The sequence below is a fragment of the Balaenoptera borealis genome, assembly GCF_965194805.1.
Source record: "Balaenoptera borealis genome assembly, chromosome: 6".
NCBI lineage: Eukaryota > Metazoa > Chordata > Mammalia > Artiodactyla > Balaenopteridae > Balaenoptera > Balaenoptera borealis.
Window position 1 is genome coordinate 27,696,973 of NC_138863.1, and position 121,896 is coordinate 27,818,868.

General features: G+C 36.8%; 1 protein-coding gene across 1 annotated transcript; it reads right to left on the bottom strand.

The window, feature by feature from the left end:
• Positions 1-10,723: 10,723 nt before the first annotated feature.
• On the bottom strand, positions 10,724-121,594 carry PTH2R (parathyroid hormone 2 receptor). Its single transcript, XM_082396368.1, has 13 exons — positions 121,421-121,594; positions 86,311-86,413; positions 67,767-67,877; positions 67,537-67,658; positions 59,695-59,792; positions 56,229-56,418; positions 55,145-55,298; positions 46,324-46,384; positions 40,435-40,501; positions 18,345-18,439; positions 15,696-15,834; positions 14,149-14,190; positions 10,724-12,726 (listed from the first exon to the last, which is right to left on the bottom strand). Exons 1-13 carry the CDS (start codon positions 121,481-121,483, stop codon positions 12,331-12,333), a joined length of 1,641 nt encoding a protein of 546 aa, XP_082252494.1. The 5' UTR covers positions 121,484-121,594; the 3' UTR covers positions 10,724-12,330.
• Positions 121,595-121,896: the final 302 nt, after the last annotated feature.

Consider the following 121,896-nt stretch of genomic DNA (forward strand, 5'->3'; position numbering starts at 1 on the left):
CAGAAGGAAAGAAATCATAAAGATCAGATCAGAAATAAATGAAAAAGAAATGAAGGAAACGATAGTAAAGATCAATAAAACTAAAAGCTGGGTCTTTGAGAAGGTAAACAAAATTGATAAACCATTAGCCAGCCTTATCAAGAAAAAAAGGGAGAACACTCAAATCAGTAGAATTAGAAATGAAAAAGGAGAAGTAACAATGGACACTGCAGAAATACAAAGGATCATGAGAGATTACTACAAGCACCTATATGCCAATAAAATGGACAACCGGGAAGAAATGGACAAATTCTTAGAAATGCACAACCTTCCGAGACTGAACCAGGAAGAAACAGAAAATATGAACAGACCAATCACAAGCACTGAAATTGAATCTGTGTTTAAAAATCTTCCAACAAACAAAAGCCCAAGACCAGAAGACTTCACAGGCGACTTCTATCATACATTTAGAGAAGAGCTAACACCTATCCTTCTCAAACTCTTCCAAAATATAACAGACGGAGGAACACTCCCAAACTCATTCTACGAGGCCACCATCACTCTGATACCAAAACCAGACAAAGATGTCACGAAGAAAGAAAACTACAGGCCAATATTGCTGATGAACATAGATGCAAAAATCCTCAACAAAATACTAGCAAACAGAATCCAACAGCACATTAAAAGGATCATACACCATGATCAAGTGGGGTTTATCCCAGGAATGCAAGGATTCTTCAATATATGCAAATCAATCAACGTGATACACCATATTAACAAATTGAAGGAGAAAAACCATATGATCATCTCAATAGATGCAGAGAAAGCTTTTGACAAAATTCAACACCCATTTATGATAAAAACCCTCCAGAAAGTGGGCATAGAGGGAACTTTCCTCAACATAATAAAGCCCATATATGACAAACCCACAGCCATCATCGTCCTCAATGGTGAAAAACTGAAACCATTTCCACTAAGATCAGGAACAAGACAAGGTTGCCCACTCTCACCACTATTATTCAACATAGTTTTGGAAGTTTTAGCCACAGCAATCAGAGAAGAAAAAGAAATAAAAGGAATCCAAATTGGAAAAGAAGAAGTAAAGCTGTCATTGTTTGGAGATGACATGATACTATACATAGAGGATCATAAAGATGCTACCAGATAACTACTAGAGCTAATCAATGAATTTGGTAAAGTAGCAAGATATAAAATTAATGCACAGAAATCTCTTGCATTCCTATACAGTAATGATGAAAAATCTGAAACTGAAATTAAGAAAACACTCCCATTTACCATTGCAACAAAAAGAATAAAGTATCTAGGAATAAACCTAAGGAGACAAAAGACCTGTATGCAGAAAATTATAAGACACTGATGAACGAAATTAAAGATGATACAAATAGATGGAGAGATATACCATGTTCTTGGATTGGAAGAATCAACATTGTGAAATCACTCTACTACCCAAAGCAATCTAGAGATTCAATGCAATCCCTATCAACTACCACTGGCATTTTTCACAGAACTAGAACAAAAAATTTCACAATTTGTATGGAAACACAAAAGACCCCGAATAGCCAAAGCAATCTTGAGAAAGAAAAATGGAGCCGGAGGAATCAGACTCCCTGACTTCAGACTATACTGCAAATTCACAGTAATCAAGACAGTATGGTACTGGCACAGAAACAGAAATATAGATCAATGGAACAGGATAGAAGGCCCAGAGATAAACCCATGCACATACGGTCACCTTATCATTGATAAAGGAGGGAAGAATATACAGTGGAGAAAACACAGCCTCTTCAATAAGTGGTGCTGGGAAAACAGGACAGCTACATGTAAAAGAATGAAATTAGAACACTCCCTAGCACCATACACAAAAATCAACTCAAAATGGATTAAAGACCTAAATGTAAGGCCAGACACTACAAAACTCTTAGAGGAAAACATAGGCAGAACACTCTATGACATAAATCACAGCAAGATCCTTTTTGACACACCTCCTAGAGAAATGGAAATAAAAACAAAAATAAACAAATGGGACCTAATGAAACTTAAAAGCTTTTTCACATCAAAGGAAACCATAAACAAGACGAAAAGACAACCCTCAGAATGGGAGAAAATATTTGCAAATGAAGCAACTGACAAAGGATTAATCTCCAAAATTTACAAGCAGCTCATGCAGCTCAATATCAAAAAACAAACAACCTAATCCAAAAATAGGCTGAAGTCCTAAATAGACATTTCTCCGAAGAAGATATACAGATTGACTAAAGACACCTGAAAGAATGCTCAACATCATTAATCATTAGAGAAATGCAAATCAAAACTACAATGAGATAACATCTCACACCGGTCAGAATGGCCATCATTAAAAATACACAAACAATAAATGCTGGAGAGTGTGTGGAGAAAAGGGAACCCTCTTGCACTGTTGGTGGGAATGTAAATTGATACAGCCACTATGGAGAACAGTATGGAGGTTCCTTAAAAAACTAAAAATGGAACTACCATACAACCCAGCAATCCCACTACTGGCATATACCCTGAGAAAACCGTAATTCAAAAAGAGTCATGTACCAAAATGTTCATTGCAGCTCTATTTACAATAGCCAGGTCATGGAAGCAACCTAAGTGTCCATCAACAGATGAATGGATAAAGAAGATATGGCACACATATACAATGGAATATAACTCAGCCATAAAAAGAAACGAAATTGAGTTATTTGTAGTGAGGTGGATGGACCTAGAGTCTGTCATACAGAGTGAAGTAAGTCGGAAAGAGAAAAACAAATACCGTATGCTAACCCATATATATGGAATCTAAGAAGAAAAAGAAAGTCATGAAGAACCTAGGGGTACGACGGGAATAAAGATGCAGACCTACTAGAGAATGGACTTGAGGATACGGGGAGGGGGAAGGCTAAGCTGGGACAAAGTGAGAGAGTGGCATGGACATATATACACTACCAAACATAAAATAGATAGCTAGTGGGAAGCAGCCGCATAGCACTGGGTAGATCAGCTCGGTGCTTTGTGACCACCTAGAGGGGTGGGATAGGGAGGGTGGGAGGGAGGGAGACGCAAGAGGGAAGAGATATGTGGACATATGTATATGTATAACTGATTCACTTTGTTATAAAGCAGAAACTAACACACCATTGTAAAGCAAGTATACTCCAATAATGACGTTAAAAAAAAAAAATTCAAGTGGAGTTAGACTATAGTATTTATACTGATTTCCTAAATTTATTTCTAACTTGCTAAAATGAGATTTTTTTAAGACTTTTTATTTTGGAATAGTGTATTTACAGAAATGTTGCAAAGATAGTACAGAGAGTTCCAGTGCACCCCTCATCTCACATTGGGTTTCCTCCTTTGTTAGCATTTTATATTACCATTGTATACTTGTCAAACCTCAGAAACTAACATTGGCACATTTACTATTAACAAAACTCCAGACTTTATTTGGATTTGACCAGTTTTTGACCTTTGACTCTTCTTTCTGTTCCATAATCCCATTCAGGGTGATACATTGCATTTATTTTTTTTAAAGTATCTTACTAGCTTTATTTAGATATAGTTGACATATAACATTGTATATGTTTAAGGTATACAGTGTGTTGATTTAATACACTTCTACATTGCAAAATGATTACCCCCATAGCATTAGCTAACACCTCCATCTCCTCATGTAATTATCATGCCTTTTTTGTGGTAAGAACATTTATTTTTTTTTATTCTTTTTCAAATTATTTTCCCAATTAGGTTGTTATAGAATATTGAGCAGAGTTCCCTGTGCTATACAGTAGGTCCTTGTTGGTTATCCATTTAAAATATAGCAATGTATACTGAGTGAAGTGAGTCAGAGAGAGAAAGAGAAATATTGTATGATATTGCTTATATGCAGAATCTAAAAAAAAAAAAATTATAGAAATGAACTTATTTACAAAACAGAATTCAGACTCACAGGCTTAGAGAACGAACTTATGGTTACCAGGGGGGAAGGTTGGTGGCGAGGGATAGTTAGGGAGTTTGGGATTGACATGCACACATTGCATTGAGTTGTCCTGTCTCTCCGTCCCCTCTGATCATGACAGTTTCCTCAGTCTATTCTCTTTTCATGACTGACAGTCTTGAGAAGTATTAGGCAAGTACGCTGTAAAATGTTCCCCAATCTAGGTTCGTCTGTTTTCTCATGACTAAACTGAGACAAAATGAGATTTTTCAGGGAAATAGCACTTGCTTAAGTAGTCATTTTAAGGAGCCCTTTTCTTTGTGTGCCATAAAAGCCTGTGAAAACCTTCTTAGTTTATTCAGTCCCTAGTCAGACCCCAAAACAAGATCCAGCAAGATTAAATCACACATTGCCATTTTTTATTTTAAAGAGTTGTTATGATTTATTGAGGCACTCTTTCCAAGTTACAGTAGCTTTGAAAATGTTAGATGTTCTGGTTGTCAACTGGAATGGAATTGGGAGTGCTGCCAGTGCCCCCTCAATTAAGCTGAATTGGGGGTGCCCACCTTTTGCCAGCTCAGGTTGGCATTTTTCTGAGGCACTGAACTCTATTGCCATGCTCTGAGGAGGTCAAGGTCAGACTCTGGAAATGTCTTTGGTCATCAAGAATCTGCTGTATGTGCTAGAGCTGCGGGAAAAAAAGTTATACAAATTCAGAGTTTCATCTACTAAATTTGTTTTCCTATTTAGCCATTTAAATCATTAATCAAATGAGCCACTTAAGCCACCCAAATGAAATGTGGTTTTGGAAGAGATTAAGGGTCTAAGTAGGGGCTGAATTTAAATGCTAACAGCATTACATTAAGAGTCGGTGAGAGAATAAGGACATTTACCATTTTGCCTGGCTCTACACCATTTACAGATACTTCCATTGCTGTGATTGATTTTTATAATAGTGAATAAATAGAAGCCCTACATAAAAGTTCTCTTTAAATGCCAGAGAGATGAGTAATCTAAAGGTAAAGTTGTTCAAAGTCATTTTGCAACAATACGGGGGCAAATTTTCCATGGTCTCATGAGGCAGCTTAAGAATAGGACTTAGATATTATCAAGATTCTTTAGCTATATACACAGGATAGAAACACTTATTTAATGGCTTGGAAATCTATGTGTCAAATATGAAAGTAAAAAGAATGTTCTTTATGTTTAAAAATATATTGTATGTTCAGAAACAAAATACATCATGGGAAGAAGATCCTCCTCTTTACATATTTACTGAAACTACATTTCCTTTAATAATTTGAGTCATTGATGCTGCACCTAATACTTTATAATAATAATATTTTATTTTTACCAGGATTGAAGAATCCGAAAGAAAACATGATCTGTGGCCTTTCTCTAGGTAGAAAACTGGGATTTCATTTGTAAAATAAGTAACTAAGAACAGATCATGTGCAAAGATTGGAGCATTGCATGTTAACTGGTGACGAATAACTGAATTCCTTAGGAGTCAGAGCTTTTAGAGACGCTCTTCTGCGTTTTGTGCCTTTAATTATATGACCTTCTCTTTTTTTTATCCCTCCTTACTGTTTATAATGTAAACATTAGCTCCTACATTAAGGTCAGTAAGTTTTTAGAAGGGACCAAAGGGAAAAAATTTTATACTTACACAATATTGAATTTATCATTTAATAATTTGACTTTATTATAATATTTATTACTACATTGCCTAACAATATAGGTTAACAACACAAAATTGTCACTATTGTGAATCAAAGTGGTTGAATATATTAATAACTTTTAACTATTAATTCCAAAGGAAGACTTTAGGAAAACAGGGATCAACTATTTGGTTAGTAAATAAAATTGTCACTTTGAAATCCATTTTACTTTAAAATATATGCTGATACTTGTTATACAAATTGTCTCTGAAAAAGACCTTAATGAAATTCAGTTCCTATGTTTTCTTCTGTGGGGCATTAAGGGAAAATTACCTTGTTTACTGTACATCAAATAAAAAAGTTAACAAAATACTACTTTACATACCAACTGTCAATAAACACAGTATGCATATGTTCTTAAAAAAATAGGATTTAGACCTTTATAAACTTAAGTTAGATATTTTGGGTGAAATTTTAAAAAGAGCTTAGAGTCAAAAGTTTTTTTTTTTTATTTTGATAGTCATGAAATACTGGGAGATAAAAATGCTTTTATTAAAAACCATAATCATGTTATTATTTCTTTTTTTACATTCTTGTAACTATTGCTAATTCTACCATCAAAATAGTTGAAACTAAATCTTTTTTATTTCCTCATTGACTTGCCATACTATTAAGCTCTTGATAAAGAAAGTAAAAAAGGGCCACATGGGTGAGAGGACAATCAGAGGCCTTGGAGTCAAACTGAACTGGGTTCAAATCCTGACTCAGCCACTTTGATCCGGAGCAAATCATTTAACTTCTGATTATCATGACATTTTTGAAATCATGATAACTGCATCATAGTGTGTGATGAAGATTATATGATAAAATATACTGAAAATACTGAGCTCAGTTCTTAAAACAAAGCCAGTGTATATTGACTGTTTATCTATGCTATTTCTAAACTGCCCATCTGTTCAGCATAGAACTTCCTGGGAAGAGCAGGTTAGAGATTTACTGAGCAATTGCTTCCCTGTGTGTCTTAGGGAGAGGGTCCAAGAGTGGAGGACATAGGCAGAACAGGTCTAAAGAGAGAAAAAATGAACTAAAATATTTAATAACTCATTAGAAAAGATGAGACTGTCCTCCACAGATTTTTGAATAAACTCAACCATATAAATATTTACTTTTCTAAAATGAAATAATTGCTGGTAAGAAAGTGAGTTCTAATGATCATACTACCCAAGACATTCTACAGATTCAATGCAATCCCTATCAAACTACCAATGGCATTTTTCACAGAACTGGAACAAAATAATTTAAAATTTATATGGAAACACAAAAGACCCCGAAGAGCCAAAACAATCTTAAGAAAGAAGAACAAGCTGGAGGAATCATGGTCCCTGACTTCAGACTATACTACAAAGCTACAGTAATCAAAATAGTATGGTACTGGCACAAAAACAGACACAGAGATCAATGGAACAGGATAGAAAGCCCAGAAATAAACCCACACACCTATGGTCACTTATGACAAACAAGGCAAGAATATACAATGGAGAAAAGACAGACTCTTCAATAAGTCGTGCTGGGAAAACTGGACAGCTACATGTAAAAGAATGAAACCAGAACATTCTCTAACACCATACACAAAAATAAACTCAAAATGGATTAAAGGCCTAAATGTAAGACTGAATACTATAAAACTCCTAGAGGAAAACATAGGCAGGACACTCTTTGACATAAATCATAGTAATATATTTTGGATGTCTCCTAGAGTGATGAAAACAAAAACAAAAATAAACAAATGGGACCTAATTAAACTTAAAAGCTTTTGCACAGCAAAGGATACTATAAACAAAATTAAAAGACAACCTGTGGAATGGAAGAAAATATTTGCAAGTGATACAACCAACAAGGGACTAATTTCCAAAATATACAAACAGCTCATACAGCTCAATATCAAAAAGAAAAAAAAAAAAAAAACCCAATCAAAAAATGGGCAGAAGACCTAAATAGACAGTTCTCCAAAGAAGACATACAGGTGGACAAAAGGCACAGGAAAAGATGCTCAGTATCACTAATTATTACAGAAATGCAATCAAACTGCAATGCAGTATCACGTCACACCAGTCAGAATGGCCAACATTAAAAAGTCTACAAATAATAAATGCTGGAGAGGGTGTGGAGAAAAGGGAACACTCTTGCACTGTTGGTGGGAATGTAAATTGGTGCAGCCACTATGGAGAACAGTATGGAAGTTCCTTAAAAAACTAAAAGTAGAGCTACCATATGACCCAGCAATCCCACTACTGGGCATATACCCTGAGAAAACCATAATTCAAAAAGAGTCATGTACCAAAATGTTCATTGCAGCTCTATTTACAATAGCCAGGACTTGGAAGCAACCTAAGTGTCCATCATCGGATGAATGGATAAAGAAGATGTGGCACGTATATACAATGGAATATTACTCAGCCATAAAAAGAAATGAAATGGAGGTATTTGTAGTGAGGTGGATGGAGTTAGAGTCTGTCATACAGAGTGAAGTAAGTCAGAAAGAGAAAAATAAATACCGTATGCTAACACATATATATGTAATCTAAGGGAAAATAAAGGTCATGAAGAACCTAGTGGCAAGACGGGAATAAAGACCCAGACCTACTAGAGAATGGACTTGAGGATATGGGGAGGGGGAGGGGTAAGATGTGACAGGGTGAGAGAGTGGCATAGACATATATACACTACCAAATGTAAAATAGATAGCTAGTGGGAAGTAGCCGCATAGCACAGGGAGATCAGCTTGGTGCTGTGTGACCACCTAGAGGGGTGGGATAGGGAGGGTGGAAGGGAGGGAGATGCAAGAGGGAAGAGATATGGGAACATATGTATATGTATAACTGATTCACTTTGTTATAAAGCAGAAACTAACACACCATTGTAAAGCAATTATACTCCAATAAAGGTGTTTAAAAAAATAAATAAATTAAATAAATAAATAAATGTGATATTCAAGAAAAAAAAAAATGGGCAGAAGACCTAAATAGACAGTTCTCCAAAGAAGACATACAGGTGGACAAAAGGCACAGGAAAAGATGCTCAGTATCACTAATTATTACAGAAATGCAATCAAACTGCAATGCAGTATCACATCACACCAGTCAGAATGGCCAACATTAAAAAGTCTACAAATAATAAATGCTGGAGAGGGTGTGGAGAAAAGGGAACCCTACTACACTATTGGTGGGAATGTAAATTGGTGCAGCCACTATGGAAAACAATATGGAGTTTCCTTAAGAAACTAAAAATAAAGTTACCATATGATCCAGCAATCCCACTCCTGGACATATATCTGGAGAAAACTCTTAACTCGAAAAATACGTGCACCCCAGTGTTCATTGCAACACTATTTACAATAGCAAAGACATGGAAGCAACTTAAATGTCCATCAACAGATGAATGGATAAAGAAAATGTCATATATATATATATGTGTGTGTATATATATATATATATATATATACACACACACACACACATACACACACAATGGAACATTACTCAGCCATAAAAAAATGAATGAAATAAAGCCATTTGCAGCAACATAGATGGTCCTAGAGATTATCATACTAAATGAAGTAAAAGTCAGAGAAAGACAAATATCATATGGTATCACTTATATGTGGAATCTAAAAAAAAATGAGACAAATGAACTTATTTACAAAACAGAAATAGACTCACAGACATAGAAAGCAAACTTATGGTTACCAAAGGGGAAAGTGGTGGAGGGATAAATTAGGAATTTGGGATTAACAGATACAGACTACTACATATCAAATAGATAAAAAACAAGGACCTACTGTATAACACAGGGAGCTATATTCAATATCTTGCAATAATCTATAATGGAAAAGAATCTGAAAATATATGTATACATATATATGTATATGTATAGCTGAATCACTTTGCTGTACACCTGAAACATTGTAAATCAACCACACTTTAATAAAAGAATAAAAATTATAAAAAAAAGAGAGTTCTAGTTTAATGGCAATCCTTGGTAAGTGCTCAATATTTTACTTGATAAAATCAATACACAGTTATAACTTACAGTCCTAGCTGTCTAATTGGATGCAAACATTATCAAAACCTAGAAGAAAAAATGTGTGTACACAGTTGAGATAAAGAGTCCTAGCAACTGAGAGGTTGTTTGTTCCTTGATGGAGTAGATTATGCCTTACTTTTTGTTATGTCCCTAGCACATAGCATAGTATCTGTCAGATAATAGGCTCTAAGTAAATGTTTACTCAATTTGTGAATGACTAAACTTTGAGTCACTTGGTGACTCACTTAAACCTTGGTGAGTCTGAGGGCTTTATTCGTACTTGTTAGTGTAAAGAAATAGTGGTCTAGCCTTGGAATTTGGGGGTGGCTTAGAATGTTTTCAATATTATCAAAATATATATATTCTTATAATTATTATGTTGCAATGACCAATGAGTCCTTTTATAATATAATGGGGCAAAATGAAATTTAAACAGTAAACAACCTAAACCAAGTATCAGTATTTGTATGGAATTTTTATTTTACAAAGTGCTTTCAATATGTGATTTCTCTTATCACCTGAACATTTCTCTAAGGTAGACAGATATCTTCATTTTAAAGATAGAGAACTTGAACTACAAAGAAAGGTAAGTGATTTACAAAGCCTTGCACAAAAGTAGCAATGGAACTGAACTTAATCTCTGGCTCAGCCCATGATGGTTCTCCTAACAGGGAGGTAGCATTAGTATGTGACAATATAGCATTGAATCAAATGAATTAAGTATGCACAATGGCACCTTCGTAAACAGGATGGGAAGGAAATGACCTCTGTGTGTCACAGAGGAGGAAGGAAGAATGAACATGGGAGAACAGTGCAATATTTTTCAAGAGGGCATGTAGACATCAGAGTACCTTTTTCATCATAACACTATTTGCATATTTAAACCATTCAGCAAAGTGAGATGGATCAGCTTGACCTGTGTCATTTCACCTAAAAACACATTTCTCTGTGATGTTTTCATTTCCTATGTGTATTGGGTTCCCCCATTAGAGTGGAAACTTCATGAGGGTCAGAGGCTAGACCACACTACAATAAGAGTTCCTAGGGGCTTCCCTGGTGGCGCAGTGGTTGAGAGTCTGCCTGCCGATGCAGGGGACACGGGTTCGAGCCCTGGTCTGGGAGGATCCCACATGCCGCGGAGCGGCTGGGCCCGTGAGCCACAGCTACTGAGCCTGCGCATCTGGAGCCTGTGCTCCACAACAAGAGAGGCCACGATGGTGAGAGGCCCGCGCACCGCGATGAAGAGTGGCCCCCGCTTGCTGCAACTGGAGAAAGCTCTCACGCAGAAATGAAGACCCAACACAGCCAAAAATAAATATAAATAAATAAATAATTAAAAAAAAAAAAAAAAGAGTTCCTAAAGCACTCTCTACCCAGAAGGAATTCATTTATTTTTTTGTGAATGGGCAATATATACATTGGCAACAGTAGGCATATGGCTAAGAACATGGGACTTAAAGTCAGATCTGTGTCTGAAACCGTGTTCTCTCAATCACTAGCTGTGTGACTCTGGGCAAGTCATTCCACCTCTGTGAGTCACGCTGCTATCTGTAAAAGGGGGGACGGCGATAAGACTTACTCCATAACTTTGTGGTGAGGATTAAATAACTTAATGCTTGTAAAAACCTAGCAGGATGCTGGGTACATAACATGCACTCAGTAAATGTTTCACTACTGCAATACACTGAAATTTCAAGCTCAGTGAAGTTCTGGGGCTACATGCTGATCTCTGTAGATGTGGAGAAGAGACATTTGGTTGATTCCCAAAAACAAAGTTAGGTGCTAAGAGAACATTTTAAAAAGTGACCCAAAATATATTTTTAAAACAAACTTTTAATTTATCCCACATGCCATTTGGAATATAGTAACAGAACAAAGAAAAAAAACATAGAAGCAGTGTGACTATCACTATAAATGATTACAAACAAAATCAGCTTGCAGACACAAGCTCACTGACTAAGAAAACCTTGTGACATGTCAAGGTTTACAAAAGAGTGAAGACTTGAGATTTGGCTGGTTACAGAGGGGACATTCAAAAAGAGGAATATGTGCAATATTCTTTTTTGAGTAATTTTCCTTATTCCTAGAAAAAAACAAGTTTCTCACACATTTATTATTTTAACAAAGTCCAGCCAGCTTATTTTCCAGTGTGTACTTGTTCCCAGATCTTTAATCTTTCAACGTACATTTTCAGATCCTAATTGCTCCGATGCACAGGCTAAATGAATGCAATGATAGAGGTCCCTTAAAGTGAGAAAGAGAATACTAATTTGTTAAAAGGAAAATGACACATACTAAATGATCTCTATCATATTTCGAGTGATATTTATGAGAGAAAACTAGAGTCAAGCAACTGAAACCTTTGTTCTACCCAAAAGTAGCAGAAAAATGAACAATCACAGAGCAAGTACTACAAGTACTACACATCAATTCAGAAGAGAATGTGATGCCAAAATAAGGTAATTATTCCACTGACACTTCTCCTTTTGTGGCTTTAGTATTTACAGGAGCCAATTCATGGAGCCTAAAAAGGCTGTGAACACTCGAACCCTGACTGTTCGGCTCTCGGGCTCAAGCAGAGCGATGCTGGCGAAGCTCCTCTGCCACAGCCAGATGGACCAGCTGCTTAAAGACACAAATGTTGATTCACAGAGCATCCTCGGTTTCTCCTTTGCTTCCTTCGGGGTCTGGGTTAAATTCTAATGGCGCGGATGACTCCTCCATTGGAATCGCATCTGCCTGCTTCCTGTCACTTTCCTTGGTCTCTGCATGGATCAAGTGTGGCAAGCAATCCTGCTCCGAGTTACTCCAGACGTAGCCGGGTAAAGTCACGTGGCTGTCGGGCTGCCGGCTGGCCGTCTTGGCCGCTTTGCGGGAGATGAGCACCACGCGTGTGCTGGCCGCCATCTGCGACTGGCTGCTGGTGCTGGGCGTCACGGTGGTGAGCACGGAGCCGTATCTGTGGCCGCCGCATGGGGGCGTCCTTTTCCAGTCCACGGAGAGAGTCCACCGACTCCACATCTTCTTCACCTCAGACTGAACCTAAACCGCAAGGACCATATTGTGCATCAGAAACCATCAGAGACCCTGGAACCTTGTTAGATGGATGTCTGCCTGATTTCAATAATAGTAATAATCACTAAGGTTCCACTGTGCTCCGGGGACTTTATATATACAGTTGACCCTTGAACAACACAGGGCTTAGGGGTGTCCGCCGCATGCCCCTGAAGATCCCCTATGACTTCTCAGTTGGGCTTCTATATCTGGGGTTCTGCATTGGTGGATTCAACCAACCCCAGATGGTGCGGTACTGTAGTACATATTGAAATGCAGCCAATACATATATCTGACTCATGGGAGAGGAAAAGAGGACACGGGGTTGGAGGAGAAAATGGGATAACTAGTGCCAGCTAAGGCTGTGGAAGGGCATGGAAGGTACTCAGCTGGAAATGTAACTGTAACACCATCGCTCTGCACGGGCATACTGAAGCAGGGAAATTAAGAAAAGGATTGGATGGTGAAAAGTGGGTGCTGCAAGGGCATTCGTAGTAGGGTGGGGTTCTTGTTTCCATTCTTGCTGCTGAAGATTCAATTCTGCTATTGCAACTTTCCAGAAGGGAGTTTGTTTTTTTTTTTTTAATTTTATTTATTTATTTATTTATTTATGGCTGTGTTGGGTCTTCGTTTCTGTGCGAGGGCTTTCTCTAGTTGCAGCAAGTCGGGGCCACTCTTCATCGCGGTGCGCGGGCCTCTCACCATCGCGGCCTCTCTTGTTGAGGAGCACAGGCTCCAGACGTGCAGGCTCAGTAATTGTGGCTCACGGGACTAGTTGCTCCGCGGCATGTGGGATCTTCCCAGACCAGGGCTCGAACCCGTGTCCCCTGCATTGGCAGGCAGATTCTCAACCACTGCACCACCAGGGAAGCCCCAGAAGGGAGCTTTTTGAAAGTTCCATTGGAAGCAGTGGAAACCTGGTAAGCTGATGTCATCTAAAAGATCGGTACCATTCTTTCTCTCCAGCCAACTCCTAAATGAACTGAAATTGTCCCATCACCATCTTGTAGTTTAAAAAATGTCAAAATGTTCTAATGGATTATTCCCAGGGAAAGTTATATTTGAGTTTCTTATAGAACTTGAAATAAAATATAAGTTGAAGCATTGACTGGAATATGAAGTTCACGGTCCTTCCAAGTATCAATCTGCATTCCAGTAAGTTGGGTTTTTGATATCAAGGGTTGCAACTGAATTGACATTGAAAAGTGCTGGAAGAGGAAGACCTTGGCTTATTTACATGAATTCTTCCTTTCTCAAAATAATTTATGATTAAAATATCTCCCTTCTCTGTGTCCATTCTGTCCTGTAACCCCTGAGGATTCTAAAGAGATTCTGGTCACATTGTGATGGCCATTTACGAGCTTACTCAGAGCTAGACCTGCAGGAGGTATGGGGTTCCTTCAAACTTACCTCTCCATTGCAGTAGCAGTAGATGATAGACACAAAGAAGCCCTGGAGGAGAAAATAGAATGTTTTAATTAATTAATTTTAATTATGAAGATCACAGCACTAAAGTGTCTTGTGCCACAATGCATACGTTGAAAAACTGGGTTCTTTTTTAATGATTCCTCCAGAAAATTATGCAAATTATCTCTCCTAATATTTTGAAATCCTTAAATATACATGAAATTTGTGAGATCTTTCCTTGGTGTGAACTGAACCAAATAACTAAATAAAACACTCTAAGATACACGAAGAACTGATTTCTGTTACATTCGTTTCATGTGTTGCCACCCCAGGACCACAGAACATCCCCTAGTTAGTAAGTGAAATTTTTACACTGTGAATGCTGGAAACTACAGACACAGGGTCTTATATGGTGAAAACACACAGAAACTTTTTTTTCACTCATTCAAAAATATTTATTGAGTTTATACAGTGTGAAATGCTCAGCATGACAGGGATAAACAATTTAATCAAGACAGACAACGTCCCTATTCTCTTAGGGCTTACATCCTAGAAGGAAATACAGATGGATAAAATATAAACAAATAGCCACAGGAGAAAAATGTAAGATGATAAGATAAAGGCCATGCAGGCAAAACAAGTGGTATTGAAAAAGAAGATGGAGAAGATCTATCAAAGGGGGAACTCAATGAAGACCTCCCTGAGGGGGAGACATTTAAGCTGGTTTGAGTGAGAAGAAGAAGCCAGGCCATGTGATTATTAGAGGGAACAGCATTCCAGGCAAAGGGAACAGCAAGTACAAACCCCTGAGGCAGAAATGAACTTGAGGAACAGAAATTGTGGCAGAGCTAGTGTGGCTCGAACTTAGTGGGCATCAGGGAGCATGGTGTGAGGTGAGGTCACAGCTGGGCAGGATCCCCGCCAGGGAGGGCTGTGCACACCAGGAAACAGAGCCTGGATTTTATTCTGACAGCAGTGAGAAGCTTCTGGATATGTTCCGCAGGTCAGTGACATTATCAGATTTATTTTTAAGATTCTTCAGACTATTGTATGAAGACTAGATTGAAGGCAGGAGGTGGCAGCAAAAGAGTAGCAGGAAGAAGAGTTAGGAGGCGCCTGTAGCCTCCACGTGAGGGAGAATGGTATCATGTTTTCAAATGAGATCAAATATAAGGAAGCAACCTCTTCCTCTTACTTGTCTCCCTTTCTCTTTTTTCCTCTCCCCTGCTTATCCCTTCTTTTGCTTTCATTGACTTTCCACACACACACACACACACACACACACACACACAGAGATTCCTGCTCTGTAGGTGTCACGTATTTTACAACAATGTGCTTTCTTGTCTCATAGCCCAAGCTTGTCTGTGAGAAACAGCTCCTGCTGTGGTCAGAGGTTAACCTGACTGACCGCTGCAGGATAGAAATGCGCAGGTGCCAGAAAATAGCCCCTTTCCTGGCCCTTGGGAGACAGGTGCGTGAAAGCCAGAGGGAGGGGCAGAGAAAGGAAAAAAGCAAAATACAGGAATCAAATTACTAGTAGCACTCTCTACCTGAAAGGAGTTGAAAAAGAGCTCACAGTGCATCCGGATCTCCCACCCAAGCCCAGCAAAGGAGTGGGGCAGGCACACGAACACGATGTAATGCACTCCGAAGACCAGCACCAGCACCAGTGTTGATTTGGCGAGTTTCCTGGAAGAGAATGGCAAGCCTTTTAATTAGTCAATGTAGAGTGCCTTTCCATAGAGACAGCTTGCTGGAAAAAATTAAGCTTATTTAGCAGAGCTACCAGGGGCTGACTTTCCCCCATCTCTTTGGATCCACTGCTTCTGCTAGTTTTTTTTTTTTTTTCTCTCCCTCTTCTTCCTGTCACTTCTATACTAAATCAAGTAGTTTATTCTCACTTCCCATGATTACTATCCCCCAAGTCTCTTTAATCTCATTTCCACTCTTCTTGCTTAAAGGATACTGTTTTCATAAAATTGTAAAATGCCTTCTTTTTTTCTGTCCTAAGTCTTCTTTAACTTACATGTTTGAGACTTAAAGAGGTACCACCTCCATCCTCAGTAACTGTCTTTTCTTTCACAGGCAGCATTTTGGCTTGTTTTGTTCATTTTAGAACCAACTACTCCCTGGTCTCTTACATTTGGATCTTCATTTATCATTTCATATTTTCTTATGAGCTACATGTGGTCAATACCTCTTGCCTTCCCTAAACATTCTCTGTCAAATATTCTATCTCAAATTATCTATAGCTGTAGGTTTGTTTGTTTGTTTGTTTACAAACTAAGCAATGTGACTTTATTTCCTTTAACGGCTTCTTCATACACATTTTCTTGTGTATTTAGAGGAATCCCAGTTTCCAATATAATGGATTGACTCTAACATGGCTCCTAATAATTCCCGACCTTCTGGTATTTACATCCTTGTTAATCCTCTCTGCTTGAGTGTGGGCAGGACTTGGGACTTACTTCTAACCAATCAGTTATGGCCAAGATGGTGGGATGCCGCTTCTGTGACTATGTTGCATGAGAGTGTAACATACATTTTAGTAGCAGACTCTCTCCCTTGTTTGATTCAGTGAAGCAAGTTGTGAGCTGCTCTACTGAGAGGCCCATGTGGCAAGGAGAGGTGGCATCTGACCAACCCAGCAAGAACATAAATCCTGTCAACAATCACGTGAGCTTAAGAGTGGAGTTTTCCCAACCAACTGACTTTCCAACCTTCTTCCTTTCCTCACTAGTCTTTCCTTCAGTTTCTTTCTTCCTTTCTCCCTCCCTCCCTCTCTCCCTCTCTTTCCCTTTTTCCTTTCTTTCTTTCTTTCTTTTTCTTTCCTTCTCTCTCTCTCTCTCTTTCTTTCTTTCTTTCCCTACTTAATTTTTTTTTTTTTGAAATTAAGCTGTCTATTCTGTCTAGCTTTAAAGATAATCCACTCTGTTCTCTCCAGAGTTTCTCAAATCTCTTGAGCAACTTTCTACTGAAAGTATAATTTCACATCATTCGGAAATTCTAGAAATTAGTAGCTTTTATTCAGAACTATAGAAGTAAGTAGCTTTTATTCAGAATGAGAGAAATAAATAGCCTTGATTCAGAACTAGAGAAATAATTAGCTTTCAAACACCACTGCACTTTTTCATTTTATGAAGAAGAATGAAAGGCTACTTACATTTTCCATTTTTTATCATCCTTTGACCTTTGTCTTCACCAATGGAATGTGACATGAGACAAGTTATTCTAGTATAGCACAGACCCTTCACTGTAAACACAGGCATGATTTTAATACTACCACTTGCAGCATATTGAAAATAACTGGAGCTAGCAGCTGACGGTTTGTTCGTACTGTGCATCCTATTCTAGACTTCAGTCCATCTGTATCTGTACTCTTCTCTGCCTGACAGTAAATGCTGCCTACACGGTGCACGGGAATGATTCCACAAAGGACTTAGAGAATGTTTGTGAGAGAAGATCGAAATGTTGACTATGATTTCTTCCTTTCTGTGTCTGCGATAGCATTTCATGACAATGTGAGGCAGAAAGAAATAGATTCTTGTTTGGGGATTACAAAAACTAATCCACATGCACCTGACTAGTGGTGTATATGTTCAGGTGGATAGAAGCCACTTCCAAAATTATTCAGAACTTCCAAAATGATCATTGGGAGAAATGGACACATTCTTAAGATAGTTTGATAATGATTATAAATACTTAATTTGTCCTTTTCTTTAGCAAAGACTGAATAACAGACCTCCTTCAATCAGTACATTTGAAAGTTCTTAAAAATCAATATTTGGGAGGTACCAATTTGATGGGAAGATTGGAAACAATATAGCAAATACACTTTCTTGATTTTTTTTCAGTTATGACATTATTTTAAGAAGGCAAGTAAAATTGTCTGCCAAGATCATCAACAAGAGATTACATAGTTACATAGGTTACATAGTTAATGGTAAAATCCCAGCTGCTAAGAACAGATTTTTAAAAATATACTTAGAATTTAAGCATATTGGGAAGGTTTGTTGTTATTTATATTCTCCTAAAATACATATACTTTTCTGATAAATAGCACAAGCACAATTAAACCAAACAAAAATACACATTCACAATTTAGTCTCTTAGAGACATTTCAGATCAACTGATATCTGTCCTTTACTCTAAATAGTAACCAAAATATTTCCTCTGATGGATGTCTGTCCTGGAATTACCTGTATTGTTTTCTTGTGTCATGCCCGACCGCATTCGTCTCCCAAATTTTGGTAGCCAGAACTCTAACGGTATTCAGAAACAGAATAAAATTCAGCTGAAAGAGAAGGTAATATTACAAAGAATTATTAAGTTAGTCTTCAAGTTGTTTGTAAAAATTTACATAAATTGAACTTCTTTGTATTCAAAGACTGAACATTACCCATTCTGTAAATGTTAATGAGGAAATCTGAGGTAAGATATTGGAAAGATAGGGATTCTTGATTTGCCCTCATGAAAACACAAAGAGATAAAATTTCAACAGCACTAGAAACTAGAAATACCAGAGGATAATCTGCCAGAATCCATGGGGAATTTCCAAACCAAAGTTCAGATGAAGTTCTGTGGCAGACTTTCTGGATAAAGGATAACAGTTATTATACAAATGTAATTGACAGCCCTTTTTGAAATGAATTCCCAGCTTCTGTATCTATTTTAGGGAGAAGAATAATAGGGTTGCTTTGGGGATGCTGTCTCTCTTATGATATATGAAAAGCACTGGGTGAAGTATACAAGGTTAAAAAAAAAAGCCAGGTAAGATGCTGTATAAGAAAAAGTCCCAGTGTAGGCAATTAAATTGAGGTGTGGGCACCACCAGACAATCACGTTCTGGCTTTAAAAAGGGGGAGGGAAGGGAAAGTATTGGTGGGATAAGACATTTTATGTCCAAGGGCCTCAAGGATCAGTGAAGAGGTCCAAAATGAAGAGGAAGAAAAGATCTCCAGGTCAGGGGTCATAAGGAGGTAGAAGCCCAAACCCCTTGGGTCCCTTAATTCAGGGAGATGTCTACAGTCCAGGGAGCGCTAGTAGTTAGGAATAATGGAATAGTGGATTGCCAAGAGTGGGTTTGTGTTAATGCCAGGGCAACAGCTAGAAGAGAGGACCCATCAACTCTGCATTCTGGGGGATAAATTATCCTGCAGAGTCTCCAATCATTTCTGGAATTTGGAGAATTTTGGTACTGGGTGATTCATGTGCCCCACTACCCAATCTAGTTGATTATCTGCATCAGCCCTTAATTCCCACCACCCTCTTTGCCATCCTACCACTGACTACCCCATAGGTAACTCTCACCAATTTCACAGCCTCCTACAAGAACTGGGGGCTGGCTTTTCAATAAGTGGTGCTGGGAAAACTGGACAGCTACATGTAAAAGAATGAAATTAGAACACTCCCTAACACCATACACAAAAATAAACCCAAAATGGATTAAAGACCTAAATGTAAGGCCAGACACTAAAAAACTCTTAGAGGAAAAAATAGGTAGAACACTCTATGACATAAATCACAGCAAGATCCATTTTGACCCACCTCCTAGAGAAATGGAAATAAAAACAAAAATAAACAAATGGGACCTCGTGAAACTTAAAAGCTTTTGCACAGCAAAGGAAACCATAAACAAGATGAAAAGACTACCCTCAGAATCAGATAAAATATTTGCAAACAAAGCAACTGACAAAGGATTAATCTCCAAAATATACAAGTAGCTCATGCAGCTCAATATCGAGAAAACAAACAACCCAATCCAAAAATGGGTGGAAGACCTAAATAGACATTTTTCCAAAGGAGATGTACAGATTGCCAACAAACACATGAAAGACTGCTCAACATCACTAATCATTAAAGAAATGCAAATCAAAACTACAATGACGTATCACCTCACACTGGTCAGAATGGCCATCATCAAAAAAATCTACAAACAATAAATGCTGGAGAGGGTGTGGAGAAAAGGGAACTCTCTCGCACTGTTGGTGGGAATGTAAATTGATACAGCCACTATGGAGAACAGTATGGAGGTTCCTTAAAAAACTAAAAATAGAACTACCATATGACCCAGCAATCCCACTACTGGGCACATACCCTGAGAAAACCATAATTCAAAAAGAGTCATGTACCACAATGTTCATTGCAGCACTATTTACAATAGCCAGGACATGGAAGCAACCTAGGTGTCCATCAACAGATGAATGGATAAAGAAGATGTGGCACATATATACAATGGAATATTACTCAGCCATAAAAAAGAAACAAAATGGAGTTATTTGTAGTGAGGTGGATGGACCTAGAGACTGTCATACAGAGTGAAGTAAGTCAGAAAGAGAAAAACAAATACCGTATGCTAACACATATATGTGGAATCTAAAAAAAAAAAAAAGAAAATGGTTCTGATGAACATAGGGGCAGGACAGGAATAAAGACGCAGACGCAGACGTAGAGAATGGACTTGAAGACACAGGGAGGGGGGGAAGGGTAAGCTGGGACAAAGTGAGAGAGTGGCACTGACATATATACACTACCAGATGTAAAACAGATAGCTAGTGGGAAGCAGCCGCATAGCAGAGGGAGATCAGCTCGGTGCTTTGTGACCACCTAGAGGGGTAGATAGGGAGGGTGGGAGATGCAAGAGGGAGGGCATATGGGGATATATGTATATATATAGCTGATTCATTTTGTTAAACAGCAGAACCTAACACAACAATATAAAGCATTTATACTCCAATAAAGACTAAAAAAAAAAAAAAAGAACTGGGGGCTGGGTCTTGAGCCCCATACCCTAGAGGAAGGACAGAGCTGTGCTGTGAAATTGTGGAAGAAGGATGTTTTCAGGCTAATAAGAGCTACTAGTTATTGCACACTGTCTAGTTTAAATGCTCACATAAATATGAGACAGGAATTTTTATTATGCCCATTTATTATGAATGAAGAAACTCTAGCTCAAAGAGATTAACTGATTTGACCTAGACTACCCAGCTATCAGCTGGAATTTGAACCAGGCCTATGTGAGTCTGTATTGTGAATTCTTAACCACTACCTTTATTTCTTAATTAAATTTAACTTTATTTATTGAGGTAACATTGGTTTATAACATTATATGTTTCATGTGTACATTATATTTCGACTTCTGTATATATTACAGCATGCTCACTACCAAAAGGTAGTTTCTATCCATCCCCTTTACCCATTTTGTCCTCCCCACCCCTTTCCCTTTTGGTAAACACTACTGTGTTCTCTGTATCTAGGTGTTTGTTTTTATTTGGTTTCTTCATTTATTTTGTTTTGGAGGATATTGTTTTTGTTTTTATATTCCACATGTAAGTGAAATCATACAATACTTGTCTTTCTGACTTATTTCAGTTAGCATAATACCCTCAGGGTCCATCGATGTTGTCACAAATGGCAAGATTTCATCTTTTTATGGCTGAGTAGTATTTCATTGTGTCTGAATAGATAGATAGATAGATAGATAGATGATAGATAGATAGATAGATAGAGAGATAGAGAGAGAGAGAGAGAGAGAGAGAGAGAGAGAGAGAGATAGATATAGATATAGGTATATAGATACAGATATAGATACGGATATCATATCTTCTATACCCATTCAATGGGCACTTAGGTTATCTCCATATCTTGGCTATTGTAAAAAGTGCTGTGATTAATATAGGGGTGCATATACTTCAAATTAGTGTCTTTGTATTCTTCATATAAATGCCTAGAAGTGGAATAGCTAGGTCATATGGTAGTTCTGTTCTTAATCTTCTGAGGAATCTCTATACTGTTTTCCATAGTAGCTACACCAATTCACATTCTCACCAACAATATGTAGAGTTCTCTTTTCTCCACATCCTCTCCAACACTCGTTATTTCTCATTTTTCTTGATAATAGCCATTCTAATGGGCATGGAATGATATCTCATTGTGGTTTTAATTTGCATTTACCAAATAATTAGTGATATTGAACATCTTTTTGTGTGCTCGTTGGCCATCTGTATGTCTATTCAGCTCCTCTACCCATCTTTTGTTGTTGAGTTGTGGAAGTTCTTTATATATTTTGGGTATTAATCCCATTATTGGGTATATGATTTGCAAATATCTTCTCCCATTTGGTAGGTTGTCTTTTTTATTGTTGGTAGTTTCCTTTGCTATACAGAAGCTTTTTAGTTTGCTGTAGTCCCATTTGTTTATTTTTGCTTTTTTTCCCCTTGCCTGAGGACACATATCCAGAAAGATATTGCTAAGACCAATGCCAAAGAGTATATTGCATATGTTTTCTTCTAGGAGTTTATGGTTTCAGTTCTTACATTTAAGTCTAATCCATTTCGAGTTGATTTTTGTGTGTTGTGTGAGATAGTGGTCCACTTTCATTCTTTTGCATGTGGCTGTTCAGTTTTCCCAACACCATTTATTGAAGAGAGCATCCTTTCTCCATTGTATATTCTTTGCCCCTTTGTTTTAAATTAATTGTCCATATATGTGTGGTTTTATTGCTGGTCTCTCAATTCTGTTCCATTTATCTGTGTGACTCTTTTTCTGCCAATACCATGCTGTTTTGATTACTATAGCTTTGTAATACAGTTTGAAATCAAGGAGTGTGACATCACCAGCTTTGTTCTTTTCTCTTGGGATTTCTTTGGCTATTCAGGGGTCTTTTGTGGCTCTATATAAATATTTGGATTTTTATATTCTAGTTCTTTGAACAATGTCCTTGGGATTTTGATGGGGATTGCACTGAATATGTATATTGCTTTAGGTAATGTAGACATTTTAACAATGTTAATTATTCCAAACCATGAGCACAGAACATCTTTCCATTTCTTTGCATAGTCTTCAGTTTCTTTCAGGCTGTCTTATAGTTTTCAGTGTATATGTTTTTCACCTCCTTGGTTAAATTTATTCCTAGGTATTTTATTCTTTTTGTTGCAATTGTAAATGGGATTATTTTCTTAATTTCTCTTTCTGCTAGTCCATTGTTAGTGTACAGAAATGCAACAGATTTTTGTATGTTGATTTGTATCCTGCAACTGTACTGAATTTGTTTATTAGTTCTAACAGGTGTTTTGCAGACTCTTCAGGGGTTTTTGTATATAAAATCATGTCATCTGCAAGTAGCATCAGTCTGACTTCTTCCTTTTTAATTTGGATGCCTTTTATTTCTTTTTCTTGCCTAATTGTTCTGGCTAGGACTTCCAATACTATGTTGAATAAAAGTGGTAAGAGTGAGCATACTTGTCTTGCTCCTGATCTTAGACAGCTTCCAGTTCTTCCCTGTTGAATGTGTTAGCTGGGATTATGCTGCTTTCATATATGGTCTTTATTATGTTGAGGTATGTTCCTTTTATACTCATTTTATTGAGAATTTTTATCATAAATGGGTGTTGAATCTTGTCAGTTGCTTTTTCTGCATCTACTGAGATGATCATATGATTTTTATCTTTTAGTTTGTTAATGTGGTGTATCATGATTGATTTGCAGCCATTGAATCATCCTTGAATCCCTGGAATAAATCTCATTTGATTATAAGATATGATACTCTTAATGTACTATTGTATTCAGCTTGCTAATACTTTGTTGAGGATTTTTGCATCTATGTTCATCAAAGATATTGGCGTGTAAGTTTTGTTTTTGTGTGTTGCCCTTGGTGTCAGGGTAATGTTGTCCTCATAAAATGAGTTAGGAAGCATTCTCTCCTCTTCAATATTTTGGAAGAGCTTGAGAAGGATAGGTAATAAATCTTCTGAGTGTTTGCTAGATTTCACCTGTGAAACCATCTGGTTCTGGACTTTTGATTTTGGGGAGGTTTTGATTACTGTTCCAATCTCCTTACTAGTGATCAGTCTATTACAATTTTTCTATTTATTCATGATTCTGCCTTGGAAGGTTGTATAATTCTAAAAATTTGTCCATTTATTCTATATTGTCCAATTTGTTGGCATATAACTGTTCATAATATTCTATTTTAATCCTTTGCATTTCTGTGATATCCATTATTATTTCTTCTCTTTCATTGGTAATTTTATTTATCAGAGCCTTCTCTCTTTTTTTTTAAGTGAATCTAGCTAAAGATTTGTTAATTTTTTTTAACCTTTTCAAAGAAACAGCTCTTAGTTTCATTAATCTCTTCTATTATCTTTTTAGTTTCTATTCATTTCTTTCCACTCTAATGTTTATTATCTCCTTCCTTCTACTGAATTTGGGCTTCATTTGTTTTTCTTTTCTAGTTCCTTTAGGTGTAAAGTTAGATTGTTTATATGAGATTTTTCTTGTTTCTTGAGGTAGGCCTGTATTGCTATAAACGTCCCTCTTTGTACCTCTTTTGCTGCATCCCATGGATTTTGGCATGTTGTATTTTCACTTTCATTTGTCTTAAGGTATTTTTTAATTTCTACTTTGATTTCTTCTTTGACTCAATATTTGTTCAGTTGCATGTTGTTTAGTCTCCACATATTTATGATTTTTCCAGCTTTCTTCTTGTAGTTGATTTCTAGTTTCATCAGAAAAGATGCTGTTATTTTTTCAATCTTCTTAAATTTATTGAGACTGGTTTTGGGTCCCAACTTTTGGTCTGTCCTTGAAAATGTTCCATGTGCACTTGAGAAGAATGTGTATTCTGCTACATTTGGGTGGAATGTTCTGTATAAATCTATTAAGTCTACCTGGTCTAATGTTTTACGGCTGCTGTTAGCTTGTTAAGTTTCTGTCTGGATGATCTATCCATTGATGTAAGTGGGGTGTTAAAGTCCCCAACTATCACTGTGTTGCTGTCAATCTTTCCCTTTTGGTCTGTTAATAATTTCTTTGTATATTTTGGTGATCATTTGTTAGGTGCATGTTGGTGTTGTCCCCTTTATCATTATATAATATCCATCTTTGTCTCTTGTTACCTCTTTTGGCTGGAAATCTATTTTGTCTGCTATGAGTATGGCTACATCCACTTTCGTTTGGCTGCCATTTACTTGGAGTATCATCTTCCATCCCTTCACTAGAGTCTATGTTTGTCTTTAAAGCTGACATAAGTCTCCTGGAGACAGCATTTCATTGGGTCATGTTTTTTTAATCCATCCGGCCACTTTGTGTCTTTTGATTGGTGAATTGAATCCATTTTCATTTTGGGTGATTATTGATAAATGAGGACTTAGTACTGCCATTTTATCTTTTATTTTCTAGTTGCTCTATATCTCCATTATTTCTTTTTCCTTGTGTTTCTGACTGCCATTTTAGTTTGGTGGTTTTCTATGATATTTTCTCCATTTCCTCTTTTTTATGTTTCATGTTTCTGCTCTAGATTTATGCTTTCTGGTTACCATGTTTGTTAAAAATTCTCATAGATAAAATTGTTCTTTTTCTGCCGATAGCATCTTATCGTCATTTGACTATATGACTTCTGTACTTTCCTCTTCCGTTTTTATGTTTCTGTCATCTCAAATTATCCCTTTTTATGTTGTGAGTTTGTGACCAACTTGAAATAGCTATAGTTGTTTTTACTGCTTTTTTCCCTTTAACCTCTGTGCTATTCTGATATAGAGTTGCAATTTTCTGATTCTATTTATCACCTTACTCAAAGTTTTGCACACTTTTACCTTTTCATTTAGGAAGAACAGCTCCTTTCAACATTTCATACACGGCAAATCTTGTACTAATGCACTCCCTTAGCTTTTGTTTATCTGAGAAATTTTATTTCTCCTTCATATCTAAATGATAACTTTCCCAGAGTATTTCTGGCTGAGAGTTTTTATCTTTCAATATTTTGAGTACATCATTCCACTCTCTCTTGGCTTGTAGAGTTTCTGCTGAGAAATCTGCTGATAGCCTAACTGGGGCTCCTTTGTAGGTTGCCAGTCTTTTCCCCTGGCTGCCTTTAAAATTCTTTCTTTGTCATTTATTTTGACAGCTTTAATATAATGTGTTGTGGAGAAGGTTTTTTCACATTGAAGTAACTAGTTGTTCTCCCAGCTTCATGGACTTCTATATCCAGTTCCTTCCTCAGGTTTGGAAAATTCTCTGCTATTATTTCTTTAAATAAACTTTCTCCTCCCTGCTTCCACTCTTCTCCGTCTGAGATACCCATTAACATAATGCTGCCTTTCCTAATAGAGTCAAATAGTTCATAGAATGTCTTCTTTTTTTAAGATTTTAATTCTCTCTTCCCTTCTATCCGTATCATTTCTAGATTCCTATCTTCAAGCTCACTAGTCTCTCTTCCATATCATCTGCTCTATTTCCAGTGCTTTCTTCATCTCATTTATTGAGTCCTTCAGGTCCAGAGTTTCTCTTTGATTCTTTTTTACAGTTTCAGTCTCTTTGGCAAAATATTCCTTCTGTTCATCAATTTTATTCCTGAGCTTATTGAATTGCCTTTCTATATTTTCCTTTAGTTCACTGAGTTTCTTTATGACAGCTATTTTGAATTCTCTATCAATGAGATTGCAATATTCTGTGGCTCTAAGTTTGGTTTTTGGAGAACTGTCACTTTCTTTTTGTGATACAGTGTTACCATGGTTCTTCATTGAGCTTGATGAGTTGTTCTTCTGCCAGCACATTTGAAGTAGAGAACACCTTTCTTCTTTAGGTAAATCTTTTTTTAAAAAACTTGATTCAAAAGGTTCAACAGATTAGTAACTAGAGGCCTCTCTTGTTTTCCAGTAGGGGTGATATAGCACAAGTTTTTGGTCGCCTACCTGAGCTGCTTCTGGTTGTATTTGAGCATCAGCATTTTCCACTCTCCACCACCTCTGTCAGAGGTGTCATCCATTGCCCTGGTTGTTGCTGCTTGTGCCTCTGGGGTCATTAATGCATTGCTGCTGCTGACATCACTACCTGGGACATTGGGTTGGTGGGTACTTCTGCTATGTCCAGGGGCTCAGGCTCCACTACCCCCCCTGGCGGGGGAGGGTAGGGAGCCAGGGTCCCAGGTGTCCTTACCATGTCCAGGGTTGTCAGGCTCATAGGCATTGCCACTGTGGATAGGGGCAGGTGGGGGGAGCCAGTAGGCATCTCCATAACTGGAAGGACAGGGTCATAGGCCCACTGTCACTGTCGCCTGGATCTCTTTGGCCAGGGGCACCACTTTGGCTGGGAGGCTGGAGTCATATATTTTGCTTCCCCTGATGTTACCAGGTTCTCTGGGGCTGCAGGCTCAGTTATCATGGCCAAGGGTCCAGGATCACAGGCACCACCTCTGCCGTTCCGCCTGGTTCTGCCTCTTCCATGTGTTTCAGTCCACCCACCTTTAGATGTGTGGAATTCTCTGATGTCCTGCTGTGTTGAGCAAAGGCACCTTTGTTGAGTTGTGGATGTTTTTACTGGTTGTAGATTGAAGGGGAAAGGCAAAGAGAGTGCCACACACTGCCATGATGCTGATGTCACTCTTAACCACTATCTTATACCTTCTTTTCAGGAGGATAAAAAGATGCAAAACATGAGAGTTGAGGATTTTCATTCATCCTCACCCACTACAACACCTGATTCATGTCCACATAATCTTTTTCAATAAGAAGGTGAGAAACTGCTACTTGTCTATCACATGAGCGCTACTTTCTGAACGGCCAAACTTATTTCATGCTTCATTAATTCCTCTCCCCCTAAGACTATACTCCCTGGCAATACAAATGCAGCTGGGAGTGAAAACAGTGGGGAGTGATGCTGTGTAACTACTGTGTGAAGGACCAAGTGCTAGGAGCTGAAGCTGGCAGAGCTATGGAAGCAATGTTAGCTGGGTATTGTCATTTGCCACTCCTTATTCCTGGAAAAAATAAAGAATTACAAATGGCTTCAGATGGGCCAAGCTTAAACTCCGTCCATATTAAAATGCCCATGACCAGGGACTCTGTACTCAAGTCAGTAGATCATACTAAGTAAATACTGCAAACTCCCAGAAACTTATTCAAGAAGACACACACCAATCAGTCCATTGGTTTTACAACTCAAAGGACAGCAAAGTGGATTATGGAAAGAATTAAGAATTAAGAAAAATAGAACTTGCTGCCTTAAAAGATAGGTAAACAAAATACACACATACACACACACACACACACACACACACACACACATATTGATACACACAGTAACAGTTGAATGAATTTCCAAAAAATTATTATAAATAATTTAGGAAAGTATAGAATATAGGTTAATTAGAAACTAAGTTATTGACTACTTACTTACTATTCTAAGTGTTTTAGGTGAATTGACACTTAGTCTTCACAGCAGCTCTATGGGATAGGCATATTGCTCCCATTTTACAAATGAGGACTCTGAGTCACAGCTTACACAAATTATGCATGGTCACACAGCCAGCAAGGGGCAGAGCCCTCATGAGTCCCATGCAGCCTGGATGCACAGCATGGACTCTTCACCACGGCACCAAACCGCCCATAAAATAGAGTTGAGTTAATAGCAGATTGAGATGGAGACAGAAATTTTTTAAAGAGCAGGATGGATTAAGAAAAGATTGTAAAGAATCTAACTTATAACCCAGTTTTAAAGTCAGTATTAGAAACCTAAACATTAGATCTAACAGAGCAGGAAAGTGGATTTAGCAATTTAGAAGACACTTGAAGAATCTTCCCAAATGAAGGCATGAAGAACAAAGACTTTTGTGATGAGGGATAGATGCTTACATGGAGAGCACGGAATTCAGAGTCATTATGAAGATCATTTCTCTTTCTGAAGGAAATGATAAATAGAACAAATCAATAAAGACATAAAAGAAAAAATCCTGCTCTAAAGAAAGATCCAAGTCTGCAGAAGGAAAAATGACTCTATATATGGGGAAATGGAATGAAAAAGAACACCACATTCTGGTGAGATTTTTAAAAATTTTTTTAAATGAAGCATCATTCAGAGAGGAAAAAAAATCATTTAGAGAGTCCTTGCATATCTCAAGTAATCTTGGAGGGAAAATTTTGCTTAAAGCTGTTAATAAGCCAGTAGCATATAGAATAAATTTTATGCAAATGTGGTTTTTAAATAATGCAAATATAAACATTAGAGTCTCTCTCAATTAAATTTTTTAAGATTTATTCAAAGTGAACCACAGATGAGTTTCAAAGTCAAAATTTCAGCCGTGAAACCTCTGGCTCCTCAGACCGTCTCAGAGACTGCTCCTAGAATCACCTTTGCCTGGATCATTCTCCCTACTCCCTCCGCTCTCTCACCCTTACTAGGACAGCTCATTCTCAGGCTTTAAGCTGAATGTCACTTCTCAAAAGCTATTCCCCACACCCCAGCCCCACCACAGCACTCGTCACATTTTAATGTCTGTCTCACCCACTATGCTTAAGTTTAAGGAGAAATTGATGCCTGTTCCCCCCATCTCATCCCCATTGCCTCACACAGCACCTGCCATGTTCTTGGTGTTTAATCAAGATTTGTTAAATGAGTGAATGAATAAATGAGTGAATGAAACGTGCACTCTCTAAATGCTACTTATATTGAGGTAAATCAGCATATCCCCCTTCAATGTAGAATTTTCACTTCTAGGTGTCTATCACAAAAGACATAAGTAGAGAAAGAAGTCAAAATTTATAAGAAATTCCACTATTATAAAATATCTTTAAAACTATCTATTTACAGTTAAAACTTTCATCAATGCCTTTGGATACATGATGGGGAAGATTTGCTATCTCCCCTTTCCTGATTTTTCCTCCCAGGGAAGGTAGGTCAACTGATGTGCACTTCTGTTCTCCATACTCCCCCTTACTGTCTCCAACCCTGGAGAAGATGGATTGAAGTATTTGATGAGTGAATATGGGACGAATACTAAGTTTGCTTAACTCAGCCCATCCTTCTTTTCTTTGGGAGCTTGTAGTGAGCAGACTTTCAGCATCTCCAGGCTTAGGAGCCTGCCCCTCAGCAATCTGTGCCTGGGTGGGCAGATCCTGCCTAACTGTGGGGTTCTTCAACTGTTTCACTTGGCTAACAGACCGAAGATCACAACTTCCAACCCAGACTCTAACAGCTGTAAGGGTTTTGCTTTGTTTCTCTCTCTCCTCCTTTGTTTTATATCTCGACTTATTTAGAATCTGAGCAGCAAAGAGGGACGCTATGTATTAGCTGCCCTCAGAGATTCTCTGAAAACATCACATCTCACCCCATATATTGGTTTCTTTTTCGATATCATGAACATGAGAAACATTTTTGCTTTGTTTATATGTGTATCAATTCTAAATGTTGAACATTTAAATGATAGATAATAAACTCCTTAATCTATATCAGCTACTATAATTTGATTATCTGTATAATAGATATGAAGACAAAATATGTAGTTCACTTCTTATCCTTTGGAATTCAATTTATAACTTAGGGGTAAATGCTAGAGTTTTAATTTCACTCAAGGTTCTATAGCTGACTGATTTAGAAGAGGAAAGAGATTATGGAGCAGAGATTTTCCTCTGGGTAAAAAAAAAATTTTGTATTTGCAATTCCATCAAAGATCAGAGATTAAATTTTATCCATTTTACTTAAAACTTCTCCCTTACCAGTCATCCCTCTCATGCTCCCTTCTTGTGCTTCATGATCGAGCCTCCTTTAATAACAACTGGGCGGAAATGAATCACTGACTCAACAGCAGCTGAGAAGCTTATGCTCTGTTTGTCCCCTTCTTTTCATATTTTATAAAGTGCACTGGATATGATTTTTTAAACATATCACTTTAGAATTTTTCTTAAAGGAATTTATTAGGATTACCATCTTATTCCACCTGCCAGAATTCCCTGAGATATCCTTTGACAGGTACAGGGAACAAAACATGTATAAGAAAAAAATTGAAAGTCTGGAGCTCTCCATTTAAAGCACTCTGAGTAGCATGCAGTCTCCTCAAGGGCCACTACTTAGTTAGTCATTCAAATTAGATCGTTACTCATAGAATGAGCAAGCCCATGACAAACACCACAAACTACTTGTTGACGTCAGACATTAGTCCTTAGCTTGGGTACACAGTGGTGCTGTAAGCCATGGTAGACATCTAAAAACAAGCAAATATACCAATAACAAGGAAGGAAGGAAGAAAGGAAGGAAGGAAGGAAGGAAGGAAGGAAGGAAGGAAGGAAGGAAGAAAGAAGAGAAAGAAAGAAAGAAAAGAAAGAAAAGAAAGAAAGAGAAAGAAAGGAAGGAAGGAAGAAAGAAAGAAGGAAAGGGAGGAAGGAAGGAAGGAAGGGAAAGAAAAAGGGAAGGGGGAGGGAGGAGGGAGGGGGAGGGAGGGAAGAAGGAAGGAGGGAAGGAAGGAAAAGAAAGAAAGAAAGAGAAAGGAAGGAAGGAAGGGAGGGAGGAAGGGAGGGGAGGGGAGGGGAGAGGGAAGGAGGGACGGACTATTGCCCTGTATTTTCCTAAAATCCATCAACATATATAAAGAAAACTATAAACTCTCACAGTTATCAGTTCTCTGTAGGGTTATTTAAAGCTCAAAAATCTCTGCAATAGTGTTGCCAGGTTAACATCAGGCAAGAGCCCCCCAGAATGCTTCCCAACTTGAACATTTTTTGATTCTATGGCTTACTTTTGAGGGGTTACCAGAAAATGAACTACTGCCTATAGAAAAACAAGTACATAAATTCTAACGTCTCCGTGAGTGACTGGCCCTGATTTCCAATTTCAGTGTCTTTAATAAAAGCTTTGGGTTGGTTTAAGACTGAATCTTGGATTTTCTATTTTACCACTCCCACTGTATAAACATTGCTTAGATGTATGTACTATAAGAAAAGTAACTCTGGAAGAAATTTCGACCCTCCAAGTATAAAAGATGTATTATTAAATAGTAATACATTAAAATTAGTAATTAAATTAGTAATACATTTACATTTTTATTGATGATATTTACCTTTTCTTGGTACCTTTAAAAAAAATAGTTCTTACTGCACATTTTCATTTTAGTTCAGCTACGATGAAGCAATACATTTTACAGAGAAATATTTTGGGAGTTTGTGGTCTCTCCAAAGGAATGGATTTATATGAATTGAAGATATGGGCTTGACTCCTATCAAAAGAAGAAAACAAGGGCTTCCCTGGTGGCACAGTGGTTGGGAGTCTGCCTGCCAATGCAGGGGACATGGGTTCGAGCCCTGGTCTGGGAAGATCCCACATGCCGCGGAGCAACTGGGCCCGTGAGCCACAACTACTGAGCCTGCGCGTCTGGAGCCTGTGCTCCGCGACAAGAGAGGCCGCGATAGTGAGAGGCCCGCGCACCGCGATGAAGAGTGGCCCCCGCTTGCCGCAACTAGAGAAGGCCCTCGCACAGAAACGAAGACCCAACACAGCCATAAATAAGTAAATAAATAAATAAATAAATAATGAAATTCTAAAAAAATAAAAAATAAAAAATAAAAATAACACTAAAAAAAAAAAAAAAAAAAGAAGAAAACAACAAGGATTGCCGTCACCCTGCTCATGGTCACCAACAGCTGAAGCACTGATGTCCCTTTGTTGCTCACCTTAGTTTAACACTGTTTATGGTTGTTCCAATTTTAAATATTTATTTATTTATTTGGCTGCGCCGGATCTTAGTTGTGGCACGTAGGATCTTCGTTGTGGCATGCGGAGTCTTTAGTTGCAGCATGCGGGATTTTTCATTTGTGGCATACGGGATCTAGTGCCCTGATCAGGGATCGAACCTGGGCCCTCTGCACTGGGAGAGCAAAGTCTTAACCACTGGACCACAGGGAAGTTCTGGTTGTTCCAATTTTAATGCAACACTTTACTTCCTGTATCTTTCTTTGGAAGCCTGCATCAAGAAAATGACCTCTCATATAGAAATCTGAGGACCTTCAAAATATCATAATTGATGTCAGAGTCAGTCAGATAGAATTATGTACTTAAAAGTGAATAGCCAGGACTTCCCTGGTGGCGCAGTGGTTAAGAATCCGCCTGCCAATGCAGGGGACACGGGTTCGAGCCCTGGTCTGGGAAGACCCCACATGCTGTGGAGCAACTAAGCCCGTGTGCCACAACTACTGAGCCTGTGCTCTAGAGCCGCGAGCCAGAACTACTGAGCCCACGTGCCACAACTATTGAAGCCCGTGCACCTATAGCCCGTGCTCCACAATGAGAAGCCACCGAAATGAGAAGCTTGCACACCGCAACAAAGAGCAGCCCCTGCTCACAGCAACTAGAGAAAGCCCGCGTGCAGCAATGAAGACCCAATGCAGCCAAAACTAAATAAATAAAATAAACAAATTTTTTTTAAAAAGTGAATAGCCAATAGCTCTCTTAGACAGATGTCCATACCTCCAGACTAGTTCATTTGATCCCCATTCCTGATTTTTCCTTCCAGGGAAGGCAGCTCAACTGATGTGCATGTCTGTGCTCCTCAGTCCCCCTTACTGTCTCCATCCCTGGAGGGGATGGGTTGAAGTATTTGATGAGTGAATGTGGGAAGAATACCGAGTTTGCCTGACTCAGCCTATCCTTCTTCATCGTGGGAGCCTGCGGTGAACAGATTTTCTCTGCAGCATCTCCAGGGTTAGGACCATCCTGTGCCTGGGGCACCATCCCCATCAGGCCAAAACCCAGATCTAATCAGATCACTATCCTGCTTAAAATCTTTCAATGTCTTATAATTTTAAGGAAAATTCCCATGTCCTTATAGCACAGAATACGAGTCCAATCATGATTCAACCCCTATCCACTTCCAGTCTGATCGCTTGCATTTTCAACAGATGCACCCATCCTTCCAGCCACAGAAAACATGACCCGTCCATTTATACCCTTAACGTTCCTGATCACATGAAACATAACTAACCTCCCACAACCATGTGGACACTCACTGGTTACACTGGTCAGGCATTTTGCAGTAACTCCAAATTTCATTGTCAAAGGAACTGATCTAGTTCAGCGTTTTCCAAGTGGCTTAGGATGCCACCACCATGATTTTGGCCATATCAATATTATTCATCTACTATTATTTACTTAATACCCTTCTTCAAGCAATCCACTTTTATTAAATTATTAAAATTTAAATTTCATATCATTACCAGCAATGGAAAACCAATAGAAGCTGCTACAAGCAAGAGGCAACTGTAAAAATAAATACAATGGAAACAAGTCATATGAAATTTTTACCTAGCCTGGGTTGCCTGTCCCCCACCTCCATTCCCCAAAGGAAGACACCACACACATTAGAAAAGTGTTAAAGATCAGTATCAAAATGAGACCTCCGAGATGTGTTCAGAAGGGTTGGAGAGGGACCAATATTCTCAATGTTAACTGATTTTACTTAATAACCTTGCACGCACTACCTAAATCAATCCTCTCATGCACCAGGGTATGTGCTCTCACCCTGGCAAACACTGGCCAAGCTTAAATTCAATCACCACAAACAGGGAAAACTGTGGGCTCTGGAACCACGCTGCCTAAACCTGACTCCGACTTCAGCACTTTCTAAATGTATATACCTAAGCTAGTTACATAACTGCTCTTGGACTCAAACTAAGAATAATGAAAATACCAATCTCAAAGTTGTTTGAGGGTTAATGAAGAAAAGGTTTTGAGACAAAACATGAAGCAAAAAAACGCACCCCAAAATATTTATTCATCAAATGATAAATAGAAAGAGATTTAACTCTGTCAAGGGACAAAAGAAAAGACATTTTGGTAAAAATGAAATTGAGCAGGTACTAGAAAGACCATTTGATCACACATCAGAGGATGATGAATGAAAGGATGGAGGGATGAAGCAGACTAACACAGGATGAAGGAAACAAGTAAACACAAATACCACAGAGTTTCTGTTTTTCTTTTCCCTAACCTGTAAATCCAAGATCTCAGACTTCTGCTTGGACCAAAGTTCTCTCCACCCCATATTACTGGCCTCTTCAAGACCATCTTGTAAATGCTCATGGGCAAATCTGCTCAATTTTACAATCTGTATTTTTATGTCTGTGGTTTTATTTCTCTTCAGCTATTATAGTCTCTTCTGGTTGACGCCAGTGAAAACGTAGGTTCTCGTGTGTCAGGGGGCAGTGTCCCGCTTGGTCGGGATTTATCACCTCTGCCAACTTCACCTTCACCACTTCTAATCCATCCTGCCCTGTCTGTGGCTTCTCCTGCTCTGTGGGCCAAGCACACTGTTCCTCCTAATGCTGCTCTGGGAGGCCCAGGAACAAAACAATGCTTCATGTCCCATTGTCAATTAGGAAATATTCCTTTCACATTTTTAAAATAAATTTATTTATTTATTTATTTTTGGCTGCGTTGGGTCTTCATTGCTGCGCGCAGGCTTTCTCTAGTTTGCGATGAGCAGGGGTTAGTCTTCCGTTGCAGTGTGCAGGCTTCTCATTGCGGTGGCCTCTCTTGTTGCGGAGCACGGGCTCTAGGCGTCCGGGCTTCAGTAGTTGTGGCACGCGGGCTCAGTAGTTGTGGTGCACGGGCTTAGTTGCTCCGCGGCATGTGGGATCTTACCGGACCAGGGATCGAACCTGTGTCCCCTAAATTGGCAGGCAGATTCTTAACCGCTGCACCACGAGGGAAGCCCATTCCTTTCATATTTTAATGGTATATAGAAGAACTTAAAATCATCTTCAAATCAACATCAAGATGTTGAGGGTGAATAATTAATTACATTTAGAGACATTTATTTTCAGAACAAAAATTAATGTTTCGAATGACCTTAATTCTCTTAAACATAATTTTACCACATATGAACAAAACACAGAAAACCATCGTGCTACAATTTTAGATTCTACGATTCCAAAATCAAGTTGTTCCTTCCAAATATGTACTAAAGTCTGTGATTATCTCTAAAATTTAATTCTCTTGCTATGACTTCTTCCAGTTAGAACCTATGAACTCTCATCCATACTACGAAATGCAAGACTAAAAAACAAACAAACCTTTTATTCTAAAGTTAACATATAAAAAATTATAAATGTAGCCATAAAATTGAAAAGATTATTTTCCCATAACGTCGAGAAAAAATTTTGACATGCTTTGGAATGTAAGTGAAAAGAACATAGTCCAAAAATGCAGGTTATAGTCTTTGTCACACTGGCTGTGTGACCTTTATCTGTGTGGCCTTTAGTTTCCTTCTCTAGAAAATAAAAAGGTTGTGTAAAATGGACTCAAAAGTTCTGTAATTATACGGGCTTTCTGCTCTTATTTCACTTCTTCCCTCTTACCGTTTCCCAGAATATTTACTTTGTATGCATGTTTTATTTTTTCAGCAAGTGTTTATTGAGTGTCCACTCTGTGCCAGGAAAATTACAAGGCATTAGAATATAGAAGTTGAGAAAAATATGGTTCTTGTTCACAAAAACCTTTCAGTTTAGTGGGCAAGATGGACATTCAACAAACAATCAGAAGCATTATACTTGATGATGCTCTTGAGAAAGAAAAACCTCACCGTGCTCTGTGGGTTATAATAGGTGACTTAATTTTGATTGGGGGCAACAAGGAAGCCACAATGAAGAAGTGACATTTAAAGTGAGGAGTAGAAGGAAGCATATCCCAGCTTTCCAGAGGTACAGGGCAAAATGAAGAATAGTCCTGAGAGGGGCAGACATGGACAAGTTCAAGGAACCGAAAGGGAAACAACGCGGCTAAGGCAGAGAGCATAAAGGGGTGCGGGCATGAGTGACAGGGTCTCCTCTGGACTATCAGGGATGTTGGCTTTTATTATAAGTGCGGGATGTAAGCTCTTTATTATAAGAGCTCACATTATTTACTGTGAGCTCACTAGGTACGGACATTGACCCTGAAGTTAGAATCTGAGCTCCACCACTTACTAGCTGAGTGACCTTGGGCAGTTTCCTCATTTAGAGTTATTGGGAGGATTAGATCAATCAATGTAAATAAAGTGTTTAAAACAGTGCCCAATGGTGGTAAGCACTTTGCTGTGTATGTTGTTATTATTAGCATCATTCTTCCTATGAAGAATAGGCTTCAGGACACAGAAGAGCTCAGAGGAAGGAGTACTACACTCCAGGTGCTGAGACCAGGGCTCCAGGTGCATCTCTTCCCATACAGGCTGTTTCCACAGTAAAATGAGGAAACCTTAAAAGGAACTGAGATAACCCTGAATTGTAATAAAGAAACAGAAAGGTAACTTTAAGTGAACAGAAAGGTGCTCTTGAATCTCTTCTCTGATTTTTGAGATTAAATGGATGTTGTAATGTTGGAAAAATATTTAAGAATTCTTGCTTTGCATTGCTCATAATATTAGTTCTAGAAGACGAAAATGGCATCCCACCTAAGTTTCCTTCAAAATTTATTGAGTGTACCATCATTTCTGGTTCTCTTTCATCAATGGTGAATCTTTCAGAACCTCTATAATCACCTAACTGTACTGTTTCACATTGCAATTTAGAAACCTCAGCAAATAAACTTCTCATCCACACTGGTGATGTGAGTAACTAAGATCTGTAAATAAACAACAAAGCTTTGGATAAAAATCAACTATTTCAATGGAAAATGTCCTATGATTTACTTTTTTCTCCACTGTTCTTTGCTTCAATTCCTAATAATTTTACAATGATCCCCTGGATTTTAATAAGCCCTTCCTTTTCATCAAATGAAAACACAAACTTAATGTTCTTAAATTTGCCTCATTTTTATAATATTTAATTACCTCTTATTTATCAAGTACAAGGCACTGAAGACACAAAAATTATTAAGACATGGGTTATCCCTTTAAAAAGATGGTAGTAAGAGATGGAGGAGCAAACATAATAAAGAAGGAAGAGAGAGAAAGGAAAGTTAAAGGCTTGGAAATGCAGATAAGGTTAGCGTATCAGTGCATAAAAGGGAAATCAGAGTAGTAAACCCCAGTTAATTTATAAAGTTAATTATCTTCTTTAAGTTTATTGATAATCTCTCAGGGATATAGTTTATCACTAGGGATGGTTTATCACTATATTAATACAGCAGCACTTCATTAAAATAATATGAGTTTCTAAACTGAAGTCATTCATTCATTCATTTATCCACAACCCATTTTTTTTAATTTATTGAAGTACAGTTGATTTACAATGTTGTGTTAATTTCTGCTGTATAGCAACGTGACTCAGTTATACATATATCTTCTTTTTTATATTCTTATCCATTATGGTTTATCATAAGATGTTGAAAATAGTTCTCTGTGCTATACAGTAGCACCTTGTTGTTTATCCATCCTATATACAATAGTTTGCATCTGTTAATCCTAAACTCCCAATCCTTCCCTCCCCCACCCCCTCCCCCTTGGCAACCACAAGTCTGTTCTCTATATTTGTGAGTCTGTTTTTGTTTTGTAGATATGCTCATTTCCACAATCCATTTTTGAGCTTCCCCTAGGACTTAGAATCGGGTCTAATTTGATAACAGGTTGCTGTAGCAAGGGTACAAACTGGCTTCTCTAAAACTTCTGTACTTTATTTTCCCCTCTAAATATTTACATCAATGAGCTTCTGAAATGAAGATTCCTTTTCGATCTCTTCTACCTTGCTATCTGCATTTTTCCTATGAGATAAATAAGCTTTTATCTGACTATCTGGATAGATCTTACAAAACCTCAACCACATTAATAGCTGTCCTTCTGGATCCATCATGCCAACATGCTGACACACCTTGTCCAAAAGAAAACAAAATGAGAAAAGTAAGAAACTGGAGAACAAAGAAAGACTGAAAAAATTGGTTAAAAATCAGGCTGCTACTATTTACACCAGCCAAGACATGGAAGCAACCCAAATGTCCATCAATAGATGAACGGATAAAGAAGATGTGGTGTGTGTATATATACATGTATATATATGTATATATATATGTGTATATATACACACACATATATATATGTGTATATATATATGTGTATATACACACAGACACACACACACACACACACCATGGAATACTACTCAGCCATAAAAAAGAATGAAATAATGCCATTTGCAGCAACGTGGATGGACCTAGAGATTGTCATACTAAGTGAAGTAAGTCAGACAGAGAAAGACAAATATCATAGCATATCACTTATACATGGAATCTAAAAAAATGATACAAATGAAAATATTTACAAAACTGAAATAGACTCACAGGCATAGAAAACAAACTTATGGTTACCAAAAGGGAAAGGTTGGGGGGGGGGATAAATTAGGAGTTTGGGATTAACATATACACACTACTATATATATAATAGATAAACAACAAGGACCTACTGTATAGCACAGGGAACTATATTCAATATCTTGTAATAAACTATAATGGAAAAGAATCTGAAAAAGAATAGATAGCTAGCTAGATAGATATAGATAGATATGTATTACTGAATCACTTTGCTGTACACCTGAAATTAACACAACATTGTAAATCAACTATACTTCAATTAAAAAAATAGAAAAAAATCAGGCTGCTGTATTACTTTCAAATTATTTAACATTTAATATTGGGACATCAGTCCTTTTTAAAAGATGTTTATAACCTTGGGTTAATACATGAAAACCAGGAAAACACAAGGTGGTATAATTTCTTCATCAAACCACAGAGAAGCTAATACCATAAACTCTTCAGGGAAGGTCAAGAGTAAACATTTCTTTTCTTTTTTAAAAATTTTTATTTTATATTGGAGCATAGTTGATTAACAATGTTGTGTTAGTTTCAGGTGCAGAGCAAAGTGATTCAGTTATACATATACACGTGTCTATTCTTTTTCAAATTCTTTTCCCATTTAGGTTATTACAGAATATTGAGCATTTTGGTGAGTTTTGTTAGACACAAAGTGTGTGATTTTGTTTTCTTTTGTAACACAGATGTAATATACAGGCAGATAAGTCCCATGCAATATGACTGCCAACTCTAGTCTTTTTTGGACTAGAGAGTCCAAAAGAGTATGGAATCCTCTTAACTCCTTGGGGAAAGTATGTGAAATAAAAGCTTTAGGCAATGTTTTATAATAAATCACGCTATCATCTTTCTCTCTCGATAATTCCTCTGTTCTCTTGCTATTCCATCTTTGCCCCCTCCTCCTACCTATTACCAGGTGATCAGGTGGTCAGAACTTTATAAAATAATGGCTGAAAAGGGGGAAGAGTTTAAGGACCACCCTAACTGCTTGAACCTATAAATGTTCATAGATATTTTGAAGTCCCGGAATTTTCCCTACGTGTTAGCAGATTAAAGGGAGGGTATGCACTTTCTTCATGGATCGCAGTGTCAGCCATGAATAAGGGTCTGATCCCCAATCCAGACTTTCCCAACAGCTATTGCTGTAATGTGAGGTTTAGGAAACAAAGTGACAGACAAACTTTCTCTGGGTTTTAGCAGTAGTTGAATTATGCATCTTTTTCTTCTTTCTTTAAACTATACAGGTTTTTAACTTACCCCGATAGCTGCTAAGATTGGGGCTTGATAAATCCACTTGATGTCTCCAGCACTAAGTTCCCAGCATCTGAGACATGAAAAAGAACTTCCATTAAAGAATCATCAAAGCAAATAAGCAGTGAGATGTAACATTTTGTTTTACCCAAAATTCCAGACCCAGGTTTTTGATTAAGAAACAGGTAGACAGGAAAATAAAAAAATCTCCTAGAACACCCAAAACAGTAAAAAAAAAAAAAAGTGTAACAGTCCTGGTTTCCATACTATTAGCTACCCCCTGGGGATAAGTATTATAAATAGTGGTTTATTGTTTTTATAAAAGAGTCAAAACTATGTTTCTAGAGCCACAAAAAAATTAGTCTTCTAAATGTGGTACCATTGATTCTTTATTTTTGTTATCACTGGAAAGATCCATAACAATTAAACCCTGTTGATAGAGAAAGTCCTCTCACTTTCAGAATTTACTCCATTGGTTGTAGAACATTGACATTAGTATATTCTTATCCACAGAAATGCAACAGAAAACTGACAATCATGCAAATGATTCTTGTTGATAGGAATGTAGAAGAAAACTGAATGCAAATGATTTTTGTCCATAGAAAGGAAAATTAGCTGTGTTTGGTGGAATGTAATTGCTCTGTGATCTGTGAATATTGATCAGTTTTTACATTTATTTGTAAAATTATTTCAGTGTACATATTACTAGATATAAACATGTAATTCTTCTATTTCTCCTTTGAACCAGTTACAACATCTTACTGGTTTCCTCATTAATTAGTGAGTTAAAAAATCTTGATAGGTGCTAATTTTATATTTGCATAAGATCATGATTTTATCTTCTACTTTAAAAAGTTAGTTTTTAACAGTACTTAATAAAAACACGATTTGATTTACTTATTTTTTATATTTATTTTCTGCTTCCTGCTCACTCCAACTAGAATTTAAGTTTACATAGTCAGGGATCATTGTTGTTTTTGTTTTCTGTTACAAGTGCCTAGAACAGTGCATAGCACGTAGGTAGTCAATAAACATTTGTTGAATTGAATTGAATTCAAAGTAAGTTAGACTCAACCTCACCCAATCTGGTTCGTGGTAAAGGTCTTACACTAGAATAAATGGAACAGAGTTGAGAAAAACTAGTTCCACTTGAAACTTTAATGTAGCACTTTAAACTTTTTTTTAAATTAAAGATACATAAATAAAAGCCTTCAGTTTCTTTCTCCTTAGACAAAACCTAGCATTGATTGTGGCAACAGTAAATGAAATTTTATAAAGAAATTTTAATGATATAATGATAACTTTTAAATTCTGGATAATAAACTTATTAAGAAAGTTACTTTTAAATTAATGAACAAATTATGGATAATAAAAAGCTATTTCAACTATTCCCTGAAGGTAAAACATTTTCAGTACACATGTAATAACAACATATTTTTTAAATATAATTTTGTATATAGGCAATACATTCTCATTTCAAAAAACAAACTATAAAAAGATAGACATTGAGACCTCTCAGTCCTCCCCATGTTCCTGTATACCTCTGACCTTGCCTTTCTCCTTACAGGTAACATCTTTTATTACTTTATTGTATATGCTTTCAGTATTTCTTTATGCATATAAAAACACATACAAATATTATAATCTTATTTTCCCCATCTTACAAAAGTGCAATGTACACTCTGTTCTGTAACTTGCCCTTTCCTTTTAATAGTATATTTTTAATTTCTTTCCATATCAGTACCAAGAGAGCTTAGTAGCCCAGCATTCCATTGGAAGGAAGTACCACAGTTAAATCAACCAGACCCCTAGACCAAAGTGTAATTCTGGTCCAGCCACACTGAAATCTGCGAAGTCAATGGGCTTGAAGACTGAATAAGAATGGAAATCAAACACAGGGACATTTTATACTTGCATACACCTTACTTGTTTACACATTATTGAACATTGCCCATATTATTTGTATGCATCTATTTTCCACATTGTTCAGCCAGGCAAGAAAGATAAAAGTGTTACTGAGTCGTGCAAAACATCTATCACACTACGCTAAAAAGGCTTCCCACTGTAAGGAAAGTGGCACATATTGTGAGAATATAAATTGAACATTGCTTCACTAAATTTTGGATTTCATAAATTTGGATTTCATAAATTTTCTTTTCAGCTTTGACATTTGGTAATATCTTCATAATCTTCTCTCTTTGCTTCAATGACATTTCATGGTGGTGTCTCCTGACACACTGGAATTCAATTACACAATTTCAGCTCTACAAAATACTTGTGTCTGGAAGTAGGTCAAACCAGCTACTTCGAAAAACAGGAAAAACTTGACTTTGATCATTTTCAGTGTCAAAGTTTCAAATTTGCCCTTTGATAAGAGGCAACTGAGGTTTCAGATATTTTAAAGAAAATGCTATTAATCCTTATTTTTCATTAATTCTTCAATGTCCCAGCTCACACCGTGTTTGTTAATATGGCTGAGAAACTACCCTCTGTCCAGATTTTTTAAAATAAATTTTAACACTCTAGGAAATGCAGGACTAAATGTCGGTAAAAACGTAGTTCTGAATGGTAGAGTATGAAACACAGTAGTCTGTATGCTGAATGGTAAAGCATACAGACTAGAAAGTAGGATTTCCTGAAGCCAGGACTGGAAACAGGAAATGCATTGTTCCACCAGAGGGATCCAGGGAATTATATTGATCGAATACTGTATTGTCTCCACAACTCACACTCTGATAAGAGTAGAGGAAGTGAAGTCCCCTGAGAGCCATGCAGATTTCCGAGGAATGAGGGAGTGTATCTTTTCTTGGTCCTTTCAATTGCAAGCCCTAAGGTTCCTGCTGGCATCTCTTATCTCCTTTGAATGAGCAGGGAGAAGGTAATAAGGTATCTTGTAAGGTGTTTTTGCTTTTGTAAGTAAAAAGAAAAACAAAATTCTTCACTTTTTAAGTCATTTGTCCAATCTAAACTTCCCAATTATCTTACCCTACCTTAGTCAAATAACACTTTGATAGAATTTGATAGAATTTTAGAACTGGAAGAGACTTCTTTTGTATATTCTATAGAGTTTAGAGCTAAAACTGGGTCTTATCTGCTTATCTCTAAATGTCCAAGATAGCAGAGAAAATCAGAGTTCTAGCTTTGAAAGGCCAGATCAGAAAAAGATAAATCGCAACTATACGAGACATGAGCAGGGGCCCGATCTGTCCTTTGGAGATGCTCCAAGTCTGCTCTCTCCACTTGAACTTCGTGACACGGCACTTATACATAGGTCAGATGATGACGCTCAAGAAAACCCACAAAAACTTTTTATCTTAGACAAGCTGAATTTCATGAGAAATCAGATCCGGCAATTATAAAATCATGCCATGAATGTGGTAATACAGTTTTATTTTCTATGCAAAATAAATATAAAATGACCCCTTAACCCAATTATCGCACTCAGATCAGGGCACTATAGAATTCAAGATTTTATTCTAAGTAAGGTAGGAATAAATATTTTATGCAGAAGAGTCACATGATCTAACTTATATTTAATATTTTTACATTAATACATCTGTTTTAGAGCAATATTTAGTATCAGTTGTATTTTTCAAAGTATTACATACCTAATGGATTTCTTCTAAAAAATGATAAACATGTATTTCTTATTTTTTCAGCAAAAAGACTTATGATTATTAATGATTTAATATCTAGCTTATGATTCTTTTAAAAATGCAAGATAACTAAGAAAACTAATTATCTAATTCAATATAAAATGTACTATGAATATATTTGCTTTCTTTCCTTGCTCAAGGCCTGGAATAGCTGTTGAATGGATGAATGAGTCAAAATTGCTCCAGGCTAGCTGTAGGCTTTGGAGATGTAACCTGATATCTCTGGGTCTCATTCTATTCACCTCTCAAATGTGGGGATTGGACCAAACAATGCCTTCAGTTCTACCTTCTCTAAAATTCCAAATCTAAGTGATTTGGTTACACATCTCAGGGTAAAATTATTTAGCGTTATTTAGTACCTCTTTACTGACTCAACCTCCCTCCCTCCTCCAAGAAACCAAACAGCAATGCTGCAAGTTTTCTTTGAGATTTCCAATATCGCTGTGTAAAAAAAAGCAAAGCCAGTAAGTTCTACAACTGAGGGAAAGCTGATGAATGGGGAGTTCTGGAGCAAGGCTGCACCTAAAGATAATGATCTGTAGACTTCAGATTTGGGGGAACAGTGGTAGGTTCTTTGCAGAATTCAGGTGCTCACATAATGTGGCATTTTCTTCACTGCACAACTGACAAAATGATTCTGAAGGAAATACTCAGTGACTCAAAACAAATGTACGGGCTCAATGAAAGAAAGGAGCAAACAAAAAGGAGTTGCTGTCAGGAAATGTACACGATCTGTGGATATTAAACTGTATTCTGTTAACAGGGAAGAATGCTCAGCATTACTACATCTATAAGTTAAAACTGTCTCTCTTTAAATCGCCTTTTCATGTATCATAAGTGTATTAGTCTGCTCGGGCTGCCATAACAATATACTATAGACTGAGGGCTTAAACAGCAGACATTTATTTTCTCACAGTTGGAGGCTGAAGTCTGAGATCAAAATGCAAGGCACTGTCATCTTACTGTGTGCTCATAAAACCTTTACTTCATGTGCATACACAGAGAGAAGGAGCTCCCTCATGTCTCTTCTCATGAAGACACTAATCCTATCATTTCAGAGCCATACCCTTAGGATTTCATTTAACCTTAATTACCTCCTTAAGGGCCGTCTCTCCAAATACAGTCACACTGGGGATTAGGGCTTCCCACATATGAATTTTGGGGAGACACAATTCATTCCAAGCAATAAGTTTGACCATGAAAGCAAAGAGCAGGCACTGAATGCTTCTCCATGTTCTCCTTTTCTTTCTTTGACTCACCATTACTAAAAACAGAAATAATATGAAAAAATGAATGTTTCAGTATCCATTCATCATGTAGCACCCAAAGAGAAACAGACAACTGGGGAGCTAGTGATTCCCTAGGATGGATTCTACTTCTAATGTGCATTTGTTTTATCATTTAAGAATATTTAATTATGCTATAGAAGACAAGAGAACAAATGGGGTGGATTAAACCTACAGTTTGCGTTAAATGTAGATCAGTAGTTAGTAAGTAGAGCACATGTGTGTTAAGCACAGGTACTAAATATCTGGGGCAACTGAGCACTAAATATTCATGATGCACTAAATATATGAGGCACGAAGTATCCCCAATATGCAGGAAGTACTCGATAGTCTTGATGTCTTAATTCAGCCACTGATTAGTGGAACCCACGGCCACATATCCTTTGCCCAAAGAACGCAAATAAAACCCAGAGCTGCTCAGCAGGCTAAGTGGCAAGCTAGAGCCATGGCCAGGTGAACTTGCCCTTATATCTCTCTGAGACAGCAAGTGTGTGTCTCCGGCTCAAGGCACCTTCTGTCTGTGGGTCCCCTTGTTGCAACCACATTTCTGGTCCTCATAACCACACCATCAGTGGGGAATGCTGATGTGGCAGAGAGAGTGAGAGAGAGTCAGAGAGGAGATATGAGTACTGCCTATCCCAGGACTCAGGTAGTGCAGTCCTTTCACCTGTGTGCATGATATCCTAAGTGTGTTAACTTACCCATCTCTTTCCCCTTGCTTCTCACTGTATGTTTCAAATTAATTTCATAAACCATGGAGTTTATGACCATCCTAATCCGGTCTGTGAGTCTTCCTGTCCCATGACTCTGGGATGGATAACTTGCTGGTAATGTATCAGAGGCTACAAGGTAATTTCCCACATAACATCCCTAAAGGGCAATGTCATCAAGAACAGCAGCAAGTCTTGAGAAAATCCCAGGTTCTTGCTTTACCTCTTCTTGTTTCCACTCACCTTGCATCAGCCAGAGTTGCTCGTGCCACAGCCCAGGCTGTAACAAATGCCGCTGGGAACCCTGCAATCAGAAAAGGATTCAGAGACCATATTTCTTTTAAGATTAAGGAATTTTTTTCTTATATTCATCACATAAAAATGTACTATTAAAAGGTGAGAGAGAAAAACAGGCATGAAAAATGTTGCTATGTGAATATGAAAAGTCCACTTAATTTTCATCTTGTCCATTTGAGAAGGCAGGTGGTACACTGATGTTATTCGTTCTCAAAAGCCTGAAGATGAAGACTGGCTCTGTTTTCCTTTGAGGGGTGTAAGGTTAAGCCATGTATGGAGGGGACCGAAGTTCCCGGGGTCAAAGGCAGGCGGTGGTCGGTGCATCCAACTTTGCCTCTTGAAATGTCGAAAGCCACATGCTTTCCAAGAGGAGTGAAGCAACAAGAGGGACTCATGAGAAGTGGCAGGAAGGCTCCTGTTCTAAAATACTCAAATTTTCTCATTCTAAAAGTTGAAGGCATAGAGAGGCTATATTGCAAGTTACAAAATTAGGAAGTTTTGATCAGTTTAGCCCTTCTTTTTTTGTTCATATCAGCTCCAGACAGAAGCATTTGCAGGCACTGAAAGCTTAGCAAAGGGTGGTGCTATATTAGTTTGATGATTTGAGCATGACATATTTGTCCTTCATAAACAATAAACACCTATGAGCTTGCAACATCAACTCTATTATACTGACTTTCCATGAGTCCTTTGCCCCCAGTAAAGGTTGACTGCTCAGTTCACGCTATACTTGGACTCTGACATCACAAAAAAATCACAAACCATAACTTTTATGCAGCACTGCAACAGAAGATCGAAGGATTTAATGGATAACTTTTCATTATGTGGCCTTTTAGAAAGAAGTTTTAAAAAAAGGAAAAGAATGGAAATATGTATGGAAATATGTTAATATAAATGTTTCAGACATTACATGAAATTTCTAAAAATCTTATATTTGTATTTGTATGGAAATATGTATGGAAATATGTTAATATAAATGTTTCAGACATTACATGAAATTTCTAAAAATCTTATATGTTCAGGTATAATGTTATAAGTAATAATCCTAGTTATTACTTTAAAATGTGTATCTCAAAAATAACTAATTTTCTTGTCAACTGCATTATTATGAACTTTCATCAAATCTTTAACCGTGGTCATTTTTAAGTCTTTTGTCATTTACAGACAGTTCTGGGTGTACTCTGATGATTTTGCAAATATGTTCCTATAAAAGGGTTTCATCTTCAAGAAATTCATGGAAAAGACTCTGACAAGTACAGGTTTCTGGTAACTGACTGTACTGCTGAACTGAATGAATAAGCATTTTCAGAACTCTAATGAAAAACTGATGAACTCATAAAAGTGCTAACAAAAGATCAAGATGAAAAAAAAAATTTAATTACATGGGACTGAGTGAACTGATGAGGATGAGTATAATTTTTGTGACTTTCTGTCTGAATTTAAAAAAAAAAAAAAAATCCCTCAAGGACTCAGAGGCAAAGAATATACAAATCAATTTTCACTGCAAAGTAAAGGAGCTGTTACAGTGGAGGATTACTGGACTGAATGTCAATATTATGACGTAGTATGAGTGTGTTTCATGATTGGTAATTGCAATCATTGTTGCTGTTGTTGTGGTCATCCATGTACAATGCTTGGTGTCAGTCTATTTATCTCTTGTAAAAATAAAATACAGTGTGTGTGTGTGAAAAAAAAAAAAAGCTGTTCAACGTCACTAATTATTAGAGAAATGCAAATCAAAACTACAGTGAGGTATCACCTCACACCAGTTAGAATGGGCATGATCAGAAAATCTACAAACAACAAATGCTGGAGAGGGTGGGGAGAAAAGGGAACCCTCTTGCACTGTTGGTGGGAATGTAAATTGATACAGCCACTATGGAGAAGAGTATGGAGGTTCCTTAAAAAACTAAAAATAGAATTACCATATGATCCAGCAATCCCACTACTGGGCATATACCCAGAGAAAACCATAATTCAAAGAGACACATGCACCCCAATGTTCATTGCAGCACTATTTACAATAGCCAGGTCATGGAAGCAACCTAAAGGCCCAAAAAAAAAAAAAAAAAAAAAAGGAAAAGAAACCATAGGAAGCGCCTTACAAAGAGAGAAAAATAATTTAACTCAGAACATTTTTTTAACACAATATTCTTTACCTTTTAAAAAACACATTTCTAAATTTTCAGATATATTTTCTAAGCCAAAAAAGTAAACATAAAAATAGATTCAGATGAAAAAAATTTCAGAAAAAAACTAAAATAAGGTGATATCCCACAAAAGGGAATTTCTTTGGTCTCCTTAGTGATCTAATTGAATTTAACCTCCGCCTGCCTGTGTGGCTATTTAACTTTATGACTCTATATTCCAATTTTATTTATTGTTTTTATATAACTCCTTTTTAAAAAATTCTGCTCGAATTCTATGTTCTAGGAAATTTTTGTCAAAAGAGATCTACCCAATTCTGGTTAATTCTTAGGTTCAGCTTGCTATTCTATCTATCTATCTAGTCCATCTATCCATCCATCTGTATAAACATATATCCACTTAGCACTTATTAAATGCCTTTTCATTTGTTAAGAACTGCTTTAGTCTCAGAAGATTAAAAAAAAGAACAGAATAAACAATATCCCTGTTTTCCTGAAACTTATATTTTGGTATGGGAGGCAAAATTAATAACACAACTTCAGTTATCAATTAGCGCTATGAAGAAAAAACAAGAATGACACTATGTAATGAAGAGAGCACGGTTCCTTCTGACAGAATGGTTCAAAAAGGTCTGACATGGATCCCTTTGCTGTTCTACTGCCTTGGTTATCTTTAAAAAGTATCTGCCTTTGATCAAAATGTTCACATTTTCTCATTTGCAGGTCTTCATCTTCTGCTTCCTTTACAATCTCCTGATCAGGCAATTTCCTGAATGATGTTCCATATATAGAACATTGATTAATGGTGCTGGATTTGGAATTATGTTTTAAATGATAATTATAGCAAATACTTTATATCAGACACCATGTCTTAATGAAATTGCTTTTCTCATCCTCTTGGAAGACCCTCATTCACAAGATGAGCACAGAGACAACCATGGAGGAATAAAGAACAGAAACCACCTTGAGGCTTTTTAAGAATTTTTGGTCACCAATCTTAGTATCACATTATTACATAATTGAGAACACATAAATAAAGGGAAAAATCTTTGAAGTCTAGATGTTATTTTAAATTTAAGTGTTACTTTAAGTAAATTTAATGTAAATTGGAATGTTATTCTATATTTGTATTTATCTTAAGAGCTGAGTTATTTTCATAAAATACATCAGTATAAATAAGTGATTCTGAGAGGGAGGCAATCTATGGTCTAAGAATAAGTAGACTCGAGTTTTGGTGTGGCTTCATTATTCTTCTTCCTTAAAATGAAGGTTTGGACTAATAGTAGTCAAAAAAACTTTAGCAATTAAACACTTTCTTCAAATAAAAACTTATACAGCAGCCCACTGCATAAGCCAGAGATGCCTTGAAGCCAAAGTGGGGTAAAAGGGTCTTGCCATATGGGCCCATGTAATTTTATCTTGTTTTGGACACTTCAGAGACTTCATAGAACCCAACCTCAGCCTTACCCTCCTCCTGAAATGCTACTGTGGTATTGCAAAGTCATAGCTTGATCATTAAGTGTAGAGTTAACCCTAAAAATTAGAAACCCATCATGACATGGGGATTCCCAGATTTGCTACAGAAGTACAATGTCTTACAAATCAGAAACCTTGATTCCCCTGGGAATCCAGTCTATGTTGATTGGTCAGACATAAAGCTCCAAGTTATGTCTTCAGTTCCCTCTCTACTCACTGCAGGATGCTGGAATTTAGTATCTATCACTTGTTGATTCATTCTTTGAGGAACCTAGAAATTCGTCTATATAATTTTGATAGAATTGTTCTCAAGTCTCATAGGACTCTAAGGCCAATACTGAATGAGCCTTTCCTCTCTGTAAGGAAAACTGCAGAGCCTTTAAAGTTTTCCACTGTTACAAAGATGAGTGTCTATTTATGAAACTTCAGAAGAGTTACCCTCTCCTGAGATGGAATTACTACAGTTAAAAAAAGAAATCTTTAAAAAATACATCTAATTCATAGTCTAAAATCTGCTCTAGAAAAAGAGTAAGGCATTATGAAAAAGGACCAATCTAAAACAGAAGAGCTACAATGGAAAAGAAAATGTTTACTGAATTAAATATTGCCAGTGGGCAGAAACTGTAGAAGATCAATTGGTGGAGAGGAGGTGGAATCTTGAAACCGGGTGAACCCACAGAGATAAATCTACATAATGGTTACAAATATAAATTTAAATTTGACTATAATTTATTTTCTTTTAAACAGATAATAACCTGTAGATTTTTTTAATGATAAGTAGTAAAACCCCAAATTACATCTTGAAGGTCTGGAAAAAGTAATAAGCAGGGAGAACCAAATTCCTTATCTTTCATAATGTAGGGCCAAAATATAGATCTCTTATTGACTCTAATGGTTAAATATAATTTTAACTTTAAGGTAGAATTAATAATGGCATTAAAAATCATAGGGCAAGGGAGAAACAGTTTTTCTAGATTTTTAAATTCAGCTTAAAGCAAACAACGAAGATTTTTAATTGTATAAAGGTGTTATATTGACTATCATAAATAATTTTATGAAGAACAGATTTTATAAATTAAATATTTTGAATATAATACATATGATGAGAATAGGCTTACAAAAAATAAAATAACCTAAAGGGTCAGACTCCATGCTTCTTGTGTGCTGGGACTTTAACATATATCTTGTATTTCAATTATATATACTGCCAAATGGATGATCAAAAAATGTTTGCTGGATTGAAATAATTTTATACAGAGATAATAAAATTGGAAGTGTAGTACCTTCTCCTGATTATTTTAAGATAATACAAAATATGAAAATATTCTACAAGAAAGCTTGGCAACAGGGACGTGACTACGTGGTATAACCAGGATAGGTGCTTTTATATGATAATACGTACATTCTGGCATCTCATCTGACAGGTGAAAATTAAGAATGGCTGCTAATACAGAGGTAAATTACCACATTCAATAAGGATAAAGAAGCAAGAATGACACTTTTTTTCCTATTATGTTGTATATTGTATCCCCAGTACTTAGTTATCTTATAACTGGAAGTTTGTTACTTTTTGACTGACCTTTTAAATATAGAATTAAATATATTTTTTAAATATGTAGTTGGAACTGAGAATAAAGTGCCTTATTCATGAGAAAATTGAGCAGGGATAGGAAAAATTAAGAAAATGGTTAGTTGAAAGAAAAGAAGCATAGTCATCATTAGAATTTGCCTTTACTCCTCTATACATCTTGTTTTGTGATAAAGATATACAAAAAACAGTCATTTTAAATATCTGCCTTCAATTTACTAAGGCAGACATGGCATATGTTTCTCTTTAGATGGTAATTTCCTTCCCTGCCAACTTATTATTAAGAACCAGCAAAATCAATGTAAATAATGCAACTCCACATACCATTACAAAGTGAGTAATAAAGTGCTGAGTATTTACCTAGCTAAAGAGAGCTTAAAGTTATAATAATTGGGTCCAAATGAACAAAAAAGGAATCCAAGCAAATTCTCTTCTCTAGTGAAGCCAATAAATCACTGGAAGAAAGTCTGAAACTGGGTTCACTATGGATTAGTCTAGCAAGGATCCTGCAAAGCAGCTATAATGTTTTGATATTTATTTTTCTTATAGAAAGTTGGAAAAATGAGTCTGAAATAAAAATGATATTTTAAAATCATACTCTCAGTGTTGAGATAAGAGAAAATAATCTATCAATCAAATAGAGTTGGATATTTACTTCAGTAGCAGAGAGAAATTCTTAAAAGAATATTACTATTTTTTAATTATATATGCCCTAGCGTAGAGCATTTATTTTTTTGGAGTTGCAAAGAGAGAAGCCAGAAGATAGACCAACCATAGAACCATAACTCTGTAAAGATTACTTGTTACTGTTTTAATTGTGGTTAATTACATAATATTGCATGTAAGATGCTTTTTGTAAAGTGATCTTCCATGTAGATACTACTTGCTTTCATGCATGTTCTTAAACCATTCGGTGAAATGAAGATTTCAAGTTGTGATGCTTCTCTACTGTAATTGTCACTCTTATGACAAAATTTTGTGGACAAATAATTAAAGTTGTAAAGGAAGGTGAGAACCTCATACTTGCATAGAAGCTCACTGGAACCCTCACTGTGTTTTTAATTCTCATTTTCATAGAAAGATATGAAAACTAGTTTCCTGGGTTTCAGTGAGGCAAACTCCTGATTTTATAGAGCGACAGACTGAGTGATACAGCCCAAATAAGAGCTGACAGGGGAATTTGTTATCAAACTAATATGTAAATAAAGAAAAACAAGTTTATTACTAGTGTGACCAATGTCATAGAAAACCAAAAAATAAAATGGAACTCAGACTTGCATTTCTCTAATGATTAATGATGTTGAGCATTCTTTCATGTGTCTGTAGGCCATCTGTATATCTTCTTTGGAGAAATGTCTATTTAGGTCTTCTGCCCATTTTTGGATTGGGTTGTTCGTTTTTTTGTTATTGAGCTGCTTGTAAAACTACAATGAGATATCATCTCACACCGGTCAGAATGGCCATCATCAAAAAATCTAGAAACAATAAATGCTGGAGAGGGTGTGGAGGAAAGGGAACACTCTTGCACTGTTGGTGGGAATGTAAATTGATACAGCCACTATGGAGAACAGTATGGAGGTTCCTTAAAAAACTACAAATAGAACTACCATACGACCCAGCAATCCCACTACTGGGCATATACCCTGAGAAAACCATAGGTCAAAAAGTGTCATGTACCACAATGTTCATTGCAGCTCTATTTACAATAGCCAGGACCTGGAAGCAACCTAAATGTCCATCGACAGATGAATGGATAAAGAAGATGTGGCACATATATACAATGGAATATTACTCAGCCATAAAAAGAAATGAAATGGAGGTATTTGTAATGAGGTGGATGGAGTTAGAGTCTGTCATACAGAGTGAAGTAAGTCAGAAAGAGAAAAACAAATACAGTATGCTAACACACATATACGGAATCTAAGGAAAAAAAAAAAAAAAAAAAAAGGCCATGAAGAACCTAGTGGCAAGACGGGAATAAAGACACAGACCTACTAGAGAATGGACTTGAGGATATGGGGAGGGGGTGGGGTGAGATGTGACAGGGTAAGAGAGTGTCATGGACATATATACACTACCAAATGTAAAATAGATAGCTAGTGGGAAGCAGCCGCATAGCACAGGGAGATCAGCTCGGTGCTTTGTGACCACCTAGAGGGGTGGGATGGGGAGGGTGGGAGGGAGGGAGATGCAAGAGGGAAGAGAAATGAGAACATATTGTATATGTATAACTGATTCACTTTGTTATAAAGCAGAAGCTAACACACTATTGTAAGGCAATTATACTTCAATAAAGATGTTTAAAAATAAAAAATAAAAAAAAAAAAACAAAAAAAAAACAAGAAACAAACAAAAAAAAAAAATGGAACTCAGACAAATTCATTGTTGAATTTTCTATCAACATCTTTACCAACTTCTAGTAATTATGTGGGTACACAGATATAATTTTGCCTTGAAGGCAAACTACCAAAAACTGTTGAGAAAATTTCCAAATTACCCTAAACAAATAAAGTGTATCTTTTTTTATTTTAGTAACTGTTAGTCAAAGATAAGGGAGAGCCTAAAAACAAACTGCTTTCAGAAATAAAATTTTATTCACAACAATTATTATTTCATAATAACGCTTGACAGTAAATTGACCCTTTGTCTTCTTAAAGGTTATTAACTAACAGGAAATTCAATATCCCTTACTGCATGTTTTCAAACGTTAAGACAATATTAAGACAAAACAGGCCAAAAAATTCTTATTTTGATGGGAAAAAAAACCTTCAAATTTAATCTTGAGCCACTTGGTTGATTTTTTTCCCTATGCTGAGCACGTCATAATTTGGATATTAAAATAGCAATTGTTAGTATTGAGACTTCTTAATTTTAACCACATATGAGTTTTAAATTTTCTTAAATTATAACAAACAAACAACATCCTTTCTCCACATCACATTGAGTTAGTGCCTAATTCAGTAATCCCTCTAGTACTGACAAGGCATTTTTGGAATGTGAGCTGAATATCCTTTTTTTTAAATTATTTATGCCAAAAGTAATTTGAATTATTTCCTTCCAAAAGACATGGTATATCTACATAATTAGTTTGTAATTTGCATTGTTAAATGGAGTCAAGATGGTCCTATAAATTCCTTTCTGGCATTCTCATCATATGACCTAGAATTACAAATCAAAGATGCATCATTATAGCTTAGAAATTCAAAACTCAAAATTTTTAGGATGAAATTATTGTTAAATCAAGACACTGACATAAGCACAGCAGTTCTAAATGTGCATGGCTAACAAGGCATTTCCCCCAAAGAATCCTCTCAAGAATCTGGCCTAAGAACACTAACCCTAAGTTAAAAGTGAAAAGTTTGTTACCGCTGGGAGAATTATAGACTTGATCTTAATAAATTTCCTGAATAAATAATTAAAGAGAAAGAAAGGATAAAGATAGAATAGGGAGGGATTATTTCAGGAAAATGACAGAAAGAATGCTAATGATAGGCAAGACAGAAAGCCCTACAATCCATAATCCAGTTGAAAAGGAAAGGAGACAGAAATGCCTTACCCCAGCCTATCAAGGTGAAGCCCCACAGGTACTTGGTGTCCGAAAAGAACGCCACAAAGATTAAACTATGCAGATAGAGGCCTTCCACCAAGATCCAATAGTAGTTTGTAGCCAAGAAGTAAATAAACATCACAACTGCAATCTTGCACCCAATCTGTTACAAATAAACCAACATTGCACCATATTAGAATTCCTAATCGTACTTGTTCCAACATTAGACCACTAAAAAGCAGTTCTTCCATTTCTTTTTTATAATCTAATATCTCTTGTACCTGGGAAGGCCAAGACTTTTGAAAGAGACCAGAACAAAGTTATTTTAACATAGCATTTCTAAGACTGCTGGCTTGATTCTATTTTTAAAATAAGATTTTTATTCCTTTAGAAGTTATAAGAAATCACTTTTCCTTAAGTTTTCTTGTTTATAAAAATACTTGATCATCAGAGAAAATTAGGAAAATAAAGAAAAGCATAACGAGGAAAAATTATCCATCATTCTACCATAAATTTATTTTATTATGGTCTTTTGTATGCCCCAAAAGTTAATGGCTTAAAATGATAAACATTTAATATGTCTTATGAATCTATGGATTGGCTAGATGATTCTGCTGATTTGGGCAAAGCTCAGGTAATCTTGGCTAGGCTCACTCATAGAGGTCTACCCTCAACTGACACACCATCACACCTACTTCATTCTAGTTCATTTAAAAAGTCACAAAGCCAATCCAGAATTAGAATCAGCAGAGACAACAATGAACTGCAGGGCGAAGGGCAAAGATACCGACAGCGTTAATTCACACCATCAATACAATCAATCTATTCTACTTAATTTCCAGATATATTGCTTCAATGGTGATAATGCGTCTCATTAACTGAATTATTGGGTGATTCTACTTACTAAATAACAACAGGACATTTAAGAGCAGAAACAAGTACCATGGAATCTTATTTGGGAACAAGTCTTTGAGTCTACAATAAAGGAACTAAATGCCCTGGGTTTTTAAATCCCAAGCTCCTGGTCTTGCAGGTGGACTTTTTACTTTTGAAAGTGGTGAGCCATGCAAGGGCTCATGGTGAAAACACTTACATATTGTGATTTATCCACAGGAGGCACTTCTATGGAACTTTGTAGGTCATCTTGCATTATCAGGGACTGCAGCTCCTTTACTCCTACGTGAGCATGGACCACTCTGTCCTTGACAAAGATGCTCGCAGCTCTCAGCATGAAGGACACAAATAAGTGCATGTGGATATAGTTCCTAGTACAATGCAATCGTCTATGGAGAGAAAATATTCAGTATTTAGATTTGAATAAAATTAGAAATGGAGAAAGAAAATACATAAATGAGCTCAAACTCCTCCCAGAAAAGAAGAAATATAATAAACCTGAACAAAGACAGAAACAATTGGGGTCAAAAACTAAAATGTAGCTTTTTGAGAATTAATTTCAAATTTATCCTGATCGGCTACCATGGTTATCCAGATTATGCAGTGTTAAATATTATGCTACATTATACTATAGCATTACATTATACCATATATTAAGGTAATAAATAATTGATGGAGAACCACCTTGAACAGGGATAAGCCTTATTAAAACTGGAATGTTCACATTTTCAATATATTCTCTATAAGAAAAAGTAAGATATTTTGATAGACTTACACAGTTTTATTTCCTAGGAATGTTAGAGAGAAAACAAGCTTCCTTTAATATAAAAAGCTTTGAATTATAAAAGGATCTTAGACACAAGTTAAGTCAGTAACATACTCAGGAGTAGATATAGCAGCATCAACTAGTACAGAAAGGTAACTCCAAAAAAAAAAGATTTCTTTTAAGTTTGATTAAGTCAAAAACACCAGGAAAAGGGATGTATAATCTGGTCAAAAGGCCCAGCTCTACCATTGTTTGACTATGAAAAGAGCTGAGCTTTCGTGTACAATGAACACACTGATACTACGTCTCTTCCTGAAAAGACAAAGTACTCAAGTATAAGGAAGTAAGAAATGTTTTAATCCAGAAGAAAAAGAAGAAATGTTTTAATCCAGTAATATATTTTTATATTTCATAATATAGAAAGAATCTACTGTTAAATACTCTGATAAACTATTATGTAAACTGAGGAATTATTACTTAGTCATTTGTATCCTCCTGAAATTTCACGTAACTTTTATTCTCATAAATATCTATCTATTATTCTGAACAACCACAGCTAAGTTTGATGTAATGGAATGAACTCTGGATCCAAGTCAGAAGATGAAGGTTCTGTTTCCAGCTGGACTACCTATGACCTTGTGACTTTGAACACTGAGCTTCAGCTTCTTGTCTCTCAAATGAGATCATCCCTGCCAAGCCAACTTCACGAGGCTATTCTGAGGAACCCCTCTACAACCCCACAAATGTGATCGTGTTACCCTTCTACTTAAAAACTTCATTGGCTCCCTGTACACTACCTTATAAGACAAAATTCAAAGCCCTTGACAAGAGTCTGTAAAACCTAATGCCACAAAATCTAGTTTCTCCCTGGCCATTCCCATATGGCCACTCCCCCCTATGCATCAAATGCTGCATTCATATGGGACCCTTCTAAATTCCCTGCGTATACTCTGCTCCTTTGTGCCTCTGACCTTTGCACATTCTGTTCCCATCATTTGGAATATGCCAAATTCCTTCTCATCATTCAGTATCAGCTCACACACCAGTTGTTCTGGGAAATCTCTCCCTTATCTTGTTAGTTTTAGACTAGTTCCTTAGTATTCCCAAAGCCCTTTATGAAACCTGCATTACAGTACTAATAATATTTTAATTGATAATCATCTAATGTGTCAGTTTCTCTCAATGGTGTATACACTACTTTTCTGGTCTTCAACATATCTTAACTTGGCCTCCATCAATACCAAAAAGGGACTATCACATGATAGAGAAAAATGCTTGTTGAACCAATGGACTAGTAAATCAATAAAGCAAAAGCTTTGGAAATATAAACTACACCACTATACCACTACTATATGAGAAACTGTTGGAAGTGGTTGGAATATTACAACTAGTCATTATTTATTAATTCAACAAATATTTACTGAGCACCAGGACATATCAAGTACTACTGAGAGTGCAGCAATGAGCAAACAGAAAAAAATAAATGCCTACTCTTGTGTGGCTTTACATTCTAGAGGGAGAGACAAAAAATAAAAAGATAAATAAGTAAAACATCAGATAATACATTAGACAGTTATAAATCAGAGGAGAAAAGTAAACTAGGAAATAGGTATGAGAAGTTTCAAGGAAGAGAGGATTGTAAGATAATAGGAAACAAAATATAAAATTTTTCTTTTAGATATAGTTTCTGTTAATTTCTAAATCCTCTGTTTCTATTTTCTAATGTATCATCTAACCTCACTCCTTCTTTTCCTGCATATAATTTAGCACTAAATTTTTTCAATTGTACAATCTTAATTTAATATATCTCAAAACTGTCCATTTCTATCCAATCCCCAAGGCCACTGCCCTAGGCCAGGCCACCATCTTCTTGTCCTAATGACTCTACTAGCATCTTCCAAATGGGCTTCCTACCACCAGTTCACACTCCACCTTACAATGCACGTTCCATGTCACTCCTGTGCTTAAAATCCTTCATGGCTCCTCACTGGCTCTTAGGGTGAAGTTCAGATTCCATATACAGGTCTCAATACATTCCCAACCCTGCTTACCTCTAGCCTCAGTGTCCATCACCTGCCTACAGCAAAATTCTCAATTCTCAGATATTCCATGCTTTTTCTTGATCTAAACAGGTTTGGAACTCTCTCCTCAGTCTCCTCTTTTGGTTAAATTTTGTGTATACTCATGTGTCATTTGAGATGTCACTTCATTTGGGAAGTCTTCTCTCTTATCCCTCCTCTGTCCTCCCAAATCACTATAAGCCACCTGAACCACAGCACTTCTCAAACTGTGAACTCATTGTTTTCTCAGCTATTTGTGTCACAAACCAGCTGCAAGCATCAGCCTATACACATAGTTCACTGTTTTATCTCCATATTGGCGTTCAAAATTCTGTGTTGATTTAGATTAAGTTGAATTGAATTAGACAAAAGTTTAAGTGGATAAAAATTAAACCACAGCAAAAGCAATATATAGTATTTCTTTATATATGATATCAAATCAATTAGAGATTATTTAAAATGAATTTCTGTCCCATGGCACCAAAATCACTTGGGAAAAGTGAAATAAGTCTTTACATCATGAGTGAAAATTTTTGTAACTCACTTGACAATAGTCTGCGTCACTTTGCAAAAATATACTACAATGCAGATCTATTGGCTTAATGGTTTCATACTGCTTTGATGCTTTAAGTTTTTAAACAAACAAACAACAAAGAAGAACCCTGAATTTTTCATCAAAAATAAATTGTCAAAGTCAAATAATTTTACACTAGGCTGAATTCAGAAACTTGTGTTTGGGAAAAGTATTTGGAGGCACACAGATTATGAGAGGTCTGTGTCTTTGATGAATAAGAAACAGAACTGCCCCTTCATGGAGAAAGTGATTGGGAATCACTCACCTGAAGTAACCAATGATGAGAATAGCCACGGCCAGAGATCCAAAGGAGACAGAGTAACCAATAGTGTACATGACATAGAGGCGTTCAAAGAATTCTTGCTGGAGGGCAACAGATTTAATCAGAAAAGCAGGTTTGAACAAATAATTTGATGTAGGTAAACTTAAAAATCGTGCTTTTAACCTCTTTAAAGATAGGCAACGTGTGACCACATTCGTATAATATACAGGTTATTTTTCTGGTCTTCCTTTTACTCCCTAAATTCAAGTCAGGGTTAAAGATATAATTAAAATATTTGGCATTTCTTCTTGCTTAAGTGAGGCCAAATTCAACGTTACAAAATTTACTTCATGTATTTTTACAGTGTTCATTTTAACTAATTGGAACTGTATATCTAACATGTGATATTTGGAGTAAATAAAACACATGTTACAGACTATTTTAAAACTGGTAAAAAAAATATGTCACTTTTGGAATATTAGTTCTAGTTTTCTTTAGCTTTTTTATTGAGCTGTAGTTTACATGAAACAAAATGTGCAGATTTAAAATGAGCAGTTTGATGGGTTTTGACAAACCAAGTTCGTTGTGCTGCTTGCTAGTCAAAAATCCACCCATCATCCACCCCCAGGTAACTACTGTTACAATTTCTGTCACCACAAATTGGCTTTATCTGTTCATGTACTTCATATATTTCTCAACTGTTCTTATACTTCTTGGAATTATATAGTATATACTCTTTTTGTCAATATACTGTTTTGATATTCACTGATATTGTTGCATGAATCAATGGCTCATTCCTTTTTTTTTTTTTTTTTGTATTTTAAAATAACTCTAGATTCAAAAGAAGTGGAAAAGATAGTAAAAAGGGTCCTATGTACCCTTCACGCAGTATCCTCCAATGCTTACATCTTACATAAGTTCACTAAAATATCAAACCAGGAATTTGGCATTGGTGCAATTCATGTGTTTACAGTTTTGTGTCATTTTATTACATATGAAAATTTTTGTAACCTCCTCTGCAATCAAGATACAGAACTATTCCATCACCACAAAGATGTTCCTTGTGCTGTTTCCTTTACAGTCATACCTACCCTGTTCCTCTCCACCATCCTTATCACCTGCCAAACATTAATCTGTTTTCTATCTCTATAATTTTGTCATTTCGTAAATGTTATAGAAATGAAATCATACAGAACATGATCTTTGAGATTGGTTTTTTTCACTCACAGTAATAACCTCAAGATCCATTCAAGTTGTTACACATACCAAGTTTGTTCTTTTTTATTTCTGCATAGTACTGCATGGTATGCACGTAACTTACATATATCATATTTGAAATGAGTTTCAAACTTTGTAGATAACATACAAAGTTGGGTCATGTTTTTTATAGACTCTTTCAATCTCTGTTAATTGGTATATTAAGACCATTTGCTTTTAATATAATATTGATATGTTAAGGCTAAGTCCATCATTTTATATTTTTATTTTCTGTTATGTTTTTCATTTCTGTGTTTTGCTTTTCCTGCCATCCCTGGTTACTTGAACATTTTGTAGAATTCCATTTTGATTTATATTTTTGTATAGTGCTTTCGGTGGTGGTTATCGGTATTACATTATATAGCTTGATGTGGAAGATTTGATCATTGAATTTTCACCTTTCTTCTATTCTAATTAAACATTGAAAAGTATAAATCTTTCTCTACACTCTGCTTTCGCTGTTTCCCACTATTTTTTATATATATTGAGCTTTCATATTTATTCAGTTCAAACTTTTGCCATTGGTCACATAATTTCCAACTATTTATGAATTGTATACATATTTTAATTTATTTTCAATTAATTCTTTTGTGGTCAGAGAACATACTCCATAAGATTTTAATCTTGAGATTTATTGAAACTTGTTTTATAGCCCAGCATATGTTCTATCTTGATAAAATTTTGGTGAGTACTTTAAAAGAATGTAAATTTTGCAGTTATTGTGTATATTATTCTATAAATGTCAATTTATTCAAATTGTTTGAAATATATTCTATAGAAGGTTTTGTCCAATTGTTCTATCAATTACTAAGAAAATGGCATTCTTTAAAATGTCAGCATGCTGGAGTTTGGTTATTTCTCCCTTTAGCTCTGACAAATTTTGCTTCATGTAATTTGAAGCTCCTAAATGCATGTATATTTAGGATTATTTCCTCTTGGTAAATTGATTCTTTATAATTTGAAATGTCCCTCCATCTTGGTAATTACATTTATCTGTATCTTTATATTTAGAGTACATTTCTCAAAGACAGAAAACTACTGAGTCATACTTTTATTATCCATTCTGACAACCTCTGCCTTTTAAGCAAAATGTTTAGTTCACTTACCTTGAACACAATCATTGCTATGGCTGGGTTTAAACCTAACATATAGGTATTTGCATTCTAAATGTCCTATCTTTTCTTTGTTCCTCTGTACCTACTTCCTTACCTTTGATTGGGGGGTAGGGGATGGGGAAGTCAATCAAGTATTTCTTAGTATTTCATATGTGGGTTTGTCTTGTTTTGTTTTGGGGTGGGGGGCAGCTTAAGGGATCTTAGTTCCCTGACCAGGGGTTGAACCCTGGCCCTTGGCAGTGAAAGCTTGGAGTCCTAACCACTGGAACGCCAGGGAATTCCCAAAAATTACGTTATTTTTTAGCAGTTACTATAGAGACTTGGTTATGCATCTGAACTTATTAGAGCCTACATTTAAGTAATATTGAACTATTTCACCATATAAATAGAACTTTAAAATCATGTACTCAATTTTGCTCCCCTAGCCTTTGTCCCTTTTAGATTTTGTTCTGCATAATTTATAAACACCAATAAGAGGCTATTATGTTTGCTTTAAGCAGTCAACAGATTTTAAATGAATTAAATTATAAAGACAGATATAAACATAGCAATAAATAAGGATAGGTATATAGTTCTGTTCATTATTTTAGTCTGTCATTTTTATCCACATATACACCTATTCTGGTACTCCTCATGCCTTTCTGACAATCTATGCTTCCATCTAGTATATTTCTCTCCTGCCTAGAGAATTTTTTTGAGCATTTCTTATACTGAAAGTCTGATGAAGATGACCTCTCTTGGATTTTTTCTGTCTGAAAAATATCATTATTTTGCCTCTGTCTTAATGAATATTATCACTTTAAAGATATCATTCCATTGTATTCTGGCCTCCATTGTTTATTACTAAAACACAGCATCTTTTTAGTTGTTGCTCCCCTGAATATAATGTGCCCTTTTTCTCTCACTGCTTTTAAGATTTTCTTTTAACTTTGATTCACAGCAGTTTAACTTTGATGTGTCTAAGTATGGTTTTCTTTTTATTTACCCTGCCTAGGGTTTGCTGAATCTCTGGAACATGTGGATTGATTTATTTCATCCATTTTAGAAAATTATGGGCTATTGCCTTCTCAGATATTTATCTTGTCCTATTCTTTCCCTCTCTCTTTACCTCTAATTTCACATATGTTTAGACAATTACATATTATCTCACAGTCTCAGATGGTTGTTTTTTAAATTTATTTTTTCTCCTAATGCTTCAGTTGGATAATTTCTACTGACCTCTCTTTAGGTTCACTGATATTTATCATGCTGTGTCCAGTTTGCTGTTGAGCATATCAAATAACTTCTTCATTTTTTAATTGAATATTTCAATTCTACAATTTCCTTTTTCTTTAAGTTTTCATTTCTCTGCTGATTTTCCCATCTGTTTTATGCTTTTTCACTAAATCATCTAACATATTTATAATAGTTATTATCAAGTCCTCATCTGCAAATTACAACATCTGGATCATTCCTGCTTTTGTTTTTACTCTAGATTTTGTGTCCTTACCTTGTAATTTTTTATTACACTACAGGCATTGTAGGTAAAAGAAGAGTAAGGACTGGAGTATGTAATATTAACAGCCTGAAAAGGGCAGTCCTCTTCCTCTACCAGGCTTCTTGGGTTGGGAGGATGGATTACTTTGTTTTTAAACTGGGATTGGGTTTGTTGTAGTGCTTTGGTTTTGTTTTTGTTTTTATGATTCCTTTTATCCTGATTTTAGGTTTTGAGAGCAGATTCAAGACTTTTCCTTCAGCAGACCATGGGATCTGAGCACCAGCAGCCTCTAGTGGCCAGTATATGGGTTTTAGTACATCTGACAGTTTTCCAAGCCACAGAAGGACTCTTTCTGCTTTTTGAACCATCCATCAGCTTTGGAGCTGCTGGAAATTTCACTTTGCTCTCCAGCTCTGCCCTGGGCTTTCTGCATCTCAGAAGATGTCACTCCATTATGCTGCTCTGCTCCAGTTCTCAGCTAGCCACTGCCTTGCTTTGGATGAAGACCTCCTGTGCCTAGGAAAGATCTTTCTCAGCTCTATTTTGTCAGGCTGCTGCCTTTCACTTAGTGAGATTTGTCATCTTGGGGGTTGGTCTCAGCTTTCCTGCCCTCCCCCTGGTCTATGAGCTGCAGCAGTCATGCACTTAGAGAGAGCCGCAGATACCCCAAGAGATGTCTCTTAGCTCTTCTGTTCCATCCCATGCCTTCAGCTAACAGCTACCTCTCATTCTGTGAGGGTCCTACGCACATCTTGGGAAATTTCTCGTGGCCCACCTGCTCCACACCAGCCTTTGGCACACTGGCTCCGGACACTCAGTGAAGGCTTATGGGAAAGAACTGGCTGATGGGTAATAGCTCACTGTGACTGGGGTTCATTCCTTGGAATTCTAAGCCCTTATTCCAGTCCTTGTCTGACAAATGCTGTTTTAAAAGTCTGGTTCTTTTCTTTTTATCCCCTTCCATAGCCTGGTTGCTCCTCTTCTGGTGCAGGGCCAGGGATAAATGCAGCCATAGGTCGTTTCTCTCATAAGAAGGGCTTTCCCACTTCTGCAATTAGGTTCATTCAGATTTCTTGGCACCCTCAGCTTACTGATAGGTTTTTACAAATTATTAATTTTGCATCTTACTCAACTTATTCTTATTGTTGCAACTTCCCACACCCTGACTTTGTCTCTTGTTCCTGTTTTAAAACATTTATTACATATTATTTTCTCTTAATAAAATGTTAAACGTTTTATAGAAAATATCTGGATAATGTGTAAAATACAAAAAAGAGAAGGAAAAAAATTCCCTAATTCCCACCAAGCAAAAAGAAACACTGTATTTCATGTATTTCTTTTCACTCTATTTCTATGTATCATTTCCTACTGTTTTGAATATTTGTATTCCCAATTTATATACAAGTTTATTATCTGATTTTTTTTTCCAGGTAACTGTATAACAAAGGAATTTCCCAAGACCACAAACTCTTTATACAAAATATATTTTTGAGCTTATTTAACCATTTCTTCATTGGAAATTTAAATTCTTCAGAATATTCACTATAATAATTAATGGTTCAATGAATATTATTCCATTCAGTTCCCCCCACTTCAAATCTTTATGCTTGAATCTTAGAAGTAAAATTATAAGATCAAAGGATATGACCCCCTTGAAATTTCTTAATATATATTGTTAAATTGCTGTCCAAAAGTCCATATAACCTTTAGACATGAGATATATGGTAATTTGTACAGTATGCTACTATTTAAAATATCATACTCTAAAGAATTTAACAATCTCATGGCCCATCATAAGAGTTTCCTCACTTTTTTTATTAAAAGTAATTAGCTCATTTTGTCAAGTCAATGATATGGAAATTATTTAAAGAACAAAACAATAGATGTTTTAAAAATCTTCACCTTATTTCCCCTATAAAGATGTGGCATTTATTCTAAATGCACTTTTTCATTTTTACCTTTTTTATACAAAAACTCTGATTATAACCATTAATAATTAATATCTCATAAGTAATATCATTTTTCCCTACACTATATCAAAACTTTAGAAGGTATCCAGTTTTCTTATTAAAGGATATTTACATTTCTTAAGTTTTCTCAAATTATTGCTTAAGGATTGTAAACAATAGAAAACACTCTTTATATTTTTGATTAAAGAGATAAAATCACTTACACTAACAAAATTAATCAAATTTTTCAGTTAACTTTTAAATCATGTTTATATAAAATAGTATATATTTTGGGTATTTCACCATCCTTAGCTATTTTGATCCTTGGAATACATAGTAATTAAAAAGAATGGCTGTAATACTCTGAATAGAGTTCAGTGTAAATAAAATCATGATATAATTTAATGGTCATTTAAAAGCTGTGAAGACTTGCACTTGTCATCATTTAATGCACAAATTCATAACAGAGTATACTAAATATTGTGAACGTTTATTTATATCAATGAAATTGAAATTATTTTGAAGTATTTTATATTAACTCATTGTTGGCTTTGGTTCCATTGTAGAGCACATAATTGTCTCCTCACATTGACTAATTTTATCTAAGAAGCATGTCAACAATGGAATACAAAACTGAGGCCTTTTGGCAATTTACTAAAGAGTCATTAAGGTGGTAGTGCTTTGTGTTAGAAAAAAAAGTTAAGAAAGGAAGTTCTGACTATTAATGCAAAATCAAACAGGGACTTCCCTGGCAGTCCAGTGGGTAAGACTCCACACTTCCAATGCAGGGGGCGTGGGTTTGACCCCTGGTCAGGGAATTAAGATCCCACATGCCGCTCAGCGCGGCCAAAAAAAAAGAAATCAAACGAAGAAAACTCCAACTTACCACTTCTGCCACTGCTCTCCCTCCTTCCCCACCAAAAAATAAATATCATCAAGCATAAAGAAAAATGTCTAATGTTAGGAGAGTTATGTATTATGACTGTTCTCAGGATCCTCATAAAATCATTTATACATCAACTCACCATGTTCATTCCTAGCATCATATGCTTATAGCATCATGCATTTTACTGACGAGGTCTGCGTGATAGGAATTTAGGCATAACTTTTAATCCACCACATATAACCTAAAAGTAACTATCTAGAAGGTTTTGAAATTTACATATGATTACCATACCGGAAACAGCACTGACCCTGCCATGATCCAGCTGTGTCACTTTGCCCAACACTTAACCTTTGGTTCTGAATTGACTCACACGTGTAAAATTAAGGTATTGTGTGAGAAGACCTATAAGACACCCCTTGCTCCTCTTTAATTCTGAAACTCTAATCTTTCATATACTAATGAAATCACCTGCTGGCAAATCTTATGATATGGAAAATACATCTCTAAAATACAAAGCTCCTCCAGGAATACAGAGTGAGATGAGATGTAGCCATTCATAGGTAACCAAGAAAAAAATCATGCATCATGTTGCTGACTACCAATTTGAATTTTTATACATAAATAATATAGCATCATATAGTGTAATATAAACATAATATAATACAACAGACACATAAGTATATATGCATATACCTCACCCAGGTCACTCTAACCTAAAGAAAATATCAAAATGTTTCAGGTCCTAAAATAGATAACGAACGAGAACCTACTGTATAGCTCAGGGAACTCTACTCAATGCTCTGTGGTGACCTAAATGGGAAGGAAATCCAAAAAAGAGGGGATATATGTATACGTATAGCTGATTCACTTTGCTGTACAGTAGAAACTAACACAACATTGTAAAGCAACTATACTCCAATAAAAATTAATTTTTAAAAAATAAAATAAAATACTAACTTCTTAAAATAGGAAAAAAAAAATGTTTCATATCCTAGACCTTTCCTTAACTAGGTATCTGAAAAGATTCCAAACTTGCTTTTATCTTTTTTGATCTTTGTGTCATATAATATAAGGATTTTTATAATAGTGGTTGACAATCAAGAATTGTATAAAAACCTTTTGCTTTCCCTTAGGGGTTCACAAATACAAAGATACTATTACCTTTCCTATGCTGATATCTGGCTGCAGAAAGCGAAGGCAGTCTGAATAATTAGCCCATGTTTTATTTAAACTGTGCATAAAATCCCATGTTCCATTGGGGTTACAGTGGCGGAAAGCAACTCCTGTGAAGACATGAAGAAAAACACTGAGATTGCTCAGTTCTTGTAGAGTCCATTATAAAAAAAAAAAAATTTCTATTCCAAATTAATCATTTCAGAAAAATTCAATACCTTTATGATTGAAGTCATAAATATAAGGTGGGCATGGGACAGCCAACATTTTCCCCACTGTTCCTCTAGGCCAACAGATGAGTCCATCCCATTCTGGGAAACAATTTCCCTCTGATAAGGAAAAAAATTAAAAAGCAAATAAACAAAAATGCAGTTAGAACCAGAGAATGAATGCATTCAAAATACAAAATTTCAGGTCACTGCCTATGTAAAACACAGGCACTGTAAAACAAATCGGTAGTTTTGGAAACTAGAATGGGGTAGATATGATGCAAATACCCCAAAACTCATCCACCTAGCCTCATCAAAGGCCCATTGATAGGAATATTTGATTTGCATAAACTAAACATATTTTAGTGACTCCAGTATATATGAGTTATAGCAATTAATATATAAGGAACATCAGAATTCACTGAGAACAATTTCTTTTTTATTAATTTTTATTGGAGTATAGTTGCTTTACAATGTTGTGTTAGTTTCTGCTGTACAGCAAAGTGAATCAGCTACACATATATGTATATCCCCTTTTTTTAGACTTCCTTCCCATTTAGGTCACCACAGAGCACTGAGTAGGGTTCCCTGTGCTGTACAGTAGGTTCTCATTAGTTATCTATCGGATAATATCGCTTATATGTGGAATCTAGAAAAAGGGTACAAATGAACTTATTTGCAAAGCAGAAATAGAGACACAGATGTAGAGAACAAATGTATGGATACTAAGGGGGGAAGGGGGCAGGGTGGGATGAATCGGGAGATAAGAACAATTTCTGTTAGTAAAAGTCTATCATAGTTGTAGCTATATTTTTTACCCTAGATTTTTTTTTAAATTACTGTTAAAAAATATGACACATGAAATAGATTGACCTTCACAGGTAAGCTCCAAGATTTGGGTTTGCCTTTTTACCAATTACTAGTAATTTCTTTGAGTCTAACACTCATCTTAAACAAAATTCTCAGAAACTCTACTCTCCTCGAGTTGAATCCAGAACCCTATTACTTCTCACAACGTCCACTGCCACACCTCTGGTCCAAGTCACCACATCTCCAGACTAAATTATTGCAATGGCCCCCAATTGGTCTTCTTAATTCCATTCTTGCTATCCTCTCATTTATTCTTCACGCAATAGCCCAAAATCCTCCAAAGGCTTCCTATCTCACTCTGAGCAGAAGTCGAGTCTTTCCAAGGCCTAATGGCCCCTCAGGATCTTCTCTCTCCCCTGGCTTATTCCCCACTCACCTACCCCAACCCATACTCCTTATCCTCTTTCCTACTATATTTTTCACTTGAGCTCTCATCACCTTCCACTATTAAGTGTTATTTTATTATCATTTTCTTAAACCATAGGATTTAAGGAGCTTGAGGGTGAGGAATTTTGTCTGTTTTTTAAAATTAATTTTTATTGGAATGTAGTTGCTTTACAATGCTGTGACAGCTTCTACTGTACAGCAAAGTGAATCAGCTGTACATATACATATATCCCCTCTTTTTTGGATTTCATTCCCATTTAGGTCACCACAGAGCACTGAGTAGAGTTCCCTGTGTTATACTTAGGTTCTTATTAGTTATCTATTTTATACATAGTATCAATAGTGTATATATGTCAATCCCAATCTCCCAATTCATCCCACCCCCGCTTCCCCCTTGGTATCCATACGTTTGTTCTCTACGTCTGTGCCTCTATTTCTGCTTTGCAAATAAGATCATCTATATCATTTTTCTAGATTCCACATATATGTATTAATATATGGTATTTATTTTTCTCTTTCTGGCTTACTTCACTCTGTATGACAGTCTCTAGGTCCATCCACATCTCTACAAATGGCCCACTTTCATTCCTTTTTATGGCTGAGTAATATCCCATTGTATATAATGTATCACATCTTCTTTATCCATTCCTTTGTTGATGGACATTTAGGTTGCTTCCATGTCCTGGCTATTGTAAACAGTGCTGCAATGAACATTGTGGTACATGACTCTTTTCAATTATGGTTTTCTCTCAGTATATGCCCAGGAGGGGGATTGCTGGGTCATATGGTAATTCTATTTTTCGTTTTTTAAGGAACCTCCTACTGTTCTCCATAGTGGCTGCATCAATTTACATTCCCACCAACAGTGCAAGAGGGTTCCCTTTTCTCCACACCCTCTCCAGCATTTATTGTTTGTAGATTTTTTGATGATGGCCATTCTGACGAGTGTGAGGTGATACCTCATTGTACTTTTGATTTGCGTTTCTCTAATGATTAGTGATGTTGAGCACCTTTTCATGTGCCGCTTGGCCATCTGTATGTCTTCTTTGGAGAAATGTCTATTTAGGTCTTCCACCCATTTTTTGATTGGGTTGTTTGTTTTTTTTGGTATTGAGCTGTATGAACTATTTGTATATTTTGGAGATTAATCCTTTGTCAGTTGGTTCCTTTGCAAATATTTTCTCCTGTTTTGTTTCATGCGTTTGTCACTCTGTGTTTTTCAGGACTCCCCTCCATTAGTTGTGTATGAAACTTTCAAGAAGAGAGCCTATCAGCCATGTCATATTTCAACTTACCCAAAAGAGACTATTTTTAATGAGTGCTGTATTCATTTTTTCCATTGCTTCCATAACAAATTAGCACAAACTTAGCAGCTTCAAATACCCCAAATTTATTATCTCACTATTTCTGTAGGTCAGAAGTCCGGTGAGCTCAGCCAGACCTCTGCTTATAGATTCACAAGGTTGAATCAAGGGCTGGGCAGCACTGTGATGCTTTCTGAGGCTCTGGGGGAAAATCCATTTCCTTACTCATTCCAGTTGTTGGTAGAATTTACTTCTTTGTAGTGATAAGACTGAGGTTCCCATCTCCTTCCTGGCTGTCAGCTGAGGGCTATTCCCAGCTTCTGAAAGCCACTTGCATTCCTTGGCTCATGGCCCCCTTCCTCCATCTTCAAAGTCAGCAAGGGAGGTCAAGTCCTTCTCACATTTCAAGTCTCTCCTCCATTCTTTTTTTCCATTACTGACTATTCCGCCTTCCTCTTTCACTTTTAAGAACCCATGTGATTACATTAGTCCCGTCCAAATAATCCAGAATAATCTTCCTATTTTAAGGCCCACAACCTTAATTCCATCTGCAATGCCTTTTGCCCTGTAACATAACATACACAGGCAGAACACCAGATATTAGGGTTTGGACATCTTTGAGGGGACATTATTCTGCTACCACAAGTACCATTGCAGCTCTCTCAATTTTTTAGTTACCAATTACACTAACTGTAGCTGAGGATTTTTGTTATAGCTAACATTCATTATGTCGAGTTGTTCAGTTTTGAATAGTCAGCATGATAGAACCTCATGCAAACACCGATTTCTACAGAAAAGAATTCAGCATAAACCTGAAATTAACTTGCTAGTGTCCACCATATCACATGGAAACAAGTACTTGATTTGCTTTGTGAATTGCTGAAGCAATAAGAAAAAGAAAATATCTTCCCTCACCCACATTGTTCTCATAGAAGAGAATGTTTTCTTGGAAACAGCCTCACTTTGCTCTCATAATAAAAGCCTGGGCTTTGCATATTGCAAGTAACCCAGGAACTCATTACACTGGCTCCTGTTTCTGGTATACGGCTTCACCTGCTTCTTTCCACCATGACCTGCTTTTTGTGTGTTTATCTTCCTTCTTATTTAAACAGAGTATAATGAATCAATCTCTTCCATAAACTTTGCACTAGATACTCTTCTACGTGTTGATAGCATTCCATATGGCTTCCCATCCATTCATTTTATCTTTAATAAGTCATGCATCCTTATTTATCTGGATCCAATCCTTTACCAGATAAAGTATCTATGGTGCAATCTACATAAAATGGACCCAGACATATATTCCTGTGTTCTTGTAACTAGTTGTCCCTCTAAAATGTATGCTGCAACGTCACATGAGATTTTCTGACAAGAGTTGATCATGTGATGGACTAAGGTCTTCACAGAAGTCTAAAAGCCAATGATCAGTTCATTCTATAATTATGTAGTTTTTAAACTGCAATAAAGAACACTGCTGATATTTTCCTTACGCTTTAAAAGGAATCGTATTTTTGTTCCCTAAAATATACCAGTCCAAATATACATACAGCTCAATATCTAAAAAAACAAACAACCCAATCAAAAAATGGGCATAAGACTTAGATAGACATTTCTCCAAAGAAGATATACAGATGGCCAACAAGCACAGGAAAAGATGCTCAATATCACTAATTATTAGAGAAATGCAAATCAAAACCACAATTAGGTATCACCTCACACCTATCAGAATGGCTATCAAAAAGTCTACAAATAATAAATGCTGGAGAGGGTGTGGAGAAAAGGGAACCCTCCTACACTGTTGGTGGGAATGTAAATTGGTGCAGCCACTATGGAGAACAGTATGGAGGTTCCTTAAAAAACTAAAAATAGAACTACCATATGATCCAGCAATCCCACTACTGGATGCATGCATCCCATTGTTCATTGCAGCACTATTTACAATAGCCAAGACATGGAAGCAACCTAAATGTCCATCGACAGAGGAATGGATAAAGAAGATGTGGTATATATATACAATGTAATATTACTCAGCAATAAAAAAGAATAAAACAATGCCATTTGCAGCAACATGGATGGACCTAGAGATTATCATACTAAGTGAAGAAAGTCTGACAGAGAAAGACAAGTATCATATGATATCACTTATATGTGGAATCTAAAAAGATGATACAAATGAACTTATTTACAAAACAGAAATAGACCCACAGACATAGAAAACAAGCTTATTGGTTACCAAAGGGGCTTATTGGTTATCAAAGGGGATAGTGAGGTGGGGGGGGGGAGATAAATTAGGAGTTTAGGATTAACATATACATACTACTATATATAAAATAGGTAAACAACAAGGACCTACTGTAGAGCACAGGAAACTATACTCAATATCTTGTAATAACCTATAACGGAAATAACATATATAACATAGATATATATAAAACTGAATCACTTTGCTGTATACTTGAAACTAACACAACATTGTAAGTTAACTATACTTCAATTTTAAAAAGTTTTTAAAAATAGAATAACATGTCCTTTAAAAAAAAAAAGGATACCATCCCACACACATACACACACAGATGTATTTCAAAATTCAGAAAATCAACACTCCCCCAGAATAATGTTTCCGTAGATTGTAATCATCTCTCTGGTGGCTCTTTGACAAAGAGAATAATCAATATTCACAAAAGGTTGAAAAGATTGGGAAAGCCATGCCCTCATACACCTAATACAGAGATCTTAAATAACATCTTCTCTTTGATCATCATTTCACATTCTATGCAAGTAAATACTTTCATTATTTAGCAAGAAACTAATTAATTGCCTAATGAGTCACCAAACTCCCTTTATAAATTAACACCATTAATTACACTCCCTGTAATCTTTTGTGTGTGCCAGGACAAACTGATCATTAGTGAAACTTGTCAAACCATGATCTTTACACAGAGCAATCTAAAATTTGGAGAATATAACTTTGACTCTTTTCGGTTCTACAGTTACCCATAACATAATACAACCATACAATTGTGAAATAAAACTGGGATCATTAATATTTTGGGTTTTGTTCTTAAATACCTAAATAGTTGTATAACGCGGTATTTGCATTTACGTTTTCTTTTCTTTCTTTCATAGACAAGAAGAAAAATTATATTTTATTTTTATTATAAAATTTTTTGCAGAAATAAAACAGAGGATATTATATACCCACAATCTAGAATTTACAGTTGGTAATATTTTACCATATTTATTTCATCTAAATGAATGCTATGGTATTTTAAAGTAAGTTGCAGGCAGCATAACAGCTCACTCCTAAATATTCTGATATGCATCCCTCAATTTTAGGAGAATTTTAAAATGAAAACTTCTTAAATTAACTAGTGAATTCAAAATGTCATTTATCTTTTCACACTTGTAAAGTGAAGAAATGCTGAGTCAATTTACATATATAGACATTTTTCATTGAAAGGGAGACCAAAGTTCAACCAGATTTAATTCTATCCTATTGTATGGAGAAAGATCTCAAAGAAAGTGCCTTTTCTCTTTTAATATTTATTCATCTACACATTTCACATGAGTTGCACCATCACAAATTTTAGATGTTACATAAGTTTACATCCAGATCTTTTACTATTTTTAACTCTTGAGGTGTGTGACTGATTCCCAGTTGCTTGTCTTTGCCGACCCTATTCCCTCTGCCTGGAATGTCTTTTTACTTCCTCCTGTACACATCTAAATCCTACTCCTTTAATTTCAAGATTGCTCGTCCAGAAAGCTTTCTCTGATTCCTCCCTGATGAATTAAGATGCTTTTTCAGTGGTTCCATAGTTGTGATACCTCTGTTGTTACACTTATACACCATCTGAAAGGTGTCTACTTCCCTTATTAGATCATCATTTCCATGGGGTAAGGACAGACTTTGAGTCATTTTTTCCAGTGCTTACTACAGAAGCACCACACTGTAGGCACATAACATCTTTGTTGAACTGTTAAAGGGACAATAAAGATGATAATGTTGGACTAGATAGTCTCTAAGATATCTTCCAGCTCAAAATTTCATGAGACTTCATAGAAAATAGTTCATTTAGCCCTCTTAGATAACAATCTTTATAAATTACTTCATGACAGTGTTGCTCTTTGTTAGTAGACCTACATATTTGAGATATCAGGGTCAGTGTTCTTTAAAGGTAACGTAAGTGATTCCCTTTCCTGACATTATTAGTCTAGCCATTCAGAGAACTCTTTCCTAGTATAAGACACCTACAAAGGCTGAATTAATATAAAAACCTTCTTTGTTAAAACATGGCTTAGCTGGCTACACATTAAAGGAATAAATCTGAGACCAGAAATTATTCCATAGGATCAGTAGGCACTGCATTTGGGGCTTACGTTAGAGGCCTCTACTGACTTATTGGCTAAGACCTTGGATTTTGATTGTATTCTGGTAACAAAAGATGAGTCTGGGACCTGATGAAGTGGGAAACTGGACTGGAAACTCCTGTATAAGGTCAGGATCCCCAAAATATGAAGCCCTTAGTGAGTGAACAAGGAACAAAAGTATCTTTCAGAAAGAGATTGGCTTGTTTCACTCCTGGCTGCATTTAGAGTTGGACTAGGAAACAATGGAGAAAAAGATTCTTCTCTGACAATTTCTAACCACAAGCTCACATTCATGTGTGGTCTAATATGTGGTCTTAGTTTAAAGTGGAACTAGATCAATAGTTCCACTAGACACCTTGCAGAAAACAGAAATTTTGGAAGAATACACATTACATGAGTACCTTATAAGTTCTTTATCATAAATCATTAGACACACAAGGAAATAAGCCCCCTAGTGTGGTAGTCAGTATTGACAAGCAAAGTCTGTGGTTATTTTAATATCAAATGCAGAATACAGAATATGTCTAAGAAGGAAAAAGAAAAGAGATTAAAATGATACTTAAGATAAAGAAACTATCAAAATTAAATAGGAAGATCCCAAAAGCTGAAAAATAGAATAATCAAAATTAGCTTAATGGATGGATTAAAGAGCCATTAGACAAAGCTGAATAAAGAGTTGGTGAACTGGAAAATATATTTGCAGAAGTTAACAAAACAGCAGTAGAAAAACAAAGAAAAGGAAATCATATAAGACATAAAGATACAAAGGGTAATGTGAGAAGTTCCCATACTTGTCTACTTAAAGTTCCAGAAAGAGAGAATAGCAGAATGGGGGAGAGCAAATTTTCAAAGACAAAATAGCAAAACATTCTCACCACTGAAAAAAGACACAGAACCTTACACTCCAGAAATCAAATGAACTCATACCTAGATACAGAATGAAATTGCAGAACATCAAAATCAAAGAGAAACTCTTAAAAGGAGCCAATGAGAAAAACTAATCACCAACAAAGACTGAGAACTGATTTGTCAGCAACAACAATGGAAGCCAGGGTGGAAAAGTAAAACAATATCCTTAGGAGCTAAAAGTAAACAATTCTCATCCAAGGATCATAAGTCCAGAAAAAGTATCTATGAAGATTGAGACTGAAATAAATACCTTTTCAGACAAACAAAAACTGAGAGAATTCACTATAAGTAGATTCCAATGTAAAGAAAATCTTTAAAAAGATGTATTTCAGGAACGGCTTCAAGATGGCGTAAGAGTAAGACGTGGAGATCACCTTCCTCCACACAAATACATCAGAAACACATCTACATGAGGAACGACCACTACAGAACACGTACTGAGCAATGGCAGAACACCTCAGACCTCCCAAAAGGCAAGAAACTCCCCATGTACCTGGGTAGGGCAAAAGAAAAAAGAAAAAACAGAGACAAAAGAATAGGGACGGTCCCTGCACCAGTGGGAGGGAGCTGTGAAGGAGGAAAGGTTTCCACACACTAGGAAGGCCCTTCATGGGTGGAGACTGTGGGTGGTGGAGGGGAGAAGCTTCGAGGCCACAGAGGAGAGTGCAGCCACAGGGGTGCGGAGGGCAAAGCGGAGAGATTCCCGCACAGAGGATCGGTGCCACCCAGCACTCACCAGCCCGAGAGGCTTCTCTGCTCACCCGCTGGGGCGAGCGGGGGCTGGGAGCTGAGGCTCAGGCTTCGGAGGTCGGATCCCAGGCAGAGGACTGGGGTTGGCTGCGTGAACACAGCCTGAAGGGGGCTACTGCGCCGCGGCTAGCCGGGAGGGAGTCCGGGAAAAAGTCTGGACCTCCCTAAGAGGCAAGAGACTTTTTCTTGCCTCTTTGTTTCCTGGTGCGCGAGGAGAGGGGATTAAGAGCGCCGCTTAAAGGAGCTCCAGAGACAGGCGCGAGCCGCGGCTATCAGCGCAGACCCCAGAGACGGGCATGAAACGCTAAGGCTGCTGCTGCAGCCACCAAGAAGCCTGTGAGCAAACACAGGTCACTCTCCACACCTCCCCTCCCAGGAGCCTGTGCAGCCCGCCACTGCCAGGGTCCTGTGATCCAGGGACAACTTCCCCGGGAGAACGCATGGCGCGCCTCAGGCTGCTGCAACGTCACGCTGGCCTCTGCCGCCACAGGCTCGCCCCGCACCCGTACCCCTCCCTCCCCCCGGCCTGAGTGAGCCAGAGCCCCCAAATCAGCGGCTCCTTTAACCCCGTCCTGTGTGAGCGAAGAAGAACAGACGCCCTCAGGAGACCTACACGCAGAGGTGGGTCCAAATCCAACTCTGAACCCCGGGAGCTGTGCGAACAAAGAAGAGAAAGGGAAATTTCTCCTAGCAGCCTCAGGAGCAGCGGATTAAATCTCCACAATCAACTTGATGTACCCTGCATCTGTGGAATACCTGAATACACAACGAATCATCCCGAATTGAGGAGGTGGACTTTGGGAGCAATGATATATTTTTTTTTTCCCTTTTTCTCTTTTTGTGAGTGTGTATGTGTATGCTTCTGTGTGATTTTGTCTGTATAGCTTTGCTTTTACCATTTGTCCTAGGGTTCTGTCTGTCCGTTTTATTTTTTTCTTCTTTTTACTTAAAAAATTTTTTTTCTTAATAATTATTTTTTATTTTTATTTTAATAACATTATTTTACTTTATTTTATCTTCTTTCTTTCTTTCTTTCTTTCTTTCTTTCTTTTTTTTCTCCCTTTTATTCTGAGCCGTGTGGAGGACAGGCTCTTGGTGCTCCAGCCAGGCATCATGGCTGTGCCACTGAGGTGGGAGAGCCAAGTTCAGGACACTGGTACAAAAGAGAACTCCCAGTGCCACATAATATCAAATGGCAAAAATCTCCCAGAGATCTCCATCTCAATGCCAAGACCCAGCTCCACTCAACGACCAGCAAGCGACACTGCAGGACACCCTATGCCAAACAACTAGCAAGACAGGAACACAACTGCATCCATTAGCACAGAGGCTGCCTAAAATCATAATAAGGCAACAGACACCCAAAAACACACCACCAGAAGTGGACCTGCCCACCAGAAAGACAAGATCCAGCCTCATCCACCAGAACACAGGCACTAGTCCCCTCCACCAGGAAGCCTACAAAACCCACTGAACCAACCTTAGCCACTGGGGACAGACACCAAAAACAATGGAAACTACGAACCTGCAGCCTGCAAAAAGGAGACCCAAAACACAGAAAGTTAAGAAAAATGAGAACACAGAGAAACACACAGCAGATGAAGGAGCAAGGTAAAAACCCAACAGACCTAACAAATGAAGAGCAAATAGGCAGTCTACATGAAAAAGAATTCAGAATAATCATAGTAAAGGTGATCCAAAATCTTGGAAATAGAAGGGAGAAAATACAAGAAACGTTTAACAAGGACCTAGAAGAACTAAAGAGCAAACAAACAGTGATGAACAACACAATAAATAAAATTAAAAATTCTCTAGAAGGGATCAATAGCAGAAAAACTGAGGCATAAGAATGGATAAGTGACCTGGAAGATAAAATAGTGGAAATAACTACTGCAGAGCAGAGTAAAGAAAAAAGAATGAAAAGAATTGAGGACAGTCTCAATTGAGGTCAGAGACGTCTGGGACAAAATTAAACACACCAATATTCGAATTATAGGGTTCCCAGAAGAAGAAGAGAAAAAGAAAGGGACTGAGAAAATATTTGAAGAGATTATAGTTGAAAATTTCCCTAATATGGGAAAGGAAATAGTTAATCAAGTCCAGGAAGCACAGAGAGTCCCATACAGGATAACTCCAAGGAGAAACACGCCAAGACACGTATTAATCAAACTATCAAAACTTAAATACAAAGAACAAATATTAAAAGCAGCAAGGGAAAAACAACAAATAACACATAAGGGAATCCCCATAAGGTTAACAGATGATCTTTCAGCAGAAACTCTGCAAGCCAGAAGGGAGTGGCAGAACATATTTAAAGTGATGAAGAAGAAAAACCTACAACCAAGATTACTGTACCCAGCAAGAATCTCATTCAGATTTGATGAAGAAATTAAAAGCTTTACAGACAAGCAAAAGGTAAGAGAATTCAGCACCACCAAACTAGCTTTACAACAAATGCTAAAGGAACTTCTCTAGGCAGGAAACACAAGAGGAGGAAAGGACCTACAATAACAAACCCAAAACAATTAAGAAAATGGTAATAGGAACATACATATTGATAATCACCTTAAATGCAAATGGATTAAGCTCCAACCAAAACACATAGACTGGCTGAATGGATACAAAAACAAGACCCGTATATATGCTCTCTACAGGAGATCCACTTCAGACCTAGGGACACATACAGACAGAAAGTGAGGGGATGGAAAAAGATAATCCATGCAAATGGAAATCAAAAGAAAGTTGGAGTAGCAATTCTCATATCAGACAAAATAGACTTTAAAGCAAAGAGTATTACAAAAGACAAAGAAGGACACTACATAATGATCAAGGGATCAATCCAAGAAGAAGATATAAAAATTATAAATATTTATGCACCCAACATAGGAGCACCTCAATATATAAGGCAAATACTACCAGCCATAAAAGGGGAAATCGACAGTAACACAATCATAGGAGGGGACTGTAACAACCCACTTTCACCAATGGACACATCATCCAAAATGAAAATAAATCAGGAAACACAAGCTTTAAATGAAACATTAAACAAGATGGACTTAATTGATATTTATAGGACATTCCATCCAAAAAAAACAGAACACACATTCTTCTCAAGTGCTCATGGAACATTCTCCAGGATAGATCATATCTTGCATCACAAATCAAGCCTTGGTAAATTTAAGAAAATTGAAATCGTATCAAGTATCTTTTCCAACCACAACGCTATGAGACTAGATATCAATTACAGGAAAAAATCTGTAAGAAATACAAACACATGGAGGCTAAACAATACACTACTTAATAACCAAGAGATCACTGAAGAAATCAAAGAGGAAGTCAAAAAATACCTAGAAACAAATGACAATGAAAACACAATGACCCGAAACCTATGGGATGCAGCAAAAGCAGTTCTAAGAGAGAAGTTTATAGTTACACAAGCCTACCTTAAGAAACAGGAAACATCTCAAATAAACAACCTAACCTTACACCTAAAGCAATTAAAGAAAGAAGAACAAAAAAATCCCAAAGTTAGCTGAGGGAAATAAATCATAAAGATCAGATCAGAAATAAATGAAAAAGAAATGAAACGGTAGCAAAGATCAATAAAACTAAAAGCTGGTTCTTTGAGAAGATAAACAAAATTGATAAACCATTAGTCAAACTTATCAAGAAAACAAGGGAGAAGACTCAAATCAATAGAATTAGAAATGAAAAAGGAGAAGTAACAACTGACACTGCAGAAATACAAAGGATCATGAGAGATTACTACAAGCAACTATATGCCAATAAAATGGACAACCTGGAAGAAATGGACAAATTCGTACAAATGCACAACCTTCCGAGACTGGACCAGGAAGAAATAGAAAATATGAACAGACCAATCACAAACACTGAAATTGAAACTGTTATTAAAAATCTTCCAACAAACAAAAGCCCAGGACCAGATGGCTTCACAGGCGAATTCTATCAAATATTTAGAGAAGAGCTAACACCTATCCTTCTCAAACTCTTCCAAAATATAGCAGAGGGAGGAACACTCCCAAACTCATTCTATGAGGACACCATCACTCTGATACCAAAACCAGAAAAAGATGTCACGAGAAAGAAAACTACAGGCCAATATCACTGATGAACATAGATTCAAAAATCCTCAACAAAATACTAGCAAACAGAATCCAACAGCACATTAAAAGGATCATACACTATGATCAAATGGGGTTTATCCCAGGAATGCAAGGATTCTGCAATATATGCAAATCAATCAACGTGATACACCATATTAACAAATTGAAAGAGAAAGCCATATGATCATCTCAATAGATGCAGAGAAAGCTTTCAACAAAATTCAACACCCATTTATGATAAAAACCCTCCAGAAAGTAGGCATAGAGGGAACTTTCCTCAACATAATAAAGGCCATATATGACAAACCCACAGCCAACATCGTCCTCAATGGTGAAAAACTGAAACCATTTCCACTAAGATCAGGAACAAGACAAGGTTGCCCACTCTCACTACTATTATTCAACATAGTTTTGGAAGTTTTAGCCACAGCAATCAGAGAAGAAAAAGAAATAAAAGGAATCCAAATTGGAAAGGAAGAAGTAAAGCTGTCACTGTTTGGAGATGACATGATACTATACATAGAGAATCCTAAATATGCTACGAGAAAACTACTAGAGCTAATCAATGAATTTGGTAAAGTAGCAGGATACAATATTAATGCACAGAAATCTCTTGCATTCCTATACACTAATGATGAAAAATCTGAAAGTGAAATTAAGAAAACACTCCCATTTACCATTGCAACAAAAAGAATAAAATATCTAGGAATAAACCTACCTAAGGAGACAAAAGACCTGTATGCAGAAAATTATGACACAGATGAAAGAAATTAAAGATGATACAAATAGATAGAGAGATATACCATGTTCTTGGATTGGAAGAATCAACATTGTGAAAATGACTATACTACCCAAAGCAATCTACAGATTCAGTGCAATCCCTATCAACTACCACTGGCATTTTTCACAGAACTAGAACAAAAAATTTCACAATTTGCATGGAAACAAAAAACACAAAGAATAGCCAAAGCAATTTTGAGAAAGAAAAACGGAGCTGAAGGAATCAGGCTCCCTGACTTCAGACTATACTACAAAGCTACAGTAACCAAGACAGTATGGTACTGGCACAAAAACAGAAATATACATCAATGGAACAGGATAGAAAGCCCAGAGAGAAGCCCATGCACATATGGTCACCTTATCTTTGATAAAGGAGGCAAGAATATACAATGGAGAAAAGACAGTCTCTTCAATAAGTGGTGCTGGGAAAACTGGATACCTACATGTAAAAGAATGAAATTAGAACACTCCCTAACACCATACACAAAAATAAACTCAAAATGGATTAAAGACCTAAATGTAAGACCAGATACCATCAAACTCTTAGAGGAAAACATAGGCAGAACACTCTATGACATAAATCACAGCAAGATCCTTTTTGACACACCTCCTAGAGAAATGGGAATAAAAACAAATTAAACAAATGGGACATAATGAAACTTAAAAGCTTTTGCACAGCAAAGGAAACCATAAACAAGATGAAAAGACAACCCTCAGAATGGGAGAAAATATTTGCAAATGAAGCAACTGACAAAGGATTAATCTCCAAAATTTACAAGCAGCTCATGCAGCTCAATATCAAAAAAACAAACAACCCAATCCAAAACTGGGCAGAAGACCTAAATAGACATTTCTCCAAAGAAGATATACAGATTGCCAACAAACACATGAAAGAATGCTCAACATCGTTAATCATTAGAGAAATGCAAATCAAAACTACAATGAGGTATCATCTCACACCGGTCAGAATGGCCATCATCAAAAAATCTACAAACAATAAATGCTGGAGAGGGTGTGGAGAAAAGGGAACCCTCTTGCACTGTTGGTGGGAATGTAAATTGATGCAGCCACTATGGAGAACAGTAGGAGGTTCCTTAAAAAAGGAAAAATAGAATTACCATATGACCCAGCAATCCCACTACTGGGCATATACCCTGAGAAAACCATAAGTGAAAAGAGTCATGTACCAAAGTGTTCATTGCAGCTCTATTTACAATAGCCAGGACATCAAGCAACCTAAGTGTCCATCAACAGATGAATGGATAAAGAATATGTGGTACATATATACAATGGAATATTACTCAGCCATAACAAGGAATGAAACTGAGTTGTTTGTAATGAGGTGGATGGACCTAGAGTCTGTCATACAGAGTGAAGTAAGTCAGAAAGAGAAAAACAAATACCGTATGCTAACACATACATATGGAATCTAAAAATAGAAAAAAAAATGGTCAGAAGAACCTAGGGGCAAGACGGGAATAAAGATGCAGACCTACTAGAGAATGGACTTGAGGATACAGGGAGGGGGAAGGGTAAGCTGGGACAAAGTGAGAGAGTGGCATGGACATATATACACTACCAAACGTAAAATAGTTCGCTAGTGGGAAGCAACCGCATAGCACAGGGAGATCAGCTCGGTGCTTTGTGACCACCTAGAGGGGTGGGATAGGGAGGGTGGAAGGGAGGGAGATGCAAGAGGGAAGAGATATGGGAACATATGTATATGTATAACTGATTCACTTTGTTATAAAGCAGAAGCTAACATACCATTGTAAAGCAATTGTACTCTAATAAAGATGTTAAAAAAAATAGAAAGAAATAAAATACTATTTAAAAAAAAGATGTATTTCAGGAAGAAGAAAAATTATAAAAACATACACTTAAGATAAAACTATATGATAATAGCACATAATTTGGAAGCAAAGTATTTCAAAATGCTTACATTATTTGAGAGAGGGAAGTTATTGATAACATTAAACTTTCTTAAATATACATGAAAAAATTCTAGGTTAATCACTAAAGAATTAAATATAACATATATCTTCCAAACTAGGGGGAGGGAGGATGAAATGAGGAAAAAAGCTTCAATCAATTCAAAAGAAGCCAACAGAAGGTGGAAGCGGGGAGTTGAAAGGACACACAGGAAGAGCTGGTGAAATGAAAAGCCCAAATAAGATGGTAAAATTAAATTCAAATACTGTATATTTATTATCATAATTAATGAATTGGCTAAACTCTTCAGTTAATAGACAAAGCCTAACAGAATAAATAACAAGAAGAAGTCCACCTGTGTCTCGTTTATAAAAGATACTCCCAAAACATAAGTAAACAGAAAAGTTTAATAGAAGAATGGGAAAAGATAAGGAATTGCTGTTTAATGGATTTAGAGTGTCAATTTTGCAAAATGAAAATTTTCTGGCGATTGGTTTACACAACAATGTAAATACACTTAACACTACTGAACTGTACATTTAAAAACATTTAATATGATTAATTTAATATTATGTGTATTGTATGATAATTAAAGATTTTTTAAGGATGGGAAAAGATGTGCAAGGCAAATACCAAAGAAAAAAGAACTAATGTTGTTTATTAAATATTATTTTAATATAATAATTTTATATTATATATTAATTAATATTTTTAACAGCTTTATTGGAGTATAATTGCTTTACAATTGTGTGTTAGTTTCTGCTTTATAAGAAATTGAATCGACAATGACTAATGAAACAATGATCACTTTTGTCCATTATATGTAGAGTGAGATTAATTCCTGTCCAAATGGTCTCAATACACTGTATGTGTTTACATAAAAAAATTTTTTTAAATAAGAAATTGAATCAGCTATACATATACATATATCCCCATATCTCCTCCCTCTTGCATCTCCCTCCCACCCTCCCTAACCCACCCTTCTAGGTGGACACAAAGCACCGAGCTGATCTCCCTGTGCTATGCAGCTGCTTCCCACTAGCTATCTATTTTACATTTGGTAGTATATATAAGTCCATGCCACTCTCTCACTTCGTCCCAGCTTACCTTTCCCCCACCTGTGTCCTCAAGTCCATTCTCAACATCTGCGTCTTTATTCCTGTCCTGCTCCTAGGTTCTTCATAACCTTTTTTTTTTTTATATTCCATATATATGTGTTAGCATACGGTATTTGTTTATCTCTTTCTGACTTACTTCACTCTGTATGACAGACTCTAGGTCCATCCACCTCACTACAAATAACTCAATTTCGTTTCTTTTTATGGCTGAGTAATATTCCATTGTATATACGTGCCACATCTTCTTTATCCATTCATCTGTCGATGGACACTTAGGTTGCTTCCATGTCTTGACTATTGTAAATAGAGCTGCAATGAACATTGTGGTACATGTCTCTTTTTGAATTATGGTTTTCTCAGGGTATATGCCCAGTAGTGGGATTGCTGGGTCATATGGTAGTTCTATTTTTAGTTTTTTAAGGAACCTCCATACTGTTCTCCATAGTGGCTGTATCAATTTACATTCCCACCAACAGCGCAAGAGAGTTCCCTTTTCTCCACACCCTCTCCAGCATTTACTGTTTGTAGATTTTTTGATGGCCATTCTGACTGGTGTGAGGTGATACCTCACTGTAGTTTTGATTTGCATTTCTCTAATGATTAGTGATGTTGAGCATTCTTTCATGTGTTTGTTGGCAATCTATATATCTTCTTTGGAGAAATGTCTATTCAGGTCTTCTGTCCATTTTTGGATAGGGATGTTTATTAGTTAATATTTAAAACAAAAGTAAACTAGAAATAAAGAAGCCTGCTTCATATCAATGGAAGGCTTGATTTACCAGGAAATATAACATTTATAAACTTGTATATACCCAATAACATATTTTCAAAATATATGAGGCAAAAAAATTCATCCTCAGAGTGGGATATTTTAAGAGATATATATCAGAAAGTAATAGGTCAAATAGATGAAAAATCATAGATACAGAATACATGAACCACACACCCAATAAGCTTAACCTAGTGGACACTATAAAACACTGTACTCAGAAACTGGACAGTACACATTCTCTGGAAGACCATATAGGATATTTATCAAAACTGACCCCAATATAAGCCATTAAGTCTCAACACACTTTTAAAAATTAGTATCATGCAGACCACATTCTCTGATCATAACCAACTGAGAAATCAATCACAAATTTTTTTTAAAGCATAGCTTTAAGGACATTATCTACTTCATTCAGATTGTTGGGAATTTAAGGAGTTCAGTAAATAGCACCTCCCTCTTTTTTAAAAATGTCTTTGAATATATTCAACTATCAAGGCAAGGCATTTCCCTATATAAAACATTATAATCTTCCCACTACTCCAGTTCAATAAATGACTTTACTCAGTGGCCCCGTTTAGAACTGTGAGTGACCACCAGACCCCAAGGAACACAAGCCACAGGTCCCTGTGCAGCTGCAACGGTGGAGGCGCACAAGAGCACCAACACTACCACAAGCTCATCTGCAGTTTTGTAGTTTTGTTTTTGTAGTTTCCCACTTGAACTTGGAACTAATTGAGAAATTACATAAGGAGTCAGGCAGATGAAGAGAAAATAATCATTTTATTAAGCAGAAAGTTTTTTGGAGAACATGGTCTATGTATGTATCAATGGGCTTGCTTATTGGCTCCTTTGAATTTTACATACTCCCTAAAACTGCAGGTGATACCCACAAGTACAGAGCCTGCTCCTCCAAGCTTACTGCACGGTCAAGGGCAAAACAATATGCATGCTCTCTGCAGACAGACAGATCCCAAAGACAGGTCTGAGGAAGACGCTGATGTCCACGTGCCCGGTCATTCTCAAACTCACAAACCAGGCAAGTCACTCATCCACAGGGAGTGAAGAGCTGGTAGGTTAAAGAGATGAAAAGAGCGTTATTCTGCTACACAGCTCTCCACATGGAAGCGTGGAATGACTGATGAAGAACTCCCTAATACTCACTAAGGAGGAAATGTGCATTTTTTGTGAAGACCAGGGTGAGACACATGGGGAACATGGTGTTCTCAGCATCTTTACCTCCTTCCTGGAGCTGGGCTGTGATGTTGAGTTCACACTGCACTTTAGCTTTCAGCACAAGGACAATCTGCTCTTCTATAGTAATGGTGCCATCAGAATCCAGCTGTAGACATGAACAAAATACAAACGGAGAAAAACATGCCTATTACTTTTTTTAAAAGCCACGATACAACCTTTCATTATTTCACCTTCTAATATAATTAAAAATTAGTTTTGATGTGAAGTTATCTGAAATAGTTCTTTATCTGAATCAAAATTCAAAAACCCATCAACGTATAAGATTTTAGAATAATCATACTTTTACCTGATTAGCCTAAAGAAAAAAATCCCCTTTGTTAAAAGTTTAAAAACTCAGAAATTTTTAATTTAATTAGGTAAGTCTAATAGATATAATATAATCAGAAAAAATAATAAACATATTGAAAATTTCCTGAAATGTTACAAAGACCAATATTTATTAATCCTCTTACAATATGTCAGTTATGGCACATAGAAAGGAGAAATGGCCTAGAAGACTACGCTTAGCTCTACTGAAAATTTACCAGTGAAACTGGGCAAATCATTCCATGTTTTGGGGCTTTGGTTTACTCATCTATGAAATAAGAGGGTTACACCAAATGGTCTGTAGTTAACTTTTTGTCTTTTTACCTCCAGCTATATTGAGATATTATTGACAGATAACATAAGTGAGTTTAAGGTGTACTATGTAATGACTTGATACATTTATATATTGTGAAATGACTACCACAATAAGGTTAGTTAACACCTCCTTCCCCCCACATAATTACCTTTTATGTGTGTGTGTGATGATAAAATTTTAGATCTACTCTCTTAACTTTCAAGTATATAATAAAAGTACTGTTAATTATAGTTACCATGTTATACACTAAATCCCCAGAACTTAGTCATCTTATAGCTAGAAGTCTGAATGCTTTGACCAACGTCTCCCTATTTCCCCCACCTCCCAGACCCTGGCAGCCACCATTCTACTCTCTATTTCTATGAGTTCAGCCTTTTTAGGTTCCAAACAAGTGAGAACATACAGTATTTGTCTTTCTCTGTCTGACTTATTTCACTTAGCCTAATGTGCTCAAAGTCAATCCATGTTGCACAAAAGGCAGGATTTCCTTCTTCTTTACGGATGAATAATATTCCTCTGTGTGTGTGTGTGTGTGTGTGTGTGTGTGTGTGTCACATTTTCTTTATCCATTCATCCATCCATGGACACTTAGGTTGTTTCCATGTCTTGGCAATTGTAAACAATGCTGCAATAAACAAAAGGGTACGGATATCTAAACTCTGAGATAGCGATTTCATTTCCTTTGGATATTATCCAGAAGTGAGGTTGCTGGATCATATGGTAGTTCTATTTTTAATTTTTTGAGAAACTCCATACTTTTTTCCAGAGTGGCTGTACCAATTTACATTCCCACCAACAGTGCACAAGGGTTCCCTTTTCTTCATATCCTCACCAACACCTGTTGTCTTGTCTTTTTGATGATAGCCATTCTAACAAATGTGAGGTGATATCTCACTGTGGTTTTGAGTTACACTTCCCTGATGATTAGTGATGTACCTATTGACCATCTGTATGTCTTCCTTGGAAAAATATCTATCCAAGTCCTTTTCCCATTTTTTAATTGGATTGTTAATTTTTGCTATTGAGTTGTATGAGTTCCTTATATATTTTGGATATTAACCCTTTATTAGATAGATGGTTTGCAAATATTTTCTCCCATTCCATAGGTTGCCGTCTAATTTTGCTGATTGTCTCTTTTGCTGTGCAGAAGCTTTTTAGATTGAGGTAGTCTCAGTTGTTTATTTTTGCTTTTGTTGTTTGCGTTTTTGGTGTCATATCCAAAAAAATCATTGCCAAGACCAATGTCAAGAAGCTTTTTCCCTGTTTTCTTCAGGTGGGTTTACAGTTTTGAGTCTTACATTTAAGTCTTTAATCCATTTTGAGTTAATTTTTGTGAGTCGCATAAAATAGGGGTCCAATTTCATTCATTTGTATGTGACTACCCAGTTTTCCTAACACCATTTATTGAAGAGACTGTCTTTTCTCCAGTAGGTATTCATGGCTCTCTTGTGAAAGATTAGCTGACCATGTATGCGTGAGTTTATTTCTGGGCTCTTGATTCTTTTCCATTGGTCTATGTGTGTTTTTATGCCAGAACTGTGCAGTTTTGATTACTATAGTTTTGTAATAAAGTTTGAAATCAGGAATTGTGATGCTTCTAGCTTTGCTCTTCTTTCTCCGGATTGCTTTGGCTCTTCAGAGACTTTTGTGATTTCACATGAATTTTAAGATTATTTGTTCTATTTCTGTGAAAAATGCCATGGTAATTTTTATAAGGATTTCACTGAATCTCTAGATGGCTTTTGGTAGTATGGACATTTTAACAATATTAATTTTTCTGATCCATGGACATGGGATACCTTCCCCTTAATTTCTGTTTTCTTCAGTTTATTTCATCAATGTCTTGGAATTTTCAGTGTACAGATATTTACTCTTTTGGGTTAAATTTATTCATTATCTTTTATTCTACTGTAAATGGAACTGTTTTCCTTATTTCTTTTTCAGAAGTTTGCTGTTAGTGTATACAAACACAACTGATTTTTGTATGTTGATTTTGTATTCTGAAACTTTACTGAACTCATTTATTAGTTTTGATAGCATCTTTAGGGTTTTCTAAATACACGATCATAGCATCTTCCATTAGACACAGTTTTACTTCTTCCTTTCTGAGTTAGATGCCTTTTATTTCTTTTTCTTGACTAATTGCTCTGGCTAGGACTTCCAGTACTATATTGAATAGGAATGGTGAGAGTGGGCACTCTTGTCTTGTTCCTGGTCTTAGAGGGAAAACTTTCAACACTTCATCATTGCATATGATGTTAGCTATGATTTGTCCTTTTTGCATTAATACTGTGACTCTATAATGGTAAGATGCATCAACATATCCATTATCCATTTAATCAATATTTGTTAAATACTTTTTATGTGAAAAATAATATGCTTAATATTTTATAGTGAAGATTTTCATTTTCAATTATTTTTATGTAGTACAGTTTCTTCAAATAGAACACCTCATGAGAAAACCTCGTGTGTGTGTGTGTGTGTGTGTGTGTGTGTGTGTGTGTGTGTGTAAAATAACAGAACTTCCCTGGCTGAAACCTAGGCAGAGGCAACTGCAGAATCATACTCTCTCACTAATCTGAACCTTCCTTTATACCTGAACTTGCTCTGAAAAACCACAGGGCTTTTTAAAGCATTGTCAGAAAAAATCACTATTAATAGGAATAGAAAGATGTATAACAACATTTTACAGGACTCCAACACAATGCTTCTTTCTCCTGGGTATCTTTCACTAGATACCTTCATACATTTTCCCACCCTGGAGCATGTTTCTAACATATAACACATGAATAATAAATGTTTGTTGGATGAATTCACCTAGATTTAGTTTTAACACTACCAGCATTAAAAGGCAATTCTATTATGGAAAACTTCAATTTCAAGGAAATATCTTTTAAGTATGATAAAACATTCGTAAGCATTTGTTCAAAGTATGGTGCTTGGACCACCTGAATCTGATGCCTATGTAAAATGTAGATTCTTAGGCTGCACACCCACCCAGTGAATCAGAATTTTTTTCTGAAGGTAGAGATTGGTAATTTTCATGTTTCACAGGAACCCTTGATTCTTGTACTTACTTTAATGGGTTTGAGAACAAACATATTTGAAGGTACAAGTTGATGATGAAGATCACGCTATTAGTCAAGGTTCATTCAGAGGAGCAGAACAATTAAGAGATTGAAATAGATTATAGATAAAAAAGATAGAGGTAGAAATAGAAATAAAGCTAGAAATAGAATAAAGTATTTGTTACAGGGATTTGACCCATACAGTTGTGGGAGCTGGTTTAACAGTCTCCAGAAGGCTAATATTTTTGTCTGATGCTGAAGCTAGAAATCTGTAGGTCAGGTAGTCAAAAGGAGAAGATGAGTGTAAAGATAAGGAGAGTGAAAACAAGCTGGAACCATCAGCATGAGCTAGAAACCATGAGGACACACTGGAATCCGTGTGAATTCTTGGTGCCTCCAACCTTCATGCTGGGGGTGCCCAGCAGAAGAAGCCGGCACTCTCATCATGGACCTAAATACATACTTGGCCAAGGAATCAGGTAAGTTAAAGGAGGACCCAGGGAAAGATGACATAGTTGCAGGCCTGGCTGCTATCCCTCTCCCAGCCAGCAGACAAGCAAAAATGTCCATGAGATACAGAAGTGCCTGCTTTGACTATCTGAGTGTAAAAAACAAAATAGCTGCTGCTTCACCTTTGCCCTCAAACACTCATGAAAAAATGTCTCTTGTGGCTCATCTTAGCTAAAAATATGAAGGGAAGGGAATTCTGGGAAATACAGTTTAACATAGCCAAGTTGACATTACAAAGCCACCAAAATCCACATCTGTCAACTTGGCACCCATATACAGCTCTTTAAACCACACAATTTCCAGAAAACTCAATAACAAAGTCATGCTTCCATCTAACATGATACAATTCATTTGGTACCAAGAGTGATTCCAGAGGGACAGAATTTTAAGGAGGGAAAAATCTGTATTTCTCATCTATAGCTGTGTAACAAATTAACCCAAAACTGTGTGGCATAAAACACCAAACATTGCTTATATCACAGTTTAGGAGAGGATTAGCTGGGTGCTTCTAGCTTAGAGTCTTTTATGAGGTTTCAGTCAAGACTTTAGCCATAGATGCTGTTAACTAAAGACTTGACTAGGACTGAAGGATCCACTTCCAAGATGGCACACTCACATGGCTATTGTCAGGGGGCCTCAGTTCCTCAGAAGCTGATGGTTCTCTCCATTTGAATGCTTGAGTGTCTACAACATGACAACTGGCTTCCTACAGAGTAAGTGATTCTAGAGAGAAAGAAAGGAGAAAGCTTCGATGCCTTTTATGATCCAGTCTCAGATATCACTTACAGTCAGTCCCATCAGATTCCACTGGTTAAAAGCAAGTCACCAACTTTCATTCCAGGGGAGAGGAATTAATCTCTACCTCTTAAAGAAAGGTATCAAAAAATCTATAAATATATTTTTTTCTTTCTCTAAAAAAAAATTTTATTGAGATAATATTGGTTTATAACATTATATAAGTTTCATGTGTACAACATTATATTTCTAATTCTGTATATCCTACAATGCGTTCACCACCAAAAATTTACTTTTCATCTGTCACCATACAGTTGATCCCCTTTTTTTTTTGGCTGCATTGGGTCTTCGTTGCTGCGCGTGGGCTTTCTCTCTGGTTGTGGCGAGTGGGGGCTACTCTTTGTTGTGGTGCACGGGCTTCTCATTGCGGTGGCTTCTCTTGTTGCAGAGCATGGGTTCTAGGCGCGTGGGCTTCAGTAGTTGTGGCACATGGGCTCAGTAGTTGTGGCACGCAGGCGCTGGGGTGTGTGGACTTCAGTAGTTGCGGCATGCGGGCTCAGTAGTTGTGGCGCACGGGCTCTGGGGTGTGCAGGCTTCAGTAGTTGTGCGTGCACGGGCTCAGTAGCTGTGGCTCACGGGCTCTAGAGCACAGGCTCAGTAGTTGTGGTGCATGGGCTTAGTTGCTCCACGGCATGTGGGATCTTCCCAGGCCAGGGATTGAACACATGTCCCCTGCATTGGCAGGCAGATTCTTGACCACTGCACCACCAGGGAAGTCTCCAGTTGATCCCCTTTATCCATTTTGCCCTCCCCCTGCCACTTCCCCTTGATAACCACTACTCTGTTCTTTATATCCATGTATTTGTTTTTATTTGGTTTGATTTGTTCTTTTTTTCTTTTTATTTTTCACATATGAGCAAAATCAAAAGGTATTTATCTTTCTCCGTCTGACTTATTTCATTTAGCATAATACCCTCAAGGTCTGTGATGTCACAAATGGCAAGATATTTTTAAACAATCACAATTTTCTGCAGGTGGTCATCTGTTTTCTAGAACGAGAATACTGAAAATTATGTTTTCTGTGGATTTGTTAACAATAATAGGGTCCAGAGCTTTTCATTTCTGTTTTCTGTTAGGGACTTAGAGATTCTTTAATCAAATATGATAATAAAACCTATCAATTTACCTAAATTGACAACCTCTCAATAATACAATCCTTTGCCATCCCCAAATCTTTAATATCAGGCTGCAAATAAAATTATCCTCTAGAATTGTTCTTTAAGGAAAGAGGGAAAACAAATCTTTTAATGTTGTGCAATAAGACATTACGGACTGAACATTAGAAATAGAAAGATGTTTACATTTCTAGCTATAGGAAGTACACTTAGAGATTATTGATAATCAAGATTTTAAATGACATAAAATTATAGACTGTCAGGTTAAACTGAAATGAAGGATACAGAAACAATATCTATCATAAGAACTAGTTTTAGCATCAAAAAATTGCCTTATTCCTGAAAATTATGAATTTATTATTTATTATTTTCTAATGTATTTGTAATACAAAGAGTAGATCAGTAAAAAGGTATATAGTTTAAAGATTTCTGGATAGTAGTCATAGTTCAATGCCCGTATTTATTTTAATGTGAAAGGAGAAAATAAAACTAATTTTGGGGATTGGAATACACACCATAATTTAGCTATCAGGCTAACACAATGCAGATTCTGAGTTAAAAGCAGCTACATTAAAAGTGAGCCATAATAAAGACACAGACCTACTAGAGGATGGGCTTGAGGATATGGGGAGGGGGAGGGGTGAGATGTGACAGGGTGAGAGAGTGTCATGGACATATATACACTACCAAATGTGAGATGGATAGCTGGTGGGAGGCGGCCGCATAGTACAGGGAGATCAGCTCGGTGTTTTGTGACCGCCTAGAGGGGTGGGATAGGGAGGGTGGGAGGGAGGGAGATGCAAGAGGGAGGAGATATGGGAACATGTGTGTATGTGTAGCTGATTTACTTTTTTGTAGAGCAGAAACTAACACACCATTGTGGAGCAATTGTACTTCAATAAAGATGTTTAAAAAAAGTGAGCCATAAAAATCTCACTTATCAAAAAGGGAGAACGAAATGGAAAGAGACGAGCCAAGTGAGTGGGCCGGGAGGAAAAACTGACTTCTTCCCATCTATCCTCTAGAAACACTCAGGCACCATTGAAATTGGTTGGCTTTATTTTTATTTTATTTTATTTTTTTCTGGCTGTTTTTTCAGTTCAATAGTTACTTTCTTTTACTTCAATCCCAGAAAACACTGGGTAAGCTGTGACCAGGTTTCAGAACTATACATTTGATTCAGAGAAATTTGACCTCAAATATTAAACATGAACATTTCAAATCACCGCTTGTACCATTTTTACCTGAACAAATTCATTTTTGTTTCCTTTTGAGCAGATGTAGCCTTTTTACCGGGATAACCTTTTCAGGCACATAATCATCAAATAAACTACAGCTTCTAAAGATAATTTTGTTCTAAAAAATGTGGCCAGTTTAACCAGGAGCAAGTTTGATTAGCATGTGCTAATTGATGATCTGTTAAATTGATTTTTAGTCATTTCAAGTGAGAGTAAGAAAATGTTTCCTTTATATTGTTTTCTTTTCTGCCTTTGTTACAGAAACAAGTGTTCTTTACCATAGAGGGACATTAAAATCACAGTGTACTTAAAAGAGAAGAACAGTTTTCATATTCAATGTCTATTACTCCAAAAGCAACAATTGCATCCAAAACAAAGTGGTACATTTAGAAAAACAGATGTTAGCAATTTTTCCTGGGCAAGTGATCATTTACAATTTGAAATTAAATGTTAAATTTCAATCTGTCACATATTTGATGGCTAAAAGCTGTAATTTGATCATGTATATTTTATTAAAAGTACGTAGAGTTATCCTATATAGATATTAATTGTTAGTGCCAGTACATGTGAATCTTCATAATTACAATATTCACATGTGTTCCATTTTCAAACAACCATGAATCCATAAATTAGATGTAGTATACAAAATGAAGCATTCCGGAATTTCTACTTCTGGCATTGATGGAGTATATGCATTTCCCTCTATTCCTCCCAATGAGTACAACTAAACACTCTGGACATTATATATAAAATGAACATAAGATGACTCTGAAAAGTGGAGAGCAAAATATAGACCAGCTAGAGACCTCAGATCCTGAAGAACAATACTGTGGTAAATTCTCTAGGTTTTCTTTTTATCTCATATATTCCGAACTTGGAGTTGGAGAAGTGGGCAACTCTGAAATACCAACAGGTGCTGGCCAAAAAAAAAAAAAGGCCTCAAGAAAACCCTGCTCTCTATAGCAAAGAAAGAAAAGGGGCAGCCTGACAAGACAGAAAACTTATAGACAATAACAGCTTAACCCAAGCCAAACACCACAGAAAAACTGCAGTCCTACCCCAACCCATACCTACCAAGGCCAAGTGGAGAGCCTAGACTTCCATCCTTGCCAGGCTGTAAGGAGGGGTCCCTACACCCTCCCCAGAGTGGTTTCAGAGCAAAGTAGAGAGTCATTACTTTTACCCACAGTGGTCTGTAACAAGGCCCTTCACAGTCCCCCCATCCCTGGTATCAGTGGAGATTACATGGGGAGCCTAGACTTTCACCCAGAGCTGGCAGTAACGAGATGCCCCTACATCCCCTGCACTGGGGTGGTGTCAGAGAAGACCTAGTGGAGAGTCAGTCTAGAAACAATGAGGCTACCCCACTGTGGTGTCGGTGAAGACCACATGGGGAGCAGAATTCACACCCCCACCCAGCAGTAACAAGGAACTCTCCAACTTGAGTGCAACAGATGCTGGCTGGGGAACCTCAACTTCTACCTCCACTGAGCAGTAACAAAGAGATGCCCCCATTTCCTCAGTTATATTAATACCAGATAGTTGACTTCTGAGCAAACTACCAGAGACCAAGAGGGACATTATATAATAATAAAAGCGTCATTCCCTCAAGACATAGCTATCCTAAATGTGTATACATCAAAAAAGAGAAAAACATGTGAAGCAAAAACTGATAGAAGTGACAGAAGTAACAGACAATTCCACAATTATAGTTGGAAACTTCAATACTCCTCTCAATTGATAGAACTAGACAGAAGATCAACAAAGATACAGAAGAACTCAACCAAGAGGATCTAATAGATGTTTACAGAACACTTCACTCAACAATGCAGAATACACTTCTTTCCAAGTGCTCACAGAATAGATACCAAAGTAGACCATATCCTGGGCCATAAAACAGATCTCAACAAGTTTAGAACTGAAATCATACAGAATATGATCTCAGCCCACAGTGGAATCAAACTAGAAATCAATAAGAGAAAAATACCAGGAAAATCTCCAAACATTGGAAACTAAACACACTTTTAAATAATCCTTGGGTCAAAAAGAAAGGCTTAAGGGAATTTTTTTTTTAAATGCATTGAACTGAATGGAAATGAAAATACAACATATCAAAATGTATAGGACACAGATAAAGCAATGCTGAGAGAAATTTATAGCACTAAATACCTATATTACAAAAGAAGAAAAGTCATATATCAACAACATAGTCTCTCACCTCAAGAATATAATAAAATAAAACCAAAGAAAATAAAAGGAAGGACACAATAAAGATAAAAACAGAAATCAGTGAAATTGAAACAGCAAAACACTATAGAGTATCAATGAAACAAAGAGCTGGTTCTTTGAGAAGGCAATAAAGTTGATAAACTTCTAGCAAGCAGACCAAGAAAAAAAAGAGCCGACATATTAAATTATAGAAATGGAGAACAGATTAGCGGTTGCCAGGGGTTGAGGAGGAGTGAGGAGTGGAAAGGAAGTGGGTGTGGCTGTAAAAGGGTAACAGGAAGGATCCTTGTGGGGATGGAAATGTTCTGTATCTTGACTGTATCAATGTTAATGTGCTGGCTGTGTATTGTGCTATAGCTTTATAAGATGTTACCCTGGGGGAACCTGGGTAAAGGATACACAGTTCTCTTAGCATTTTTTTTTTTACAACTGCATGTGAATCTTCAATTATCTCAAAAGTTAATTTTTCAAAAAAGAATTATGTTGTCCTAATTTTAAAAAACACAATATGTAAAAACATTACCTCATTCTAGTAAATGAAGATTTGCCACAAGGTGGTTGTAAAAAACAAAGGTAAGTGAGAATTGTTCAAATATGATTATTTTATAATTTTGCAAAAACATTTCCTTCATAAAGTGAAGTCTCTTTAACATTTAAAAGTCCTCTTAGAAAGTTACTATAACATTCATATATCAAATTAGACTCTAATTTGGAAAGGATTAAAAGAATATGTTTATTGAATTCTGCTGAGGAATGGGATCTGGACAGCTGCTGACCCTCAGAGCAAGGCTGGCAATCAGCTCACAGGACATAAATTTTAAAAAAGAATATGTTTAAAGAGAATGAATTCCCTTGGAGGCGACATTCTATTTTCCATAGTCCATGAGAAGGATGAGCTGGCCTAATATAAAGTATTTTGCTTGGAATTTAGGGTTTCTCGTATACTCTAGAATTGACTGCCAACTAATAAATCCATTTTATTAACTCTCTAATCCATGTTTTCAAACAGGCCTCAAAAGAGTTCATATATGCCTATTAATGTTTTATTTTACATTCTTAAATGCTGCTGACACTCTCAAGAGTATGATTCCCTTGAGAGTGGCCAAAGTTTTTATATTGTAAAGGGAGTTTGAAAATGAAACATGTTTTTAATTATTTAGAATGTATTGTCTGTAATATTCAGTTAGAACAGAGACAGGAATCTGCCATAATAAACTGATAGTTTGGGGGAAAATATTGAACCACCCACCTTTAATTAAATCACCAGCTATGGAAGTTTTCCCCCAATTTGTCCTTTTTTTAATTCAAAGAAAAACAAGCAATATGTATAAAATACAAGCATAAATACCATAAAAACCACAAAAGTGTCCATACTTCTCAGTTTTATAATCCTTTCACAAACTGACCTCTAACCCAGAACTAAATCTGAAGACCAGGCCATTTTGCACATTTGGCTGTATAAAATTCCCCATGACCCTGTTCATATGAGAAGCAAATCAAAAGCAGTTTAAGAATAAAATGTATCTAAATGAATTTATTTATAAAACAGAAACAGACTCACAGACATAGAAAACAAACTTATGGTTACCAAAGGGGAAAGTGGTGGGGAGGGATAAATTAGGAGGTTGGGATTAACATATACACACTATTATATATAAAATAATCAACAAGGACCTACTGTATAGAACAGGGAACTCTACTCAATATTCAGTATTAACCTATATGGGAAAAGAATATGCTGTACACCTGAAACTAACACAACATTGTAAATCAACTACAATATAATATTTTTTAAAAATTTTTAATAAAAAAAAATTTCTTTAAAGAATAAAATGTGTCTATCTACAGCATGGCTCATTAACAGTTAAGATGACAGCATTAGGAACATGATCACATAGAGCTGTCATCCTTACACCTATTATTCATTCTTTCTCTTTCATTTCAACCACACGAATTTATTGTAGGTATTGTAGGTATTTATTGTAGGTATTGTAGGTATTTATAGAGCTCCAATTAATAATTAGAAACAAAGCACATTTAATTCTTTTAAGAGTCATATAATGATTATAGAGATGGAGAACAGATTAGTGGTTGCCAGTTATTGGGGGAGCAGGGGAGGCAAGAGAGGAGAGGGAACTGGTTGTGGCCATAAAAGGGTAGCAGGAGGGATTCCTGTACTGAAACTGTTCTATATCTTGGCTACAGTGGTGGTCACATGCATCAACACGTGATAAAACTGCATAAAACAAAATACACAAATAAATGAGTATATATAAAACCAGTGAGGTCTGCATAAAGTAGGTGAATTATATCAATGTCAATTTCCTGCTTGGGATATTGCACTGCAGTTATAACATGCTACCACTGGGAGAAAATGTGTGAAAGGTATACAATATCTCTGCATTACTTCTTTTCTTTTCTTTTTTTTAATTTTTAAATTTTATTTTATTTACTTTTTTATACAGCAGGTTCTTATTAGTTACCCATTTTATACACATCAGTGTATATATGTCAATCCTAAACTCCCAATTCATCCCACCATCACCCCCACCACCCTGCCACTTTCCCTCCTTGGTGTCCATACGTTTGTTCTCTACATCTGTGTCTCAGTTTCTGCCCTGCAAACTGGTTCATCTGTACCATTTTTCTAGGTTCCACATATATGCATTAACATACAATATTTGTTTTTCTCTTTCTGACATACTTCACTCTGTATGACAGTCTCTAGATCCATCCACGTCTCTACAAATGACCCAATTTCGTTCATTTTTATGGCTGAGTAATATTCCATTGTATATATGTACCACAACTTCTTTATCCATTCATCTGTCGATGGGCATTTAGGTTGCCTCCATGAGCTGGCTATTGTAAATAGCACTGCAATGAACATTGGGGTGCATGTCTCTTTTTGAATTATGGTTTTCTCTGGGTATATGCCCAGTAGTGGGATTGCTGGGCCATATGGTAATTCTATTTTTAGTTTTTTAAGGAACCTCCATACTGTTCTCCATAGTGGCTGTATCAGTTTACATTCCCACCAGCAGTGCAAGAGGGTTCCCTTTTTTCCACCCTCTCCAGCATTTGTTGTTTGTAGATTTTCTGATGATGCCCATTCTAACTGCTGTGAGGTGATAACTCACTGTAGTTTTGATTTGCATTTCTCTAATAATTAGTGATATGTTGAGCAGCTTTTCATGTGCTTCTTGGCCATTTGTATGTCTTCTTTGGAGAAATGTCTATTTAGGTCTTATGCCCATTTTTGGATTGGGTTGTTTGTTTTATTAATATTGAGCTGCATTAGCTGTTTATATATTTTGGAGACTAATCCTTTCTCCATTGATTCACTTGCAAATATTTTCCCCCATTCTGAGGGTTGTCTTTTTGTCTTGTTTGTAGTTTCCTTTGCTTTGCAAAAGCTTTTAAGTTTCATTAGGTCCCATTTGTTTATTTTTGTTTTTATTTCCATTACTCTAGGAGGTGGATCAAAAAAGATCTTGCTGTGATTTATGTCAAAGAGTGTTCTTCCTATGTTTTCCTCTAAGAGTTTTATAGTGTCTGGTCTTACATTTAGGTCTTTAATCCATTTTGAGTTTATTTTTGTGTATGGTGTTAGGGAGTGTTCTAGTTTCATTCTTTTACATGTAGCTGTCCAGTTTTCCCAGCACCACTTATTGAACAGACTGTCTTTTCTCCATTGTATATCCTTGCCTCCTTTGTCATAGATTAGTTGACCAGAGGTGCATGGGTGTATCTCTGGGCTTTCTATCTTGTTCCATGGATCTATGTTTCTGTTTTTGTGCCAGTACCATATTGTCTTGATTACTGTACCTTTGTAGTATAGTCTGAAATCAGGGAGTCTGATTCCTCCAGCTCCATTTTTTTCCCTCAACACTGCTTTGGCTATTCGGGGTCTTTTGTGTCTCCATACAAATTTTAAGAGTTTTTGTTCTAGTTCTGTAAAAAATGCCATTGGTTATTTGATAGGGATTGCATTGAATCTGTAGATTGCTTTACATAGTATAGTCATTTTCACAATATTGATTCTTCCAATCCATGAACATGGTATATCTCTCCACCTGTTTGTATCATCTTTAATTTCTTTCATCAATGTTTTATAGTTTTCTGCATACAGGTCTTTTGTCTCCCTAGGTAGGTTTATTCCTAGGTATTTTATTCTTTTTGTTGCAATGGTAAATGGGAGTGTTTCCTTAATTTCTCTTTCAGATTTTTCATCATTAGTGTATAGGAATGCAAGAGATTTCTGTGCATTAATTTTGTATCCTGCAACTTTACCACATTCATTGATTAGCTCTAGTAGTTTTTTGGTGGCATCTTTAGGATTCTCTATGTATAGTATCATGTCATCTGCAAACAGTGACAGTTTTACTTCTTATTTTGCAATTTGTATTCCTTTTATTTCTTTTTCTTCTCTGATTGCCGTGGCTAGGACTTCCAAAACTATGTTGAATAAGAGTGGATAGAGTGGACATCCTTGTCTTGTTCCTGATCTTAGAGGAAATGCTTTCAGTTTTTCACCATTGACAATGATGTTTGCTGTGGGTTTGTCATATGTGGCCTCTATTATGTTTAGGTAGGTTCCCTCTATGCCCACTTTCTGGAGAGTTTTCATCATAAATGGGTGTTGAATTTTGTCAAAAGCTTTTTCTGCATCTATTGAGATGATCATATGGTTTTTATTCTTCAGTTTGTTAGTATGGTGTACCACATTGATTGATTTGCGTATATTGAAGAATCCTTGCATCCCTGGGATAAATCCCACTTGATCATGGTGTATGATCCTTTTAATGTGTTGTTGGATTCTGTTTGCTAGTATTTTGTTGAGGATTTTTGCATCTATATTCATCAGTGATATTGGTCTGTAATTTTCTTTTTTTGTAGTATCTTTGTCTGGTTTTGGTATCAGGGTGATGGTGGCCTCATAGAATGAGTTTGGGAGTGTTCCTTCCTCTGCAATTCTTTGGAAGAGTTTGAGAAGTATGGGTGTTAGCTCTTCTCTAAATGTTTGATAGAAATCGCCTGTGAAGCTATCTGGCCCTGGACTTTTGTTTGTTGGAGATTTTTAATCACAGTTTCAATTTCATTACTTGTGATTGGTCTGTCCATATTTTCTATTTCTTCCTGGTTCAGTCTTGGAAGGTTATACCCCTCTAAGAATTTGTCCATTTCTTACAGATTGTCCATTTTATTGGCATAGAGTTGCTTGTAGTAGTCTCCTAGGATGCTTTGCATTTCTGCGGTGTATGTTGTAACTTTTCCTTTTTCATTTCTAATTTTATTGATTTGAGTCCTCTCCCTTTTTTTCTTGATGAGTCTGGTTAATGGTTTATCAACTTTGTTTATCTCCTCAAAGAACCAGCTTTTAGTTTTATTGATCTTTGCTATTGTTTTCTTTGTTTCTATTTATGTCTGCTCTGATCTTTATGATTTCTTTCCTTCTGTTTACTTTGGGTTTTGTTTGTTCTTCTTTCTCTAGATCCTTTAGGTGTAAGGTTAGATTGTTTATTTGAGATTTTGCTTATTTCTTGAGGTAGGCTTGTATTGCTGTAAACTTCCCTCTTAGAACTGCTTTTGCTTCATCCCATAGGTTTTGGATCATCGTGTTTTCATTGTTATTTGTCTCTAGGTATTTTTTGATTTCCTCTTTGATTTCTTCAGTGATCTCTTGGTTATTTAGTAACATATTGTTTAGCCTCCATGTGTTTGTGTGTTTTACTTTTTTTTCCCCTGTAATTGATTTCTAATCTCATACGTTGTGATCGGAAAAGATGCTTGATATGATTTCAATTTTTTTAAATTCACTGAGGCTTGATTTGTGACACAAGATGTGATCTATCCTGGAGAATGTTCCGTGCACACTTGAGAAGAAAGTGTAATCTGCTGTTTTTGGATGGAATGTCCTATAAATATCAATTAAATCTATCCAGTCTATTGTGTTATTTAAAGCTTGTGTTTTCTTATTAATTTTCTGTTTGGATGATCTGTCCACTGGTGTAAGTGAGGTGTTAAAGTCCCCTACTATTATTCTGTTGCTGTCGATTTCCTCTTTTATAGCTGTTAGCAGTTGCCTTATGTATTGAGGTGCTCCTATGTTGGGTGCATATATATTTATAATTGTTATATCTTCTTCTTGGATTGATCCCTTGATCATTATGTAGTGTCCTTCCTTGCCTCTTTTAACATTCTTTATTTTAAAGTCTATTTTATCTGATATGAGTATTGCTACTCAAGCTTTCTTTTGATTTCCATTTGCATGGAATATCTTTTTCCATTCCCTCACTTTCAGTCTGTATGTGTCCCTAGATCTGAAGTGGGTCTCTTGTACACAGCATATATATGGGTCTTATTTTTGTATCCATTCAGCGAGCCTGTGTCTTTTGGTTGGAGCATTTAATCCATTCATGTTTAAGGTAATTATCGATATGTATGTTCCTATGACCATTTTCTTAATTGTTTTGGCTTTGTTTTTGTAGGTCCTTTTCTTCTCTTGTGTTTCCCACTTAGAGAAGTTCCTTTAGCATTTCTTGTAGAGCTGGTTTGGTGGTGCTCAATTATCTCAGCTTTTGCTTGTCTGTAAAGGTTTTAATTTCTCCATCGAATCTGAATGAGATCCTTGCCAGGTAGAGTAATCTTGGTTGTAGTTTCTTCCTTTTCATCACTTTAATTATATCATGCCACTCCCTTCTGGCTTGTAAAGTTTCTGCTGAGAAATCATCTGTTAACCTTATGGGAGTTCCCTTGTATGTTATTTGTCATTTTTCCCTTGCTGCTTTCAATCATTTTTCTTTGTCTTTAATTTTTGCCAATTTGATTACTATGTGTCTCGGCATGTTTCTCCTTGGGTTTATCCTGTATGGGACTCTCTGTGCTTCCTGGACTTGGGTGGCTATTTCCTTTCCCATGTTAAGAAAGTTTTCAACTATAATCTCTTCAAATATTTTCTCGGGTCCTCTCTCTCTTCTCCTTCTGGGACCCCTAAAATGCAAATGTTGTTGTGTTTAATGTTGTCCCAGAGGTCTCTTAGGCTGTATTCATTTCTGTTCATTCTTTTTTCTTTATTCTGTTCCACAGCAGTGAATTCCACCATTCTGTCTTCCAGGTCACTTATCCGTTCTTCTGCCTCAGTTATTCTGCTATTGATTCCTTCTAGTGTATTTTTCATTTCAGTTATTGTATTGTTCATCTCTGTTTGTTTGTTCTTTAATTCTTCTAGATCTTTTTTAAACATTTCTTGCATCTTCTCAATCTTTGCCTCCATTCTTTTTCTGAGGTCCTGGATCATCTTCACTCTCATTATTCTGAATTCTTTTTCTGGAAGGTTGCCTATCTCCACTTCATTTAGTTGTTTTTCTGTGGTTTTATCTTGTTCCTTCATCTGGTACATAGCCCTCTGCCTTTTCATCTTGTCTATCTTTCTGTGAATGTGGTTTTTGTTTCACAGGCTGCAGGATTGTAGTTCTTCTTGCTTCTGCTGTCTGCCCTCTGGTGGATGAGGCTATCTAAGAGGCTTGAGCAAGTTTCCTGATGGGAGGGACTGGTGGTGGGTAGAGCTGGTTGGTGCTCTGGTGGGCAGAGCTCAGTAAAACTTTAATTCCCTTGTCTGCTGATGGGTGGGGCTGGGTTCCCTCCCTGTTGGTTGTTTGGCCTGAGGCGACCCAACACTGGAGCCTACCCAGGCTCTTTGGTGGGGCTAATGGCGGACTCTTGGAGGGCTCACGCCAAGGAGTACTTCCCAGAACTTCCACTGCCAGTGTCTTCGTCCTCACGGTGAGACACAGCCACCCCCCGCCTCCGCAGGAGACCCTCCAACACTAGCAGGTAAGTCTGGTTCAGTCTCCTATGGGGTCACTGCTCCTTCCCCTGGGTCCAGATGCACACAGTACTTTGTGTGCACCCTCCAAGAGTGGAGTCTCTGTTTACCCCAGTCCTGTCAAAGTCCTGCAATCAAATCCCACTAGCCTTCAAAGTCTGATTCTTTGGGAATTCCTCCTCCCGTTGCTGGACCCCCAGGTTGGGAAACCTGATGTGGGGCTCAGAACCTTCACTCCAGTGGGTGGACTTCTGTGGTATAAGTGTTCTCCAGTTTGTGAGTCACCCACCCAGCAGTTATGGGATTTGATTTTATTGTGATTGCACCCCTCCTACTGTCTCATTGTGGCTTCTCCTTTGTCTTTGGATGTGGGGTATCCTTTTTGGTGAGTTCCAGTGTCCTCCTGTTGATGACTGTTCAGCAGTTAGCTGTGACCCCGGTGCTCTTGCAAGAGGGAGTGAGAGCACATCTTTCTACTCCGCCATCTTGAACCAATCTATCTGTATTATTTCTTGCATGGCATGTGAATCTATAATTTTCTCAAAATAAAGAGTTTTTAAATGCATATAATAGCTTTTAGTGAATTGTTTAGTTTAATGACTATAACAATCATTATTCAGAGCAGTGCCTAGGTTCTGTGAAAAAGACTGGTAGATTTCCTCTTCCAGATATTGGAAAACAGAATGACATCATAACTAAGAACAGGTGCTTTAATATCAAGCAGATCTGGATGTGAATTCTTATTAGGTATAAACTTTAGGGATATTTGTTCACTTTTCTGAACTTGAGTTATCTCATTTGTAAAACTGGAAAAATAGTTGTTCCAAATCTTGTTCTATGAATTAAATGAATGACATAATGTATGTGAAATATGTGAAAAATTCTCAGTTAATTTGTAGCTGCCTTTTGAATTTTTTATTGAGATACGAATAACATGTCAAATAATTAATTAATTAACAATAAAATCCTTAGGTCTTCAGTTTAAGCATTCACAATTTTATACACATTTCCAACACTCCAGAAAGTTCTCTTGTGCCCCTTTCAATTCAGTTCCTCTCTTACCCATTCCCACTCCCATCCCCAGCCCCAAGCAACTACTTTCACTACAGATCATTTTTATCTATTCTTGAATTTTATATAAATATAATCTTATAGTATGTATTTTTTAACATCTGTCTTCTTTTGCATAACAACTGTTTTTGAGATTCATCCATGTCGTTGCATGGATTGTTAGTTTTTATTTCTGAGTTATACTCTACTCTATAAATATACTACAACTACACTTGTTGGCTACTATAATTAAGGCTGTTCTAAACTTTCTTGTACATTTTGTTGGACATAGTTTTCATTTCTCTTTGGAAAATGTATGAGTGGAATTGCCAGGGAATAGTGAATGTATATGTTTAACTTTGTTAGAATCTGCCAAAATATTTCAAAAGTGATTATACCATTTTACACTGCCACTAGAAATGTATGAGACTTCACGTAGTATACATCCTCTCCAGTATTTTACATTGTTATTAGACTTTTTGATTATAGCCATTCTAGAGGGTATGAATGGTATCTTGTTGTGATTTTAATTTAAATTTTGTGTGTTTAATGGCTATTCTTACTATCATCTGTTACAAAGTGATCAAATTTTTGCCAATATTTTAATTGGATTTGTCCTTTACTTGTCTTTAAATATTAGTACTATGTTATTAGTCATATACAATTGTATATCAGTTATGTATTTATTGTAAATTATACCTTTCTCTTTGGTATTTTTTTAATCTTGGATTTACCACTATACAATTCTAACATTTAACTTTCTTCCTGATTAAGTTTCCAGGGTACATGTTTAGTTAGCCCTTTGACCTTAACCTTTCTGAAAAATGAGGAAATTAGTACACTTTTACCCTCTCTCAAGTTTTATCTACACCCAAGTATTTATTTCTGCCATACATAAGCTTTAACAGCTAGTTGAGCAAGAGTCCCTTATTTATGCAATTTTTCCATATTAATTTCTAAAGATTAAGTTTTAGTACAATTAGGAAAAGAAAATCTCTTGGCTTTGATTGAAACTACACTTAAATGATGAACAGTTATATGCCAACAAATTAAACAGCCTAGAAGGAATGGATAAGTTCCTAGAAACATACAACTGACCAGTACTGGATTAGGAAGAAATAGAAAATCTGAAATGACCAATTTTAGTAAGGAGATTGAATCATAATAAAAATCTCCCAACGAACAATAGTCCAGGACTAGGTGGCTTCTACCAAGCATTTAAAGAAAAATTAATACCAATCCTTCTCAAACTCTTCCAAAAAATAGAAGATGAAGAAGTACTTCCAAACTCGTTTTACGAGACCAGCATTACGCTTACACCAAAACTAGATAAGAACACTACAAGAAAAGAAAATTACAGGCCTATATCCTTGATGAACATATATGTAAATATCCTCAATAAAATATTAGCAAACTGAATTAAACAATATATTAAAAGGATCATACATCATGATCAAAGGATTTATTCCAAGGATGCAAGGATGGTTCAGTATCTGCAAATCAATCAATGTGATAAACCACACTAACAAAATGAAGGACAAAAGTCATATGTGATCGTCTCAATAGATTCAGAAAAAGCATTTGACAAAATTCAACATCAATTCATGATAAAAACTCTAAACAAAATGGGTACAGAGGGAACGTACCTCAACATAATAAAGACCATATATGACAAGCCCACAGCTAACATTATACCCAAAGGTGAAAAACTGGTATATTTAAAATAGGTAACCAATAAGAACCTACTGTATAACACAGGGAACGCTGCTCAATATTCTGTGATAACCTAAATGGGAAAAGAATTTGAAAAAGAACAGATACATGTTTATGTATAACTGAATCATTTTGCTGTACACCTGAAACTAACACAACATTTTTAATCAACTATGCTGCAATAAAAAATAAAAATTTTTTAAAATAAAGTCAATAGAAACCTGAAAAAAATAAACCTAATTACTTGCTAAAACCAAAACAAAACAAAACAAAGGTGAAAAGCTGAGAGCTCTTCCTCTAAGGTCAAGAATGGCCACTCTTGCCACTTTTATTCAACATACTACTGGAATTCCTAGTCAGAGCAATTAGGAAAGAAAAAGAAACAAAAGGCATACAAATCAGAAAGGAAGAAGTAAAACTGTCTCTATTTTCAAATGACATATTATATATAGCAAACCCTAATGACTCCACCAAAAAACCTGTTAGAATTAATAAACAAATTCAGTAAAGTTGTAGGATACAAAATTAACATACAAAAATCTGTTGCATTTCTATACACTAATAATGGATTATCAGAAAGAAAAAATGTTTTAAATCTCATTTACAATTGCATCAAAAATAATAAAATACTTAGGAATAAATTTAACAAAGGATGTGAAAAACCTCTACACTGAAAACTATAAGATATTAATGAAAGACATTGAAAAAAACACATATAAATGGAATGATATTTCATGTTCATGGATTAGAAGAATTAATATTGTTAAAATGTCCATACTACCCAAATAATCTACAGATTCAATGCAATCTCTATCAAAATTTCAATGGCATTTTTCACAGAAATAGAAAAAAAAATTCTAAAATTTGTATGGAATCACAAAAGACCCTGAATAGCCAAACCCGTCTCAAGAAAGAAGTACAAAGTTGGAGGCATCACACTTCCTGATCTAAAACTATATTACAAAGTTATGGTAATCAAAAAAGTATGGTACTGGCAGAAAAACAGACACAAGATCAATGGAACAGAACAGAGAGCCCAGAAATAAACCCACACATATATGGTCAACTAATTTTCAAGGATAGTCTCCTCGATAAATGGTGTTGGGAAAACTGGACATGCAAAAGAATGAAAATGGACCACTATCTTACACCATATACAAAAATAAACTCAAAATGGATTAAAGTCTTGAAGGCAAGACCTGAAACCATAAAATTCCTAGAAGAAAACATACAAAGTCAGTTCCTTTACATCAGTCTTGGCAGGTGTTTGTTTGTTTCTTTTGTTTTTTTTAATTTGACACCAAAAACAAAGGCAACAAAAGCAAAAATAAACAAGTAGGACTACATCAAACTAAAAAGCTTCTGTACAGCAAAGGAAACTATCAACAAAATGCTATTTCACCCCTACATGTATGTTTATATTTTATACAATCAAATGAGTTATGCAGAAAAAGGTGGAAGGACACATATTACCTGAGTGCGATGGGGATGGTGGAACGGTGGTGAGAGGACAGAAGGAGGAAAAGTGTGTGTCAAACAGAAAAAAAAAAGTCATTTTTTGGAAAAATATGTACTATATGTCAGGTGAAAAATTAACATATAAAGTTTCATTTATAACATAACTGAAAGTATGTATTCATTGAATATGTGCATAGACAAAGACTAAATGAGAATGTAGGCAGTTTTTGTCTTCGATTCTTATTATGTTTACATACAAATTTCAATGAAGTTCTTTCTAAAAGCTAAAACTATATTGATAATTTGAAGAAGTCTGAATCCCTAATATATTAAAGATCAAAACCTTCTACTCTTTACAAATAAAAAATGAAACCCAGAGTTTAGTCACTTATCTATGGTCACCCAGCTCAGTTATAGTAAAATGTGCACTAAAAGCCAAGTTTCCTGTCTCCCAAGGAAATGTTCTCACACAGGACTGATTCTGTCATTCAAGCCTGTTCAATAATGTGCTGCACTATGACAGAGTCCATCTCATGTGGAAAGGAAAGCAGACAATAATTAGCACTAGCAAAACTGTGTTGACAGAAAGACAAATAGTATACAATCTCACTTATATGTGGAAGCTAAAAAGTCAAACTCATGGAACCAGAGACTAGAATGGTGGTTACCAGGGACTGTGGGGTGGGGGAAATGGGGAGATGCTGGTCAAAGGGTACAAATTTCCAGTTATAGGATGAATAAGCTCTGGGGATCTAACCTACAGCATGGTGACTAGAGTTAACAATACTGTATGTATACTTGAATTTTGCTAAGAGAGTAGTTTTTGTTTGTTTGTTTTTGCCACACTGCACAGCTTGTGGACCTTAGTTCCCCGACCAGGGATTGAACCCAGAAGTCCTAACCACTGGATCGCCAGGGAATTCCCACTAAGAGTAGATCTTAAGTGGTCTCATCACACACACACACAAGATAACTATGTGAGGTGATGAATGGTTTACTTGACAGTGGTAATCATTTCACGATATATAGAGATATTAAATCATCAAGTTGTACACCTTTTTGCAAATCACATTATATAATATAAAAAAGAATAAAATAAAATAATAAATAAATAAGCCACTCCACACACACACACACACAGTGTTGACCTTTGTGGGGACATAACAAATCATCAAGAAGATCATTTCCTTCAGGCAGTAGGCAACCAGAATTTGAGTTACAGAAAAATCAGGCTACAGGCCAAACTGCAGTGTCCAATATTCCATTTATAACTAGTGTTACCACCCCAGGCAACACATCTGTCATGTGGCACAGTTGTAGGATCCTGGGAAAGAGTAGTGGCTTGGAAAATTAACATGTTTGGTATTATATCATCAGCAGTGAAGAGAATAATTTTGAGCAAAAGCAATGAAGTAAAATCACCATTAATAGGTCAACAAACTATAAGGTAAAGTTTCACACAGTAGAAACACTGTGCACTCATTAGCTATAAAAATTGTGCACGTTTATTAAGCGAATAAAGAAAAATTACAATGAGAACCTGTAAATTAAACAATGTTCTAAGGCCTCTCAAAAAAGGTGTGAATAAAACTTTGGTTTCCCTAATTTCTGATATAATGATATCAGAAACAGCTAGTTTTCCATCAGACAACAGCTAGTTTTATGAATGAAAAAGAGGAGGCCAAGATGTAACAGTTCTTAGATAGCTGAGTGAATAATAGGAGAAAAAAGGAGGAAAAGGTAGGCTGTATTGAGCAGTTTAGTTAATAGATTGGGAATGATAAAGGGGTTCTGAACGAGTAAGAAGTGAAAGTCTATGGTCTTACTGTAGCTAAAGTAAAACTGTTGGGGGAGGTCATCGAGAGGGCATGACCACAGGTAGAGCCGAGAGCTGGACCCAGGCAATCAGAGGCTCCTAACCCCCTCCCCTGCCCTTGGAATGCACACTCTGTCCACTGTTCCCACAGTGAGAGCTGTTTTCAAGGACGCAGCCTTGAGATAACATGTTGTTGAGACCATCTGGATGGTACACGTGACTGAACCCAGGTAAGGCCTCTATATCAACTTATAAGATGGTGGCAGGTGAGTGTGGAGATCTACTCATCTTGCTGCTGCCCAAGACAAGCTTCATATTAAGTTCCCTTGCTTATTAAACCTGCCACCTACCAATGTGGAGTGGTCTGCCTCTTTCTTCCATCTCTTCTTGCCCTCTGTGTACAGGAGCCAGTTTCACATTTTACCCGGGGAGCTCCTGAGGTTTTGAACCAACAAAACTTAACCCACTAGGGGCAAAAAGGGGGGTGCTATATTTGATAAGATTGTGAGAGATCAGGGTAACTTGGGACACAAACCTTGGAGAGACTAGGGGGAGAGACACAAGAGGCTGCAATTCAACAATAAGGTGTTTTGTCAAGTTGATTTCCTTTCCCAAAGGAACCATCATCACTCAAAGGCTGGTTTAAACATTAACTCAAATTTAGAAACATTTACAAAAATGCTGAACATGCTCTGCTTGAAAACGTGAGCATGTATTTCACTATACTTATATTTCCAGTGACTATCACATTGTCTGGCGCATGAGAGACCATCAAAGTATCAATATTGCCGATTGGAACTGTCATGAATAAAAAGTTATGGGTTTTTTTGTTTTGGTTTTTTTTTTTTTTAAATTAGATAGGATACCTTTTTTTTAGACAGCTTTTTTGAGGTATAATTGATATACAAAGAGCTGCACATATTTAATGTGTGCAATTTGATGAGTCTGGACATGTGCAAACACTCATAGTACCATCACCATGATCAAAATAAAAGATGTAGCCAACATCTCCCAAAGTGTACTTTTGATCCTTTTGTTAGTTTTCGGTTTTTTGTAGTAAGAACAGTTAACATGAGATCTACCCTCTAAACAAATTTTAAGTGCACTAAGTGCCAAGAAAAAAAAAACTAAGAAAACTAGGGGGAAAAAAAGTGCACCGTATTGTTAACCATGGGCCTTGTGTTGAATAGCCAACCTCTAGAACTTAGTCATCTAACATGGCTGAAATTTTAATGAGAAGACGTTCAATAGGTAAGGTATTCTTTGTTTTCCCATATCTACAGAATTAAAGCACAGATCTTATGTAATTTCAGCGTAAGACTGGGCCAACAATATGCTTAACTAGATAACATAAGGAAATTTCTTGGTGCACATATCTGACTCCATAGGTAGAGCAGGCTTCAGGAGAATGGGATAATGGAAAATTCATGAGGGCAGGGATTTTCAGTTTTGCATTTTTTTTTTCACTTACTCTACCACTTGTCCTTGTTTGCCAAAAAATTGGTAAGAAATGGAGTGGATTTTTGGAGAGGCAATAAAAATGCTCATTACCTTCCTCATAAGATTGTTGTGAGGATTAAAGAAAATAATGCATAGAGATGCCTAATTAAGTGCCTTTATATAGTGAACACTGTATAAATGTTAACTATTACTACTGCTATTATCACCAAGCCTATACTTTTATTACATTCTAAATATATTCGACCAAAATAAATTTAGTGAAGTAAAAAGAAAAAGAAAAAAAAAAAGCTGAACATGAGAAACCTTTGGCAGAGGTTTTCCCAGCTCTAGTTGAGTATTACCATTCACACTGCAAAAATGTGGAAGTCAAAGACAGACAAGATATATTAGAAAGAAGGAAAAGGAACAGATCCTGCAGGGAGGGGAGACAGAAGTCAAGAGCAGAGGCCAAGAGCTCCTTTTTGCATTACTGGCAATCTTGTCTCCTCCTGTAGAGTGAAAGCTCCTTGGAGAACAGAGCCATCTCTTAACCACTTTCGGAACCTGCACAATGAACATAATACTTAGTAATGCAGTGCAATTTTATTGAATTAAAAATGAGAAGTCCTAGGGGAAAAGAATTTTAATTGGGGGCAGCTCCTCAAATTCACAGAAAAGCCTTCGGCCAGTCATCTACTCATTCTACACTGATTGTGCTGGTTTAGCAGTGAGGAGTGTTGAGAGTATTTATTTCAACGGTATTCGTTGAATCCTCCCAAGGGCAAGATACTATGGCAAAAGGTAGACATAAAAGAAATTCAAGCCATGGATCTTGCCTGGGGGTAGGTCAAGAGGTACAATATGGCTCTCAGACTACACTATAACCATGAGTGGTAAGAAATGCAATAGACCCACAAACAAAATGTTATAACTAAATATTACCAATCTGATGGGAAATAGAAATATGCTGTGTCTTTTGGAATGATTTTAAAAGGCATTCTTGAGGATGCAGGAAAGCCCCACGTATCTACTCAAGATTTCTTCCAGTTTTTAGATATCTCTAAGCTCAATTAATCAACATGAAATTGTGCTTAAATTTTGCTTAGATAACTACCAAAAGCTTCTGAATATTGTGTCTTACAGACTTTATTCATCTAGGAAATGAGATGCCAGAATGTATGTTGAGAGGAGAAGTCCCGCCTTGGTACTCATTACATGCATGAGTGGCTTGCTAAAGGCAGATTCTCTTTCAGTGTAAGCAGAAGAATATTCAAGCTTAGGCATATCTCATGGCCACAAAATTGCATTGTTAAATACAATCTCTGCTGTCAGAAAAAAATGTATTTTAAAAAATAACTGAGAAACTTTTTATCATGGAAAACAGAACTAACCTGATTATAAAAGTAAGGAAAGTGACAAGCAGTATAAACTATTCTCATCTAGGAAATTTCAGCCAGTTTGCAATTTGATGTAAATGGTTTCATAAAAGAGAGGCAGTTTTACCTTAATTACCTTAATTATACACATAAGTTTCTTCCAATCTTCTCATATAAATATTTGGCCAAATAGTATTTTTTTTATTTAAAATCAGAACACAATTTATTAATGTATAATTAATGCCATTTCAATCAACCAAAATATTCATAATCTCTGCAGGACCAAGAAAACTTGGGAACTACATTTTATTACAGAGAAATGTTTATTTTACTTGACTAAATGTTCATTTATTCAAGTGGTGTTTATGATTTCTTGCTCTGTGCTGGCCATTTGGGATAAAAAGGAGCAAAAACAAGTACAGCCTTTGCCTTCATGAAAATTACAGTCTAGTAAAGGAGAAAGAGTAATTACACCATGATCACAGAAAATGTTAAGTTACAACTCTGAAAAACGCTACAAGAGAAAGTAAGATATACAGTGTTCTGAGAGCTTATTGTAAGGACATTTTGCCTTACTGGGTAAGCCAGGCTTTCCTGAATAAGGTACACATGAGCTGATATCTAGAGAACAAACTGGAAATTAACTTGGTGATGCATACAGGGGAAAGAATCCAGGCAAATTCTTGAGAGAGGGCAGACAAGGGACTAAAAAGTTGGCCAAATAGTATTAAACAACATTTTTGTTTGTTTGCTAGACATTTGAATTTGTTATCCTATATCTCATAATAACAAAAGTATTTGACTTAGTTGCTAATTTAAGAAGCAATATATAATAGCCCTTCTACCTATGATTATGAAAACACTTACCAATATTTAATGAGCATCTACTGGTACCATTCACTCTAGAAAAGTGATTAAGAATCAGTTCCTGCCCTCAAGTAGTCCAATATCTGTGACAGGAGCTCAATACAACGAATATGACATTTTTTAAAGAAATAACATATCATTTGTGACTTAAAAATTACATGTTATCATTCAAAAGTTCTATACTAGCCTTACATTTAACAACTTAACAAAATTAGCAATGATGTTACTTCTATTAAAAACCTACAGTAACTATCATACTTAATGATATATCTTTAGAAGCATCCCACTGAAGTAATAAGCAAGATAAGATGCCCACAATAATTACTGTTATCATTCAACTTTATATGGAATTTCTAGCTAATGTAACATAAGAAAAAAGATAAGAAGAAATAACAGATAAAGGCTACAAATAAACTTATCTACAAAATAGAAACAGAGTTACAGATGTAGAAAATAAACTTATGGTTACCAAGGGGTAAAGGGGGGAGGGATAAATTGGAAGATTGGGATTGACACATACACACTACTATGTATAAAATAGATAACTAATAAGGACCTACTGTATAGCACAGGGAACTCTACTCAATAATCTGTAATGGCCTATATGGGAAAAGAATCTAAAAAAGAGTGGATATATGTATATGTATAAAAGACTCATTTTTCTGTACACCTGAAACTAAGACAACATTGTAAATCAACTATACCCCAATAAAAATTACAAAAAAATAAAATAAAGTATTCAAAACAAAAAAGATGTACCTTCTAGAAATTCATGAAATACTAGTTCTCAAAAACAATTTTATAAATCCTCCCTGCAAGGAATAAACCAAGTTAACTAAAGCAGCCAGAATTTGAGTTCCATTTTACCATCTACTGGCTGTATGACCTTGAGCAATGTAGTAGACAGGTTCTGTCCTTCAGTTCTTTTCCTGATCTATACAAAGTGAACAAAATAAAATCTACACTATTGGACTATAATCAGAGATAAATAATACGATGGTAAAACACAGTCACAGATGAAGTGCTCAGTAACTGTTTGTTATTAATGTTATTATTGTAAATAAAAGTTATCTCTAAAATAAAGAAAGAAAGAACAGATACAGATATTGGAGAAAATAGTTACTGTTCAGGAATAAACTTCATAGGTATGACTCAATAAATAAAAATAATAGAAATTCTCTATACCAACAATAACTAATTTAAAGTGTGGTAGAAATTATGGTAATGATGATGACGACAACAGTGATGGCTGACACGTACAGTGAGCAAACTCTGTGGCAGGCACTACATTAAATGCTTCTCCTGAGGTTTTCATGTAATACACGTCAAAAAAAAATAACTGGCATTAGGTCGTCCCATTTTTTTCCTTTTTTTATCCCATTTTTTGGGATGAAGAAACTGAGTTTTTGAGATAAGTAATAGCATGAGAATAGGAAACACAGATTCCAAATTCAGTTCCGATCAGAAAGTCCATAATCTTGACCATTTTGTGTAGTTCCCTCTTCCTCCAGAAAGCTATGATTTACTTTCTTTGAGAGTCGATAAAATTCTATCATCCAGTGGACTAACTGGCAAGCTCAACATTTAGCCTGCTAGTTTGTCAGTTATTAAGACAAGAGATCTCTGGAAACACCCAACTCCCTCAGGGTTGCTTTACCAGCAGCTCTCTTTCCTCCATCTTTGTGACCAGATATAGGTTCCACTGCATCATTTGTACCCAGGGCAGTCATCTCTGATCCTTAGAATAGAATGACATTTTTTCAATTAAAACTGGAGTAAATGATCAGAGACTTGAGTTCCAAGTGGGATCAAAGAAGATGAATAAAATACAAATTACCTTAATCAAACATTTACGGAGAACCTACCACCCAAAGGCACCAAGCTAATTGTCACAGAGGGTTCCAAATTGCTTATTAGCCCCTTTTCCCCTGTGAATTTACAATTCAGGGGTAATCTTATAGAAAACCAATCTGCATGTCTTTTTTCAAACTAGTTAGCCAACCCTTTTAATTCCACTATACTCTCACTGAGAATATCATTCTTTCATGTGGTTTCAAGTACTCCCTATTTAAAACGGAATGATGCTAAATCCAGAGCTTCTCTTAAACTCCATAATCCAATATCCAACCATCTCCTAAATATCTCACAGGCTCCACCAACTCAGCTTATCTAAAAATCTAACTCATCGATGACACCTGCCCCAACCCACTCTTCCTTCAGTTGAATGTACCTTCTACCTCTCGAATCCATCTGCTTCCCTGCATCTCCACTTCTACAAGGACACACCAGTGATTATAAGACTGCTGCAACTGCCTTATGATTAGCTGTACTGTCTTCAGAACGACTTCTTCAAAGGAGGAGATAGGTGTTAATCAAGGACTCATATTAATAAATGGCAAACTATAACATCTATCAGCATTATGAATAAAATGTCCTATTGCTATCTGAAGGAGCTGGGTTCTGAAAAAGAAAGCATAAGGAATAGAAGGAAGAGTGTTGCAGGCAGAGGGAATAGCCTTTCAAACTTCACATACACACACACACACACACCTTTTAAAAGCTTTCACTTACCCCCAATCTTGTTTAGAAATTATCTCAACCTCATAATCATTCCATTAAAAAGCTCTTTACTAACTGGCTGATAGAAGGAAAGAGGTGACATTTTCATTATCAGACACCTTAAGGCTTTTGTTGTTTATGTTTTTAATTTTAATACTCTCACATTCTATGAGATAAATGTCATTATTGCCCCCATTTTATTTATTTATTTATTTTTGGCTGAGTGGGTCTTTGCTGCTGCGCGCGGGCTTTCTGTAGTTGTGGCAAGCAGGGGCTACTCTTTGTTGCGGTGCACGGGCTTCTCATTGCGGTGGCTTCCCTTGTTGCGGAGCAGTGGCTTCCCTTGTTGTGGAGCACCGGCTGTAGGTGTGCGGGCTTCAGTAGTTGTGGCACGTGGGCTCAGTAGTTGTGGCTCGTGGGCTCTAGAGCGCAGGCTCACTAGTTGTAGCGCACGGGCTTTGTTGCTCCGCGGCATGTAGGATATTCCCAGACCAGGGCTCAAACCCGTGTCCCCTGAATTGGCAGGCGGATTCTTTCTTAACCACTGTGTCACCAGGGAAGCCCCTGCCCCCATTTTAGAATGGAGGAAATGGAAACTCAAAGAGGTGAAATGGATGGCCTAAAGTCACACTGCTGTTAAAGATTTAAGAAATAACTCAGAAAAGGCAAAAACTAAACAGGGGGGAAGAAAGGAGATGGATTCTAGCAGATGACAGAACCAATCAATGCTCAAGACAGGGGAATAAATGGCATGTATAGTTAGTTGAAAATGTTCTACTTTTATCCACAAAGAATTGAGGAAGCTCTGAGGAAATGAGACCTACTCGCTGTACACTGCCAAGAAAAAGCCACATCTGGCTCCTCCCATCTTGCTGCTTCTGGGTCCCTGGGGCTGAAGAGACTACCCAGAATTAGTGCAGTCATCAAGAAGTCTACCCCTCAGGGATACAAGGCTTCTCTATAACTAGAAGACAAATGGGAAAAGTTCCGGTTGTCAACAGGAAAGAAGAACAAACCAACCATTGGATCTTTGACAAAAATAGTGCTTATGGAAATAAGCACGATATAATAATATATAATGAGCAGTCAAGTTCCAGTTTGATTTTGCTAAGGGTAGTCCCCTGGCTCACCACCTTGGAAAAGCTACGATGACCCAGTTATGTCTTCATTCTTTTTTTTTTAAATTTATTTATTTAATTTATTTATTTTTGGCTGCATTGGGTCTTCATTCTGTGTGTGGGTTTTCTCTAGTTGTGGCGAGCGGGGGCTACTCTTCCTTGTGGTGCGCAGGCTTCTCACTGCAGTGGCTTCTCTTGTTGCGGAGCACAGACTCTAGGCGCACAGGCTTCAGTAGTTGTAGCATGTGGGCTCAGTAGTTGTGGCTTGTGGGCTCTAGAGCGCAGGCTCAGTAGTTGTGGCACACGGGCTTAGTTGCTCTGCAGCATGTGGGATCTTCCCAGACCAGGGCTTGAACCCGTGTTCCTGCCAATCCCCTGCATTGGCAGGTGGATTCTTAACCACTGTGCCACCAGGGAAGCCCTATGTCTTCATTCTTAAATCTACCAATAATGGCTTGTTGGTAATTCCATTTATTATCACCACAATTTCCAATACAGCATGTTGCTTTATTTGATTGAATGATTATCTATCCCCTTGTATCTCTATACCCAACTCCTCCTTCTCTACCTTCCCATACACAACCATTTACGTGAAATATATATACAAAATATTAACTAAATATGTTGATACAATATGTATTGCTGTTTTATGTGCATGTATTTGAATGTACGTAAATGGTAATATACATCTCATTGTTTCTGTGCTGTTATCTCAGCCTATTTTAAGGATCTCATTCATGCTGCTTTGTGTACATTGAATCCATTGCTTTTTATTGCTGCCTGATACCCCACTGAACACCCAGATTGTTCCCAGCTCTCTAACACCACAGAATTATGCAATAACCATTATGGACCTGTGTGAGAAATTCTTGGAGAAATAGACCCAGGGATGGATATTGCTGAGAAAGAGCATGTGTGTATACATAACCAGCTAATCAGTGCCCGGCTGATCTCCACGATGAGGGCACCAGTCTGAGGGGTGGGTTCAGGAGCAGAAGACCCTGTGTGACTCATGGCTACTCTACTTGTTAGCTGTGTGACCCAAGAAAGCTACATAACATCTCTTAGCCCCATTTTCTCATTTATAAAGCGTGAACAATTTACAGTGCCTAGCTCATAAAGTTACTGTGAGAATTAAAGGAAATAATAATAAAGTGCTTACACAGTATGTGGTATGTGGTCATCATTTTCTTCCCACCCAGTAAGAGATTTCTGACTTTCCAGGAGACCCTGAATCGTCACACTGGAAGGTCAGTAAAGCCCATCCTCCTAACTGCACCAAGGAAGAATGGAGAGATCAAGTTTCATGCCCGAGGAGGTTGCATGTTATCAGAGGAGGGATCTGAATGCAGCTTTCCGGGTCCTCAGGCCAATGCTCCTTCCCCTGTACCAGAATGTCCACGGTGGTGCTGGGATTCCACTCAGGCAAAAATGAGTAATAACTAGAAAACGAAACCTGCCCTGCATTGGCATCTGCTCACACCTGGTCCTCTATGGAACTGATGTACTTCCACTCAGTATGTCACGAGCTCCTGGGAATTTTTTCCAGTTGTGGTGATGGATTTGTACTCACTTCCTCTCACACACTGTCTGAGAGCCACACTGATCTGCAGCCCTGGAGCCTGGAGAAGGTGCCTGCATCACGTGGCATCAGCCCATTCTCAAGCCCAGCAAAACCAGTGGTGTTGTTCCTTGATAATTTTGTAAGGGAGGGAAAAGCCATGGAGGTGCAACACTGAGACAGTCCTTCTAGAAAGAACCAGCTATCTGTCTGGAAGGAGTGCAGTTGGCTGACAGCCTCCAGCTGCAGTGCTTTCAAGCATCTGTCTCAGCTCTGGATCCCAGTCAACAATCATACAAAAAACCCTAGCCGATGACTGAGCACAGCGGAAGAACCAGGACCTGGCCATTTCTTCACCATGTGGGATGCCTATGACGGGCAACCTTTGCCCCAGAGCTCTCCATGGGGTTGGCCAAGACTTTGTCAGGTTTGCAGCCCAGTCTGAGGCTCTCCTTGTCCAATCCTGCTTCCTCACCCCGTTACCTTTCTCAGGTTTTACCCTCCAATAAAGAAAATACTACACATAGTCACACAGTTGTCCTCATTACCGTGTGAAACTCTGACTCTAGGAACTGCATTGCTGGGCTCTTCAATGATGCCTGATGCATGAACTCATGGCTTTTGAACTGTGCACTGAGGCAAAGGCAGCATCTTCATCAACCAAAAACCACAGGGATACTTAAAACAACTGCAAGTACTAGCCTACGTTGCCTATTGTGTAATGTAATCCAATGTTTGCCAGATAGTAAACATTTATTCTACACAAGCTCATTCTGCTTGGATGAGTTTCCTTTGTTGTTCTATCAATATATTAAAATTTTTAATATATGTCTTTGCTGGGAATGAAGAAACTGAAGATCAAAGAAGGTGTCAGTGTGTCAACGTAAATCACTTTAATGTAACCTTCAAGTTTTGTTTAAAGTGCCAAAAATGTAACGTATTATCACAAACTCATTTCACATAATTCTTAATCTATAAACATAAATGGAAATGGGTTTTAAGCAATGGGCCTTAACCAGAGGCGATCTGGCCTCCCAAGGGACGTCTGGCAGTATCTGGAGACGTTTTTGGTTACCACAGCCAGGCAGGGGTTGGGAGCTGCTACGGGTTTCTAGTGGAGAGGACAGGAATGCTGCTAAATGTCCTACAATGTACAAGTCAGCCCCCATAACAAAGAATTATATGGCCCAAAATGTTGAGAAACCTTGGTTTAAAATTATAGAAAAAGTGTTCAATGTCCTGATTGTTTTTTTGAAAGCTAAATATTCTTCCCATAATCGTACAGTGATTTTCTTCTTCGTTGTACTAAACAATGTCTCTCTATTTCCTTAGAAAAAGCAATCTGGAACGCTGAATAAAATAAATGGCTAGAGGTCACTTGTCCCTTATACAAGGAAGTGGTGTTTTCAAGCATATTATCCAAATATCTTATGAGAGAGAAATGCAGGAAATACATTAGAGATCACCCGAGCTCTATAACTGTCACCAAATTCTTAGAGTTTTTCCATTCATTCATATTCCTTCTGTTACCTTGGTGAAACTTTTCAGGTTGGAGCATACTCTACTTTTGAGCATTCACTGACCATCTTATTAGTCAATGTATAACACACATCGTTTGATTTTTTTAAAATATTAAGTTCACTTGAAATACCCTGGTCATATTAGGTAAAGCCCAGTATTTAGGAGAGCACCTATTTCTATTAACGTATATAGCTATGTGGTTAAAAAACAAACAAACAAAAACTGCACGTTTAGAATAACAAATTTAAACTGGCCATTTGAAAGCCAAGAACATAGTATTAAGTTTAGACAGTACCAGTACATAAATTAATGCCTTAATTTTCTCATGGGGAAAGAATTTTTTAAAAAAAAGAAAAAAAAAAAAAAAAACCTAATTTGGGGCTTTATTTGACGGTCAAAGTGCGCCCCCTTCCGAACAGAAAAGAGAAATAACGTTGATTTCCATTTAAAGTCACAGGGCTCTTAAATTGCATTACACTACAAGCATCTCTTTCTAGCTCATCTAAAAAGCTGAGTGTAAACCCTACATTTTATTTGACTCAAAAAAATGTGAGAATGAATTGTGGCTTGCACATTAGAAAGGCTCCATTGTGAAAGATCACCCAGAAAACCTCTAAACGATAATAGCAGTACGAAAATGACAACTACCATTTATTCTAAACATAACAACTCAGCTTTAACAAGTTATATATATTTTTCTATCTAGTCTCCTCGCTTTAATGATACGTGATTCTGTAACAGGAAGAGTCAATTATCCTTTCAGACAGTGGTCACAAACAATCCTAGAAATCTAAGTTCTCAGAAGTGACGGTAAATTACCAGCAGACAAAAAATAATTTGAATTAATTAAACGGGGATCAAGGAGTCTAAGAGTAAGAAAAGTTCTTCACCTCTCAACGTCACCCTCCTGATCCAGAACGCCGTTGTTCATAAATATCCTCTTACTTTGCAGATGCCAAGATGCTGGTCGGAATAGTGCCCACCCCAGGACATCATTCACCTAAAGCATATCTTTGCAGCTCCACTAAATGCCTGTCAAACCTTGCCGGGTGCACTTGTGTGTGTGTGTCTGTCTGTCTGTCTCTGAGTGTGTTAGTGCGTGGATGTGTAAGCGTCAGCGCCCGCGCGCGCCTTGGTCTCGGCCGCCCTAACGCTGAGAAGCGGCCGGAGGCTCCGGGAAGCAGGTGCCGCGGGACAGGGGCTCTTACCTGGGCTCTGGCGAGGAGGCAGCCGCCGAGCAGCAGCCACCCCCACAGGTGGGTCCCGGCCATACCCGAGCCAGCCCGCGCGAGGAACAGACACACTCTTCCCGAAGCCCGGGGAAAGCTTCACACTCGCAACTTGGCCGGCGCGAGGCAAACTTGTGGCCGGGAGCGCGGCGCAGCTGGGGTGTCGGGCTCGAGGCCACTGGTCGAGGGTTCCCCGGGGCCAAGCTGTCCGTGCCCCGTGCGTTTCGGTCTCCGTCCTGCCGCGCGGAGGCTCGCGTCTCGGTTGCTACTTCCGGGGAGAGCTGCTCGAGTCCCGGCCTTGACTCGCGGCCCCAGCGCCCAGTGGATCCGTGCGCGCCCCGAGTGGCTGCAGGAGCGGCGGAAAGGCGCTCGCGCTCCTCTTCCGAGTCTCTCTGTCCCGCAGCCCGGGGGACCCGAGGGCGACAGATCCAGAGCGCTGCTGCCGCCACCCCCGA

What these genes read in the sequence shown, in the direction of transcription:
- PTH2R (XM_082396368.1), bottom strand. Translation starts at nt 121,483, where the DNA reads ATGGCCGGGACCCACCTGTGGGGGTGGCTGCTGCTCGGCGGCTGCCTC. An exon ending in CAGATATCAGCATAGGAAAG is followed by an intron (nt 59,793 to 67,536) that starts GTAATAGTATCT and finishes GTTGCCCTCCAG; the next exon opens with CAAGAATTCTTTGAACGCCT. An exon ending in CAATCTTAGCAGCTATCGGG is followed by an intron (nt 18,440 to 40,434) that starts GTAAGTTAAAAA and finishes CTTCTCTTTCAG; the next exon opens with CTGAATTTTATTCTGTTTCT.